The 121896-nt window shown below is 38.7% G+C and overlaps 2 protein-coding genes across 20 annotated transcripts in view; both read left to right on the forward strand.

The window, feature by feature from the left end:
* PTCH1 (patched 1) overlaps positions 1-25701 on the forward strand; it is a 66990-nt gene extending 41289 nt beyond the window's left edge. For 5 of the 7 annotated variants that reach the window (XM_015849307.3, XM_085529074.1, XM_085529075.1 and 2 more), the window contains 9 exons: positions 5061-5203; positions 10027-10210; positions 11882-12162; positions 13647-13784; positions 15175-15317; positions 18232-18331; positions 19667-19918; positions 20948-21476; positions 22470-25701. In XM_015849307.3, the coding sequence (XP_015704793.1) occupies positions 5061-5203; positions 10027-10210; positions 11882-12162; positions 13647-13784; positions 15175-15317; positions 18232-18331; positions 19667-19918; positions 20948-21475 (1769 nt within the window). In that variant the 3' untranslated portion in view covers position 21476; positions 22470-25701. Of the gene's footprint in view, positions 1-5060; positions 5204-5628; positions 5745-10026; positions 10211-11881; positions 12163-13646; positions 13785-15174; positions 15318-17316; positions 17469-18231; positions 18332-19666; positions 19919-20947; positions 21477-22469 lie in introns of those variants that run through there. The other 2 variants (XM_085529073.1, XM_085529078.1) reach the window with 2 other exon arrangements.
* A 21720-nt stretch (positions 25702-47421) lies between these two features.
* Positions 47422-121655, forward strand: FANCC (FA complementation group C). 13 transcript variants are annotated; one of them, XM_085529089.1, is made up of 16 exons: positions 47422-47488; positions 62422-62642; positions 63572-63745; positions 67030-67114; positions 69839-69933; positions 91389-91508; positions 92280-92344; positions 96060-96224; positions 97065-97221; positions 101721-101773; positions 104180-104279; positions 112156-112231; positions 113064-113145; positions 116420-116591; positions 118757-118957; positions 120987-121655. In XM_085529089.1, exons 3-16 carry the CDS (start codon positions 63581-63583, stop codon positions 121128-121130), a joined length of 1680 nt encoding a protein of 559 aa, XP_085385215.1. In that variant the 5' UTR covers positions 47422-47488; positions 62422-62642; positions 63572-63580; the 3' UTR covers positions 121131-121655. The 13 variants fall into 13 exon arrangements, 12 of the variants coding, with proteins under 12 accessions (XP_085385215.1, XP_015704760.2, XP_015704764.2 ...); XM_085529090.1 differs by lacking the exon at positions 47422-47488 and adding an exon at positions 47534-47678; XM_015849274.3 differs by lacking the exon at positions 62422-62642 and having other exon boundaries at positions 47422-47678.
* Positions 121656-121896: the final 241 nt, after the last annotated feature.

Raw genomic sequence — 121896 nt, forward strand, 5'->3', positions numbered from 1 at the left:
TTGGCACAGGCTTAACTTTCAGCACAAGTGATCCTGTTGGCTTCAGTTGGGACTGCTGGCATGAATAAAATTCAGTGTGGTTTAGGCATTTTATTGGATCACGAGTACACCACACATTCTACATTTCTAGTCAAGTGTCTTCACTCTTTTTGTGGTGCTGCTTTTTCTGAGCTGAACTATAAAGGGATGGGGGAGAGATGAGAAAGGCAGAGCCTTTCAAGTAATCTGATGATGGTTATACTGAAGTCAGCGTATTAAAGATATTAAAGATACTATGTATGATTACATGTGTCGAGACAGTTTTTTTTGTTGTTTAAAATAAATGGTACATCTCAGCAAATTTAACTGTTCTCTGCTGTGAGCAAGTGTATTCTTGCTCAAAATACGCTTATCTTACCTCTGCCACTTTAGCTGAAAGAATCTTCAGCAAGCTTTTTGCCAATAGAAAAGTAAATTATGCTGGCTTAGTGAGACTGTGTATTTTAACCGTAACTATTTACAAATGACTGATGCAGCCAACAATTCTCAGAAAACATTTACATAACTACCAGCATTTGGGATATCTTCTTCCTTCTGAAAGTGTTTTAGGCAGTATTGGGAAAGCAGAGACATCTAAAGGACATAAATAGTAAAATTATCAAGTCTGTTGCATATATAATGCGCTGGTAGAATCAAGCAGAACATAGTCTTAGCTACCAGATTTATTGTTTTATTTCAATTTTTATAATGTACTGGATCCATTCATTACAGTCTCCTTACTGTATGTTTTACTTAGTTTTTCTTCTTTCATAAGTAAGGAAAGGCAGTGTCAATGGAAAGAAAATTCAGTGCAGCTTACGTGTTTTGCCATACTGAAACCTTAATGTACTCTGTAGCTTCCTAAGCAAACATCTTTCTGAGTGCTTTTCCAATCTCTTGCAATGCTATTGTTTATTTTATTTCTTTTGTTTTGGACAACCACAAAATAATCATAATGGGGAAAACAGGTCCCAGCCGTGGAACATGTGAGTAGAAATCTGAGGAAATTGTGTTCAGGATCTTCACATATTAGTGCTGAACATGAGCACAGTTTGACAATGGTAAAATTAGGAAAAGATGTCCTTGGATCTGCTACTTTGCTGGCTCCTCACAATGAAATGCTGAAGGCTATCCCCCTTGCTGTTGCTCTGAGATTGCTTGATTTCTTGTTACTCAGAGTCCATCTCTTACCTTTCATTTTGGATGCCTCTTTTTAATTCCCTTGTCATGCTAAGGACTTGTCTGTTCTTCACCACTTAGTGCCTACGTATCTCCTCTATGCTGCTTGTACATGTTCATATATGACCTTTCCACATCTTTACTAGTCTTGAGGGTATTAATGTTCTCTTCTTGCCTTTCTAGTCCACTTTAGTCTGCATGTATTCCTTCCTTCCTTCCCCTCTGCTGTTCTTCCTGTAGAGGAGGTGTGGGTATTTTGGTACCCTGGATGCAAGGAGTTAAAACTCTACACAGGCGTGTTCAGGGATGCTTCCATGAAGCTCTGATTTGGGATGGTTCAAGTGGTTGTTCCAGCCCTGTGATTAAAAGCATATTGTTTGGTCTTTTGATCATGTGCAGGTTTAAATTAATCATTATGATTACTGCTTAGTGTTTAGATCTGTGTCCTTACCCCTTCTTTCTACCTTCCTCAAGACGTGCACAATTAGGATAGAACAGCTAGCTGCTTTGTGAAGACAGGGCTGTTTTGACAGATGCTGTGTTTACAAAGCAGTAAAGAAGGATACAAGGCATTAACATAGGGGGGAAAGTGAACTATTGTGGTAAAAACTGATTATTGTCATAGTTAAGGGATTGTCTGAAGGTGCAGACAGTAGTGAACAGAAACGTGCATGGTTGTTGCCAACTAAAGCCGAAACTGAGGTGTAAAGAGAAGGGAGCGTGAAAAAAGAATTTACAAATGGGTTGGAGTTTTAGTCTGGATTGAGAGAGTGTCCTTTGTGAGATGGAAATAGTTGTGTGGCTGCCATTTTTAGGTGCTGAAGATAGCAGGATAATTGAAGTAGGAGTGATTTTTGAACTGTGTGTTTAATTCCTAATGTCTTCACTGGGAAGTTCAGTACTGTGGAGGTTAGTGGTTCAAGTTGGCCTTCTGAATTTTGTTCAGCAGTTTACAAAATGGACTGAAGGGAAGCAGCAGTGTATGAACAAAAGCATTTTTTAATGAAGACAACCTCCTTGGTTTAGCTGTATGCTTGTAGTTTCCATACAGCAGAATGCTGTCAGCCTGACACACTTGCAGTTTTCCTATACTTTTCTTCCTGGCATCCAGTCATATTAACATGCTTTTTGCTACTGAAAGTGCAACAGAAGAAAGTTAGCACTAATCATCCATTTACAATGGAAATGTTAATGTTATTTTTGTAGGTGTCTGAATACAAATTACAGCCCCAGGTGGGCTGTAATTAGGCTTGTTTTTGCATAGTGTAATCTTTTATTTCATAGTGCCAATTGCTCATATGGTTAAGTAGGAATTCCTTCACCCCCTTTTTAGCATCCCACATAATTCCGGAGGATTTTACCTCCTTCTGAACTACAAAGTGAAAGTCACTGCTGATATGAAGATGTCCCATATGTAACATTTTAAAATTCCCTCATTTGTTAAAAATTTCTCTGCTGAAAGGCATCAGCAGATTTTCTTAATTGCCCTTGTAGTAGATTAAAAGTCTTTAAAATCTTTGGTGGAAAATGCATATGTTGCTAGCGACGACTGCTATTCATTTCAAGGAAATTTTAACAATGAAACTTGGAAATTCTCTGGAAATGAAGCACAACTTAGAGTGATATCTTGGTATTCCTTCCTCAAGCTTCCAGTTTTAGCAAGGTCAATAATAAGATGACCCAAAGTGTAAAGAAATTACACCTAATGAGTAATAAAGATTAAAAAGGGAGTGGAGATTGAGGGTTGATTAGACTTTTAGGAACAAAGAAGGGGCAGAAAGAGGGAGATGTGAAAGAGTTAAACTTCCACCTGCTGTTGCAACGTAAAACTTACAGGCCCTTTTTAGCATACCTTGCAATGCAGGTTGGTCAAGTTACATGTAGAGTATATTTGGGTTTATGTATCAGTTTAGCCCTGTGACAGGAGCTGCGTATTAGTCTGGAATTACATGTTAGGATGGAAATTCTTCCACAGGTATTGGTTAGCATAGCAATTTGTGTGCTCCTGTTATGAAAGGAAACAATTTCTACTATAACTTTAAAAGTTTAGCTGTTCTTTGGTGTTCTCTCTTTTTTTTCTGTTATGCTTTTTTACACAGTCTTCTTATTTCCCCAAATCATCACACGATAATTACGGAAGAAGTGTTCTCACCTAGCTACTTCCTGAGGGACTGAGAACTGAACTGTGTTCAGGGAGGATGGATGCTGTTTTCCCATTCAGTGGGCATCAACAAATAGCACTGTTAAGGGGTCTGTGAAGTTCCTTCAGAGATTTCAAGAAGTCTGGTGAGGTTGCATCCTCATCCTGGGCAGGTGCCAAGGGGCTGCGGTGGTGGCTTTGGCAGGCCTGTTGCATCACTTTGTTCCCAGCTTCCTGGCTTTACCAGTAGGAACAGTTTTGTAGACAGCACAGGGGGCAGCTTTTTAAGGGAGTGGGGGAAGCGTTTGTCAATGGTGTGAGTACCTAGGCCCCAAGACAGTGTCAGGCCCTATTTTCTCTACCCTCCCTCTTATCTCAGTACAGCTGTAGCTAACCTATCAGATTTGTAATGATGGTTTTCATTATAACTCCTCAGTGCAGCTGTGAGGTGGGCTGGTGATTTCCACCACCCCCTGGCCTTTTCCTTTCCTTTCCTGGACATGCGGTTTGTCCTCTGTTCGCACAGAGCCTCCTTGTACCAGGCTGCGGCTTCCTGTTCTAAATATGATCCAAATTTGTGCTGTGAGGTGTTCCTCCCCGTTAAAGGGTGGCAAAGAGGAAAATAACAGTTGAGACTGAATAGGTGTTGGCTGTGATCTTTACATGTGCTGGCAGCAGATCCCACGATTTATATTAGCTACACAAGTTGAACAGATGGAACAAATTGACAAATTCATGTTCACTCACGCTGTGCTTGAGAAGCAGCTGAGTTGCTGTTTGAAGCTGAAAGTTTGAGTGTGGTTTTTTTTCCCCCTCTTGTAGTGGAATTTCTGGTTACATCATACAAGCTGTTGCCTCAGTGCTCTGCAGTAGCCCAGAACGGTTAATAAGAGTAGTGTGTGTCCTCCTCCTCTGTAGCTTAATGCACTTGGAGAGGATTCTGGTGGGGAGGGAGTTAGGAGAGGGGGGAAGCATGGATGGTGCTTTTCTGCCAGATAATGGACTAAGAGGCTCTCTGGTTTGAACTAAAGGGCAGGCAATGATGTTAAACTAAGGCTGAACTCAGCCTCTTCTTTTTTGGCACCATCCAAGTCAGCTTTGTTTTTAGGGGCAATAAATGCAAATGTGGTAGTGGATTTTGAATGTGATGATTCTGGAATTGTAGTTCATTGAGGATAAATACTTTTTATTCCAGACATCTTTAACACTTCCTCTCATTTTTCTCCAAGCAGAGTGCTTGGTTGCTGTTTCACATATAGCATTACTTCCAGGCAGTGGTGAGGCTATGTAAACTTGGGAAAATCTCTTGAAGATGTTGAATCTGAGAGTATTACTCTTATCCCAGATCTCCTCTATGCAATGAGGTTACTGATTAATGTAACTCCAGTGCACATTGCATCTGCCATTCACTAACTCAGCTTTGCCGGTCATCATGATGTGAGAATGGTCTTAAGGCTTCTTGCTTGCACCTTCTTGTTTCTCCCACTTTTTTCTTCAGAATATGGAATGTTCTAGCGGTACTTTTACCTTACCACACAATGACTGTCAGTGAGGAGTGCAAATATGGGAGGCTGCAAATGGATCTTTCTTCTTGCTTAAGCTATAGATGGCCAGAGTTTACAATTGAAAGAGTAATTCTTATTTCTTCCTACTGAAATTTATTTCTGATGTTGATTTCTTACCTGTTTCTTCTGTTTTCTCTTTGCCTTTCTTAACTCTTCAGGACTCCAGGATGCATTTGACAGTGACTGGGAAACTGGGAAAATCACTTATAACAGCTATAAAAATGGATCCGATGATGCTGTTCTGGCTTACAAACTCTTGGTACAAACAGGCAACCGAGCAAAGCCCATTGACATCAGTCAGGTATTGTATCAGAGTTATTACTGGTCTATACAGGACTGCACAAAGTCATCAGGATTCAGGGGAGATACAAAGAGCATGTTGTAGTTTCTTTTCAATCTTTCTGCATTGAAATGTGTAAGTCATGCCATACTGCATGGACTTGCTGCCTGTGCTTGATTTGTGTGTAATTGCTGTCTGGGCAGCAATTTGTGTTGCATAGCCTTCAAAATCAACACTGGGAATACCTATCATTGATGATTACTGACTGATGTGTTAATGTGCTGCTTCTGTCTCAAACATGCTCTGTTTTCACTGAATTTGTTTTGGAGGATGCATAGCTATATGCATAGATGTATGGAGTCTGAACCTATGTGAGACTCAGGGCCGGTGTTAGTCATATTGTCTTAAGTAGCATAGTTCCTGATTTGAATCAAATTTTCTTGTAGGATCAACTTTGTTCAGCTTTCTTCTGGGATATTTCACCTGGTATTTGCTATCACTTCATTAAAAACCTAAACTTTAAAGAAGATAACTGATGAATGGTGGTATCATTCATCAGAAATGGAAACTGTGATGCACTCTGAAAATTATGACATTGTTGCTATCACAGAAACATGGTGGGATGACTCCCACAATTGGGATACTACCATCAATGGCTATAGGCTCTTTAGGAGAGATAGGCGAGGTAGGAAGGGTGGGGGAGTCGCCCTTTATGTCAGAGTTTGGATAAACTGTGAGGAGCTCCCCATGAGAAACAGTCAAGAACAGGTTGAGAGCCTGTGGGTTAGGATTAGAGATGGGACTAATAAAGGTCAGCTGGTATTAGGGGTATACTACAGGCCACCTGATCAAGGGGAGGCTGCTGATGAGGCTTTCTTGCTCCAGATGCGTGAGGCGTCTGGCTCACGGGCTCTTGTCCTGGTGGGGGACTTCAACCATCCTGACATCTGTTGGGAAAACCACATGGCGAGCTGCAAGAGCTCCAGAAGGCTCTTGGAATCCATTGATGATAGCTTTCTGGTTCAGGTATTGGACAGACCGACCAGAGGTCAAGCGTTGCTGGACCTGCTGCTCACCAACGCTGAGGAGATCATCAAAGGCGTCAAGGTTGGAGGCTGCCTGGGCTCCAGCGATCATGCCCTGGTTGAGTTTGTGATCTCAAGCGATGTGGGCCTGGCAAAGAGCAGGACCAGGATGCTGAACTTTAGAAGAGCAGACTTCAAGCTACTCAATGGAATGCTGGCCAAGATCCCCTGGCGTGCTGCCCTCAAAGATAAGGACGTTGAGGAGAGCTGGCTACTGTTCAAGGATGCCCTCCTGGCAGCACAAGAGGTCTCCATTCCCCTGATTAAGAAAGTGGGCAGGAGAGGTAGAAAACCGGCATGGCTCAGCAAGGACCTGCTAAGAGAACTGAGGGTGAAGAAAGGGGTGTACAAGCTCTGGAAACAAGGCTGTGTCACCCGGGAAGAATACAGGGATGCCGTCCGAACTTGCAGATGTGGGATCAGGAAAGCCAAGGCGCAGGCAGAACTGAACTTGGCGAGGGATGTGAAAAACAACAAGAAAACCTTCTACAGGTACATTGGCCAGAAGAGACAGGCCAAAATGGACGTGCCTACTCTGGTAAATTTAAAAGGAGAAATGGCTTCAACAGATGAAGAGAAAGCTGAGGTGCTGAATGAGTTCTTCACCTCGGTCTTCACTGGTGGCCAGGATTCTAGTCTTTTTCACGTCCCTAAGTCTTGCACCCCCATACCTCCATGTGGGGACCAAGGAGGTAAATCCCTCCCCACTGTAAGGGTAGAGCAAGTCCGAGAGTGCCTCCTTAGACTGAATGAGTATAAGTCTATGGGGCCAGATGGCGTGCATCCCAGGGTCCTGAAGGAGCTGGCTGAGGTGGTTGCTGAGCCGCTCTCCATCATATTTGAGAAGTCGTGGCTGTCAGGTGAGGTCCCGGATGATTGGAGGAAGGGTCACGTCACTCCCATTTACAAGAAGGGGAGCAGGGACGACCCGGGTAACTACAGGCCAGTGAGTCTCACCTCTGTGCCTGGGAAGATTATGGAACAGATCCTCCTGGACAACATGCTTGATCACATAAAGAACAAGCATGTGATCCGAGACAGCCAGCATGGCTTCACCAGGGGAAGGTCATGCTTAACTAATCTTGTGGCCTTCTATGATGGAGTGACGGCGTTGGTGGATGAAGGGAAGGCGACCGATGTCATTTACCTGGACCTGAGCAAGGCCTTTGACATGGTCCCCCATCACATCCTCATCTCCAAATTGGAGGGAGGTGGATTTGATGGGTGGACAACTAGATGGATAAGCAATTGGTTGAAAGGCCGCAGACAGAGGGTGGTGGTCAATGGCTCTATGTCCAGGTGGAGGCCGGTAACGAGCGGCGTCCCTCAAGGGTCTGTCTTGGGACCGGTGCTCTTTAACATCTTTATTAATGACATCGATGAGGGAATGGAGTGCACCCTCAGCAAGTTTGCTGATGACACCAAGCTGAGTGGTGCAGTCGATACGGTGGAGGGAACGGATGCCATTCAGAGGGACCTTGACAGGCTGGAAAGCTGGGCTCGGGTGAACCTAATGAGGTTCAACACGGCAAAGTGCAAGGTTTTGCACTTGGGCCGGAAGAACCCCAGGCACCTGTACAGGCTGGGAGGAGTGGTCCTTGAGAGCAGCTCGGCTGAAAAAGACCTAGGGGTCCTGATAGATGAGAAACTTAACATGAGCCAGCAGTGCGCTCTGGCAGCCCGGAAAGCAAATGGGATCCTGGGCTCCATCAGGAGAGGGGTGGTCAGCAGGGATAGGGAGGTGATTGTCCCTCTCTACTCTGCTCTTGTGAGGCCCCATCTGGAGTACTGTGTCCAGGTGTGGAGCCCTCAGTACAAAAAAGATATGGAGATTTTGGAAAGGGTCCAGAGGAGGGCCACAAAGATGATCAGGGGGCTGGAGCACCTCCCCTATGAGGACAGGCTGAGGGAGTTGGGTTTGTTCAGCCTGGAGAAGAGAAGGTTGCGAGGTGACCTCATTGCAGCCTTTCAATACCTGAAGGGAACTTACTCCCAGGAGGGGAGTAAACTCTTCGAAAGGGCTGATAATAGCAGGACTAGGGGAAATGGTTTTAAGTTGAAGGAGGGAAGATTTAGGTTGGATGTTAGGGGAAAGTTCTTTACTAGAAGGGTGGTTAGGTCCTGGAACAGGCTGCCCAGTGAGGTTGTGGATGCCCCGTCCTTGGAGGTGTTCAAGACCAGGTTGGACGGGGCCCTGGGCAACCTGATCTAGTAAATGTGTATGTTTGGTGGCCCTGCTAGGCAGGGGGGTTGGAACTACATGATCCTCGAGGTCCCTTCCAACCCGGGTAATTCTGTGATTCTGTGATTCTGTGATCATTTTCTTGTACTGTTGTCATAAGTACAGGTATACTATGGTAGAGTCAGGAATGACAGTTGGCTAAACTGCTGAATAAAATACCTGACCTTCTTTTATAATATTATAATAGCATACAAATACTGTAGCCATTGTTGGATGGCTACCCACTAGGTTTGACTTCTTTAACTAAAATTGTATTTAAATTGATTTCTTCTTTAAAAAGAAGATATACTGCAAGTATCTTAACTGCTCCTTTCCTTGAGTCATTATTGACTCCATGTGCTTTTAGGCAGAGGAATAATATTTCTAATGAGTTTCTTGGCAGATCTGCTTGTTGTTTTTCTTTCGTTCACTGGCATTAAAGGTGAAAGATTTTACAGAGTATACTGTTTAAAGTTACTGTGGTCTGTAAAACACTGCTCTACAGCAACATGCAGCATGCTGTCAGATCTGAATGAAGCTTTAGCAATGAATTAAGGAAACAAAGGGAGTAGAAGAGAAAATCTTCAGTGAGATTTTGTTTAGGAATGTGTACCAGGTACATGGTGTAACAAATGTGATTGGACTACAGCTGCTGATATAATTTCCTCTGCCTGGGAGGGAGAAAAGCGTGGTGCACCCACAGCGGTTGAGCCCTGTACTATGCAGTTCCAAAGACAGCTTAAAGACATACAGTTGTTGCATATCCTGTGGATTAATTGAATCCAGATTTCTGGAATCTAGGTTGGTTTTTGTTTTGTTTTGTTTTGTTTTTTACAACAGTCACTGTTGTTTTTCATTTAATTAAAAAGACCTGAAACTGGAGCCAGGCCAGAATTTTAAATAAACAAACAAAAAAAACAATACTTCTTCCCTCCATGGTCCTCTGTCAGGGCCCTGGCTGTGTTTGGCTACAAAATGCTACAAGTGTACCACTGCTGTTTACGTCACAAATACAGTTGCTCATGATGACCTGTGTAACAAAGGGCACTCTTCTACTTTCATGTTGCTGGGCATTTTCTGAATACATAGGTCATAGGAGGCAAGTGTTAGCAAAATTTATACAGATGTTGTTTTATTTTTATAGCTCTCCTCCATTTACTGGGTGGCATTTCCTTCGGTGTTAACAACAGAGGTTAACTGCACACAGACGTGTATAGGGACTCTTGCCAGATTTTCTTCCATTTCTTGAAATGTTTCTTTAAGTTGGTTGTGTTTTGCTTGTTGTTGCAGGCTTTTGGAATTCAGGTTTAGTTGCTTCAGTCTATTCTGGAGCTATCTACAGGCTTAGTGGTTGTAGTAAATGCTATAAGAGTATTAATTTGTAAACAAACACTTTATTATCACTGGTTTTTTAGATTTCATTGTCAAAGAACTGTGGTTTTTTGTTGGTTTTGTTTTGTTTTTTACTGAAAATGTTACAGCAGGAGCTCCAAAACCAAAACTCAATCTGAAAATCTTCTAATTTTTCCATTTTGCAGTTGACTAAACAGCGCCTGGTGAATGCAGATGGAATCATTAACCCAAATGCTTTCTACATCTACCTGACAGCCTGGGTTAGCAATGACCCTGTGGCATATGCTGCCTCGCAAGCCAACATCCGGCCTCACCGCCCAGAATGGGTGCATGACAAAGCAGACTATATGCCAGAGACAAGGCTAAGAAGTAAGTAACATTTCATCTTAATGTCTTACAGTTTATATAAGTGCCCCCACTTCTTCCTTTAAGGAGGAGTAACTCTAGTTGGTTGATGCTATACAGGGCTCTGAAAGCATAAACAGAACAATATATTATGTTACTCTGTAACCTCAAGAGACAAATGCACCACTGCAAATGTGGTATCACTGTAGTGTTTTATCATGTTGAAAAATGAATTTTATAGCAGTTGAAGTTTCACTGGAGCAAGTTGCCCAGCAAGGTTGTGGATGCCTCCTTTCTGAAGGTGTTCAAGGCCAGGCTGGATGGGTATTTGAGCAACCTGGTCTAGAGGGAGACGTCTCTGCCTATAGCAGGGGAGCTGGAACCAGTTGATCTTAAGTGTCCCTTCCAAACCAAACCATTCTATATTTCTGTGAAGTTTTAAAAACTGGTAATAAGGATTACTTTTTATTGCTGCCTGATAGTTCTGTCTGTGAGGAGGACTTGGAAGTTGCTTGAAATTGCTGCCTGTGTCATTCTGAAGTGCTAACACTGAGATTATATCATGCTTGTCTTCAGTTCTAAATATCTAAGGGATTCTTATCAAGTTAGTCCATATGTCTTAACCTTCCAGCACCAATATGGTATAAGAGCTACATAGGTAGGGGAGCAGTCCTATTCTATGCTATTCATTGTCTTATTGAGCAGCCAGTTCGTGTTAATTTGCTTCAACTTTGAATTTATTGGAGAGGTTACTAGTTGCACACCAGTGGGAAAATGGAGAGGGCACATGGAGGAGGCCTGATGCACTTGGAAATGTTATTGGGTAACAAGCTAGCTGTGCTTTGGTGAATCTGAACCCTAGAGCTTTGTGGCAGTCAGCCAAGTCTTGTTTTAATGAAAATTTATAGTTGAGATTATAATAGGGCAAATCATGTTTAGCAAGTCAGCTGAATGACCCTGCAGGGTCTGGAACACACAACGGCAAAAAAATGCCGTAACAAAATGCTTGTTGTGGAAGCTTTTTTTTTTCTTGTGGTACAGTAGATTTAGCATTAAGCTCAAGAAGAAGTATGGATAGCTTTGGTTTGTCAAATTATTTAAGGATAATGGGTTATATGCTTCCTTACTGAGCCATTACTTTTATATGAAGGATTGGTTTTTTTTCAGTCATTTGCAAAAGTAACATTGATTCTGAATCTGGTTCAAAATAGTGAGTGGAAATCTAAAAATTAGCCAATCTTGCTGAATATAATTTTCTTCTATTTTTTATCTTTGGACCTCAGTTAATCTCAGGGAAATGACCTTTAATTTCAAAGGAACTGTGTCTGCATGAAATGTGGATGAAATGTTTAAGGTGATGTGATCTTGTTTTATACTGCACATAGGGGCTTTTGGCAAATAATTAAAATGCACTATAGTGCTGATGAAGACTAAATACATCAAAATACATCTGTTGCTGTTAAATTATTGTGAAATTATTTGGGAACCTAATGTAGACTGTGTTCTTCCCCTTGCACTGTATGATGAAGTATAGTCATCTTATCTAGTTACTTTTAAAATCTTGGTTGCTCAAAAGGTATAAAATTTAAAGACTTAAAGCACTTTGCTATGGAGAACAAAATGTTTTGTTAATCATGCTCTCTGTGTATCTTCTTCTGCCTAAACACACATTTAAATGTTGCTATCCTTTCTTAGTTCCAGCGGCTGAGCCCATAGAATATGCTCAGTTTCCTTTCTACCTCAATGGATTGCGTGAGACTTCTGACTTCGTGGAAGCTATTGAGAAAGTGAGAGCTATCTGTAATAACTACACCAGCCTTGGGATCGCTAGCTACCCAAATGGTTACCCGTTTCTATTCTGGGAACAGTACATTGGGCTTCGTCACTGGCTCCTCTTATCCATTAGCGTGGTTTTGGCTTGCACGTTTCTGGTGTGTGCCCTCTTCCTCCTAAACCCCTGGACGGCTGGGATCATTGTAAGTTTATTATAAGGGTCTTTGTTGAAGTCAAATTCCTTTCAGCATAGCTCTTGCTGTAGTCGGGAAGGTTTTGTTTATGTCTGGGCCTCTGGTGGAGTATGTATATTGCATCATTCATTATATATTTATTCAACTTGAGAGAGTAGGGTTCACACTAAAGGTACAAACCTTAATAACCTTAATCCTTTGGCCGCCTCTTTTTTTCCAGTTTTAAATGTTTCTTATTAAGATATATAAACTTTTGCCTTTGTTCAGATGTGTATTAATGTGAGAAGTAAAGACGTAGAGGAAAACTGATAATTATGTTGAAGTTATTCCTATTTATTTATTCCTTCTCTTGTTACAGTGTTACTTCTCAAGGCAGTTGCCTGTGACTAACTTACCTGTAAATTTTCTTACTGATTTCTGAATACAGTCTTTCTGGAAAAACTGAAATGGTTAGGTTGTACAGTGCACACTGTGGAGAGAGTGAAACTAGGCTATTCATGAGAAAAGAGTCATAAAATTCTAAATTGAAGAGAATACTCCTCCATGCTTTTTGCAAAGCACCATAAGTCTTACAGTAAACATTCAAGTTAAATTGAATGATGAGGTTCCTATGTTTAACTTCCATGAACTATTGTGTGGTTTATAAAATGCATGAAGTAGAAAAGCATAAAATGATTACTGGTTTTTGTAATGTACATTTATATGACAGGTATGTTAAAAGATAAATAGTCTAGAATATTTTTCATAGCACTTAATCAAGCAATTTATGTTATTAGTCTTGATTCATTAACTTACAAAATCATCTATTGTGGTGCATAATCGTTTCCGTTAGATAAAAGGGGATTTTTGTTTGTTTGTTCATTTTTTTGAGCAGTCCACAACTTGTATGTCAGTCTTTTTTCTTGCTCAGCTTTTGAAACTTAAAAGTTGATTCTACAAATTTCATCCCTTCCCTTTTCTTCAATTTTTTACAAGTTTACAATAGATGAAAGAAAAATAAAACTTTCCCTCATATGTAACTGTTCACTTTATTCCTGACAATCTCCCCAAGTATCTTCAAAGCTCAAAGCCTCTCTGTAACCTGAGAGTCACTAGCTGATTATAGCATTCACTTTCTTATAGACCTTAAACCTACTAAAAGTCATACTCATATATACAAAAAAATGTTCCAACTGTAGTTAAAGTTACTTATTAAAAAATGATTGTTGTAAAAACAGGTGAGGGGGGAAAAAAAAAAAAAAAAGCATGCTTTGATAGGTATCCATAAAAAACAAAACGCTTTTGAGATGACTGGTAAATTGTAATCAACAGAATACAGCTTCTTCTGATAATTTGTGTACAATATAAACCAGCTCTTTAGCAAGTCTGTTCATAAACACACATAGGATTGCTTTGTGGTGTACATTTAATAGTCAAAAAGTTATTCTAAAGTATGTTTTTCTTCATTTGTATAGAGTATGAGAAATTACTAATAGCTGTTTGACATTACCTAGGTGGTGGTGTTGGCTCTGATGACTGTGGAGCTGTTTGGCATGATGGGTCTAATTGGAATAAAACTAAGTGCAGTGCCTGTGGTTATCCTGATTGCTTCTGTTGGAATTGGTGTGGAATTCACTGTTCATGTTGCTTTGGTATGTAAAACGTTTTCATAGTATTTTAAAATAAAATGGTGTCTATCTCCTAATCACAAATTCTTACTTAGTCTCATTGAATCAGTAATGTGATTCTCAGAAGAAAAGAAGTTGCAGTCTTTGGACAGTTTCTGTAACATCTGTATCACCTGAAATAATTGAGTTGATTTTGATGAAATTGTTCCTAACTGCTGTGGTTAAGGTCATGGGTAATTGTGTTGTATCTAGCTGTCTGAGTGATAGATAAATGTAGATAAAGCAGGGCTCTTAATGCGTATTATTGCAGTCTAGACGCTCTTAGCCACTGTCTGCAGTGTGGCTGTTGTTGCCGCTGTGCTGTGTAGCTGTTTGCTCCCTCTTGTGTATACATTCTTGCATTTTGTGGAACAGAAGCCTTTGAAGGGAGGTTTTCAGAATTACATAATGTTTAATGTCTCCAAACCACTAAAATTCAAATAGATTTGAGTTCTGTTCATTTTCCACATGAAAAGGCTGCGCCTTATTTTCAGAACTCACTCATGCACATCAAGCATACAGTCTGTAGGAAAATGTTTTTCCAATGTGATGAGAGAAGCTTTTTATTTTGTATATGGGAATGCAAAATACCGTGGATACATTAATTTTCATTCTACAGACCACTATTAATCCAACACTGAATATTAATGTTGCATGTTTTGGCTTCCAGTGGATATTAGGGTTGTAAATCTCTTTCTATATGTGTAATTACCCATCTTCATTTTGCCTGTCCCACCAAATCGCTTTATGATATGCCGACTGATTGTTAGGCTTAGTTTGTTAGGCAAGTGAAAGTAAGTTTCTGGGGAAGAGAGATTTAAATACTGGGATCAAGAGGAAGATAACTGCATGAAGTCATTTAGTTAGCAGGCGATGGAGAATTCACCTAAGAAAGATCACAAGAGGAGTTATCACTTTGGTTGCTGTCTTCTCAAACTGTTAAATGATACATTGAGAAGACTAGTTAATAGGAAGCAACACTGTCCTGGTACAGCTTGTGAATAAGCAGTCTGAGGGAGAAAGACAGACATTTCATGAGTATGTATCTCATATAATACAGTGTTCAGCATTATTCCTAAGGCTGCTGTCTTTTGAGTAGTTAAGGATAGAAGAGTGTTAAAGCAGCACACAGTCTATAGAATTACTTTTTAACAATTGTGCTGAACACACTGGCAGCTTTTCATTGTTTGGTAATCATGTTGGTGTGGATCCCCAGATACGTGCAAAGAAGTGCACTTTACCAATGGACACTTCTTTGTAATGTGACAGAAAGACCTGATGCTACTACTGAGAATGCATGCATGAAATTGCATGAGAAAAGCTCTTTGACGTGTTGTATACATATCTGTAATTAAATTATTTTCATTGTTTTTAGGCATTTTTAACTGCCATAGGAGATAAGAACCGTAGGGCTGTCCTTGCATTGGAACATATGTTTGCACCGGTGTTGGATGGAGCTGTGTCCACTCTTCTTGGAGTGCTAATGCTTGCAGGATCAGAGTTTGATTTCATTGTCAGGTAAAGCGTTTGTGTGTTTCTTGACTTTATTTTTAGAGTATGCTTTTAACATTTAATCATTTCAGTGTATCCATCCTTTTATTGTTGTGCATGGTGTATCAGTCATGCTTGCATCATGGTCCTGCTTACCTTCTGTTCCACTAACTCCTTGTTGTGTGCTAGATCTAGTAGCTTTGGTATTGATTTTATTGAAATTTGTTACAGGGAAATTTGACTCCCAACATGAAAGGAAACAAAAATGGCCCCTCTGTAGCAAAGCTGTCAAATTATGGATTTGAATTAGTTCAAAACAGCTAGTACTGTCCTATGTTAGCTGGGTTTGATGTTTAATTTTTAGATGCTCAAGACTTCTTGTATGCATAAAAATTTGTATTGAAAGGACACACGAAGTTATAAATGTGCTGCAACTGTGCAGCAAATGATATTCTCTGAGCCATCTCTTTCTGTTTTATATGACATGTTTTCAGCAGTGCAGAAAGTAGGGAGAGAGAAAAAAAGCTCTAGTTGGGAGCTAGGGAACTGAAAGCATGACCACAGAACTTCATGTTAAAATTTTGTAAAGCAAAGCCTGAAGGCTCTTCTGTGTAGAACTACAGGTGAACTGTTTCTTGTGGATTTAATTAAAAGAATAAAAGAATGTGAATTTGTCAAACATGAGAGGAGAGCACATTTTGGGGAATCTGAGAAGTGCAGTGAAATAGATCTCAATCTATTCCAAATAGCTCGGTAAAGTCTTAGCAGCAACACAGGTTCTTTTTGGCAAACTGCAGCATGCAGAAACACACAAGCCCTAAACAGGACTGAGACAAATAAAAGTTCTCTGAAAGGTGATTTAACCACTTAGGTAGATGTAAGCTGGATAGATGACTAGACTTCACTGACATCCACTAAACAAAAGCAGCAAAATGTTATAGGCAGAATCTGTGAGAAGGTTGTTGAATCTCATTAATATGCTTTTTATTTGTGTTTGTAAGACCTAAAGACAGCAAGACAGTAGGAATTTTCCAGTTGGACCTCATGAAACCTTTGTGGAGATGATTATTTCATGGATACTGCATCTCTTGAGATACAGTTTATTTATTCTGAGAACAGGATCTTTTTATTTTATTGATGTTAAAGAAATAAGGTAGAATTATTCTTTTAGGACCCGATCTTGTGAGAGATGGAATGCTTTACTTACAGATTTAACCTAAAGTTACTGGGATACATTGGTCTTCTACTTTGAAATTTAGACTAGGTTTTGACAGGCATATTTTTGTGTCATAGCAAATAAATGATTGTGGCAGCCCTTCACACCAAATTTGGATTAGATATTCTCATCATATATAAAATGAGCCTTTCAACTTTTCAGCTTAGATTGTTTTGCTCTTTTTGGCCTTCAGTTTCTCATTTCTTAGCACAGTCTGCCTTTAGTTGGCCCTATTTTAGTAATACAGTAAAATAAACTATCGGAACCCAAGTATTGCTATAGCGGATGAAGAAGATTCCAAACTTCCGGAAAGGGGTGGATTAGTCCAACAATGTGGAAGATTAAGTAAATTAACAGACACTGTGTACACCAAGTGGTCAGAGCTAAAATCTTCCTGTTTATCCTAGTGTTAGATGGATGAGATGCAAATGTTTTTAATATCTGTTGTTGACTTCTGTCCCAGTATAAAGTTCTGAAGTTTGTGTTAGTAGATTGGTGTGCTGAATTTTGCTAATGCAGTTCAGAAATTCTAAAATGTTTACAATAGCAGGGTATTTGTAGTTTTACAGGAGTCTGAAATACTTGATCAGATGTGGAAATAGGGGGCAGTAAAGTTTGTTGCCAGCTAGGCAGTGTAATCAGCAGACCCATTAGTGACAAACTTGCCCTCGGTTCTTACCTCACCCCTTTTCCTCCAGGAATTTGCCAGGACCGTGTCCTTGAAATCCTTAGTTATAACACTGCCTTAAGTTTAGTCTGAGCCCCAGCTGTGCCGAATACCAACTAGTAAGGCTTTCCTTTTACTGACAGGTTTACCTTGGTATTCATGAAGGACCCCAGACCTTAGCCCTCAATGATGGGAAAGGACAACTACTGGTGCACTTTCTTCTTCTTCCATAGTACTTCAGCCTTTATGTTTGAATTGGCTGACGCAAAACAAGAGTATTCAGAGATGCTAAATTGTTCAACAAAAGGTTAGCCTGCAATGCAGCTCTGCCATTGTGGAGTGCTCTTACTCAGTACAATGCTAAAGCTTGCTATAGAATGGGCAGCATTTTCTTTACAGAAAGTGGGTTCCTGTATTGTAAGAAGGTTGCAATTTGAGCTGTTTGGTAAAACTGGAACTCACAGAATTCTAGGCGGGAAGTTGTGATTAATGAACAGCAAGGGAAAGCCTTACCTGATACACTAGAGATTTAATTAGAGATTCTGCTGTAAGATGCAGAAGCATTTCACAGTGGATTAGCTGCTACGAGAAGAGTTCCTTCTAGGCTAAATTGTTTAAATTCTACACCCTTCACTTCATTTGTTTGCTTCTGCTGGGTTTTCACTAATGGGGGCCCCTTTGCATTGTATTTGTGCTTTCAGTTCATTCAGCTATTCACCGCACTTTCCATATTTTTGTGTTTGTGTAACACATTCATAAATAACATAGCAAACTTACAGATTCTGAGAAATTAACAAATATAATTTTTTTATTTCCTTTACAAACTAACACTTGGAGCTGTGGATTTGTAGCTTGTCTAATTCAAAAGTTTTTTGAAAACCACAACACTATATCTATACAGAGAAAATGATGTGATTATTCAGTACAATATGAAAAATATTTGAGATTCAATTTAGTGTATGTATTACGCTTATGTATTTAGGAAGTTAGTGATCTCTTATTGCTAACAACATTGTGGTTTCTCTCTCCTTCCCCTAATCCCATAAACCTCACTTCAGGTATTTCTTTGCTGTTTTGGCAATCTTAACTATTCTGGGAGTTCTCAATGGATTGGTGCTGCTTCCTGTTCTTCTTTCATTCTTCGGACCATACCCTGAGGTCAGTAAAAGTAACAATGAACAAAAGAAATAATAGTATTGTATTTGCCCCCACACCTTCCAAATCCCCTCCTCGTTTCTAGAAAGCTTTTATTATATTTTTTGGATTTTTAAATGTTTAAAAATTTTACTCTAGTTTTATTTAAAACCTGTATTAAATTTGCTATATTTATTTATTTGATATTCTTCTACTTATATTTTTAAATTATGGGTTTCTTTAATAATTATTGTTTCAGAGTCTGACAGCAAGCTAGGTACAAATGTAGGTTTTAGTACACTTTTCAAAGCATGCTGTGAATACAGACTAGTCTGTAAAATTAGACTTCTCCCCAGTATTTCACAGGAGGTCATTCCTTTTGTACATATACCTTGTCCTTTTTTTACCTCACTGCCTCTATTGCATTCCTCAAAATATTTAACTGTGGAGACCACCAGGAAGGCCTGTGCGGGCCAACATACACCAGTGGTGGTCCACAGACCACACCTTTATAGCCATGACCAAAAGTCTGCCAAAAGGCTCCTCTGTCCCTGTGGTATATTCTTGGCTCAAGAAAAGTTCTTAACAGACTGAAGGTTTCACTTACATGTCGGTGATTTAACAGTGTGAAGCTCAAATCCAGAAAACAAACAAACAAAAAACCCCCAATTTATATATTTGATTGTTCATTACCTACACTGTGCTCAACACAATTAGTGTTACATATGGAAGATTTTATTAGGCATTAATAAAAGTTTTGCTTCATGTGCCTGTGTATGAGTGTTGTTGAAAAGTAGTACACAGTTTAGATATGTAGGAGTAGAAATACTTGAGATGTTTGTTTTGTATTAGTAAAACATTTTTGACAATAGTGTAACATCTCTCATCTTCATAGCAGATAGTTGGTCCCTTATTCAAACAGCATATACGTACATGTTATTACAGTTGTGCTAATATTATTTATGTACTTATCTCTGCAGATAGCCTATGAACTGCACTATACATACATGTTTCATTTATGAAGTCACTCTTAATATAATCTGAAGGGGGAGGGAAGCCCAGGTATTATTTATATATCTGGAAGTGCAAATGTGTTTGCATGTACATATACATGCTGAAATAATACCTAGAAAAATCTCAAATTGTTTTCATGTACATATCCAGAGATTTTGTCTTTCTTTCATGCATTTTCTTTGGTTTAGTAGAAATGTTCATTGGGAATCTGGTGCTGAGGTTCTTACAGCAATGAAGGGTACACTTGGCAGAGGAACATTTGTATTAAGCAATAATGATTAAAAGGGCAATATTAATTGCATGTTATTGAATACTTGTAATTATAGTTAGCATTGTCATCATCAGGTTTCTCCAGCCAATGGTCGAAACAGATTACCTACACCATCTCCTGAGCCACCTCCCAGTATCGTGAGGTTTGCACTGCCACCTGGGCATACAAATGGGTCAGATTCCTCTGATTCAGAGTACAGTTCTCAAACCACAGTGTCAGGCATCAGTGAAGAGCTCCATCATTATGAGGCCACCCAAAGCCCTGGGGTACCAGTCCATCAAGTAGTAGTGGAAGCCACTGAGAATCCAGTCTTCGCAAGATCCACTGTAAGTGTCTTACATGTTGACTGCTGAAAGGGCAAGAGTGTGTGAGAATTTTTATTTAAATCTGTTTTTTTGGAAGTCTGTTTCATGTTTCTAGCTTATTATGCTTCATGACTTTGTGCCAAAACTTAGAGCACATGTAAACAGGGTACAAATGTTTTTCTTGAGAATCAAGTTGGGTGTGAGATGGTGGTTCAAAGGTGAGGTCTTTGGCATGTGTAGTTGCTATTACATCATATTGGCAACAGCCACGGGAGAGCTATCAGTCTGTTTGATGACTGTCCTAAATAGCCTGTTAGTCTGAGTCAGGGGAGATTAAGAGATTCAGACCTCTTCCACATAGCCACTTCTGGATCACCGTCTCATACACCTCTTTTTGACAGCAAACTTTGAGGAGAAAGTTTGATAGAGTCCAGAAGAAAAATCCAAATCTTGTGCCTGTTGCATCTTGCTACTGGGTTGGCATAACTGCAGTTTCAAAGGAAAGTGAAAAAACTCTTGTCTCCTACCCCTGCTGATGCTGCATGCTGAGCAGCAATGTGGATCTGTTTTTGTTCAACAGGGGCCTAGAAATAGGTACAAGCAGAGCCACATTTGAAGTTAGTCACGGTTTATTGACTGATGTGGCTGCTGTGCTTCACGCTTTTTACAGAAATAAGAAAACAGATTCCTACAGTCTATACAAACTACCCTACTAACATCCTGTGAATATACCCTGCATGGAGTAGAGGCTTTTCCAAATGCCTGCAGTTGTGCTTGCTGAATCACTTAAGATGAAGTGCTTGTTATCCATCCTTTTGAAAACATGGTCCAACATGTAGGAAGATTATATTTTCAGCTATAGTCCTGCACTTCTGTGATGTTATGCTTTCCAGGTTTTTATAACTTCAGATGAAAACTATTTGGAAAAATCAACAGTTATAGGACTCCAGAATATTACCTTCATAGAGTCAGAGCCTAGAATAAAATGTAGAAGAGCAGAGAATTTGTTGTCCTTGCTTTGGCAGAAGCATAATTGCATCTGTCTTTCAGGTGGTACAGCCAGAGTCAAGGCATCAGTCAAGTCCCAGACTGCAATCAAATCCAGAGGCTGGCACACAGCAGGCGTGGTGTCAGGGCAGACAACCCAAGCGGGAAGTGAGGGAAGGACTGCGACCACCTCCTTACCGCCCCCGCAGGGACGCTTTTGAATTTTCTACTGAAGGGCATCTGGGACCTAGCAATAAGGATCACTTGAGCCACAAGGCTCGTTCTCATAGCATGAGAAGCCCAGCATTTGGTGCCATGGGTGTTTCAGGATCAGCCTACTGCCAGCCTATCACTACTGTGACTGCCTCAGCTTCAGTGACTGTTGCTGTCCACCCTGCTGTGCACAGCCACAACTCTCGTGGAGGGAGCTTTCCATCCTATGAAGGATACCATGAAGACGACCATGGGATGTTTGAGGACCCCCATGTGCCTTTTAATGTGCGGTGTGAAAGAAGAAATTCTAAAGTAGAAGTTATAGAGCTTCAGGATGTCGAATGTGAGGAGAGGACAGCTGGCAAGAGCTCAGAATAAGGTGAGCCTTCATTCTGATTGTTGACATTTGTCTGTGTCAGGCAATTATGTACAAAAGAAAGGGGCAAGATAAAATTTCTCTGGAAGACTTTGGATAAGTTTGCTTCTTGGTTCCTCACCATCTTAAGTCTGACTGCACATATTACAGCACTAGCAATGTATGGGTTGTCCATAAATGAACTATTTCCAAGCGCTTTGAAAAGTGAATACATATGGTACAGTCTTAGTTTACTACATGGGGAAGGTGAAGCACGTTGTGCTATGTGTTCTGAGCTGTGTGACTGCATTTACTGCTGATAGATTCTGTCCTCTGATTACTGAATGACATAGTCTAGGAGAGTGTAAAATTGCCAGCTACTTTAAGAGTCTTAAGAGTCATCTCCTAAAGAAAATACAGTTAAAATTCAATGTAGTGAGGACTGAATCCACTGGGGAGAGAGTCTGAATGAGAAGAGAGGGGAAGGCCTCACTTTGCCCAGTACTCTGCTGAGCTGTGGAGTGTCTGAACTGTGTTCAGAGCCCTGCCCAGCCTGTTCACAGCTTGGATGAGCCGTTGGGCCAAGGATGATGTAAAGCTTCTTTCCAAGCATCTCAGTGTGCAAATAGTCCTGAACGTCTTGCGCCTCAGTCTAGAAATATTGCAGCAGTATTGAATAAGGAAATACTTAGGCTCAGCTTTTACTAGTTTAACTGCAATCTGAGTTTTGGTTGTACTGTGTCTGTTATAGCTTATTGCTTCCTGAAGCAGCCATTGGTTTTGACTGAATCTGTGACAGAAATCTAAAGCTGGGCACTCACAAATGAAATTTGTTCTTTCTTTACCAGGAAGTTCATGACTGAGGTGAAAGAAAAGTGCACATTTCCTAACTTCTAACTGTAACCATGAGAATCATGAAGCAAGTCTTAGATTAACTTAATTTGTTTGGTTTCTTGAGCTGTAACGAATGTTTATTTGTTGGTTTTTTTGTTTTTTTTCCCTCTTTTATTTTTAAAGGCTGGTAATTGAAGGGAAGAGGAGGCCAAAGATTGAAAACTATATTTCCAGAACTTCTTGAAGAGAACTGCTCAACATTGTAGAAGAGGACATGCTGCATCAGGACAACGGTTTACCGTTACTGTAACCTATTGTATTATTTTGTTAAATATGTCTTTAAGTATTTAAAAGATGTACACATATGTAATATACAAGAAAACAATGTAAAGTAGTATAATCTGGAGTCATTTGGCTTCAGACAACAGAGTGGGGACATTATCATTTGTGCTCATTATCATTGTACATTGTACATTGATCTCTGTGCCACAACTAAGCTTAATCTAGTTCTAAATTTCAGCATAAGTTGCTGCTGCTTAAATATTGTATAATTTACTTGTATAATTCTATGCAAATATTGCTTATATAATAGGATTTTTTTTTTAATTTTTTTTTTTTTTTTGTAAAGGTACGTGTCTGTTTAAAATATTTTAAATCGGTGTATCACAACCCTGTGGTAGTATGAAATGTTACTGTTTCAAACACGCTATGCGTGGTAATTTTTTAAAATAAGCAGATATGAAGAAAAGCACGTTAATCTTGGAGGCTTAAATAGGTTTAGCTATGTGAAGTTTTTGTTTTGCTGTATGTATTGATGTGTGCATCTGGAGCTGTGCAGGCCTGCATACGTACATTCCTGGTGTACTGTAGTTTCTCTTTTACTTTATGGTAACCTTCAGTGGGCTTATGAACCCACTGATGCTGATGTGAGTCTGTCTTTCCCTCTTAGCAGGCAGTAGTGAAAACTACATTGGTGTTTACTACCATATACCATAGACTGCCATCATCAAAGGCCCGGGATAAAATGGATGAGAAGATGGGGCCAGGGTTTGGGATTGTGGGATTGGGATCCCACTTTCCACACTATTAATGACTTGGTTTATGTAACTGTGGTCAAGTCATATAACTGCCCTGTGCTTCAGTTTCTGATTCTGTGAAATTAGTAGAATTATACTTACCTACCTCCCAGGAGAGTTATGAGGCTTAATTACTGTTCACAAAGTGCTTTGATGTTTTTGCGAAAGGTGTCAGGTAAGTGCAAACAACTATGACCATTACTTTGTCATTTCCAAAGGTGCTGGTAGTTATAGAAATTCCATGAATTTTATCTTGATGTTGATACTGTTAACTCTGAGCGGCATTAGAAGCTGAATAACGGAGTTGTAAGATGGGTGGCCACAGCTCAGCTTTGTCCTTATCAAAGCAGTATCTTCTGTTGCTTTATTTTCATGGCAGGGAGGAAGTTAATAGTAAGTGATAAAAATCAAATGGAAAGATAAAAAAGTATGTAAAAATCTTCTGTTTTCATTTATTAAGTATAAATGGCTTTCTATTGGGTCCAGGGCTGTAATTAATGACACACAAAGCCTGGGTTGTTCTTTTCTCTGTTGTTTGTATTTTCCCATGCTGCATTGGCACTTTTTAATTAAAACAGCTTAATGGGGATCTCTTTGCAAAACTAATTTAGCTTTTTGTATTATTATTTTTTAACTAAAGATGGATTGCTGCAGGTGAAGGGTCTGATAAAAAACAACACACTACAATATGTGTTCTGGTTGGAAAGAAACTCTAAGAATGGAGAACCTTAATTTAAAATATGAGAAGGAAAGTTTTCATTTTCTGTCAACCACCTTCTCCATCTGTTTTTCTGCCCTTCCACAAGCTGATTTTTAAAGCAAGTAGAAATGCAAATGTATTTTCAGAGCCAAATAAACATGGCCAGCATTCAGTTTCTGAACGCAGTACTGGTGAGGCTTTTCTGCAAGCGTGGTGCCTGAATGGCATCGGTTGATTCTTGGATGGGAAAGGGTATTTCTCTGGTGACTTCAGGGAGTCTTACCTTTGCCCACAGACCTTCCTAGCGCAGCAAATGGGGATAACTAGAATGCACAAGTTTCCATGCCTTTTTGCTCACTTGAAAACACTTTGATATGAGGCACTTGTTTACAGATCTCCAATGTGAACGCTCAAAGAGCAGGTGAGAGCCTGGTATTGTTCCCATGATACATAAGCTACTGTTTCAGTGTACACTAAGGGTTAATGTCGCAACTGCCTACTGGTCCAGTTCACTGTCTAGCCTGAAAAACCTTAGTGACAAAAAGATGAGGGGCCCCAATTTAGCACTAGCAGCATAGTGACCTCAGATCATAAAAACTCTGCAACAAAACTGTATGATACTAATTGGAAGCTACCTTCAACTGCCAAGTGTGTGTGTGCTCCCATGTCAGCAGTCAGCAGGGCTCCCACTGACACCACTGCTGCCCGGCCACAGGGCTCAGGCCTTTCTCCCTCCTCCTCCTTGGGGCAGTAGTGGCCAGGAATGGGCCAGGAGAGTGCAGCATCTCCACCTGCTCTGGCCTTTTCCTCCTCCCACACACCTGTGCCTGAACAGCCGCCTGCTGCCCCTGTGCAGTGTGTGCCTTCTTTCCAACATCAGTCACATTGGCCAAGGTTGAACTCAGTGGCTGGCAACGCTTATTTGAGTTTTGTTTTTTAACTTTTTAAAATTGTGGGTGATATTTATATTTTTGTATCATAAGAATGTTTTCTTACAGTATTTGTCATGCCAGTTTATAACAAATGAAATGCAGGGATTTTATTTCTATTGGAAACACTATTACAGCTATGTTTTTACTTTTTAATGGATTTTTATTTGTATAGAGTGCTTACTAATGTTAAATAGGAAAGAGTATATAACATTTACATTAAGAACACTTTGTAGCTTTTAGCGTAAGGAGTTAAAAGGAAAAAATATTCAAACTGGGTCTCATTGCCTGCCTGTTTTGGTAGGAGTGGGTTTGTGTCATTTCAGTTACAAAGATAAAATTATACCATATAATTTATTTATATGAAAATTTATTTTTGTAGTGTACATAGTAGTCATCAAGTCTTTTGACAAAAGTATATTTTTAAAGAGTTATATGTAATGATGATACCAATATGTTTTGGAACACTGCTGAGATGTGATTACGGTGCACACTTTTTCTTGTAAACCCCCTAGCAGAAAAGAAAGTGTTTTAACAGTGTAAAGAGAGAGTGTGAATATTCATTCGATTCTGAACTGTGTTTTAGTTACCATTTGTGATCTAGTGTGGTTCTCATTTTAAACTTTGAATGGAAAGTGTACAAACTCTCTAAATATTAATGTTCAAACACTGATAGAAATTCTAACATGAATAAAAACTATTGTAACTTACTGGTCATGGACGTGGTTGTTTTATAGAATACTTTTTTATAGAGTAGTCAACTGTGCAGATGCAGTCATGCAATTACGCTGATTTGAAGCATGGATTTGGGATGTTTTAGTATTCAGGATTTTTAGGAGACCCATATTTGGCCCATTTTGGAGCCAGAGCTAATTCAAAAATTGTGTATAAAATTGTGCTTATCTGTTGATTCTGTTGCTCGGTGTGAGGATGATGTGGTTAGGACTGGATTATGCATTTCATTTTCATTCTGAGGATTATATTTTACATAAACATTCAACACAAGTAAAGCAGACTATGTACGTATGTATTTTGGGGGGTTGAAATATGAGGAAGTTTCTTGGCTTTTCTGTTCTCTGATTTGTTTCTTAAAATATATTAGAGAAATAAGCTGCTTTTCCCACCTTTATGGAACATCAACAACATTACCATTCTAAAAACTGCAGCACTTTTTATGAATGGAGATTTAAGGAGTATGCAAGCATGTGCAAGCCAGAATATGTTCCCTGTGTCCCGTCAAGCCATGCATTTCTGTCTGAAGTCACTTGTTCCATAATCCCATTTGTGGATTGTCATGTGCAAGCACAATTAGCCATGCATCCCAGAGCACCACAGAGACAGCGGTCCTCTGCTTTGTCCTGTAACCCCTATGTGCATTAATCACAAGTCTTCTACATTTCACATAAACAAAAGCCCAAGTGTGTCTAGTGGTAATTTAGAATTCAGCCTCCTAATGACCAGATGAAGTACAAACACAACTTTTTACATTTTCTAGAAGTTCCACCAGAAAACAGAAATACAGCTAACAAACGCACCTTTTTTCTACTCAAAATACTCACTGACAGATGCTTAGGACTGGACAGACTAACTCATAGTTAGATTTGGCCTTAGTGGATCATAGGTCATAAGAACAGAGTCCACTGAAATCTCTCTTGCATGAGCTGAAATTGCTGGGTTTGCCCTTTGTGTCCTAGCCACGCGGAGGAGCTGCTCCACTCACTGACTGGAGACTGTAGGAGTAAGTCAGTATATTGTTCCATCCAGAATGCAGGATTTTTCTTCCAGAATTCTATGTCACATCAATGATTTACCTTATGCTAGTAGTTATGTTTAGATTTCTTTAAGATGTCATTTCTTGATGTTGGTCTTATTAACCTCAGGAGGGACTTTAATCAGATTTTTGTCAGAGATTGGCTGTATTTATTCAGACCTTAAGTAAAAAGTGCCTAAATTTTTGTTTGCATAATGCATGTATTTAACAGCTTCAGGAATGCTGCATGCTGCTGAACTGCAGCAACACTGATGTATGAACAGGTGTTTCATTCTTGTTAACTTTCACTCCCCAAAAGCATCTGAGATACTGACTGCTTATATCTGAGAACAAATTGTAATTACTTTTAATGGCTGCTGCAGGTAATGAGAACTACTACTTCCCTGCTCCATTTAATCATTCTTGTCCTTGTTGCTGTGGACATGTTGGACCTTACTTCTAGAACAGGATGCATGCCACAAAACTGCATTACCCAGCCCAGCAGCTTAAAAAACACTTGCCCAGATTAACTTTGCAGGTAATTAAGTACAACAATGGAGCAGTGCTGCTGCTTTGACAAAATCATTTAACATAAACACTGGGGTTGGTACTGCAGGAGCCATTTTGACCCCATGGATACTGCAGAAGTGGAGTTAATCTCTGCCTCAGTTTTCTGGTTGTGGCATTATCTACAATGTCATCTAGGCTACCTATTACACTACATCAACCTTTCTGAGGAATGTTTCTGCCCACCCTGTAACTGTGTGGACAACTCACTTGTGTTAGTGCTGCCACAGTACCTTCTGGCCACTGAAGTAGGGTAAGGCTGCCATAAAGATTGTTGTATCTGCCTTGGATTGGTTAGTGTTCTGTAACTCGGTTCACCTCAAAAACAGCAAATGTATTAGCGTACAGTTCAGTTCATCTTGCTAATTCACACATCCTCCCAGGCCCTTCTCTGGACTTAACCCACCAGTTCAAAGTTACAGGGTTTTTGAGCAGTGAGTTTGAGTAAGAACCTCGCATTGGCATGGTTGGGAGACATGTTTTGCATCTTGAGGCACAAAGCCCCTGGCTCTCGTGTCCAGCCTTTCTGTCCCTTGAGCTCAGCCTGTCACAGTGGAGTGACTGTGCAGGTTTACCTGTGGAACCAGTGAGCTGTGGATCTTGCTGAGAAGCAAGGCCAAAGCCAGGCCTGGGAGAAGAGGAGACTTAGGAGCTGGAGGCTGGAAGCAGCTTCCCAAGCAGGGGAGGTTTCTGCCTTGGCTGGAAAAGAGAAGTCTGTGAGGCAAGGCCCAGGGTTTGCACATGGGTGAGTTTGGTGGGTTTCCCCATTAGTTGAGGGGCAAATTGCCTCTGAGGTGTTTGAAAAAATGATTTATAGCAGAAGGGAGGAATTGTGAATGCTTTGAAGGATAGAGAGCTTCACTCTGATTCAGAAGATCCAGCACTTAAAACCAGTGCATTTAAATCCTGAGTAAGACCAATCTTTCCTGTTCCAAGATGTCAGTTTTTGGCAGCCCTAGGTGTCCTGTTGGGGATAGGCACATAGTAAGCAACATCTGTCTGGCCTTCTGGAGGGAAAGGAATTAAACAAGAATGGTTTGATAGCTAAAAAATACTCATAGGAGAGTATTATTATGCTTCTTTTTTTCCATTTCTGTTACCCTGAATCATGGAGATGATTCTTTTTCCCCTTCCTCATGATGTATGTTGCGCCCTGCACAGAAGATGAGGAGTTGCAGCCCTTGGGCCTGCCTTTAATTGGGGACCCTCCTTCAGCAAGAACATCACTTCCCAGGCGGCAATGGAGATGGAATGGTTTAAAACTAGTGATTTTCAGATTAAAATACCGATTTATCCTTATCTAGTTATGAAACATGTAACTCACCTCTAAGTATAGTTTACTTCCAAGAGCTAGATGGATTGTTTCATCTCATTAAATGAGAAAGCAGATGCTTTTTTAGCTGTTAAAACTAATAAAGATCAGATACTTTATTTCCTGTAAAAAGGAAGGTCACAATTTCACTCTACCTAAATAGCAATTATTTGCCATAATTTGGGCAAACCATCTTTCACTTTGATGTTTCCCTATCAGACAACCCTATTAGACAGGCTATGTATTTTAACTTCAGGATATTTACTTTGATAGCCGATTCAATATGCTTTTGAACTATTTTGCAAGTTTTTAGAAGATAGAAGGTTCATCTTTAAGCAGTTAAAGGGGCTAAGTGGGAATGTTACTGTGGTATCACAGAACTCTGCAATCTGTAGAGTAACAGTTCAGTTTTATCATAATTTGCAAAAAATTTGACAGCAAAATTCTTGTGTAGTTAAATTAATGGAATAAAAATGCTTATGCACGATATTAGCTCTGTGAACACCATGCAGAAACTGTTTCATTCAGTCAGGCTTACACTGAACTGAGCGAGGAAGTGAAACTGTAAGTCAAGAGGAGTTATTTTGAACCCTCAGTAAGGTCTGACTATTATGTCAGACCTGATTATTATTATATATGTCAAACTGATTATTAAGCATATAATCTGTGAAAATATTAACAAATACCTGAGCTGCAGTGACCAGCTGTCCTGTTTAATTTGCTTAACATTTCTCTATTCAGTCAAACATTTTGCTCTGCATCTCTTTGCTGCTGTCAGGCATTTCAGCATAATTTTAGGGAATAGTGTATGTATGGATGCAGGAAGTGCTTTGAAGCACACAGTCTGTAACAGATTTAATCTCATAAATATGTTCCCCAATTAATTAGATAATGCATGGATTTGCATCAATTTCAGCAGGATATTCTCTAACGCAATAGTGCTCCCAAGTATCACTGCAGTCCACTGGATCAGTAGCCCATGAATTAATGAGGATTTACACATTAGCTTGTTATGGTTCCTTGGGAACTATTAAGAACTTTTTAACATTTTGTCATTGAAATGAGCATACTGGAGCATCACAGAAATTCCTGCCAAATCTGATGGGAATAGGCCATGAGCAGCAAGGGCATTTTAAGAGCCTGGAGCAAGAACTGCTTTTAAACTGTCTTCAGTGGGATTATTCATAGGTAAATCTGCATCGCTATCAATCTTCCCTGGCTTGGCTGCAGGGTGTGCATTGAAAAGTGTGATCCTGCTGATGCTGTCCACACCATTTAACGCACAATATGTGACTTGGGCAGGGTAAATCACCCCTGTGGAGATCTCCATCTGTTGTCACTGACTGTAAAAAGTGTGTCTGGACTTCGGACTGCAGATGCTCCAAATTACATTTGGTCTACATTCCAAAATTGTGGGTGAGAATCAAACCGGGGCAGATTTTAACTCCACTGAGCTGCAAATCATACTTTTGTCACTGTTACCAGGGGACATTTCAAACAGATTTACACACATGGGAAGACTTTTTGAGCTGGAATGGAAACAAAACTGTACAGAGGAGAGAAGTTTGTTTGTGGAAGTGCCTTTTCTCTCTGTCACCTCAGATTTGCAGAGGATCTGTGCAAAAACATGCTCCTGAAACTTAGTTCTAGGTTTTGAGCTCACTACCGTTACATCCACCTATCTGTCTCTCTTGTGATACTTTAAAATTGTATTCTTTACAATTCTATGGCCATTCTTTATTGAATTATAACCTTTTTATGTTCCTTCTGCTTAAAACTTATAACAAGCGAACTGCTGTATACCTCCATGCAATAGCCCAGACTGTACCTTTTTTACCTCTGTGGATATCAGCAGGGCTCTTTATTTTTTCATGTTCATAGGACTTCAGTACATCTATTACACTATTCTTCCTCTCCCTTCCCCTCCCCTTTCACGTTCCCCACCTTGTATGTCCTGGTAGAGCTGACCCTGAGCAAGGCTTATCATGAGCTGGCAAATGCAACACTAATTGGTGACATCTGTGGCCTGAATGTTGGAAGAGGGTTTCTCTAAAAAGCCAATATAAAAAGCTGGTGTGGAAGTTCAAGATCTCTTGTGAGCCTGTAAGGTAGTACAAACTGAAGATGTGGGGAATCTCAAAAATATCACTCTGCAAACCTTCTCAGGGAAGAGAGTTCTTTGAGAAATGGTTATCTGAATTTCTTCTGCTTTGTCTTGTTTCTTTAATTTGCATGTACATTTAAAAAAGCATTGTATGGTTCCAGTTTTCTGTGAGTCTTAGGAAGAGCTTTATGTACACACATATTCTTGTTTTTACTTGCTTGTCTTTGCAGATGCAGAGAGTGGATGCTGAGAAAGAGAGTAGCAAAGTGTTGTGAGCCATACAGCAGAAAGCGAAGGAAAAGAGCAAAAAAAAAGTGAAAAAAAGAGAAAAATATACCTGAGTGCATGTGGGAAGCCTCACAAAAGTTTCTTTAAGAGGTGCATTTGAAGTTTGTATGAAATGACAAGGGGTGCTGTTCTGCTGGACAAGGGAGTCTTAGCTGTGCCTGGATGCTGAGCATAAGAGTCTAGTGTTCCTGCTCACAGGGGAGGTGATAACTTGCTTTGGGGGATACTTTTTATAATGTTGATGCTGGCTTTTTGAATGTTTTTCTATGCAATGTGTGTGTGTCTGTGTGTGTGTGTGTATGATGGGAAACACACAAGTGTGTAGAGAGAACCGTGGTTTCAGAATGTGGAATTTGCTACTGGCAAGTTATTCTAGCATGGAGGCCAAGAAAAATACCAGGTAGGCTCATATTTTTGCATGTGCATTTTTGTTCTGAAATGTTATAAAAGTCTTCAAAAATGCAGGAAGTTGCACCTGGGAATTTTCTTGGGGCTGATGATTCTCCTGATGGACATCTCTTAATATTCAGTTTCTGCTTCAGCTGTGGTTCTTTAGCAAACTCCTAAAGGGATGCCTAGATGAAGAGGCTCCAGATGACTCTCCTAGACTGGGGCCCAGCTTCACTAACTCTCCCTAGAAGTTTTCTTCTCTCCCATCCTACTGACTATGTGAGTCTGCAGACCTCCTTCCCATACTCCTTTTAAATCATCTCTTCAGGGTACAAGTAGGACTAAGCAGAACAGTAGCACTGACTTACTGCAAATAGTCCTGTTAGCTTACTTGTGTATGTGTAATAGAAGAAAAAGGTTTTCAACTGAAGACTCTCCACTGCAACACATAAAATCATTTTCTCTACTCTCAGTAATTTTCTCTTTAAGGTCTTCTTTGCACAGATTCTGGTACAAATGCTTAGTTGTTTCCCACTGAAATACAGTGTAAGATCAGCAGTGAGTTGTGTGGCCCAGCAGGCACATTTCTCCTTTTCCAAGGAATACACATCTCCTTAACAGCCATCATACCATTCCCCCTGTGGTGTCAAACAGGATAAGGAGATGAAAAAACAGAGGCTTTGGAAAATGTAGTGAAGAAGCATTGCTGTAGGGATATATTGTAAGCTGTCATTTAGAGGACAGCAGCTGCACAGGCTATTCCAGGGGAATGTGTGGTACGTGTGGTTTGGTGAGGTTTTCCACTCCTTGTCCCTCTGGTAAAAAAGAACGGAATGAGTCTAGGTATTTGCTCATTTAAGCAGTTTGTTATCATAGCAATAGAGAATGACAGCACTCTAGAGAGTATGAAATTGAAAACTGCATGTTCTTTGCAAGCTACTGAAAGAAGAGACTGCCTCTATTAAACGTACAGCTTTGTATGCTGCTGTTTGTAACAATCTATGCACATTATAGGTGTCTAATGACAAAGCATCTCTGTTAGATTCTCTGAAATATTTTTAAGGCACATGAGGTGAAATACTGATGGTAGATCTGAGGATGACTCTGGGAATACATAGAACTATATTTAGAATTCTGTCAGAGAGGATGTTGATGAATGCTGAGGTGCTCCAAGATGTGTATAACACCTTCTGGAATTCACCATTATGCTAGGTATATATTCAAACTATTATTTTGGGCTTAGAATAGTAGAATCATGGGATCAGTGAGCTTTAAAAAGACCTCCAAGATGATCTAGTCCAACCATCCAACTACACCAATATTTGGATGAGGTGCTCAGGGACATGATTTAGTGGAGGGTTGTTAGAGTTAGGGTGGTATGCTTAGGTCGTGGTTGGACTCGATAATTTTTGAGGTCTTTTCCAACATGAGCATTTCTATGATTCTATGGTTCTATGATTTCCCCAGTAAGCCATGTGCCTTAGTACAACATCTAAACAGTTCTTGAATACTTCCATGGACAGTGACTCAACTGTCTGCCCAGGCAGCCCATTCCAGTGCCTGACCACTCTTCTGGAGAAGAAATTTCTCCTAACATACAACCTGAATCTCCTCTGGCACAACTTGAGGCCATAATGTAAGAGAAGAAGCTGCCCCCACCTTGCCAGAACTTCCTTACTGGCAGCTGTAGAAAGTCTCTCCTCAGTCTCCTCTGCACCAGGCTGAATGGTCCCAGTTCCCTCAGCTGGTTCCCTAATACTCGTGCTCCAGATCCCTCACCATATTCATTACCTTTCTCTGTTCACATTCCAGGGCCTCAGTATTTTTCATGTAGTGAAACACAGTACTCAGGCTGTGGCCTCAGCAGGCCTGACTACAGAGGGACAATCACCTTCCTACTCCTGCTAGCAGCGCTATTTCTGATACAAGCCCAGATGCCATTGGCCTACTTGGAGTAGTGCTACTTGGGCACTCTGCTGGATTATGTTTAGCCAAGCACTGACTAGTACCCCCAGGTCCATTTCCTCTACATAGACTTCCAGCCATTCTGCTCCAGTCTTGCAGGGTTGCCTGGAGTTGTTGAGCCAAACTTCATCCCAATAGCTTCTGCCCAATGAGCCAGCCTGTTCAGATCACTCTGTAGGGCCTTTCCACCTTCAAGTGGATCAATACTTCCTCCCAACTTGGCATCATCTGCAAACTTACTGAGGGAGCACTCAATGCCCTTATCCAGATAATCAGTAAAGATATTGAACAGGACAGGCTCCCAAACTGACTGACTCCTGACCGGTCACCCCAGGTAGGTAGGTAACCCCATTCACCACCACCCTTTAGGCCTGTCCTCCTGCCTGTTCTTTACCCAACAAAGAGTGTATCTCACCAAGCCTTGAGCTGCCAGCTTCTCCAGGAGAATACTGTGAGAAACAGCACTGAATGGTTTGCTGAACTCTAGGTAGACTCTGTGAACATCCTCTTCCTCATCCACCAGGCAGGTCACTCAATAATAGAAGGAGATCAGGTTGGTCAAGCAGGACCTCACTTTCATGAGCCCATGCTGGCTGGGCCTGATCCCCTGGTTGTCCCACACATGCCATGTCATTGCACTCAAAATGATCTGCTTCATTTCCTTTCTTGGCACCAAGGTCAGGCTGACAGGCTTAGTTCCCCATATCCTTCTTACGATTCTTCTTGTAGAAGGGAGTCACGCTGGCAAGCTTCCAGTCTTCTGAGACCTCTCCTGTTGACAGATGGTAAAAAGCAGCTCAGCAATCATATCAGCATCCTCAGGTGGATTCAATCTGGCCCCTTGAACTTGTGACAGTCCAGGTGGAGCAGTAGGTCTCTAACATCATCAGTAGTTCTGTAATTACAGTATAGCATAGCAACTCAGGCACAGATAATCCTTTATGAAACCTAATCACATTGCTGCATACCCATCAATCATTTATATTCCTTTGGAATCAGAATTATGAAAAGAACCTAGTGGATGCTGCTATCTAGAGTCTGTGACTTTAATATTTCTTTTATCAAAATACAGAAATTAGTGTTAACTTCTGTCTTTCAGCATTTTGCTTTGGATCTCCATATTGTTCATATATGCTCTCCTATGTTTTTCACTCAGATTTTTATTTGCAGTTGCTCCAATTTTTGTCTTTCTTCCATGCTAAGACTCTACCTGAGTCTGGCCCTCTTAATGGCTGTCAGGAGACATAGAAAGAAAAAATGCTAATGTGCAGGGACACAAGAAGGCTTCCTTTTATTTTGATGCAACTTAATCAGCTTAGGAAAAGAAATATCACTTTCTATCCAAATGAGTGTCATCTCTGTCCTCACGAGGAATGGTCTCTGAATAAATTCTGGTTAATATTAAGTGTTAGTGTTTCGAATATCCAAGTAAAAACAAAAAATATTCAAAGTTTTTTTTTATTTCTTTTTTTATTTTTTTTCTCTTTTTTCTTCTCCCTCCCCCTCCCCCTGCAAGTATTTGCAGAAGGATGAGCTGCAGTGTAAAACCTAGAGGCATTTACATCTTTTTCCATTATCCATCTCAAATGTCTGGTGCAGATTTCAGGGTTGAAGCTATCCATTTGGTGAGAAATTTTTGTTCAGAGCAATGTGCAACATGTTGGACAATCAGATAGTGCTAAACTTGGGTATATATCTGGGGTGCTACACAGCATTTTGGAATGGTGGTTTTATTATTAATTGTCTGGTTGAGAGACTTAAACCATTTGGTGCTTGGACAAATTGGAATCCTTTAAGTAAATAGTTTAGTCTTGGCATCCTTTCACTCTAACTGCTGCAACTTATCCAGTTAATGTCGGAGGGGTGGATGTTTCATCTCGAAAGCACATTTAGAAGGACAAAATTTGATTTTATATACACTGTCTCTTACTCTAAAAGCACAGATTTCCAAACAGTGTACAAAAGTCCATAATTCATGCCCAGGCACAAGCAACATTTGCAACTATTTCAGACTAAACTGGGAAAGTACCTTTTTTTTTTTTTTTTTTTTCCTTCTTCCTGCAGAAACCTGAATTTCTTAAAGTGTCTAGAATTCAGGCTGGGGCTCTGACTTCAGGAGTTGCATTTGGCTTCTGCTATCAGATGTTGGGGGCAGAATGGGAAAATTCACACTGCGAATGGATAGTACTGTCACAGCAGACAATCATGCTATCATGCTTAATAATTTATTACAATCAAAAACACTTAAGCTTCAATTTTGCAAATGTTTATTAAGTGCTTAACTCCCAGGGGACTCTTGAGTCTGTAAAATTGAGCAGATGTGTAACTGTTTGCAGTATTTGTACCTGAGGACTTGCTCTGAATCCTACCAAGCTCAATGGAGGATATGTTTGGAACTTTTGGAAACCTTCAAATAACACACACATACATTGTTGAGATGTTGAAGAGTTATTGAGACAAAAACAGAAGAAACTTCTTTGTCTAATCTTAAAATAGGATGGAATGGTGGTAGAAGTGTGTATGTGTGTATGAAAACAAAGCAAACATTTGCAAGAGTTTCAGCAGAAAAATAATAAGATTCTGTAGTGCCACAGGACTTTGACAAAATTGCTGGAACCATCTTTTGCTCTGCATCTTTGAGGTCCCTATGAAAATGTTGTAACATTGTTTGCCCGGCAGGATGACTAGCCTTAGGAACTATGCTATTTACTGACAGTGATTCCAGCAGCAGCTAGGAGGGATATGTTTCATCTTACTGAAAGTGGTTAAGATGAAGCCTGCTCAGGAAGCTAAATTTTTGTGAAAGAAAACTCCTTCATTTAACAAAAACAGAATTGGTTTTGTTTACTACTCAAAAGCTTCAGGTTAAGTTATCCTGTTTGTAGTATGAAAATCAGTAGTGAGATAAAAGATTTTAATATCACACATTTGGCAATGAAAGAAGTTTTAGCTGTATGTGTACCAAGGCTTCCTGTGTACAAACACATAAAACCGTGAAAAATATGATTTGTTTCTTTTTTTTTTTTTTTTTCTATTGAACTTCCCTCCTCCTGTTCCATAACAGCAAAAACATTTCAGTAGCAACGTTTTTACTGTGTAGGGGTTTCTTGTTTGTTTTTTAAATCAGAATATTGCAAACATATAAAGCTATGTATGCATGGCTATCTTGAAAGATAACTGATTTGTTTGAAATATAAGACCTAAAAATTATTTAGTAGTTTGTAGAACTTAAATCAATTCCCATTTCATTCAAAACTGAGCAGTTCCCATCTCTTCTTATGAGCAGGAATACTTCCAATGAGTGAATTTTTTTTTTTTTTTGCTGAAGCACATCATTTCCAAATGTATTTTCTTGTATTTTCTTATTACACTGTCTTCCCAGAATATGTTTAAAATGGAATTATTTATTATTTATAGGCTCTTGCTTAATCCTATAAAATCCTGTCTCTGTTAAATTTTCATTTTGGCTAGTTAGCCAGCTGGTATTCTGAATGATCATGTTGTTGTGCAAACATACCAGATAATGAGGAGAAGATGGAGTATGTACTTCTTGGCAAATATATGCACATTGCAAGGATTTTGTTTGTTTGCTTGGGAGGTAAAAAACATCCTATGTCTGCTAGGAGATCTGAAATGATAGTCAGAAACTGACCTGAAAAGTCAGAGTGCTTTGCTTCCAATTTTTATAATTAGTATAATTAAAACTGTATGAAGACTGGAATGCTGAGAGGTGACTCAAGTAATTGGCTGGTTAATGTTAAGAAGGTGTAAATTCTCCAGAAAACCCATATGCATACCAACTGAAAATGCAACCCTTGAAATAAATCCATCTGCCTACATTTGTTTTAACAGTAATACTGACCTTGGAGCAAGGTATTTCCGAAAGATTTTTAATGACCAGCTGGAATTAATAGCCTTTGGCTGTACCTAAGGCTTTAAACTCTGCCCAGTCAGTCATTAATTCTTAGGAAATGCTCTGTTCCTTGATTGTTACTGCTTAACTGCATGACAACTTGGACTGTAAATAACTGTTAGCTGAGAAAATATAATTATTGTTAAATGCACATAGTACCCTCCTTCAGAAAAGATTCCAAAGTATTTACTAACTGAAGGTCCTGAAAAAAAGTATGCTAAGAAGATTATTGTTGCTGAGAAAACAGCCTTTTTAGTATCAGAAAGGACTAAGAAGATTCTAAGTAAGTGTCTGAGAAATTAGGCATCTTGAGGGTTGTCTTGATTGCCAGCTATGTGTTTCTAGCTGTAGGCTAAGGAAGCATTACTTTCTTCTACCTCTGTATTTTGGTCAGGAAGATATGAACATAGACATTTACCTATCTTCTGGGAAAACATGTCAAAAGTGTACAAATATCTGCCGTCACAGCTTTAACATGCAGAAAAAATACGCAGTTAAGCCTATCATATAGGTACAATATCTAATGCAGCACAGCCTTATCTCCAGTGTCTCCATACTGCAGGGGATTTAGGAGGGGAACAAGACATTACTGAAAGAGCTGAGCTGGGTGAAGTAAATCTATTTTCTGCCATGTCACCAAGAATATCTGCAGAGGTATTTGTAGCCAGAAGGATGAAGGTACAGACTCAATGAAATACAAAGCATAGAGTGCCAGATTGTTTGGCTTGTTCAACACCAACAATACGGTCAAAGATTTGGACCAACGCTTTCCACTCAACCACAAGTATTAGTGAGGTGCTGAGAAAGTTAGTTCTGATGTTGGAAAACTAGATAAGTTTGTGTTGAATAGCATGTCTATCAGCTGCAATGTCTCTTGCTGGAATAGTAAGAACAGGACCAAGGACTTCACCAAACCACCAGCCAAGGCTGTGCAGGAGGCTGTGCTTAGGTGTGCAGCTTCATTGTGCAGAAATACAGAGATGGAGCTCAAATGATTAATAGGCCAGCCTCTTTCTTATTTGTGAATGAGAGAAGCTTGACTCTACAGACCTATAGCAATCCTAAACTTGATAAATGACTTCTGACACATGTAGGCTGAATTTTATCATGTGGATATAAAGAGAAACCAATGATAAGCATAAAGCTGTATTAGATTTCAGTTACACAAAACCTCAAATCCAAATGACAGATAAAACTGTGTTGTATAGGGAAGATACCCTTTTAATTATATCATTATTTGGCCTAGAAAGACATTTCTAGATCTAATACATTGTATAGTCATAATAAATAATAATATAATGATTGTAATCATACAATATATCAAAAACATAATACATATAATGCGTAACAATTTATATCTCTTAACAAGAACTAGTTGATTCTTCAACAATTTTAAGTTATGAGTTGCTAATGCTGGCAAAATGAAAAAACATTTTTTTTTTTTTCCTTTTTTTCAGTGGCTGCAGACTTCCTTAAGAGAACAAACTTCTCATATGTTCTCCTTGCTGTTTCTCACCTAAGATTTCTTCATTCCTATCTTTCAACTATTTTTTGACTGTATATTAAAGACTGGACATCCTTTTCACATCATGTACTCACTCCTAGAGCATTTTCCAATGACAATATCATTATTCTCATTTAACAGATGAGGAAACAGATTTTCCTCTTGGAGGAATCAAATAAAATGTATTCGGCCACCCAGAAGACTCATTGTTCTTCCAACTTGCTCTTCACAAAATTCACTGCCTGATAAATTTGTTTTAAATGTAGTTTTGTTGTCCATGATATGCTTGTACACTGTGGCTTTAGTGAGAGAAAACTTTTCTAGATGGGACAGAAATGGATGCTCAGGTCATCAGCTTTTTGGTGAAGTCAGGCTGCATGCATTTTAATCTGAGACATAGGTGGAGATCATGGATGAACAGGGTTCAAGGCCTGTTCTCTTACAGCCAAATACCACTTGCATCTTGAGTTTTTCCACCTATAATTATCCTTTCAGTTTGCACAACATGATTATCTGAAGAGCCTAGATAGCAAGAAATTTAGAGGTCTTTTGATATGTGGGATGTAGAGAATAGCTAGTATTTCAAAATGTTTAAATTAGAGGATGGGAAATGCAAACTATGTTTCCATTCTCATCTGCACAGACCATAGCTTAGGAGAAAAGAAATGACCATAGTGGATCAGACCACCCGTATATCAATCTAGGTCATCCATCTGCAGCATCAGGTTATAGATATGCAAGTCTGAGCTGCTACCCATGGTTAGCTGTTACTGGCTACTGCAGATTCATTGGTTCATGTGAGCTCAGTTATTGAAAACTGAAAGGCTCCCTAATCCATCTCTGTCTTCACAGCTAGGCAGCCTGGCACAAGAGAACTGAGAAGCTCCCAACAGATGGACATGTAATTGCCTAAAATGTTGGACTACACGCTCAGTTTCTTTATCAAATGCTTTGCCCAGGCTAGTGAAATCAGATAAGAGCTTTAAGGGCAATACTTAAGGTTGACTGCACTTAGTTTCAGGTTATTGTGAGCCCCATGTGGTACAAGCTAGTGGAGTGGAGATTCAGCTTGGTATTCTTATTTCATAGCAGATTATTTCGTGAAAAAGAAACACAACTACTTTATAAGTTTAAATATAAAATATCTCTAACAATGCTGTAGCTGCTCCTAGGGTTCATATATGCCCTATGAAATGAAATGCTCATATACAAATGTAGTGAAGTGCATAGCTGAATTTTAGGGTTGAATTAAAACTCCAAGGGTGACCAAGCTTCCAGTATCACCATTAAGAAAAAATAAGGGATGTGACACTGTGGGTGACAACAACAACAACAAACAGAGGACAACCAACTCTTTCCAAAATTAATAAAAGTATGTATGGAGCAACAAACTTTTTATCTTAAACTCATGATTATTTCACAAACAGTATCATATTTTTTTTCACTTACTTCATATTAGTACATTTAGATTTATTTTATGTGTGATCTTTTTATTAGTTTGGCTGTGTGATGCTCAGATTTGTGATAATTCAACCCACTTAATGCTGACTTTGTAGTTCAGTAATACATATTCTCAACTTAATCACCATAACTGATTTCTTGTCTTTGCTGTTTTACTATATATTATGTATTTGTATACACATCTTTCCCTTAAGCAGACAAGTGAAGCAATGCCTCTAAAACTGGGTTTTTTGGTCCTGCACAAAGCTGCACAAGGTAGTTTTGAACAGCATGCATTACCTGCATGTAAATTATTTTCACTTATGAGTCATATTCACCCTATTAAATTACAGAATATTTTAAAGGCAGTGAAGAAATAAAGGAAACAAAGGAACACTTATTTGGTGAGAGAATGATAGAAAACAAATTGATATTTTGTCTGCAATGTCATAAAGAAAGGACTAAATTTGAAGATAGACAAGGTTAAAGAAAGGTTAATACCAATAAAGGAAGAAGGATTGCAAAAACAACTGAGAGGAGATTTATGAAAGAATGCATTCCAGAGATTTGCAACTATGAATATTGCAGGGAAAGGAGTGTGGATGACAAACTGTTTAAAGAAGCAGTGAAGGCACTGGAATATTGGAGTTATATTTCCTCTGGAAGGTCAAAGAATCACCATACTGTAATGTCCAATAACCTAAACGAAGGAATGAGAAATACGAGGTTTCAGTTAATGTATAGAGAATGAAGGAGAAAAGCAAGCAATCCACAAATCACAATTCTTGTTTTGGACTACAGACCTGTATTTTCTCAACCTTGTTTTGATTAACACCAGAATGAATACAACCCTACAGAGCTGCTTAACTATTTTGGTAGTTTCTTTAATATTCAGTCATTTTTTCCATTTTGAAAATAATCCCCTAGGAATTCTTAGGAACTGGTTTTCTGTGACAGAGATCAGCTACACTGAAGAAATATAATAATCAAAGACATGAAGACCAGGCTTGTGAAATAACTTACCTGACTGTGAGCAGCAGGTCGCAGAAAACATTCGGCAAATGCTTGATAGTGAAGATCATTGTGAAGGTTTCTTAAACTTATCTAAGGATGACTTCACAGGACTGGGTTAAAACCTAAGAGTTATAACATCTCACTGTTCCATCCAACCTTCTTTTCCTGCATCTTATGGTTTGCTTGTTTGTTTGCTTGTTTGTTTATAGCTTATTACACGCCGGATATTTTTGGGTTTGACAGAGATTATTCTGTCTTTTGATGGAAAGGCATAAGATATACATAAGATGAAATGGCAATCTCCTTTTTTAAACAAAACTATGCCAGTTTGGTAACTGTGCTTCTATTTTTAACATGCGTCTGTTTCATCCAGATGATAAAATGCAATCCTAAGAGAAATTTATCCACTTATATGCTTACAGTTTTTCCTTGTACTCTCCCTCTTGCAATCTATCCCAGGGACAGTGACTGTGTTTTGCTGCGTCTTTTGAGCAGCTACTACATGGCAACATTTTGCTTTTGTCTTACTGATCTTTTTCTGAGTATTTTATTATCATCATTTTATGAAAAGTTGAGGCATATCTCTCATGTATATGAATTTTACTTGATTTCAACATTTCTGTGCTTAATTGAATAAGCAATAATAAACTGCTTTACTTGAAACATTTTACTGTTCCGTGGGCTTGCTTGAAATTTTAGCTTTAAGAAGAGCTTAACTTTCTCCTGGATCATAAAATCATAAAATCATAGAATTACCCAGGTTGGAAAAGACCTTGAAGATCATCAAGTCCAACTGCAGCCTAACCATGGTACCCTAACTCTAACAACCCTCTGCTAAATCATATCCCTGAGCACCACATCCAAACACATCCAGGGATGGCGATTCAACCACCTCCCTGTGGAGCCTATTCCAGTACTTAACTACCCTTTCTGTAAAGAAGTGTTTCCTAATATCCAACCTAAACTTGCCCTGATGCAACTTGAGGCCATTTCCCCTCGTCCTGTCACTTGTCACCAGTGAGAAGAGACTTGCCCTGCTCTCACTGTGAGCACCTTTCAGGTACTGGAAGAGGGCGATAAGGTCTCCCCTCAGCCTCCTTTTCCCCAGACTAAACAGCCCCAGCTTCCTTAGCCTCTCCTCGTAGGGCTGATTCTCCAAGCCCTTCACGAGCCTCGTTGCCCTTCTCTGGACCTGCTGCAGTACCTCCATGTCTTTCCTGTGCTGAGGTGCCCAAAACTGAACACAGTACTCGAGGTGAGGCCTCACCAATGCCAAATACAGGGGCAGGATGACTTCCCTAGTCCTGCTCACCACACCATTCCTGATACAAGCCAGGATTCCATTGGTCTTCTTGGACAGCTGGGCACACTGCTGGCTCATGTTCAGCCAAGTGTCCATCAGCACACCAAAATCCCTTTCCTTCAGGCAGCTTTCCAGCCACACCTCCCCAAGCCTGTAGGGTTGCCTGAGCTTGTTGTGACCAAAATGCAGGACCCAACACTTGGTCCTATTGAAACTCATGCCATTAACCTTGTCCCATCAATTGAGTCTATCCAGGTCCCTCTGTAGAGCCCTTCTCCCCTCAGGCAGATCAACACTCCCTCCCAACTTAGAGCCGTCTGCGAACTTACAGAGGGTGCACTCAATCCCCTCATCCAGATCATCGGTGAAGATGTTAAACAGAAGCGGCCCCAGCACTGAGTCCTGGGGGACGTCACTCGTGACCGGATGCCAACTGGATTCCTCTCCATTGACCACAACTCTCTGAGCCTGGGGACATTGTCAAAGGCCTTAATGAAGTCCAGGTAGACGACATCGACAGCCTTACCTTCATCTACCAAGTGGGTCACCTTGTCATAGAATGAAATCAGGTTAGTCAGGCAGAATCTACCATTCATAAACCCATGCTGACTAGGCCTGATCCCCTGGCTGACCTTCAGTTGATCCATGATGATAACCGAGATTATCTTTTCCATAACCTTCCTGGGCACCGAGGTGAGACTGATGGGCCTGTAGCTGCCAGATTCATCTTTCCAACCCTTTTTGAAGATGGGCATCACATTCGCCAGCCCCCAATCCACCGGGACATCCCCAGTCAGTCAAGACTGCCGAAAAATGATCGAGAGTGGTTTGGCAACCACATCTGCCAACTCCCTCAGCACTCTAGGGTGCAGACAATCCGGCCCCATGGACTTGTAAACATCCAGCTTTCGGAGCAGGTCCAGAACCATCTCATAGCAGATCATGCTGGGCTCATTCTGTTCCCCCTCACCATCTACCAGCGCAGAGGGCTGTGCTCCCAGGGAGTTACAAGTGTCACTATTGAAGACCGAGTCAAAGAAGGTATTAAGTACCTCAGCCTTATCCCAATCCTTGGTGACCAAGTTGCCCTCAGAATCCAACAAGGGATGGAGATTTTCCCTAGCCTTCCTCTTGCTGTTGATATATTTAAGTTCTGAAGAAAAATTCATCGCAATTTCTAAATTTGATAACCTCACTTGTAATAATCTTTTAATAATCTTTTAATTTAATAATCCTTTAATTATTGTAATAATTACTTGTAATAAATAAATAATAAGTTTGCAAAGTAAAAATATACTAAAGGCTTTCAGTGGCTGAGGTTTAGAGTTCATTGATGTACTGTTAATGATGTTGGTAATTTCATTTTCCAAAATTTAATGCTTCGTATCCTGACATGTTTGAATAATCATGTAAATCACAAGAGAATATAAAGCTTTGTAGCTGCATTTTGATTCTGAACAGGTAGTTTCCCAAACCTCCAAACGTCTTTAAATTTGTTCAGGCATGATCTTTATCACATTTTGTTGATTTGCACCTGCTTGGTGCCAATAAAATCAGTTTTATTATCTTAATTTTGGCTAGAGCTTTTCAGGTGATAGGATGTGTAGACTCCTCACCTAGTAGAGGAGTGTAGCCTGGCAGCAAGGCTTTGAACTAAACAGTATTCTATGAAGATACTTAGCATGTTTACTTCAGGTAAGGGGTCTGAAGACATTTTGTCTGGTAAAGCGCATTTGTAGAAGCAGCATTTCTTCAACTGTTAAAGCGGCACAGGCTTTTTAGCTAATGACTATACCGTGTACAAAATATATTGCATATGTGGTAGTCACGTGCACTGATAAATTATATTTACCATACACCTTTGAGTATCTCGCCTGCAGTTTGTCCCATTAATCTATTTTCCCCAAGTATTCTAGTATTCCAAACCTCTGAGCAGCTTCAAACTTTTTTTTCCCCAAAAACCTGTCAAAGATGGATTTCTTTCTTTTCTCCAAAACTGTTTTTTTTTTTCTTACTAAATTAGTACTATCCAAAAGACAACAGGATGAGATTTTGCCCTGAACCAAAGTGTATTATCTGATATACCACATCAAAGTGCAGAACATCACAAGCAGCTTTTGCCACATGCCTAAGTAAAGAGGAAATTGCTAGGTTCTCAAGAGAAATCCTTTCTGACATGTTTAGATTTTCAAGCCAGCATTCTCATCTACAGCAGTGCTACCTCTGGTAAGTTTTAAAAGAATCAATTTTTGGAAGGTTCAAATATTTACTACTAGTAATTCTCCCTGTGAAATCATACAGTTGAGTTAGTGGTATACTTACTAGTACCTGCTGTTAAAGTCCAAGGCTATGAGAAAGAGTCCAAACAATATTTGTGAACATTCAGATGTACTGCATTTATTATATGTACTAGAAGGGCAAACCGAATTTGAAATGTCTGAAGTAGCATAACATTTGTATTAGCATTCACTTGATCTGCACTGTACTACCAAAGTAATTATTCAAATCAATGCCACTTTTTTTTTTTTTTTTTTTTTTTTTTTTTCCCCCCTACTTAAAATAAGGGTCATTTGAAGGTAATACTAGCAAGTGTTTTTTTCCACATGTGCAAATTTAAGCATATTAGTCATTTGGTATGAGTTTCACTCCTAATTTTAAATATCTGTCTTCTACACTCTTTCTCATGACTTTCTTAAACTTCTTTTTTTTCCTTTTTTTTTTCTTTTTTTTTTTTCTTCCCCTTTTTTTCTTTTCCTCCTGGGTTTATTTTTCACAGCTTCTATTATATTACTATGATCTTTGGCCATATGCTTGGGTGTGCATGCAAATGGGAATACTGATCCTTTCACAGGAAGAAGAAAACTCACTCTGATAATAGTATAAGCATTAGGCTGATCATCAATGGCAGTTTTTTGCTACTCTCTTGACTATGGGACAGAAATAGATGACCACTGTACATGCCCAGTCAGAAATATAAAAAATGATATTAATGAACCTATTGCACTCAAAATTATTTCACTGTGTCAGAACAGTTTCTACAATTAAATAATGAATTTTGTTGACATTTAAGGAAGTATTGACAAAATTGATCATAGAAAACAAACAAAAATTCTCTCGTGTTTTTATTTGACACAAAAGGGAAGGCACAGAATGACTGGAGACTTGTATGAGTTATGAACTGGACTCACAGAGTGAATATGGGTGTTACACCCAAAGCTCTGAGCTGTGCTGTGCAGATGTGCTGGTTGTGTGGGAAACATCCTAGCCAGTTTGCCTTGGTGGATTGCCTGATGAGCAAATGCTCTTTCCCAAAAAAGTACTCTGGAGCTTCTACAGCTGAGCCATTCTAATTCATCAGGTGCTAGCAATTCAGTAATACTAAATGAAGAAAAGTAATGTAGGAATCATGGAGATACTACTATATAGGACAGGCTGAATTTATACTTGTATGAGAGGAGATTGTGTCTCATTTTACAGAAAATTAAAAGCACCAGTGAATGGAAAAGATGACACATTACACAGAACTGAATAGAAGGCTATAAAAGCTGAATGAAAGTAACAAATTTGCAGTTTTTATCCACTTTAGCTTATGTTCAAAGAGGAAAACAACTTTGGCAGTGCTGGACCAATGTTTATGCAGAGGTTAAATCTTCGTGAATATTAATAAATATTAGTATTTATAAGCCTGCTAATTCCGACTAATTGTTGGTAGAACAAAAAGTTTGGCAAAAATGTTGCAGCTATTTCCCACAAGTTTCTTATAGAATCACAGAATCATAGAATGGCCTGGGTTGAAAAGGACCTCAAAGATCATCTAGTTTCAATACCCCTACTATGTGCAGCGTCATCAGCCACCAGACCAGGCTCCCCAGAGCCACATCCAGCCTGGCCTTGAATGTCTCCAGGGATGGGTCATCCACAACCTCCTTGGGCAACCTGTTCCAGTGCATCACCACCTCTGCGTGAAAACCTTCCTCCTAATATCTAACCTAAATTTCCCATGTCTCAGTTTAAAAACATTCCCCCTTGTTCTATAACTGTCAACCCTTGTAAACAGCCATTCCCCTTCCTGTTCATATGCTCTCTTTAAGGACTGGAAGGCCGCAATGAGGTCTCCCTGCAACCTTCTCCAAGCTAAACAATAGTTCCCTCAACCTTTCTTCACAGGAGAGATGCTCCAGCCCTCTGATCATCTTAGTGGCCCTCCTCTGGACTTGTTTAGTGCTCATCTTCGTACTGAATATGAATGTTTCATCATATATTGCAGCTCTTTTAAGTTACTAATCAGTCACTTTTTAACAACTTGAGGACATGCTGCTCTGTGTATTTCTTTCAAAACCTGATCTTTATTTAACCCCAAAATTCTTACCTACAGTATTTCAGTGCTCATGCTATTCACACATTTCAACACAGGCTACAAGACCTGTTGGTGTTGACAAAACAGACAGGTTTTAGCAAATTTTGCGCTTAAGCTTAGGCTGACCTGAAAGGTCAAAATTGACTTTATTCCTTGACAATCCACAAGCTGAACCACGGGCAGGCCTACCCATCTACCTAGGCCACCACATCATCCCTAACCCACCCATCCCAACAGCCACGGAGCCCAGTTCACCCTCAGACATGCACACAGGTCCCACACAAGTTTTAGTGCTGGTGCACTGGGAGTGGCGTCTGTGGACATAGAAAACTAAAACTTCTGGGCTCTCGGTGACAAGATTGATTAGCCAGCATTTCAACACACGCAAAGCAAACGGGAACGGGAAACCTGAGCGAAATAAGCGCCCACGCAGCCAGCCGACCCCCAGGCCGCCCCGCGGAGCCCGCACCAAACCACATCACTTCCCCGCCGGCTCCGCCCCCTGCGCACGCGCGCGGCGCTCACAGCCGGTAAGCGCGGCGGCAGAACGCGCGAAAATTCCAAAGCGGCGGCGCGAGCCGGGCTGCGGGGTAAGCGGCGGGGAGGGGGCGGGGCCGGGGGCGGGGGCTGCGGGCAGGAAGGAAAAAGAGGGGAAGGGAAGAAAGGGAACAACGCTCTTTTCTCGCCCCTTACCCGCCGGTTCCCCGTCGGTGGTCGGCGGCGCCCCGCTGCGGGGAGATGGCGTGGCTGGAGGGTCCGCGCATGCGTTTTGAGGGAGTGGTGAGTGGCAGACGGATGTCTGTCTGTCTGTCTGTCTGTCTGTTGGGTCCGTGCTACCCATTGCTGCCCGTGTCCTCCCGCTTCCCCTTCCTTAGAGAGGCTGTGAAAATGGAGCAGTAAAATGCTACAGCACGTGCTTAGGGACTTGGGTTCCTAACGGGCTCGCAAGAGGGGTGTAGAGTTCATGGCTCTGTTCCTGATCCAACAGATGTCCAGCTTTTGTGCTGTGCAGTCTGATGCGGGCAGGCATCTGCTCCAGTGGAACAACTGCAGGGCAGTGTGTTTTTATGGTGCACCTGTAGGCGTACAACGGGGTCTATAGTATATATGTGCCAGCATATGTATGCGATTTTCACTGTACCTGAGGTAGGTGGATGACATATTTGACCCCCCATTAAAGAGTAGGGAAGGAATAGGCCATTTTGGGCTTAGGATCACAGTTGTGCGTAATTGAATCACAGATTTCACTCAGGCATTTTCCAGGTCACTATTTTTGGTGTGGAAGTATAGTTAAAATGAGATAACAGCTCTAGTGCTATATTTGAGTGATGAATCCTACTTTAGGTTAACTGGGGGGTATCATGCTCTAGCCATAGGCCTTTGAATACATGCGGACTGTGGAGAATTTGGTGACTTTTCCTACATATTAATAATTAATATTTTGAAGCTTTTTTTTTCTTCTTTTCCCCCCATTTCAAAATCCTTGTTTTTATTTATTTATTTATTTGTAAGAAAAGGAGCTTTCCTGTCTGTTACCATCAAACCAAACCATCTGCTTTCTTCATTGCCTTGCTTTTTCATTTATTTATTTATTTACTTATTTATTGCATTTATGTTCATATTCTCTGCCTGAGGTTAAAAAATTGTGTTACAGCGTAACTCGTATGGTATTTCCAGCAGAGTTTGAGATATTATGAAGTTATGTTGTAAGCTGATGTCAACGAAAATCTCCTTCCTATTAAATTCTGACACTGCTGGAAAGCCCACTTTGTTGACTCTGTTTTTTGCAGCCATGCGGTGCATTTTTCCTCCGTTTGTTTGTTAACCACTGCCATCTCTTGGATAGAAGCAGGCATGCCGATCGTTCATCACAGTGTGTTTCCTCTAGTGGCTCAGAGGAGGCTTGTCTTTGAAAATACAGTCACTGGGAGTCTGAAACAGACACTGAAGTATGTATTTTTAGTTACAGGTTCAGTCAAGATTTAATGATCTTTTCTGTGCTTTTTTTAGTTTCCTATGAAAATAGGTCCTCTGTGGTTTGACATCTTCTTACCTACTGAAAATTGAATGTATCAGCCAGTTTTAGGTATGGGACAGAAGCCTTAAAAGCAATTATTTTCCTATGTATTTTCTAGAAATTGCGTACAGAGTGAAACAGACTGTGATAAGTGGAACTCTTTTATTCCATATTTTATTTGGCAATAGTCCTCCGACCTAGTGATCCCATACATATGGGCCAGCTGGCTTCTCTATATGTTAACTATAGGATGCTGTCCTTTCAGGCTGGAAGTGTCAGAAGAGACACCAGTATGAGTTTGTTTTTTATCTGTAACTGAAGTTATAGATTGTGAAGTAAAATGAAGTTACCCATTTGAAAGTGGACAGTTGTTTTCCTCAAAAGGAAGTGACCTTTTACGCTCAGTACTCTCGAGCTACCATCCCCTAAGCTGTCCATTAAACCGGTTTTCTTTCTTTTTCCCTAAAATGTATGTTACAGTATGTTGACCTACAGTTGTGAAGGTGCTGCTTTTGACCAAGAATTATTCCAAAACATGAGTGACAAGCTTTGTAATGGATGAAACAACTGTTTCCTGAAATTAGTCAGAAAATGTTACAGTTCTTCTTTTATGTGGAGATGTTTTGGGTATTTACCAGAAAACTCAAATATTGTACGAAATAAAAAACCTTCAGTATGTAGGGTGTTTTTTTGTTTTGTTTTGGTCTTTTTAAGGTGTATAAGATGCTTTATAACAAACTGCTCAGAAAAAAATAGGTAAAAATATGGCATGGTTAGAAGAGCTTGCAGGAGAGCAGCTGCTGTTACTCATGTAAAATCTTAAATTAAACAACTTTTGCCAAAGTTGGTATTCTCATATCTATTTTTCTGGTTAACGTAAATAACTACTATTATTGTTGATGTTGCTAAAATGGTAACGTTCATTAAGAAGTCTGTATTTTCTTTTATGTAGCTTTGGAATTTAAAAAAAAAAAAAAAAAAAAGCAAAAAAAACTTTCTGTCTTGACACTTAGTGGCAAATTCCACCAATTGTTTTAGGACCAAATAGTGAAATAATTTTCAAAATTACAGGAATGTGGAATATACTAAATGTTTTCTGTAACAGTATATTGTTCTGTCCCAGTAACTTTCTGGCTATTTTGAAAGTGTTTAAAACTTAGTAAGACTAATAATCATAGATGTTGTTAATAAGGTAATTGATCAAGGCTATGCATAGCCTGGACTTTTACTTATTTGTAATATATAGAAAGTGATTTTCAGGTGGCTATGACAAATGGTATACAATAATCATTATTTGTATCTCTGATACAAAAATAATAATGAGTATTATAATCATAAATAGAAAAACTTATATTAATGTAATACTATTAATTTAAATCTTCTAAACACCAGAATTTTTGAGTTAGTGTCTGTTTAACTTCTTTTAAGGGGTCTTTGATCTGTAATGGTAAGAAATGGACTTTTAACCAAGAGTTGTTTCTGTTAATTTTTTTTAAACTGTCAGCCTTATCAGACAGATTTGTGACATTTGACTTCTCTATGTATTTTGTTGTTGTTTTAGGTATTTTAACTTCTAATAGAAATTCTGCAGATAAGTAGTTATCTGAGTTATAGATGCATAAACTTATCAGTTACGAATTGAATAGATGCTGTTGGTCACAATTTAAAGACTTGCCCAGATACAATGTGCACTGCGTCAGTTATGGTAATCTGAGGATCTGAAAGTCCACTGAGGATTTTGTGGTTCTTTCAGAGGAGTACATTTCTTGTTCTTGGAAAGTGTGCAAATTGGATGTTTTTAAATGTCCTGCTTCAGTTTGTTTAAAACAATACAACAACAACAGCAAAGAAAACAAGAAAAGTAGTCTGCAGTTTGAATGCTGGAAATTAGAGCAGTACTAACAGGCTTCTGCAGAGGCAGAGTAGAAAAAGCCCTGGAAAACTGATCAGCTTCTTCAGTGTTGTATGTTGTGTTAGAAATGGAAATAGCACTCCAGGCATCTGAATCCTGGAACCAAACTGCAGGGTTGCAGTTTGGATCCTCCCTACTGGTAGTTTTCCTAAATATATTAAATTTATAAAACTACATTAACTCTGTGATAGTATTGAAATATTCCGTGTAATTGCTGTGATGAGAGTATCCTGATATACAACTAAATCAGTATATATTGTTAGGTCATGATTAGATTAGATGGTCTTTAAGGTCTTTTCCAACCTGAGTGATCCCATGATTCTGCGTGGGTGTCCAAGGAGAACTGGCCAGGAGGTGTATTGCTGTGTAATATTGTTCTCACGTTATGCCTTAAAATTGGTCATCTTCTGTCAGGTGACCCAAACTGGTAAGTAACTCTCCTCCTATGAAGCACCAAAAATATACAGCTTTAATTTCTTACCACGTATGGCATTGTTAGATTGTACCTTTTTTTTTTTTTTTTAAATGATCAGATGGGACAAAAAGTCTTACTGGTAAATCACAGGATCTACTATTAGCACAGTGAAAAGCACACAGGCACAGAATATGCAGGAATAATTGACTTAATTCCCCCGATGAGTGCCTCGAGGGTTTTGATGTTAGTGCTGTGTCTCCAGTCTAGCTGCCTGCACAGTCAATTGTTCCTGCAGTTCAAGTTTGATTCACTGAAAGCCTTTGCTCTCTATGTTTCTGAGGAACTTATCTCTTCTTATTTGCAAAGAATGAATAGGCTGATTTAATGCCTGTGAATAGCATGAAAACTTGTCAATGGACTCAAGGGACAAATGTCTGTGGGAGTGTGTTAAAATAATGTACAACAAAAAGGTGTAAATGTTGATTTGGGTGTCATGAAGTTATTTTTTTATTCTTCTGAAGAATACATTTTTCTCTTTCTGTCGGGTGTACTTAGGGCTATAAATACATCTTTATTCAGAAGTGGGTTTTTTGTTGGTTTTTGTTTTGCGGGTTTTTTTTCGGGTTTTTTTTCTGGTTTTTTTTTTTTTTTTTCCTCTTTTTTTCTTTTTTACTTTGAAGCAATTTCTGATTGTGGGTAATTGAAGAGAGAAGGCAGGAGCGTCTGGCAAGTTTTTCTTAGGCTTAAAAGAATTGTTCTTTCATTTGCAGACACACTGATACTGTGTATGGACTGTGAACTCGGAATTAGTGGCCTCAACTGACGTTAAACGTGTCATTTTTTCTTACACTTACCACGCTGAGTCCATACAAAATGTGATAAAGTCTGAAAATACTTTCCATGTTTGTTGTGTGTTTTCTTTTGGGTGTATCATTGCCCTTCACCAGTGCAACTGCTGTGCCATGTAAATATTCTATGTTTGAGAAGCTTAAGTTGAATAGTAGCCTATACTTGAGGAAACCCTTGACGAATAGTTGTGGTTAATGGATGAGAAAGTATGAGGCCTCTGTCTATTACTTCCTGACATTTGTTTCCTTAGTGACTCTGAACAAGTTGTTTGCTGTTTGTGCCTCTGTTTCCTTGCAATTAGCATAGTTATCTAAAAGTACTTTAATGATGTAGAGCTGAAGTTTCAATTAAAGGGACCTTCTTCATTACTACTTACTACTGTAATTAATAGAGATTCTTTTTTCAATAAACTTTTTGGAAAAATAATTCACTTTGTAAAAGCAAGTCAATTATATACATTGCACAGTTAGCATTGTGTGACATTACCATAAGCTGTGTTTTCAGTAATGTTCAAATGCTTGTGCTTGAGAGTTTGGACCATGTGTCTCCTCATATTTTTGTGTAAGTCAGGGGTAAAACATGGATTTAACAAAGTTGCCCAGCTATTAAAGAAACATAATTGTTGCAATTTAATAGACTAGTCATTCTTTTCTATGTCTAGATAGACTGACTGCTCATTCTTTTTTGTTTTGTTTTACTAATGGTGAAACAAGATATTTTTGAAATGCGCTACCAATTTGCGGAATCTCCTGCATAGTCCAGTTGCAGGAAGATGACTTCATGTCAGGAGCTTTTTTAGGCTTTATTTCCCTAGTAATTGTAATGGGTACAGGTAGAAATGAACTTTGTTCCTTGCTATCCTAGAGTGAAGTAGTATGTTGTTGTCTGTTCCATTACAGACCAATATTCTGATTTGCTGTGTTCAATTTACTCTTCAATGTTTTCTACTTAGCTTGGAAAGGAAATTACTGCATTTTTATTCCCCCTCTGTGCTGGTAGTAGAGTATTCAAACTCTGGAATAGAAAAATGATGTATATTCCATGATGAAAATGAAATGATCTCTAGCTAAGGGTTTGTTGTTTTTTGTTTGGTTGGTTTTTGCTGAGGAATTACTTTCCAAGGAAATAGTTTTTTTCTGTATTCCACTTAAGCAATATAAAATTAAATGTTAATTGGAGAGGATTTCTTTCTGAGGATGTAGAGAAAAGGATAGTGAAAGTCTTTTATACTTCTGAATTTACAGTGAAATTGCATAACTGAGAATTTAAGCAGGAGGAGATGGTGATAACGACATGTAAATGTTTAGCTGAGAAAGTACAATTTGTATTTGGCACAAAAATGACTCTGCGTGTGTCATTACAGTTCATTCACATTTGTGCATTGGCTTACGTAAAGCTTTGTTAGAGTATACTGTTTGTCAGAAGAAGATAATGGAAACTTAAGCCAAAGTTACTATCACATAATCCATGAGATACAGAGAGATGCATTAGCTGGCAAATAGGGTTTAGGAGAAATGATGCAAATGGTAAATTTCATCTTACAGGGATTTGTTGTTATTGCAAATTTAGTTGATATTGCCAACTTGGTGAACCTTTATTAGGTGTGTAATATCAGTGCTATCAATTTAGGCTACATTAATACTGGGTAAAAAAATAAAATTGGCTGCTGATGTAAAAAGAATGAGAATTTATTTCCTTACCATGTAACCTGCTTAAAAAAAGGTGTAACATTATATAGTGTTAAGAATATTGATATCATAGGCTCATGCAGTTTATTTGTGATATTATTAGCTATAGTGAAGGTAAACTGGCATATACAATGATTAGACCATTTATGGAAAGGGGTAAAACAGATTACTTCTGTGCTCACAGATATTCTTCAGAATCAGTTCTACCTCCTGCAATTTGTGGACTGAACCAGATATTCTGCATGTCTGGAGTTTATTCTTTGCATTTTTTTCTTGGCTATTGCCAAATAGGTTGGCTGATAAGGAATTGGTATGATTGAAAAGAATCTGTCCAATAAAGTAAATCTGAGGATACTTTAACATTCAGCTTCATTATCCCCACCCTCCTCCTCACTATGTTTATCCCTCAAGTGCTACAATGAGTGTTATCTCATTGCAGTGACTTGAGTGTTAGTAAAATATCTCAGGTTTTCTGCTTAGATTGTGCAATATGTTTAAGCTTTGTTGGGGAAATACATTGAAAGAAGATGCTGCACTCCACCATCATTTCTAGGAGGTCAGTAAGATGTGTTCTTGTCTGTGCTTTTGTTAGCTGTGCTCAGTGAGTCATTTCTAGCTTCTGCTATGTTTTGTTATGTATTTTTACCATTCTGTGGTGCATCACGGTGAAAGACTGATCAATCTGATGTGAAAGAAAAAGTAGTTGAATAGTGAGCTAGCAGACCTGTTTCTTTCTAGTCTGGAGGATATATTGCTCTACATAATATCAGCATGCACCGCTCAAATCTGGGATTTCCTTTATGGCCTGGAAACAAATGTTCAGCTTCTACATGAATCTAATGCACTGCTTCATTACATGGACGGTTTTATGTGGACCTTACTGGATTTTGCTCTGATGCTGGAATTCTTTTATATTAGTGCCTCGTATTGGTCCATACTTTACTTGATCGCAGAAGAGCTTTATAGTGATATGATTTATTCTGTTGCATGTGACTTTTTCTTTCAGATACTAGCAATGTTGGACTCTTAATAACTCTGTTGCCGTTCTTATCCTTTTTTTTCTTTTTTTTTCTTTTTTTCTTTTTTTCTTTCTTTTTTCCAGCGGAGTCTTCCATTGGCTTGTTAACAGACTTTGTATTGATTTGTTGTCTAAAGACATAGTAATCTGCTTTGTGGGCTAGTGGCTGCATCTTTTGAGTATAGGAATAGTAATTAATGGCTTTGTTGTCCTGTTAAGATTCATTATGGAAAAAAGATTGATTATCTGAAAATTAGGCAATATCACTCCAAAATGTCTTTCACATCTTTTACTCTTCTCTAGGGTTAAAGATAAGAGTTGGATGGATATTCTAGGATATTATTTCTGCCTTTCACATGAGAGAAAGTTTTATTCTTAGGTAGCTCAGATGGAGAAGATCAGACAGAAGATCTACTGTTCCAAGAGAAGCCTTCCATTAGAATCAGAAAGTTTTAAAATTACCTTTTATGTTAAGTTATTACTGTTAACAAGGAAGGTTTATAAATAGTATTTTTTGTTCTGAATGTCATAGCCTGGTGAACAAGGAAAAGCCTATGATTTTGTAGCCCATTAGCAGGGCAGAAGAGTGGGAAGTGTTGTATTTTCCAAGCCTTGTAAAAATTGAAATTTTGTGTGAATCCCAGCAATGCAGTACGTGCTTCCCCAGGATGTCAGGTCTTTTCCAGTCTTGCGGAGTAACGTTAACACAACTGTAAATGCAACTTCGCAGTTTTTAATATTAATAGGAGTAAACTTGTGTCGGAGGTGTATGTATATACACAGATTGTTCATAAAAGTAATCTTATCAGTGGTCATATTCTGTTCAGTATGAGAACTGAGCTCTTTTCCCAGTGAGATGTGACAATGTAGTTTAGAAAGCAGGTGTAACAGCTGTTAAAATACAAGTACTATTTATCAGAGGAAACAAATACAGAGATGTAAATTACTAATTACCTTCTCTAAGAGATGAGTGATGTTGTCACTGTTTACATCAGCTTGATAACTATTTAATTTAATGGATTTTTCATCTTGCTTAGCTGGGTTTCGTTTCTTTAATTTGACAAATCTCTGTTGGTTTTGTTTCTGGAGGAAGATATATTTGCATGCAGATTGTTTTAATTAAGAAAGTCTGCATAAAAGCACACTGTTTTCTGTAATGACTATTTTTTCTTTCTGTAAAGTATATGTGGTTGCAACCACAAAGGGGAACAGGCAAGCTTGCTTTTTTTCTGAAGTTTTTAAATTAAAAAATCAACACTAGTCAGTACTGGATGTAAGCACACCATCCTTAATCAAAATAGAAATTGTTCAATAGATTATTCTTGATTGACACTGACTGCCAGTGAGTGTATGTTAGTCTTAACACCAACATATAAACCAGCCAATAAATCTGTTTTCTCAACGAAGAACACTAAAAAATAAGATGACAGAAGTAGTAGTATGTATATTTAATCTGCATGTAGTTTTTATTCAATTTGAGTCTTTCTGAAGTTTCTAAAAAATATTATTTTTTATCAACTACTACAACTTTCTTTTCTTTTTATACAACCCCAAAATAACATCTAGTAGGAATTAAATTTGTGATTTGTTTGCCGCTGCTGTTAAAACTTAAAAACGAGTTAATAGACTTCTCTACATTAATAGATCAGCCATGCTATATCATAACACAAGTAAGAGAGATTAAGTAATGAATCAAAGTCATGCTATCTTTTGATTATAAAATATATCCAGGTGTTTATCAATCTCCTGATATCTGTTAGAGGAAATAAGAATGAATAAGAAGACTGCTGTGCTTTTTAAAGTGTTAACAACCCTAAAAAAACATTTGGAATGTGGACTGTATAAATTCTGTTAGCTCTGTGGTGAACAGTTCTGCCTTGAGACTTTCAGCCCTGGTGTGGTATAAATAGTTTAACTGTTTTTCTGTTTTTTGTTTTGTTTTGTTTGCTTTTTTTTCCTTTACAAACTGCAGTTGTTGACGTTTATGATTTGAGAGAGGAGATGAAATAACATTAAATCAAGTGGTCTTTTGAGTGTGGAGCTACTTACCGCCAATTCATAACAAAGTACACAAATGAGAGCTTTGTACCATGAATGTAACTTTTCATCACTGCTATTAAGAAACCCTGATATTAAAGCAATGTTGTACATTAATGGTATCTCAAGGAGCTTGAAATGCTTTTACTTATTTAAAAATAATAACTGAATTTACAAGATTGAAGACCACCTAAGTAATAAAAGTTCAGCAGTAACTTTTGGTACTCTATTAAAGACAAAAGGGGGCACTGAAAGCTATGGAGGGTTTTTTCATAGAATTTTCTATGGCAGACAAATTCTTTCAGAGGAACTGTAATGATTCAGCAACTGCTGTTTCTCTTGATGTTTATTATAACTTATTCCTGAGTTTCAAGATTTGGACTTGTGAAGTTGCCTTGCTGTTGTGTGATTTTTATCTTGTTTGGTTTCATTTAGAAATATTCTGTTTGTAGAGAGTTTGTAGAGAGTTGCAGAGAAGTAGTCTTCACTCTTGCTACTTTACATACTGGATATACAGTTTTCATTATCAGACTTTACATATGGAGATTATTGCAGAGAAGTTTTCTGTCAAGCTTTGTTGGTGTCTCATTGGCTTTTGCAAATAGCTCTATGCTCAGCTTTGATGAATGGAATTGAATTATGTATTACATGGAAGTCTGTCTGAATGTGAATGATTAGGTGTATGTCTCTTGTGTACTGAGGACTCCTCATTTGATACAGTACGCCAGGTATGCCCTCACCAGAGCAGAATCAGCCCCCTTGACCTGCTGACACTTCCTCAGGTGCAGCCTAGCATATTGTTAGCTTTCTGGGCTGTGAGGGCACATTGCCGCCTCATGTCCAGTTTATAATCTACCAGTACCCCCCAATTCTTTTTCAGCAGGCTGCACGCAATCCTTTCATCCCCCAGCCTGTATTGATAGTTAGAGTTGCCTAGACCCAGGTGCAAGATCTTTGTTGAACCTTGTGAGGTATGGTACACCTGGGCCCCCTGCTCAAACCTGTCTATGTCCATTTGGATGGCATCCATATGTTGGCTGCACCCCGCAGCTTGTAGTCATCAACAAATTTGCTAATGGTTTGCTCAACCCCACTGTCAATGTTGTGGATGAAGATATTGAAGATATCCCAGCATTGACCCCTGTGGGAAACCACTCATCACTGATCTCTGTCCAGATGTTGAACCATTGACCACCACTCTCTGGACTCAATCCTGCAGCCAGTTCTTTGTCCATAGAACAGTCCAACCATGAAATCCATATCTTACCAGTTTGGAAAGAATAATGTTATGGGATGCTGTGTCAGAGGCCTTACTGAAGTCCAGATAAATTACATCAGTGGCTCTTCCCTTGTTCACTGATGGAGTAACATCATCAAAAAAGGCCATTGGGTTGGTCAAATAGGATTTGACATTGGTGAAGCCATGCTCATTCTCCTGTATCACCTCTCCCATCTTCTGTATGCCTTATTGTAGCTTCCTGGAGGATCTGCTCCGTGACCTTTCCTGGCACAGAAGTGAGACTGATAGGATGGTAGCTCCTGGGGTCATCTTTTGTACGCTTCTTAAAAAGTGGTGTGGTGTTGTCTTTTTTCCAGTCACCAGGGCCTTCACTTGATTGCCATGACTTTTCAAATATCATACTTGGTGACTACATCAGCTGATTCCCTCAGGACTCTGGGATGCATCTCATCAGGACCCATAGACTTGTGGATGTTCAGGTTCCTCTGGTGGTCACAAACCTGACCATCACTTACAGTGAGAGGATTGCTGCTTCCTTGATCACCTCCTATCAAACCAAGGGTTTTAAGTCTATGTGGCAAGTAGCTGTCAGAGAAGACTGAGGCAAAAAATGTTGTTAAATAATTCAGCCTCCTGCTTGTCTGCTGTCTTGCCCTTTCTGGTCAGGGTACCTGTAGAATCCTTTCTCCTCCTTCTTGGCATTTGTTGTCAAGTGTTAATTCAGTCTGGGCCTTGGTTTTTCCGGACCCCATCCCTACACAGCCTAGCAGCTTCCTTATAGTCCTCATGTGGTACCCTGTCCCTTTTTCCACTGCATGTGCATTTTCTTCTTGTTCTTCAGTTTGACTAGCAGGTCCTGGCTCATCTATGCCAGTCTCTACCTTCTTTTCCTGATCTGCTACACCTGGAGATGGTGAGTACTTGCATCCTGTGTAAAGTTTCCTTAAAGATCTGCCAGCTCTGCTCTGATTTCTTGCCCACGAGGACAGTTTCCCAAGGTGTTTTGTTGACTAACTCCATGAAGAGCTTTCCTGAAAATCAGCATCCCAGTTTTACTCTTTACCTACCTCATATCCCTCTGGAGCATGAACTCAACCACAGCATAGCCACTGCAGCACAGGTAGCCCCAGTCCTGATGTCTCCAATTGGTTTATTTGCATTCGTAAGCAACTGGTCCAGTACTGCGTTCACCCTGGCAGGGCCTTCTATTACTTGACTCAGGAGGTTATCCTTAATGCATTCCAGGAGCCTCTTGGGTTGCCTACAGCTTGCCGTGGTACTTTTCCAGCAAATATCTGGGTGGTTTAAGTCCCTCAGCAGGATGAGCACTTCCAATTGTGACACTTCCTGGAGGTAGCTGGAGGTAGAAAGCCTCATCAACAGGCTCTGCTTGATCTGGTAGCCTGTAGTGGACACCAGTCAGAAGGCTCCCTTTACTGCCTTGGTCTCTAACTGTCACCCACAGGCATTTGACTTGCTCATGGTTATTGTTTAGGGACAACTCTTCACATTCTATGCCTTCCATGATGTAGGTAGCAACACACCCATCCCTCCTTCCTTGCCTGTCCCTTCTGAACAGCTTGTAGCCATTGATAGCCACTTTCCAGTTGTGGGAATCATCCCAGTGGGTTCTGATGGTGGCAACTATATCGTGGTTTTCTAGAAGCACAGTAGCTTCCAGCTCCTCCCGCTTGTTTCCCAGGCTGTGTGCATTGATGTATAGGCACTTCAGCTGGGCAGCTGTTCTTGTCACCTCCTTAAAGAATTACTCCTTAATTCCTTTTAAATATTTCCCTTGATGCTCCCCATTGCCTTCTCCTATTGCCACAGCAGCCACTGCCTCATCATCATAAGGTTTCATATGTACTGCAGTGTTGCCAGCACCTCTCAAGGCAGATCTAGATTTTTGGCAGCTGATATAGGAATCCCAGCTAACTGAAAGTGACCTTGGGAATACATCTGACAGTATGACTGATCAAACTGGGTATGTGTTGTCTATAATTTCTGTAGCCCTTTTAGTTTATTGTGTACTTAGGCATATATGTTTAATTACATGTAATTAACTAGTAATTTTATATTTCTGCTGTTAATTAACGGTACATGTCATGACAGTTTATGATCTGAAACCTGTGTATTTGGTCTATTTAATTGTCATGTTTCCTATTTAATTGTGTTATTTATATATTTAGTAATTATTTAGTGAATACTTTCCCACAATGTTGAGGTGAAGACAGTTGTACATATTGTTAACAAAATTGATCTTGGGACCAGACACCATAAACAACTGAGAAAATCATTAAATAAAAATCATGCTATTATAACTAGTGTATGGGAAACCACAGCTTGAACCTCTGATTAATCAGCAGAGGTGAGTGTTGGGTCAGCTGTGGGAGCACAGGTGAGAGTAATTTAGCTGTGCTCCCAGAAGGGGTAGAGCTCGACTGCACCTCCTCTGAGACCTCATTTAAGGGCTGACCACCACCAAGGCAGCATCTCTTGGAGATTGCTCCCCAGTGGAGACTACCTCAGCTATCCGTTCAAGACATCAACATTGGTGAGTTTTTCTTTGCTAATAACCTTTGAATATTTACTATCATCTTTGTTAACATCTTTATATTAGCCACCCTTACAAACTAGAATGAGCACTTGTGATAAATTGCTTATGCCAGACAAAAAGAAATTTGTGAAAAAAAAAAGTTGTGATTGCTGCAAAATCGGCTGAGATTTCAGACTTCTGAGAAGAGGCTGTTCTTACACAGTCACTGCTACCCCACTGCACATCGTGGAACAGTACCTGTATGTGTCTGGTACAGGAGATAGGCTTGTTTGATTTTCTTAACTTGGTCCTCTGTTAGGATTTGTCTAATATGGGATCACCAAACAGGTTCACTAGTTTACTCAAACCTGTATTTAAGAACTAATACAGCTTCTGGCTGTATTAGTTCTTAAAGTTTTCATTATACTCTTTTGATGATAGGAAGTTTGCTAGTTGCAGCTGGATGTTTGACTTGTGATTTTGGAGAGCTATTGTGAAAATGTAGGCTGTTTTTAATGCTTTCTAACTAGTAAGGTCTTGGAGTGTTTTGAAGATCAGAGATGTTTTGGCCCTGTGTAGACTGGGAATGTAATAATGAAATAGCATGAGCTTTGCTTATATTGCCTTGAATATACTTAGGTCAAACGTACATTGAAGTGTTGTTATGGTTTTATGATGTGTATGATTGGTATTCCACATCATGACATCATGTAGTGCACTGGGAGGTGAAGAGTTAATGCTACAGTTATGTGAACTGTCAATAGCTTCGGGTACCTGGTTCTCTGAAGAGAAGAACAACTCCATCTCCCGGAAGGCTTTCACAGTTACATTTTCTGTATAGAGGGAAAGATAAAACTGCTCTTGTGTCATGAAACTGCCCTTTCTTTTACTGCTTGTCTTGGCAATATGTGCTCCCTATCATAGTCTCGTGCGGGTTGGAAGGGACCTTAGAGATCATCGAGTCCAGCCCCCGGGATTCGAGCCTCTGTGTAGCAGAGCGGCACTTCTACCACTTGCGCCACAGGGGGATTCGAACCCAGGGCCTCCGGTGTTGCAATGCGGCATTCCTACCACTTGCGCCACCGGGGCACACTCCCTAGCCATCTTGCATTCAGCATTAGAGTAAGGCCTTTGGTTTTGGACACACTCTCATTTACTTGGTTTATTAGCTTAAATCCCAATTAACTTGTATTTCTGCTATTCTAATTACAAAATTAACTTTCCTCCTCAGATGATTGTTGCTGTCTCTTTTTTTCATTATTTGTTATTATTCCTTTCCTTTTTTGTTTCTCCTTCCCTGTCACAGATACAGACGTCATTGAGTTATCTGTAGATCTAACTACCTGTCAAGCCAACGGCTTTGCATCAGCTTCCCTCTCAACCCCCCCCCAAAAGTATTCAAAGTCAAGTAATAGTTGACATTCATTTTAGGATGTATACTTATTACTGTTAGAAACTAAGTGAGTTTATTAATAGTGTTCATTTTCTTCTCTGGCATGGAATAGCGTGATATTTAAGTTGTGATTATGAAGACTTAACTGTATAAAGCTGTATTTGCAGTGCTACTGATAGGGTTTATTTTTTGGTTTGTAGGTTTGTGTCTGTAAGTTAGAAAATGAATATTCTCTGATTTAATTTGTTTCTATGAGTGTCTGAATTTGTCTCCAGATAGGCAACAGTTCATTTCTGAAAGCCATCACATCTGCATTAAATGAGAATTGTCTTTACAATTTTGATATTGGGATCAATGATTGAATACCTGCAAAAGTTCAATTGCTCTTCTGGCATATGTGTTGTTCCTACTTGTACAGGAACTGCTGAATCACAACCTGAACCTTTGTTTGACCACCTGAGATGAGCAATGAGTCAGTTGTGTGAGTATAGGTGAAGGCAATTCACCTGTGTGACCAGAAGGGGTGGAGCCTGGCTGCACCTCTCCTAGACCCCCCATTTAAGGGCTGACTGCCACTGGGGAAGGATCTCTTTTGGGAGATCACTCATCTTGGATTTTTCTTGTGAATCTACAACACTGGTGAGCATTTTCCATTTATTTCTTTTTCCAACATAATAATCTCCCTGTTATACGCTCTCTGAAGACCAGTCTAACTTCTCTGTATAGTTGTCAATTATACACCTGTATACTTGTTGATTATACACTACTTAAGAGGTATAAAGACTGGTGTAGCATGTGCTGCTCTGTTCTCTCTTTTGCCAAGGAAAAATATTGTAAAGTCAGAAAAATAAATGGTTGTGTCTTTTACTGGAGAAATTTAGTTAGATTACATTTTTGCTTGACAATAATTCTCTTTGTTCCAAGACCCAGCTTTTGCATTGAAGTGTACAACTGAATATAGATTATAGCTTTTATTCAGAAGTTGCATGTGGTTGTTTTTCACTCTACTTTGAATAATAAGGGAATCAGATTGAAAGTACTGAATTTATTGATTTCCTTCAAGGAGGGTGCTCTTTTTGCACTTAAAGATAACAAACAAATGCAGAGCTTATGACAAGCAAAGCCTCGCTACTGCCCCAGCTCACTCCACCTTAGCCCTTTTGATTAGACTTTTTTTAGTATTTTCATTTGTCTTGGAATTGTCATTTTTAGTTTTTCTGTCATTAAAAACATTCTGAATAAATATCTACTCACTTTATTGTAGTATTCTTTAAGTATTGGTAATGACATTCAGATATTAAAAGCTTGAGACACAGCTGGTATATTCTAGGGTAGTTTACTAATCACAGTGCCAGTCTTTCTACTTTGTCTCAGCAGGGTATTTATGTTACCCTACTACTATCAGAAAGCAAATTCACACCCTTAGGAGATGTAATACTGTGATTCCATTTTATTTGAACATAAGTTAGCAGAAATCCTTCTTCCCATTCATGGTCTCAAGCCAGTGTTTAATTATGCCTGATTTGGAGTTGTAATTTTTTTTCTTTAATCTCTTTATTTTTTTAAAGCATCGTGGAATGGCCCAGGATACTACAGTGCCTAAATTGAACTTCAGATTTTGGTTGGATAAAGCTATTGAGTGGGGTCAGGCTACTACTTCTGAATCCCAGAAAGATGTCTGTCTTCACTTGCCCCAGTTGCTGGAGTTTCTACATCAGACTTATGAAATGCTTAAACGTATGGTAAGTGACTTTAAAAAGAAAAGGCAGCCTCAGAAAATATCTGCCATGCTCGGTCAAAAAAGCAATCTAAGAGGCTTCTGTTTCTGGCCTGAGGTATCACTGGATCAGAGGAACAAATTGGGAAAACAGTCCCAGGTAACATAGGAACACACTTATGGTTCCCATGATTTATTGGGAGGGGAACTTATTCACAGAATTTTAGGGATTGAAAGGGACATCTAGAGATCATCTAGTCCAACCCTCCTGCCAAAGCAGGCTCCCTAGAGCAGGTTGCACAGGAAGGGGTTCAGGTGGAGAAAGAGACTCCACAGCCTCTCTGGGCAGTCTGTTCTAAGTGCTCTGTTACCTTTAAAGCAAAGAAATTCTGCATGTTTGTGCAGAACTTCCTATGCTTTAGTTTGTGGCCATTTCTCTTTCTTCTATCACCATACAGCTAAAAAGAGCCTGACCTTGTCCTTTTGCCTACCCCACCTTATAGACATTGATCAGATCCTCTCTCAGTCTGCTTTTCACAAGGCCAAACAGACCCAGGTTACTCAGACTTATGCTCATAAGAGAGGTGCTCAGGGCCTTTGTGGCCCTCCGCTGGACTCCTGCTGGGAGATCCCCATCTTTTTTGTACTGGGGAGGCCAGACTGGACACAGTACTCCAGATGAGGCCTCAACAAGGCAGTGCAGATGGGGAGGGTCACCTCTCTTGACCTGCCTGTCCCACTCTTTTAATACACCCCAGGATGCCATTGGCCTTCTTAGCCACCAGGGCACACTGCTGGCTCACAGGCAACCTGTTGTACACCAGGACCCCCATGTCCTTCTCTGCACAGAGCTCCTCTGCAGCGGGTCATCCCCCAACCTGTACTGGTGCATGCAATTATTCCTCCTGAGGAGCAAGACTACACTTACTTTTGTTGCTGCCCAGCTCTCCAGCCTACCCAGGTCTCACTGACTGGCAGCGCAGCCTTAAGGTGTGTCAACCATTCCTCTCAGCTTTGTATCATCAGCATACTTCCTGAGACTGAACACTATCCACTCATAACTGGTGAAGATGTTGAACAAGAACAAACCCAGCACTGACCCCTGAGGAACACTAAATGCAGGCCTCTAGCTGGACTTTTTGCCACCCATCACAACTGTCTGAGCACAGACAGTGAATTCTTGATTGGTTGTCATCTTGTGATGTTTCCCAGCTAATGCTCTAGCCTCATTAAATAACTCTTTAAAATAAATTATAATAAACAGGATTTTCTTCTTCCTGCTTGACTGGTGATAAACGGAATTATTTAGGGACATTCATGTGCAAAATTGTAACTGATACTTTAAAATCTCAGAATCTTCTGTCATGTTAACCACAGTACTGTGGCATGTGCAGCGGTATGTTGGCGGTACAGTCAGACCATTGGCACGTGCTGGTAGCTGTCCTGTTTTGTAATATAATTATTGTTATCAGTTACTGGAGTGCTTTCCTTTTTTTTTTTTTTTTTTTCCTTTTAAAATACATTTAGTTATTTTTGTGTTTAGTTCTGTGTATGTTTTTTTGAGCATGATTTTCAGTGAATGTAGTCATCTTAAATTGCTATAGAAATACTGTATTAAGGTATGAGGCTGACTTTTTCTTCTGTAAAGACTGCAGAGCTGTGGGGTTTTTTTTTTTCATTATTATTTCTGATCTGAATTTAATTTTTAAATACAAAATTCTTTTAGTAGTATTTCCAAATTAAATTTTTAAATGCAGGATTATTTTAGTAGTATTTCTTCCCGTGAATACGTCTTTTCCTTAGGAGAGAAAGAAATCTGTTTTAATATTGTTATTTCAAGTAATCTGAGGCTTGGCCTGGAATGGGCCTTGCAAGTATGGCCCCAGAAAGTCTAGGGCTAACCCCAAATGTGAGACAAATGTAAGGAATTTATTACCACAACAGGAGATGGTTATCGCTCCTGCTACTTACAATCTCAGCACAGCCCCATTTTTAAAAGCCTTCATTTATTAGATGGTGAAGTTACAAAAATGGAAAAATAAGATTGATTACACATGATTGTATATAAATACAATGCCTACTACTTTAGTAAAGCTGCTTTCTCCTCAGTTCAAAGTTAAATGGCAGTTTGTTCCTGTGTAGATGTAAACTGATTTAAAGAAGGCAGGAAGAAGTAACAGAAAGATATTTAGTTGATTTTTTTTTTTGCCATGATGAATGTGAATTTCTTCAGAAACTCCATGAGGCAGAATATTGATGAGGACCAACAAAAGCAATTTTAATTGTGATTTTGTTTATCACAGAATCTTGGTTATCACTGCTGTTTTATGATTATGGCACATGAGGGAATTAATACATTTTCTAGCACAGTTGAACATTAGCTGAGGAAATTACTTAAGCTTTAACTTATTTGAAATATGATGCTATAGCTGATATCACAGAGCTCTTCTTTTATCACCTACCTGCTAGCATTTACCTTCCAGAGCATTTCATAACAAAATCATTGGGAATGTAATCACAGAATCACAGAATGACCCGGGTTGGAAGGGACCTCAAGGATCATGTAGTTCCAACCCCCCTGCCTAGCAGGGCCACCAAACATACACCTTTACTAGATCAGGTTGCCCAGAGCCCTGTCCAACCTGGTCTTGAACACCTCCAAGGACGGGGCATCCACAACCTCCCTGGGCAGCCTGTTCCAGGACCTAACCACTCTCCTAGTGAAGAACTTCCCCCTAACGTCCAACCTAAATCTTCCCTCTTTTAACTTAAAACCATTTCCCCTAGTCCTGCTATTATCAGCCTTTTCGAAGAGTTTACTCCCCTCCTGGGAGTAAGTTCCCTCCAGGTATTGAAAGGCTGCAATGAGGTCACCCCGCAACCTTCTCTTCTCCAGGCTGAACAAACCCAACTCCCTCAGCCTGTCCTCATAGGGGAGGTGCTCCAGCCCCCTAATCATCTTTGTGGCCCTCCTCTGGACCTTTTCCAAAATCTCCATGTCTTTTTTGTACTGAGGGCTCCACACATGGACACAGTACTCCAGATGGGGCCTCACAAGAGCAGAGTAGAGAGGGACAATCACCTCCCTATCCCTACTGACCACCCCTCTCCTGATGGAGCCCAGGATCCCATTTGCTTTCCGGGCTGCCAGAGCGCACTGCTGGCTCATGTTAAGTTTCTTGTCTATCAGGACCCCTAGGTCTTTCTCTGCCAAGCTGCTCTCAACGTAATCTGTGTCATGAACAATTCTCCTAATTTACTGTTGATGTATAATGTGTTTATTATATTTTTGTTTTTATGTCTTAACAGAATTCAATTGTAGCAATTCAGCAGTTCCCTTTAATTGGCCAGTTACTAGGAAGGCTTTGTTGGAATCCTTTTGTCATAGGATATGGTAAGAACCTGTAATTATATTTCTTTAACATGAATTTTGTTCCTTAGGACATAGAAAAAAAAATATATAGATTGGCATATACTTTGAGTTTGCTGTTTAAATATAGCTTTTTTTCTTTTTTCATTTAAGTAAAATTTTGAAATAAAACTGTTAACCAAGTTAGTTAAAATATGCCATAGAAAAATCTAGAAAAATGAGTAGGTAGGTTAACAGAGAAAAAATATTTTTTCTGATACCTGTTTTTTTTAAAATAACGAGAAACAGTACTATATCATGATTGTTTGTTTTCATAGATTTGTTTCTGTTTGTGTTTTTCGTACCTTTTAAACTTGCAAAAATACATAGATTAAAAATAAAAAGGGTGAAGTGATGACATAGGGCATGAAAAATCAAAAGCCTTTTACTGTTAATTTATACGTTCAGGTGAGATGAAAGAAGCAGTGAACAAGAAAACTGGTAGAAGGGAGCAAACTGTACGTGCTACCTCATACATAGTGGTAGTATTCTTAACACAAACTGAGATTTTAATAAATGTCTTATGATCTACTATTGATCAGACAAGTGATTCTGAACTCATCAGCCCTTGGAAATAATCTTTTGTTGATCTTATGCCACAGCTACAACTGCAAATAAATAAATAAAATAAAAAATTTAAAAAAAAATTGCATGTTTTCTCTCCTAATTCATGCTTCATTGTTGAGAAATATGGAAAAGGACAATTTTTTTGCAATCTCTTGGAAGAGTTTTTTAGGTCAAGCAGAGCTTCTGGTTTGGATTTATCTTCTTCCAGTCAACTTCAAACACAGGCAGAATGTGCAAAGCAAATGACAGACGTGTTTGTTAGTACTTTCCATCTGAAAGTAAGATTTGGGAAGGAACCATAGATATTTAAATAAGTCACTATACAAATATATACTTCTGTGGCAGTTTTTGAGAAGGGACTTCAAGTTGTTGGGCTTTTTTTTTTTTTTTTTTTTTTTCTTTCCCTTGTGAATCATGGTTGCAAGCTATCCAATTTAGAGGACTTTACTTGCTCCAAGTAGAATCCTTTACTTCAGAGTTTAGAGGTGAGAGGCAGAGATTTTCTGTCATCAGTAGACCTGATGCAGTCTGCTTATCCATTTTCACCAGTATATAGTTTTAGAGCCACCTGAGATCTCTCTGGACTGCTGGCACATATAATTCAGCTAATTTTCATTTTATTTGGCACTAATTCTGGAGATATCCTTTAAGATAATGGTGGCTATGGCAGATGCTGACTTTTAAGGGCATTTAAAGCAATTTCTTATTTGAATAAACTAGCTTATTCAAGCATGTGTCTATGACCAGGCCACCCTTGCAGCAGAAGGAAATAATTATGTTCAATTCACTCAGAAGAGAAAAAACTTGTACTTCTGCATTTTGTTCAAACCAGATTACCTGTTAAGTTAGATAGGTATGTCTTGGTGCTGGATGCTGTTGTGGTTGACCACGCAGCAGGAAGCATGGTCTCCATGGGAAATTAACCTCTTCATAAACACTCTTGAGCAGGAGGTGACCAAGTTAGCCATATTTAGAACACTACTGTGAGGGAAGCGTGACCAAGGACAAATTGATGTCTGTATTTGTGGTCCTGAACCACAAGAGATACACAAGGAGTTCAGACTGGGTAAGGAATTCCAATGCTTTTTCTGTGGGCTAAGGGATTATGTTTCTCAGTAGGCTCCTAAAGGTTTATGTCTTGAGCCAAAAAGTCTTGCAACCCAAACTAATACTAAAAATGCTGGGGAATTTCTTGGTGGCTCTCTGTCAACATGAATGTGTAAGTGTGCATGTGTTCATTTCCACAGAAATTTCAGTTTTAGCTGATTGCTATTTAGCTTAATTAATATTTTCTTATATATATACATATATATATATGCACACACATATGTAATACGTGCATATCTGTGTTTTTCAGTAACATTTTATGATGGGCTTTAAAAGAATATTTTTAGTTCTATGCCAAGGAGTAATCTTTTGTAGTAAAACTGTTATGCCATTAAGTTGGAACTGTTGGAAGGGTTATGATGTTAACATAAGTTGGTTTCAGATCATGGAATCATAGAATGGTTTGGGTTGGAAGGGACCTTCAAAGTCACCTAGTTCCAACCCTGCTCCTGTAGGCAGGGACACCTTTCACTAGACCAGCTCGCTCAAAGCCCCATCCAGCCTGGCTTTGAACGCCTCCAGGGCAGCTAGGAAATAGGATTTTTGTCCATCAGCATTTGGGTGTTATGCTACAGAAATGTCCTTTTCATGAAGTGTGGATAATTTTAATGTATTCTTACAGAAAACTCTGTTCTACGTTGTTGTTATGAATGATCTTGTACTTTGTAAACTTAAAAATGCTCACTTCTGAAAAATTTAGTTGTGCAGACTTTTGGCACAAGGTAGTAATTATTTTACTATGGTTGATTATTGTTTATCATTAAAGATATTATTCAGGTATTTGATTGAATGATTTCTTGAAGATATCTTGAGGTGTTTTTTATGTTAATACTGTTGAAGGAAATGGCTATACAAGAACTACATTTCCACTTTGTTGTGGAAATCTGGCAGAATAGAAGCATTGTGAGTTGTGATTGATATTTTGGACTTTATTTTTGTGGATAGATAAGAATTGTGTGTAATTCTGTCTGTTTTGGTATTATTTTCTTATTTCATCCTGAACATAGACATATTTGCTTTTTTTTTCCTCATTAGATGAGAGCCAGAAGACTCTTATGTGGTGCTTATGTTGTCTGTACAGTAGTGAACCACAGAACCCTGTGGAACTGAAGGCCAACAGCTGGATACGAGTAAGTGAATGAGTCCTTCCCAGGGCTGCTTTGAATTAAATTCATTACTTAAAGGTGCTACACTGTCTTTTAAGAAACTGCTTTAAACACAGCTACCATGCAATTTGTAATGAAGCATGTACCACTCTGATTATAACACAATCTGTGGTACTTTGTTATTAAAAAGGTATGGCATTTTAAAGTGGCTAGTTTTGAAGTTTTAACCTTGCAGGTTCACTAAATCTAGTAACTGAACAGTGAGCAAAAGCCACAAATTGGAAGGCAAGCAAGCATTATTTAAAAAACAAAAAGAAAAAAAAAACAAGAACCTTTCAATTAAGATAAAATAAAGTAGTCTGCAGAAATATAATAGTTTGATTTGAAAATGGTTTGTGTTCCTTCTTCAGTTTCACTTTTTTTTTCCCTTTTGTTTAGTCTCCTGCATATGAAGAAGCTAACTGTATCCAAACTAATTGCATCCAAAGCTAATTGTATCCAAAGGTGGCTGGAGAGAGAACTGGTAGTGCTTATGTGTGAATTTATATCTAGCAATGTAAGGAATGATGATGTCAAACTCAAAGGTTTTACATGAGTTTATCTGATCATATTTTATATATTGGCAAACTGAGCTAGCAAAACACATAAGCGTGTAAACAACTGCAGTCTGTTGATGCATAATGCTACCTTGCAGAATAACAAGGGTGCAGAATTTTTTGAGTTTTAATTCTTTGTGTTCTCTCTGGGTTCTTACCAATATACGATTAAAATATTAATTGAATTGTTAATTCAGTTATAGTCCTCACAATTAGTGAGTCAGTAGCAGCCATCTCACTATCATTGATAAAAAAAATTTTAGGCTTAGCCAATATGTGACTAATTCATTTCTTAATTACTAGTTGTTTTTATATATTTCTTTTTTTTCTAGGTATGCATGTTAGTAAATAACTGTACTTGAGTATTGTTTATTGGGGTGTGCTTATTCTCAACAGTTAAGTTCTCATAAATGTTCTGATGCCTCAGTTCCTAAATGCGCTTATGAGTTTCTCAAGACTACCCATATTTTCTGTTATGAACTTTTCTCAAGAGACCCTTTGTGAGGTCAGAGCATTTGTAATTCACTGTGCAGCAAAGTTTTTTTTCAAAGTCTGAATGAACTCCAAAGTGAAGTGATGCAAAAAATAATTCTACCTTTTCTTATGCGTTCTTACTAATTGGAAGTATTCTTCATATGGACACGTGTGATTCAAAATAACATCCATTTAGATATTACCGAGAGAAAAGTTTGTCTTAGAATTTATTATAAACAGCAGCATATGCATATGATGTGGTGAAGGAGGGCTATGCCAAAGCAGTGTTCTACTGAATGTGTTAACGTGTGGGGATTGTTAGATGTTAGAAATATGTCTATCTGTTTTAGCCTATATCATTTGCCTGATCTGATTGATGTAACTGACCTGGTGATTTTGATGATATGAAAAGGAGTGTCAAGTATGAAAGAATAGATAGTTGGAGATAGATATGGGAGGGACTGCTGCTATGGGCAGCACCACTACTTCAGGCTGTCCTTGGGACTTTTTTCTACCCACTTTTGTGTGTTTGAATCAATCTTAAATACTCACCATGAGTTAGAGGGTCAAGATGTAGTGTAAAAGGAATAGAGAAGAGGACACAGGAGCATCCATTCTTTTGTTTCCTTGTTAAGAGTCAGTTGAAGCGAGTTGCAGTACCTAAACTAATGAAATGAGAAAAAAAATCCTCCAATTACCAGCAGATGGCACTCTATTTATTTAGAGATTGCCAGTCCATGCATTCATACATGCTTGCATGCCTACACAAACATATATTCTCACTCACTGTTTTTGAACAATAGGGTAATTTTGGGATTAAACTAACGGTAATAGTATTGCAACCTTTCCTTGATTCCGTCTTGCTGTTTTGTTAAGAAATTTTGTATTAGGTGCTAGTTTTGCCTTTAATTTGTCAAATTTGTCGTAAGAATGACAAGCAAAAACAAGTCCTTTATCTAAGGGAAGGCCAAATTAGACTGGGCTGCTCAGTCCAAATTATTGGCTACAAAAAAGAAAAAATATGACATTATGCAATGAACATGAACAGGCATTCTCTGGAGTTGGAAATGAGAAGTAAAAACAGCTGAGCATTATGCTTTTTATTAAAACTGTTTTGTGTTACTAAAGTTTTCCATTCTGAGTTAAAAGTAGGAGCAGCTGTTAAATCAGTACAGCTCACAAAATGGAAACAAACAAAACCATTCTACCAAATATCCTGATTCTAATAGTTGCCTGTTCTGGAGGCCCTTCTGTACATGCAGAATACTCCTGATGATTGTTCTTATGATACTGTGTAGTATGGGGATTTTTATATTATTCTTCATCCTGGTTTTGGCTTGAATACATTTAATTTTGTTCACAGTAGCTGGTATGGTGCTGTATTTTAGATTTAGAATGAGAATAATGTTAACGCACTTATGCTTTAGTTGTTACTAAGAAGTGCTGCACAGACCCAGTAACTTTTCATCTCCTCATATTGCCCTACCAGCAAGGAGCTGGCTGTGCTCAAGGAACTGGAAGGAGGCAGAACCAGGGCAGCTGATTCAAGTTGTCTAAAGGGTTGTATTGTACTGTATGGTACAATAAAACTGGCCTAGCTGACTTGCAAGCTGCCACTGCTCATGGACTAACTGGGCATCAGTCTATGGGTTGCACTGTGTATCACTTTTTTTTTTTTTTTTTAAAATTCATCAGTTCTTCTGCTTGTTTTTCCCCGTTTCTCTTCCCCATGTGCTAGGGTAACATGGGCAAGCAGGTATGGCGGTGCTGAGCTGACCACTATGTTAAACTACAAGAGTCCTTTTTGCACACAGGGCTCAGAGTTGAGATGATGACAGATCTGACCAGAGTATGTTAGAACAAATTTGTAGTTTAAGTCCTGTATTTGCATAATGGTTGTTGGTCTTATTGTTGATCAATTTGCCTTCAAAATATTTGCTCTCAAGGTTGTTTTATGTATCGGCTATCTTGCAGTTTACTACCCTCTGAGGTCTGACTTATGGCTGCTTTTCCTCTTGTCAGTTTGTACAGTGTAACATTTGCTAACTTTATGCTGTCTATGAGCATGCTGTGTGGTATTTGTGTTAAGTATTGCTGTCATTGTACCTGGGGGAACATTTGTTTCTTGGAATTTAGTAGCAATTACACTTTCTGTCCTTTTTACTTGTGGGTTCATTCTGTGTAGGAGACAGAGAAGGACGCTTTCCTTATCTCCTTCTCTTTACCTTTAAGGGTGCTGATTATTGTTCATTATTGTGTGCCCCGGTGGCGCAAGTGGTAGGAATGCCGCCTTGCAACACCAGGGCCCGGGGTTCGAATCCCCCCTGTGGTGCAAGTGGTAGAAGTGCCGCTCTGCAGCACAGAGGCTCGAATCCCGGGAGTTGGACTCGATGATCTCTAAGGTCCCTTCCAACCCACACGAGACTATTACTATTACTATTACTATTACTATTACTATTACTATTACTATTACTATTACTATTACTATTACTATTACTATTGTTTGATAGATCAGACCTCAGAAAGGGCAGCAAGCTGTAACTATTCAGTATTGCCAGAGTCTATCAGTTCTTTAGGATTCCACAGCTGTTCAGGAATTAATTCCAAAACTATCAGAGATGACAATTGTCAGAAATATGTACCCACATCCTCCCAAACACCTTGCCACCCAAACCCTTCCTGTCTCAGGGTAGATCTCTGGGTGATATTCTCAGATCATTAGTCAATCTTCAACAAAACCAGAAATTCCTTCAGGGAATTTAGCAATAGAAATATGCTGGTTTGAACATCCAAGGATATTCAGAATTCTTAAGAGGTACTGGAGCCTGGAGAACAAAGGAAGGTGAAAACTAACTCTTCCTCAGTCAATATCAGGATATTTTTATAATTCATGATTGATCAGAGCATTGAAGACCTTCGAACTGAATTCGATTTTAGAATTGTCATGGTTACAAAATGCAGTTATCAATGTGCTCACTATTGATAAAGTGTTTAATCCAATTCTAAATCTGACGTAGGCTTATATTCTGTAAACAGGAAGGAAGCATGGATTTTTTTGACATGTTGAAGTTAATGAGTCATCAAAGAGGCATCCAGGAAACCTGAATGTAATATTTTACTTGTAAGTCAAGGAATAACAAGAAAGTATATCTCTAAATAGGAAGAGCTGACTTAAGTATATTGTCCAGATATAAGATATAAGGGCAAAATTGAAAAGTATTTCTCAGTTCTGTATCTGAAATTCTCTTTAATAGTTGTTCTTAGTGAAACACAGAAAACATGTCTTCAAGTTCAGGCCACTCCATGGGGAAAACTGCTTCTGTTTCCTTGTCGTTCATCTGAACAGCAGTCAGTTTGATTCACCAGAGCATACAATGTGTTTGAAAATAAAGAAATCTGTGAATATGGAAGAAGAAAACACCAAACACAGAAACAGCATAGGATTAGAAGCTCCAAGCCAAATTTGAAAGAGTCAAAACTTCTGTGTTAAATGAAACAAGCAGAAAAGGTCTTTACACAGAGGTAACAATACATGTAAAGAATTGTGTATTGACAGGCAATGCTAAGAGGAAGGGTACTGTGTGGATGGGCTGTGTAGAGTCTTTTGAATGGAGCCTTTGTACTTAAGATGCCTGAGCCTTTATTGTAAGTTTAATGTTGTGCAGAGCCATCTAATAATTCTTCCCTTCTTTTTCTTAAAATTGTGACAACTGCACAGAATTTAAGAAAACAATCCTCAATGCTTTTTATCATCTCTCTCTCTCTCCAAAAAAGAGAGGTAGTAGCACCACAGTCACGTTACAACCTTGAAATTTAAGTGGGAGAATGCTGCTGTTTATGTCTTGAGCATAACAAAAGTGAGAGTAAAAACTCCTGCTCTTTCATTGGCCTTGCTTCATACAGTAAAATGTTTGCTATTTTTGTTTGTGAGAGTAAAACTTCAGCTGAAATGATGTTAAACTAGTTATGGCCAATCAGGGGTACAGCTTTGAGGATAAATGTAGCAATCAAACACTTGTCAGCTTTAAGTGTAATATTTACAAATCTAAATTCATACATTGAAGATAATTTCTGTTTGCTGGATTAGGAAAAAACTGGTGAGTCAAAACTCAGAGGTGGATAAACTATTTTGTTTAGTGTCATATCTAAGAGTACAAAAGACAAAGTCTAGTTATAAAGACTTGTCCGTTGTATGTGTGAGATTTGAGTATGGAGGCATAGATAAAGCTCCGTATAGACAAATGGAAAATGCTAGACATGTGGATGTGAGGGAGCACCACAGGGGAAGGTGAGCCAGGATCCAATGACAGTGATCAGACCAGTCATAAGACCAGTGGTCATCATGCCCAGTTCACAGTTACAAGGCAGGTCCAGGGTCAAGCTAGCAAGTTGGTGCCCTAGATCAGGCTATGGAGCAGCAAGGAGTATCACCAACAGGTGTATCTGAAACATGGCTTAGGCAAGGACCAAAGCTGATGCTAAATGCAGTTCCCAGGCAAAACCGGGAGGAGCCAGCTTTGTAGAACTCTTGAGCACTCAGCACTGTATCAGAGTTGGCCTGGAGCATAGTTGACCATCAGCTTCTCAGGTGGTCATTATTACCCAGAACTTGGACTAAGAATGGATGTTTCTATGAAAAATGCACTGTGCTGCAGTAAAGCTCTAAAGAGTGGGGATTATCCTGGTAGATTAATGAGCATTTTGTGTGGTTGAAGGTGGGTTGCAGCATAGGTGAAGCTCACCTTAAGAACATTCTCTGTCCAAGCATTCTCTCCTTGGCCTAACTGAAGTCCACACAAGAATTCTAGATGCCCTGATTCCATCTGACCAGTGGGCTAGTTTTTAGGCATTGCAGACTGTTGTAAGAGTGATTTTGATTAATATATATTGTAAATAAGCTATTTTTTCTACCACTCAGATTTTCAAACGCCAGTTTCAAATTTCCTTATGAACATAACTGCAGTATGTACCAGCACTTCATAATAGCTCATGCCTATGACCAGATGTTTAGGTTTCCACAGGATTTTTTGTGGAATTCTTTCTGTCAGTGGGTATTTCAAGAAGTTTGTTTTCTTCTATGAAGGCAAATAACTGTGAGAAAATGCCTCAGCAACTCAGGTTCATGTGCATGTCATACATTTTGAGCAGCATGGTAATTTAGGTAAGCAATGAAAAATACAGTCTCCTTTTATGCACAGTTAATCTAGGGCTGGAATATATGTTTCCTTCATTGAAAGAACAGCTGTGGACCTTACTGGGAGGTTAACGTGATTAATTATCTGCAGGAACGCTTCACAAAATGTTGTTATTAGGAAATAACATGATAAGATTAATGCAAATATAACATTTATATGCATTGTAACTCTTTTTTTTCAATTTATTATTCTCTTACTTTTTAAAAGCAAATCTGAAAGGTTTTCTAAAAGCTTTTCTAGGAGACGTAATTTTAAGGTATCATGGAGAAGATTAAAAATGAAGTGGGAAATTAAAAGCTAAACAAATATTTGAATATTATGAGCATAATTCATCTGTTATTATTGAGAAAATAAAGGAGAAATAATGTTTCATAGAAAATAATGTTTAAAGTGGTTTTATTTCACATACTGTGCTTGAAAGTTTATTTTTGTTGCTCCCTTCTAATTTAGTAATATTCAGACTAAGACAAGTAAATAGTTACTTTACGCTACTTCTTCTGTAGATGAAACACAAGATAATTAGAAGCTAATGCCAGTTTAAGAGAGCAGGAGAGGAATGGACTGGGGATCTGTTTTCTTTTTCCCACTGGCTGTGGGAAGAAGGAGGTCTGTGTTCCAAGGGGCATGATTCCAAGGTAGAGATGGAAAATGTGAAGTCTCCTGGAGGCCAGAGTAGTTCAAAGATACTTGATCACTTTCTGAGACTCAATTTTGTGGTTTTAAGGATCTGACAGCTTTTTTTTTTATTATTATTATCTATATTTTTTGTATGTTTGGAAGAGGAAGTTGTCATTCCTCTCCTGACCTGTGCAAATAATCATCAGGAACATTACAAATTACAAAGATCGCAGTGTATTCCTTCAAACGAACAACATATGATAGTAGATACAGTAGATATCTTGTTTACACTTTTCCTACTCTTTTTTTTTTTTGTTTGTTTAGTTTTTGTTTTTTGTTTTTTATTTTTCTCTCTTGCATTTTCCCCCTCATTCTTCTGGAGTCTTTGTGGCAGTTTTCCTTAGTCACTGTATGTGGAATTTAACTTTGCCTGCAATCAAGGGTTAATATGAAATGTGATCTAAAGACTTTTCCTCATGAAGTTTTCTAGAGTGGGTGAGACAAATGTGTTTTTTTACCCAATCCTTGAATTTTTTTCATTCAACCTTATTCTGGTACATCCTTCTTCCCTCCTTTGTTCAGCAGTGGCATTCTGTTCAGTGTAACTCTTCATATTTATACCCAGTAGACAGTCTGTTCTTTTTGCAGGGGCATCTGTGCAACCAACTCCTGGCAGAATTATTGAAATGGTACAGCCTACCTCATAGATTTGGTAGGGAAGAATGCAAAAACAACTGTGTGTTGTGCCTCCGGCAACAGCATCATACTGCTTAATTTTGGATGATAGGACACCACACATCAGGAGAATGTCTGGAATACAAGTTTCAAATTTGATCTACTACATGAAGCAAAGAACAAAGTTTGAAATAAAATTTTCTGCTAAGGAAATTGCAACTTACTTTGATGTTTAGGACTTTATTTCTCTGAAATTTACTGTTACTATGAACTGTTGAGTGTTCTTAAAGGAAAAAGGGTAAGTTGGTAATACATTTAAATCTAGAATCTTTGGAGATTTTTCAATATATGTATTCACATGACAAAGAAACAGGGAGTTGTAATAATTTATTGCTCTCTAGATGTGTATCAAATCCACAAGTCACATAGCCTCTGTTCTTTAAAGATGTAAAGCTTATTATAAAAATGTAAGGTGAGGAGGTGATGTGACAGTCTGTATCTTCTGATAAGAAAATTAAAGTGACTGTTTTGGTGGTCAGTCTACCTTCACTATGACACTGGTTGTACTGTAAGGCAAAATATTTTAACAAACCTAAAGTACAAATATTTAAAGTATTCAGATTTTGAGCCCCTTGTGCACATCAAAATAACTTGCAATTACTGTTCAGTGGTTTTCTTGTTGGATAATGTAGAGGAACTTGTTGCAACATATGCAATACATTATAAGACTTCCAGAACAATAATTACAGAATGAAGCAGACTTTGCTGGCAGATACTTGAACACAGAAGTCTAATCATAGTACTTGCCATAGCATGGGTGGTCACAGTCTGCAGACATTTCTGACAATTGATTCTCTGTGCAACAGCGGTTGTAAAGAACTGAAGTAAACAGCATTCCAGTCTTTCAAGGTCTTCAGTTTTAAGAAAGTATAGCTTCTCTTCACCACTTCTCTAGACTGCTTGTTTCTGACAGCCATAATCATATGGGCCATGTTTTCTACCAAGTAAATTATTCTAGAAGCAAATCAATATTATATAATATATACATTCTTCAGAAAGTTTTCTTTCTTTAAAATATATGCTATTTTAAAAACTTCATTTATTTTGTTTTCTGACCATAAGAAGTTATTTCTTACATAAAACACTGTACGATGTGTATTTTTATTTTTATTTTTTTAACTTTTATATTCCTTGTTTCCCTTTCCCATTGTTCCTATGCTCAGTGTTTGGATTTTTTTCTTACTGTTTCTCTAAAATGACTTATGGTTACTTTGAGTGCTAGCACAGAATTTTTACTCCAACCAAATAATAAAAAATATAGGTGTTTGGGAGCCAGTTTACTGCTGTGGGACCTGGAGTGATTTGTCCAGATCTGGATCAAGTACAAGAAAGAGGGAGCTGTTGGAGAGGATCCAGAGGAGGGCCACGAAGATGATCAGAGGACTGGAGCACCTCCCCTACTAAGATAGGCTGGGGGAATTGGGCTTGCTCAGTCTGAAGAAAAAAAAGCTGCAGGGTGACGATTACATCAGCCTTTCAGTACCTAAAGGGAGACTACAAAAAGGGGGGCAGTCAACTCTTTGAAAGGGTAGATAACAGCAGGACTAGGGGAAATGCTTTTAAGTTGATGGAGAGAAGATTTAGGTTGGGTGTCAGAGACAAGCTCTTTAGTATGAGAGTGGTGAGGTGCTAGAACAGGCTGCCCAGAGAGGTTGTGGATGCCCCATACCTGGAGGTGTTCAAGGCCAGGTTAGATGGGGCCCTGAGCAGTACCAACACAGAGGTTGGTGGCCCTGCCTTTGGCGGGGGGATGGAGATTCGTGATTCCTGAGGTCCCTCCCAACCTGGGCCATTCCATGATTCTGTGGCCGGATTTCGCTTTCTTAGTGTCCTATGTATATTGACTTGGCATCTTGAATTTCACTAATTATATTTAAATGACTAAAGCTGGTGTCATGCAAATACATACACAGTGTTTACAGGCCATTCCAGAGTATGCAAATCAATTGCGGTTGAGCACAAGTACTGCAGTTCTGTCATATAACTGTATGAACATGAAAGTCAAAATGTATTTTGATGTGTTTTTACGTGGTGTTGAAGTATTTGTGGAAATAACTCAAGTACATAAATGAGTGTAAAAGAAATATCTTAACTCTTGCACTGGATAACATTAGTTTAAAGTTAGCTTTCCTTTGAATTAAACAGAGAGCAGAAGATTGTTAAATGAGATATATACACACTTTGAAGATCTGGTGTTATTGACTATAGCCTGAAGACTTACTGAATTCCTAATGTGATATGGGACCTTTCAACTTTTAAATTACTGGTTAAAATTCATTTTGAAAACCAAGTCTACTTGCTTTGCAGCATGGCCTGAGGGAATAATGAGTGATAAAGGCACTTTTCTTCATCATTTCTGCAATTTGTTTGTGTTCTATGTATCAACTTGGAAAGGGAAACAGGCTTCTCCAAGCTGCTGATGTTCTTATTCTTATTTCTTGATGTGTATCTCATGTGTGTACGCAAAATATGTTGGCCAGAGATGGAGTAATTTTGGGATCATTCTTTAATGTGTTTGTTCAGCTGCACCAGCTGTGTATGTGTAATTACATTGGATACACACCTACTGAGATCTGCTTCTTTCAGGAATACTGGGAAGAGGTTCTGATTTGCTCTAGGATCAGTGAAATGTGAAGTTAGTTTTCATGGATAACTAAATCATGTTTTAGTTGCAAAGCTATAATGGTAAATTAAAAACCTTATTTACTGAAAGCTTATTAATGTCTTTTATAAGTTGTTGCCTATTTCAGTAACGTGTTCTAGCAGTGTATATATTTGTCATTAAACAGGTGGGAAAAGTAAGGTTAGCAGCATGATCTGTTCCATGCCTGGTCTATGCAAATATGATTTACTTCTTTATTACTACCATGTTTTTCTTTTAAGGAAATTTAAGGCTCATGAAATAAAGAAAGACCATAGGTTATTCTACCATTGACTGGTGCAAACATATGTTAATAGAAACATCTCATTTTTGTTAGATGTAGATGTAGGCTTTTCTGGCTGTAGTTTTATTTTCCACATTTTTGTTGTTGTTGTTGTTGTTCAAACCCATGTCTCTACAGGCTTTAGATCCATACTTTATACTGCTGAGAGTTCAAAAATGTTTTCTGTAGTAAAAATGTAGCTGAATGTTCTAAAAGCTACCTTTTATTTTTTTAGAGCAAGTTGATAATACATGCTTAACATTTGACATATCTACCTCTTACAGTTGCTAATTAATTTTGCCTTAAAGAGCACAATTCTCTGTAAGGTTAGAGTACATCACTGACCCGTGAATCAAAGTGACAAGTTGGCCTTGTAACTTTAATAAAACAGTTTATGGAGGGAGATTATATAATTAAGAATTGCACTAGTATATGTACTAAAAGAATGTTTTTTATAAAGAACAAAAGTGTGATCGAAGATTACAAGAAATGTTCAGGTAAGAAGCGCTTGGAGCTGGCTCATTTTGGCTCATCATATAGAGAACTTTTAAGAATTAAGATGGCTTATTAGACAGAGTGCATAATCAACTTTTTGATCCTTATTGTCCCAAAGTTTTACTGTGCTTACTGATGCTTTTTTTTTTTTTCTTTTTTTCTGCTGTTCCTTCACTTTTTGAAAAGTCACCTAAAGGAGGTCTAGGTGATTTCTGAACAATTGAAGATTATTCATCTAAGTTGTCAGTTAGCCTTCTCATTAGCTCTTCTGTGAATCAACTTTCTAAGTTGATTTGGATATTCTCTATCCAACTATGCATAATTGCTTGGAAGGATGCAAAAGTATTTGCAGTACTTGGTCATATTACCACATTCTTCTGATTAGAAATAGAATGATAACATGTGTAAGCTGGGGGAAAACCAGACCTCTATGCTTTTTTTTTTTTTTTCCCAAAATGATAATTCTTTTAACAATGCCAAGATAACAAATTTAAATAATTTCTTGGCTTTTACGCCAAAGTAAACAAAAGCTAAGTATCTCAAAATAAGAAATGAAGGATTCTGCTTTTCTCTAAGGCTGCTTGAGCTTTAACAGAAGATGTTGCGATTTGCTGGCCAGCCAGCCAGCTTCCTCAAAGCACTTCAGTAGTGCCAAGTGGCTCTAGGAAAGATTATGATTTGTTAGTGACAAAGAATATGTGTTAGTTTGAAGAAATTCTGTTGGTTTTAGAAACAGCCTACTATAATTAGTGACTGTCTGTTATTGTATCGTCATTATATGTGTGTTCTACGTATTTTTGTGAAAAAAGTTCAAGAACATTTTTCCATCCTTAACATTAAACAATTTGACGTTTCTTGAGTCCAAAAATAACTGAGTAAAAATAATTTCTGTTAAACTTCATTCCGAGTTATTTGTAACACAAACCAATTTCAAGCATAAATATTTATTGATGATTTACTGATAAGTTATATGTTTCTAGTACTTACTGAAGTCACATATTTGGACTAAAAAGTAAAACATTATGATGCATTCAATCTTCCTAAACATAAAGAACTATTTTTTTTTTTTCCCATTTTCTTTTTATTCATGGATTTGAAGAATTCCTGTGTGCAAAGCTTGTGTTTGGGCTTTTGAAATTTGTGGGGGGAAGAGGGAAATTGATTCTGAATCTCCGTCTACTTAAACCAGAGGGCTGAAAAAAGAGATTTATGGTAAAAGTATTGAATTTCCTTTTGTAAACTAGTGTGTGTAAATGTGTGTTTTATTTCAAAAGCAAAAGTCTCCCTAATACAAAGGATAATAGCACTTTTTAGGTGGGTGTTTTTTAAAGTGAAGAGAAAGGAGGAGATTTGAAATTGCTTTTTCTGTTTGAGGCCAAGCATAGCCTCAAACCTTGCCAGCCCCAAATTTCTAAGTTTTTTCCTAAGATTTCCAAGGGTTTTGTTAGTGATTTGCAGATGGAATTTAGGCTTTGGAACTCATCCATTAAAAAGTTGTGTGGTCTTAGCCACAGTAGTGGTGCAACATGTTTTTCCTGTGCTAGCCTCACAGAAGTTAACTGAGCTTAAACTGGTGAAAGAACAACAGTGAAGCTTCCCTCCCCCTCTCCCATAATTTTGTTTACTGCATACTGCTTAGAAAATAGGATCAGGTTCATTTTGAATTGTATGGAAGAATGTAACACTTTTCTTTGATTTTAAGAATCAGAAGGAAAAGTCATCTTTTTAATGAGCAGCATGTATCAGCAAGATGAATGGCATTCATAGTATACATTAATGTTTAAAGAATTGTATCAGTCTGAATGACTTATTTGACTGTTTTGGGTTTTGTTTGTTTGTTTGTTTGTTTGTTTTTGCCAGTAAGCTTTTTGTGTAGGTTTTCATGCTCTTTCTGTCTATTTTTGCAGTTATTATTTTTTTAAAAAGCAAATTGTAATTACAGCTGTAGAAAGCAAGGTAAGTAAATTGGCCTCTGTTGCATTAGGTATGGTGTGGAGAATTTTGTAGAAACCACGCTTTCTTGTTCAGGAGTACATGCAAGCTAATGGGTCCTGTACATCTGGTGGCATTAATTTGCAGAAGAATACATACATACATATATATGTGTATATGTATGTATATAAATCTCTAAATAATATTAAGCCTGTAGATTTTCTGTAACTTGATCAAATTCTCAAATGCCAAAACCTTTGTCTTTGTAGGAGTATTTAGCAGGGTAACTTGTTTACTATCAGCTAGTCTTTCATGGTTATTAATGGAGATTTAGATGTGGGTAGATTTCACAGTGCCACTTCATGCAAATAAGAACAATAAGCTCCAACAAAACCTAGCCAAGTGCTTGTGGCCAGCAGTTTTATTTAATGTTCTGGTATAGACATTCAATTAATGAAAACCATCCCATAAATGCAAAGAATGTGTATCTACAAACTATGCTGGAAAAAAAAAAAATTCCTGACATTAAATGTCAGAAAGAAATGTAGGAAGAAGGTGCTACCTCATCCTATACTTAAAAAATTTGGCCCTGATCCAGGAAATTAGGAAGGAATATTTTAAGATGAAAGTTATGTTGAAGATTAAGTCTGTGCAAACCTTTCTGTAGTTACTTGAATAGACTCTTCTTGATATGGTGAGTGATTGTGTTGACTGTCTGATTGCTGAAATGTGTGTGTGTTTATGGCATTTTGTCTATTTGAGATATGTTTGAATTTTACAGCAGAAATTGGAGATTTTAATTAGGTTATCATTGGTTAGTAGTTAAAGAACTACTTTTTTTTTTTTTTTTTTTTTTTTACTCTTATGAAATACACACTCACATTTTGCTTATGATTAAGTTGTTAAGAAATGCGTGTTATATAATTTCCCCTAGCTTAAACATTGAGGCTTGTGTAAATTCATTAGAAAAAAAAATTGCTTAACGTAAAATACTGCTCTGAAGCCTATATTATGTTTAAATACATACAGTGCTGTATATATTTTGTTCTCGGTTTTGGTTTGTGGAAAACTAATTTTCTGTCTTTTTCCTGGAATTTAGGAATGAGTGAGCAGGAGGTCCTGTAAGCAAAATTAAAAGTCACGGACTTTGTTATGATTAGATAAGTCCTTGGAAGTAATATGAATTGTGTTACACTAGCATCCTACTGACAAAATTGGTTTCATAAGTGGTTGATGTTTTAATCAGTCTGTATGAGCAGAAATCCTTGTCATTTATATGATTAGCCACTGTAATTCTCCATAATTATTTATCTCATACTAAAAAGGTTCTAGAAATACCCAACCAGTTTGTTTTTTATTGTCAATAATTTAATCTATATGGCATGGAACACAATAAAACCGTTACGCCTCCAGGCAGGATTTTACAGAAAAAAATTAATAAAAATTATCTGCAGCCATTTCGTTTGGAGTGAGCTGCTGAAAACTGATAAGCAAAAAAGCCCTGGGGAAAGAACTTAGCTTTAAACACATCAGTGCAATGTGTTTACTTTGCTTCCCAAGAACTGTGGCCAAACAATTAGGGAAGTAATTTTTGAAGTGAGGATGCTACCTCTTTAAGGAAAGAAATAAAATGTGTCATACAGCTTTTTATGTTTTTTATGTTTTTGTATGAAAGGTGATCTAATTCATTACTAATGTTGTAACTGATTACATAGTTTTGAGGTATTTTCAAGGCCAATTTGGAAGTAGAATGACATCTCTTGTATCCTAGACCTGTGTTTAAAACAGTGGACCATCTGACAGTACTAGGAGCACTTGAGAGCAAAATTGATGTACAGACTCTTTAAATCACTGCCATACAAGAAATACTCATTTCAAAATCTGATAAAATGCAAAGAGAAATTACTTCTAATACTTCCCCTGAATAAGATTTTATTTTTTATTATACCCTTTTTTTTTTTTTTTTTTTTTTAAGCAAAGTGGAGAAAATTTGGTTTCTGTCAAACCAGATGGAAAGATTGGAAATAAACCTGTTACTTGGATAGATTTGAGAAATTTACCATTGGGTGTTCATGGTGTATGAATTCCAACAAATTCATATAGATCATAATATTGAGTTAAATGTTACTAGTAATCTCTTTGCAGATAACAATGGCAATTCACTTTGAAAGATAATATACTAAGAAGAAATATTCTTCAGAAAAGCTGACATCTCCTTCTGTTCCATCCTGACTTACTTGTTGCTTTACAGAGTCAACTAAATTAGCAAAAAGTGTGTGACAGTGTCACTGGGAAACCCTAATTAATATCAAGTCTGATAGGCACATCCCAGTGAAGCCATTGATCTTTTCCATCTAAAAGAAATTGTTCATATTGATTTTAATGTCTGCTTTCAAGGACACTAGGAATCATAAATCCTTTAGAGAGAGGGTGTTGTGAGATTTCCAAAAACAAATTGTTTTGTTTGGTTCCTTGGAATGTCTTTGAAACTGTGTCATAAATTCTGGGATAGTTGTTATACAAATACAGGTACTAGTATAGAATTTGTCATGTAGTCTGGTAATTAAAAACATCAACAACAACAAAGCCTGACTACCTTGTATTGATATCTTGATAATCTTGAAAGACATGGTCAATTGAAGGTCACCCAGGGGATCAGGCCCAGTCAGCATGAGTTCATGAATGTTAGATCCTCTTTGACAAACTTAATATCATTCTGTGACAAGGAGACCTGTTTAGTGGGTGAAGGTAAGGCTGTCAGTGTGGTCTACCTGGACTTCAGTAAAGCCTTTGACACTGTCCCCCACAATATCCGCATGGAGAAGCTGTCTGCCCATGTCTTGGATGGGCATACACTGGGTGAAACACTGGCTGGATGGCCAGGCCCAAAGAGTTGTGGTCACTGGAGTTAAATCCAATTGGTGGCCAGTCACCAGTGGTATCCCCCAGGGCCCAGTACTGGGGCCACTCCTATTTAACATCTTAATTATCTTAATGAGGGGATTCAGTGCACTCAATAAGTTCACAGACAACACCAAGTTGATAGGGAATGTTGATCTGCTAGAGGGCAGAAAGGCACTACAGAGGGACCTGAATAGACTGGATCAATAGACCAAGGTAAACTGTGTGAGTCTTTGTAGGGCCAAGTGTCAGGTCCTGCATTTTGGTCACAACAAGCCTAGGCAACCTTATAGGCTTGAGGAGGACTAACTGGAAAGCTGCATGATGGAAATTGTTCCTTGGTGTACTGATGGATTATTGGCTGAATATGAGCAAGCAATGTGTCCAGGCAGCCAAGAAGGCTAGTGGCATCCTGGCTTGTATGCAGAATGGTGTGGTGAGCAGGAATAGAGAAGTAATCCTGCCCCTGTTCTCAGCATTGGTGAGGCCTCACCTTGAGTACGGTGCTCAGTTATGGGCACCTCAATACAGAAAGGACACTGAGATGCTGGAGCAGGTCCAAAGAAGGGGAACAAGGCTTGTGAAAGGCTTGGAGAATGCTCTGTGAGGAGCAACTAAAGGAACTCAGGCTGTTTAGTTTGGGGAAGAGTAGGCTGAGGGGAGACCTTAATGCTTTCTTCAAATACCAGAAAGGTGCTTGCGGTGAGAGTGGGGCTGGTCTCTTCTCACTGGTGGCAGGTGACAGGACAAGAGAAAATGGCCTCAAGTTGTACCAGGGGAGGTTTAGGTTGGAAACAGAAAGCACTGGAATATTCTCCCCAAGGAGGTGGTTGAGTCACCATCCCTGTAGAATCAGAGACTACAAGTTCTTCATGCTCTGCTTTGCGTAACTGACCAATCACCAGGTCAAGGCTAATAACTACATACAGACACTGACTTCGTGAACAGTAAAAAATGGCTCTTTATTACCTCGTGGTGTTTGTTTATATACAGGCTCTACTTCGTCTACGCCACCTTAAGCTATGCATAATATTATCCAGTCACAGAGCAGGAGAGGTCCTGTCATGTCGCAGCCCGAGTGTTTGTGCACGCCTACTGCAACACATCCCTGAATGTGTTTAAAAACAGTTTGGATGTGCTGGTGGGTTGTTAAGAGCTAAGGTAATATGATTAGGTTCTGGCTGGACTAGATGGTCTTTAAGGTCTTTTCCAACAGAGCAATCCCATGGTTCTGAGAAGCAGACAGCTTCTTCACAAGGATGTTGTGGGGTAGTGTCATAGGCCAGGTAGACAGCCTTACCTTCATCCACTAAGTGAATCATGTTGTCATAGAATACTAAGTTTGTCAAGCAGGATCTTCCATATACCCATGCTGACTGGGCCAGATCCCTTGGTTGACTTTAGCTTATCTATGATAGCTCCTGAGATTATCAGTTCCATAACCTTCCCTGGCACTGAGGTGAGACTGATAGGTCTGTAGCTACCAGGATCATCCTTCTGGCCCTTTTTGAAGATGTCACTTTTGCCAGTCTCCAGTCCACTGGTACATCCTCGGTTATTCAGGACTGTCTAAAGATGATGGAGAGTGGCTTGTCAGCCACATCCGTCAACTCCTTCAGCACTATATGGTGCAATCCATCTGGCTCTCTGGACTTGTGGGTGTCCAGCTTTCAGAGCAGGTCCAAAAACATCTCATCATGGATTATTCAGGGCCTATTCTGTTTCCGATCCCTATCTACCAGTGCAAGAGGCTGTGTAGCCAGCCCTCCCTGACTTACTATTAAAGAATGAGACAAAGGAGGCAATAAGTACCTCAGCCTTATCCTGATCCTTGATTACCATGTTGCCCTCTGCTTCCAGCAAGGGATGGAGATTCTCCCTAGCCTTCTTCTTACTGTTGATGTATTTATGGAAATAATTGTTGTCTCTCACCTTACTGGCCAAGTTCAGTTCTAGCTGGATTTTGTTTTTTTTCTAATTTTCTCCCTGCACAGCTTCACTGTGTATTTGTAATTCTTATAAGTAGTTTGCCCCCTCGTCTGCCCTGCAGAAGTCAAAGGTGGCAGTTCTGCTGACTCCCCTCTGTGGTTCAACAAGGATCAAAAAGTCTATCATTTTGTGATAACTTTGCTTCAGACGGCATCCAACCTTTACACTCTCCACAAGACATTCTCTGTTAACAAACAGCATGTCCAGGATTTTCCTTTCCCTTGTTGGCTCCTTTACAGGCTGTGTCAGGAAGTTGTCTTTCACACACTCTAGGAACCTCTGGGTCTGTTCACTTTCTCCTGCATTAGAATTCCAGCAGATCTTTAGGAAGTTGAAGGCCCTCACGAGAATAAGGGGTGGAGACCTTGAGACCTTATCCAACTGTCTATAATGTATTGTGTCCACCTTTTCATCCTGGTTGGGTAGCCTGTAGCAGACTCCCACAATAATGTGAGTCTTGTTGGCCTTTGCTTTTATTCTGACCCATAAGCTCTCAACCCCCATCATCACTGTCATTAATTTCCATACATTCACATTCTTTCTTAACATAGAGGGCCACATCATCACCTTTCCTGCCTTGCCTATCTCATTTGAAAAGTTGGTAGCCATCCATCACAGTGCTTCAGCTATGTGAGTCGTCCCACCATATTTCCATGATGGCAACTATATCATAGTTTTTTGACCACACAGTGGCCTACAGCTCCTCCTGTTTGTTACCCATGCTGCATGCATTCGTGTAAAAGCACCTGAGCTGGACCACCTTCTGAGTGGGAGAAACCCTGATACAGTTGTCTTGCTCCAATTTATAGGAGGAAGGCAAGGTTCTTTGTTATATGTTTGTGAACATTTGCTTCCTTTCATACCTGTCTATGCTAATGAGACATATAGTTGTAATAGAATCATTATGTATAAGCAGAGTTAAGTGTTTTAAATAAGCTACATTTTCTGGAGAGGAGAATTTTCTGGACGTTTGTTGTGATTTAACCCAGCAGATGGGTGAGCACCAGTCATTCATGTGCTACTCTCCCTTCCAAGTGGGATGGGAAGAGAATCAGGAAAAAACAAAAAGAACTTGTGGGTTGAGATAAAATTATTTACTAAGATAGAGAAAAGGAAAAGGGTAATACTTACGACTACATAAATATGTATTTATACATATTTATATATATATGAATGTACGTAACAAGTGATGCACAAGCAATTGCTCATCACCCCCTGACCAATGTCCAGATTGCCCCCAAACAGTGGAAGCAGTGAACTCCCACCTCCTTCAAAACTCCTTTCGTTTGACATCATATGGTAAGGAATATCCATTTGGCCAGTTTGAGTCATCTGTCCTCATTCTGTTTACTCCCAGCTCCTTGGGCTCTTCACTGTGAATGGCCTTGGCTCTGTGCAACACTGCTTGGCAGCAACTGTAAAAAGCAGTGTGCCATCAACATTGTTTTGTCCCAGGACCAAAACATAGCATCATACCAGATGCTCTGAAGAAAACAGCTCCATCCCTGCTGTAACTAAGACATATTTTGCATCAAAGAAAGCATTTAAACCCAACTAAATAAAAATAAATGCTTTATTATTTCCAAGTTTCTTATCTTAGTTGCACATAGGTATCTCCCCGGCTTTGCACTGGCAACACAACCTGTAAAATGAAGTATCTAAGACATGGAATTGAATTTTTAATGTTTTTCATCTTTTAGTACATAAGTTTCTTTTACATATCAAATAGATCTTTTCATATTGAGTACAGTGTCTCTTTGCCCCTGCTTTCTTTGCCTCATTCTGGCTATTCAGAGGTTTGATACATTAAAAAAGAAACAACAACTAACCTACAGAATCTCATCAGGGATGTAGTGAAGTGCATAGAAAAGGAAGATGTGGAGAACAAACCAAAGGCATGCAAAACAAACAAACAAGAAATACAGCTTTGTGGGACCTACTTGACTGAACCCTTGTTAGTGTTTTGAAAACAGTCTAACTTGAGTTACAACTGAAAATAATACAACTCACAGTTGCATATGAATAAATTAATCAAGACTTGTTTGGAGATTGTGCAACTTAATAGATTTTAGAAGTTTTAACCATATTTAGAAATATGTACTTTTTGAAAATCCCCATTTTAATGTTCTTTTGTTAAAAAATGCAGACATTACTTCTGAGGTGCTTCTGAAAATGTGATCCTACAGTGCTGACTTCTTTAGTTTCACAAAAGTCAGTAGGTGGCGGTAGAACTGCAATTTTTCCTAGCTCAAACTATTCCCGAAAAACCATTAACACTGAAAGATAACAGTATTTAGACATTTAACATTAGTCGGCAAGGTTCTAAAACAATCCTATACAAAAGTATAATAAATAATATGCCCTAAGTGCTTTCTTGTTTTTTTGTTTTTTGTTTATTTTGTATTGTTTTAATAATGATTTTTTCTTGTACCTCTGGTGTGCTTTTGCCGATCTTCTCTCATGTTATTATTTCACACATAGAATACAACTCATTCTGATACCTCCTACTGAAACAAAAATTGCTCACCTGCTGCTACTACCAGGCTGAGACAGAAACCCAGACAGAAGGAGCACAGCTTTCATAGGCTGATGTGTGCACTCATAGAACTCCAGCGGAACAACAGAGCAGCCCAGGCATATGTTTGAGGGAAGCTCCAGAATCTGGAAGTCTTCACTAGAGCCTGAGAGCGGATGGGAGTGTAATGGGTGTAAATGCGCCCAACTTGACAAACTTTTCAAGCAGGTGGTCCGGGAAATCACCAGTCATAATGTCATAGTCATAACGGTAATCTGAGAGAAAGCTTGATACATAGTATTGTGCAGTTATATGGACAAACCGACTGCCCTAAGTCCCTGAAAGAGAAGGAAAACTAAGGTAGCTTGAGGAGACAGGTGGCAACAACACTTAAGACAAGGGAGACAGGAACATTATATTTGTTCAGTGCAGATGGAGTCTCTCTTTAGCCCTGAAGAGTCCCTGCAGAAAATACTACCAGAAACGGTGAAGGGTGTTAGTAAATGGGAATTTGTTGCTGAGGGTCACTGAGGTACTCATTTGCAATCTGGACAGTCTCTCTAGTGAGGTTTGATACTTGCTAGAAATAGTAGGGAGACTTCAGATCCCTCAGAAAATCGCTTATGTGATCAGGAGTGCAGTGTTCTTCGTCCTCCCAGCTAAAGACTAGTTCCTGGGAAGAAGGAGGTGAACACACCAGGTGAATGATATACTTCATGGCTAGTGCTACACTCATGGCTTTGGGTTCTGTGATCAGGCATGGGATGCAGCTGACCAGGTGGAGCAAGAGTTCTGGGTGAACTGATTAGGAAAGCTTAAAACTAGTTTTGATGGGAGAAGGGGATGGAGTTATGCATGACAGAGAAGGGCTGGCAATATTGTCACTGCAGGAAACAGCGGGGAAAAGCCTTTTAGATTGTTCCAAAGGAATTAGAGAGGGCTCCTCTATGAAGGTATTGAGGCAGTAGCCCAGCTGAAGTGCTTCTGCACCAATATGCACACCATGGGAAATACGCTGAAGCTGGAAACCATGGTGCAATTAGAAAGCTGTTACCTAAGTATACTTGTAGCTTTACTGCATTGCCCTTCTGTTCCTTTCTTCCAGAGCTTACTTTGCCATCTCCTTTCTTCTTCTAAATGGGAAAGAATCGAGGCTGAAACCAGTACATTCATATCGGCTCTAGGCTACACGTCAGCAGATTATTACAGTCACTTGGTTGAAAATGTAAGTATTTTGTGCAATTGAGACTTTGTTATTAATCGCACCAGTTTATGAACACATACATGGAGTTGTCAGTGCTACAAGGAACATGAATTGAACTTTGCTTGTCTTTCTTACTTCAGTTACTTTTACAGTCTTTTAAGGGAGAAAATGAAGTGAATGAAAGGAATCTCTGGAGAGAAGAAATTATTTTTTATTAGATTATAGAAGCAAAGGTTGAGTATAGGATAATAAAATATTTTGTTTCTGTTGTGTTATGGCCAAAATGTCTGTACTATCATTCATTTTTTCCCTCTGAAGTTTAGATTATGTATATACATAACTGTGCATTAAAACATAAATTCTGAATGTTTTCTTTGCCTGTATGCATAGCATTTAAAATAATAGATGAGCATTAAATCTTTAGAAAAGTGTCTTTTATGTTTGATATATTTAAAAAAGTGGGAATAGTATCTGATAATAGTCTGAATCAGATGAAACATCTAAAAATTACTGACTCTGAAAGTTTTGCCTCAAGTCTCAACAGATCTGAAATAGCTTCTTTGTTTGCAAATGTGGAAGGTATAGAATATGTTCAGAAATGTTTTGAGTGGTTTATTCAGTGATCTGGACAGTTTTAACTTGGGCTCAATAACTTAAAATATAATTGAATCAAAATGGAAAGTTATTTATGTCTACAGAGTATCAGTGATACAAACAACCATGCAACTAATGTCTGCTTATCTGGAGTATGGGCTTTTTATGTAATTTATTTTATTTTGTTTTATTTAACAGATCATCTCCTCATTAGTAACTGAACTCAGAGGAAATCAATTTAATGAACTTAACATTCAGGGAAAGTAAGTGCTATCCAGATATCATTTTGATTTGTTTTAATTTCAGCCACTAGTTCAGCAAGGGTCTTTTTGCAGTCTTAGGCATGCAAGTATTTAGGCATCAGCTTGAAACTTCACTTGCTCATTTGGATAGTTCCAAGTGTAAAGAAGCTTGTTAAATTATGCTTCACATAAGAATTCAAACTTACCTGAGCCAAATAAATAAATAAAGAAATAAATAAATATAATGTTATATATATGTTATAAATTTTATAATTTTATAATAAGAATAATGTTGCATTTGTTATTAATGAGAAAATGTGTCCAAAATGTGTCCATGCTCATTTGAAATTAGCTCCCTCATTTTCCTTCTACTATTAGGTCTTTTGTCTGTTACCAAATAGTACTTTGGCACTACAGTATGTTACACAAGCAGATGTTTTAAATGAACCCAAGCATTTAGTGTCTCCACCCTCTAACTTCTTATCCCTCCTTTCTGTGGAAGAAAGTCTGAGAAAGCGATGGGGAAGGAAGCTGTGACATGCTCTGGCCAGATCTGCAATCCTGATTATCAAGCAGTGCTAACAATTGTCTTGCTGCATTGTATATTATGTTTCTACATGTGTAGATGTAGTCAATGAGAAAAATCGCTTTCTTTGTCCATGCTATTTATATAGAGTAGGTCAAGCCAAAGTCTCTGAAAGGAAATTTACCTAGCACTACTATTTTGGACCTGACTGTTCCTCTCCACTGGCTTTGAAATGATCATAATCTTTTGTAAATATTTCAGAAAATATTAGATCACATTGGTAGATCTGTCTTTCTGACTGTATGTAAATTCTGTGTATTCCAGAAGAAAAAAAGAGAAAAAGGAAATGTATGACCTTACCGTGCGTACTCCCTTGTTCTTCAGACTCAAATCTGCTGACACTGATTAAATGAGTTTTATTACCTGTGTAACACCAAATAGGCTGTAAAGTTAGAGGAAAGAGGAAGGTGTTTGAAAGATCTTCATTGTGTCATACCTTCTGTTTTTCTTGTTTGACTATTTTCCACACTTCCTTCTTGCACTTGGATGTTTTTGTAAAAATGAATAAGTGACCTGAATTTATTTAGTTCTAATTTGTACTACAGTCACATAGACTGGTTAGTTTTGTTCAATGAAGAAAATAAACACCCACATTTTACAATGTGGACTAAGCTGCAAAACTAATGAGGTTGTTGGAGATATCAAAGAATATCTGATTTGTACCAGGAAACAAGATTTGTACTTGTAGCTTTGGAACATAAAATTTACTCATTTTGCAGATACAAATGTAGTTTGTACTTGAAGGTGTATATGCTTTGATTTCTCTGTGTAGTGATTCTTTCAGCAACATGAACAATGTCTGGAAACTTTCTTGCCTTGATTTTCACCTGTAATGCTCTAGTCACACCATCCAGTCTCAGAAGGCAAAGATGGGCCAGGAGAATTAAGAACTTTGTATAGAAGATCAGGTTGGACACCACCTAACAGATGTGAAGGTGCATAAGTTGATAGAACGCAATGAGATATATTTGTATGTCCTGAGGAAACTCACAGATCAAGTTGCTGAGCCACTATTTGTCATATGTGAGAAGTTATGGCAGTTCAGTAATGGGAAATTTAAACTCCATTTCTATAAAGCAAAGAAGGGAGACCCAGGCAACTGCAAGCTAGGCAATATCACCTCTGTGCCTGGCAAGATCGTGGAGCAGATCATCCTGGAAACTATACAAAAGCTTACGGAAAACAAAGAGGCGATTGGTGACAACCACCATGGCTTCACTAGGGAAGAACTATGTCTGACAAGTTTTATGACCTTCTACAGTGGGGTTACTGCATTGGTGGTTAAGGGAGGAATAACTGGTGCCATCTACCTGGCTTTAAATTTGAGGAACATGGATTTGGTGGATGGGCGACTCTGTATAAGAAACTGGCTAGATGTTTCTTTCTAGATGTAGACTTTAGTACCTAAAGTATTGAATTCAATGTATACGTGTCTGAATGGAGACCAGTGATCACTGGTATTCCTCAAGTGTAAGTAGTAGGCAATGTGTACTTGCTGCCCAGAAAGTTCACTGTGTCATGTGTTGCTTCAGAAGAAGTGTGACCAACAGGTTGAGGGAGGCAGTTTCTGCCTTTTCTGTTCTTGTCAGGCCCCACCTGGAGTATTGCATTCAGCTATAGGACCCCAGTATAAGGATATGGACCTGTTGGAGACAGTCGTGAAAAGAGCCACAAAGATGATCAGAGGACTGAAGTTCCTCTGCTATTAAGATGATCTGAAAGAGTTGGTTTTGTTCAGCTTGGAGAAAGCTCTGAGGAGACTTCCTCAGAGGACCTATAAGAAAGCTGGAGAGGAATTCACACCAAGAAATGTCTTGAAAGAACTAGGAACAGTGGCTTCAAACTAAATGACTGTAGGTTTAGACTAGACATTAGGAAGAAATTCTTCACGCAGAGGATGGTGACACACTGCCCAGTGAAACTGTGGATTCTCCACTCATGGAACTGTTGCCCAAAGGGATGGAGTCCTGTGAGGTGTCCCTACCCACTGCAACAGAGATGGAACTAGGTGATCTTTAAGGTCCTTTCCAACATAAATCTATTTTATGAAATTCATTGCACACAGTGGACTGCACTGCACAATATTCTCCAATAACATACCTATTTTGAAGCTTATGCAGAATCAAAGAATCACACAGTTGGAAAGGACCTACAAGATCATCTAGTCCAACTGTCCTTCCATCACCATTGCTACCACAAGCCACTAAACCATATCTTGTAGCTCCTCATCCAGATGCCTATTGAACACTGCCAGGGACGGCAACTCCGCCACCTTCCTTGACAGGCCATTCCAGTGCCCGACCTCTCTCTGAGAGAAAAAGTTTTTCCCTATGTCTAATCTAAACTTCCTCTGGTACAACTTGCAGACATTTCCTCAGGTTCTGTTTGTTGCCTGGGAGGAGAGGCCAAACCCCTCGTCATCACAACCTCCCCTCAGGAAGTTGTAGAGTGCAATGAGGTCTCTCCTGAGCCTCCTTTTCTCCAGTCCAAACAGCTCCTCAGCTGCTCTTCATAAGACTTGTGCTCCAGACCCCTCAGCAGTTTCATTGCCCTTCTCTGAACCAGTTCCAGAGCCTCAGTATCTTTCTTGTAGCGTGTTGCCCAAATCTGAACACAATACTCAGGGTGCTGCCTTATCAGTACAGGGGGATGATTACCTCTCTGCTCCTGCTGGCCACACTATTTCTTATACAGGCCAGGATGCTGTTGGCCTTCTTGGCCACCTGGGCACACTGTTGGCACACATTCAGCTGAGCATCAGCCAACACCCCCAGGTCCTTTTCCTCTTCACAGTTAGAAGAAGGCAAAAATATCTTTGCAAGGTTTTCTTCCAGAATTAAAAATAAGAATAAAGTAAGCAGCTATTTTGCTAATCCTGAATAGGGAATTAGAATACTGTAAAGGAGACTGCTATAAAAAGTGCCAAATGCATGTGAACTTCACACATATAACTTGGGAAATACTGCTGCAGAATAAATACCAGTCCAGTAATTGTCATTCTAAAGAATCACTTCTCATGGCAAAAGATGATAAGTCAACAGTATCCATCTCTTGTATTTAATCTGCAGTTAATTTAATTTTCTTTTACCTCATGGATATAGAAATTAAAGTTTAAACTTTTCTAAAATGGTAACTGTATTTCTCCCTCAGAATTTCAGTCAGTCGTGTGAACACCATGTCCCTTTTCTGTCTCCCATTTGTTACTTTGCCTGATCTAACTCCATTGCTGGAAACTCTTCTTGTTTACCATGGGGGAGCATCAAAAGAAATCCTCAGCTCAGAGTTCTTGGAGGCAGTGAATGATGCCTTTTTAAAGTAAGTTATATGGTCCATATGGTTTTTGGTTTTTTTTAAATGAAGATAATTTATTCAGTTGAATGGCTTTTCTTTGGATCTGGATGCTGAATGCACTATGCATCTCCTGTATAAAAACAACAACACCCTCCTTTGTATTTGAATGGCAGAGCTTAGGTTGTTGACCAAAGTGGAATTTTAATTTGCCGGTGTATAAATTGTGGCATAACAGCTTTTTATATTGACTGAAACTTTTTTTCAAATCCAAAGTATTTTTATGTATTTCTTACTATCTACAAAAGTACAGTTTAGATAAGCTATTAGATAGTTTTGAGTTAAAAAGGATAGCTTTCCGGTGGAAGTTAGAATTCTAATGGCTGTAAAATTGCCTAAGACCTACCTGTTTACCTGCCAGCTGCTGATACTCTCTGTGTAAACAGGACTTTGGGAAGCAGTCTGGATGTGTAAGAGAGTGGGCATGGAGTAGGTGCTTTCTCTGGAGCATACAAGTGAGTTACGGCTTCAAGCCCTTTGCTTCCATTTGTTGGGATCTGCCATAACCAAGTTCACCATTTTTAAAGATGTGTAGAGAGGTTCCATTTTTAGGTGATAATGATTGCATGTTAGTTTTTGCCCTTGTTATTTTATACCTAATAGAGTACTGTAAACAAGATTTTTTCTCTTTTACTGCAAGTTGATCTTTTTTTTTTCTTCTTTTTTTTTTTTTTTTTTTTTTTTTTTTTTTTTTCCCCAAGTGTGCATAAAAAAAGAAGAAAGAAAGAAAGAAAAAAAGAAAGTGAATGTTTTTGCGTGTCTTCTATTTTCTTGTGGTAGAAACAATTATTTTTGTCTCTAAACCAGGAAGAAGATCTCCCTTTCTGAATCAGCCATCTTCAGTCTCTGGCACCGTCACTTACCAAGCCTTGAAACTGCTACATTAAGTCTTTTAGACCAGCTGGTATCACTTCAGATAAATAATTTGGAAAAAGTGGCTTGTGTCATAAAAGATTCACTTTTGGTATGTACAACACCATAGTACATTTGATACTGCTCTTTCAGGCATACTGAGTGACCGTTTTTTAAATGTCAGCATCTTTGAGAGAAGTAGTCTATGACTAGTCTATGAGAACTTGAGAATCCAGTCAATATTAGTACTGAGTACCTGTCTGTCTTTAAAAATTACAAACTATTTCCAGGGAGAATTTTTACTTCAATATCTGTGCCCTTGGGAGTATAACAGTTTAAGCAATTAAATTCCTTGTAGATTACTTCATTGTGGACTGCTTAGTTACTTAGCTTTGTTTGCAGATCTGAACAAAGCTCTTAATATAAAACATTTTGCCGGGTCCTGCACTTCAGTGACAACAGCCCCAGGCGACGCTACAGGCTTGGGGCAGAGTGGCTGGAAGACTGTGTAGAGGAAATGGACCTGGGGGTATTGATTGATGCTCAGCTGAACATGAGCTGACAGCGTGCCCAGGTGGCCAAGAAGGCCAACAGCATCCTGGCTTGCATCAGAAACAGTGTTGCCAGCAGGAGCAGAGAGGTGATTGTCCCCCTGTACTCAGCGCTGGTGGGGCCGCACCTCAAGTACTACATCCAGTTTTGGGCCCCTCACTGCAAGAAAGACATTGAGGCCATGGAACATGTTCAGAGGAGGGCAACAAAGCTGGTGAGGGGTCTGGAGCACAGGCCTTATGAGGAGAGGCTGAAGGAGCTGGGAATGTGCAGCATGGAGAAGAGGAGGCTCAAGGGAGACCTTATAGCTCTCTATAACTTCCAGAAGGGAGGTTGTAGTGAGCTGGGGGTTGGCCTCTTCTCTAGTGTCATTAGTGATAGGACCAGAGGGAATGGTTTCAAGCTATGGCAGGGGAGATTCAGGCTGGACATTAGGAGGCATTACTTCTCAGAAAGGGTGGTCAGGCACTGGAATGGACTGCCCAGGGAGGTGGTGGAGTCACCGACCCTGGGGGTGTTCAAGGAAAGACTGGATGTTGTATTGAGGGACATGGTTTAGTGGGAACTATTGGTAATAGGTGAATGGCTGGACTGGATGATCTTTTAGGTCTTTTCCAACCTTGGTGATTCTACGATTCTATGATTCTATGATTTTCTAAACTATAATTAGTGCTGGCTAGTTTGTTTTATAATGCCGGGTTACTCAGTTCACCAAAAATCTAATTTCTTATTAGAATATATAATGACACAGTACCTCTTCCAAAATAATGAGCCTGGCCTTAGTAGTGCTTTGTGTGTCATCTGAGGTTCTTCACCAGAATACAATGCTTGCATACAAGGTCTGTGTGTTATTTCTGTATTAAATTCACTCTGAGTTGAATACAATGCATGATACAGCACATGGCTGAGAAAAAATAATCTAAGTTAAAGTAATGAAAGAAATATAAAAGGAAATAGAATATTTATTTTAATTATTGGTTATTTGTTGTTTGTTAATGATTTCATTTCATTTTAATACTTACATTTTTTTCACAAAGTTTCCCATAAAAGAATAGAACCTTCTGTACTAGCAGACTTTGAGTGTGTGTGTTTGCCTCTGCTCCAGAGGCTTTAGGTGCTTTGAAAAGAAAGCATTCAGAAAGAGGAAAGACCAGTGCAACAGCTTTGAATACTGGTTTACAGGGGACATCCTGTGGACAAGGAATGGAATGAAAAGAGGTGTAAAAATGAGTGCAGTTAGAAGGTAATATTCCTTTTTGGTTGTAGCTGACGGGAGAGTGTGTATAAGGGGGAGATGGCTTAACAGCTAAAAACTAAGAAGCTTCAAAAATATAAAGAGGGAAATGATTGGATCCAGAAGTTGTGATCTGAAATTCTAATTATGTTCTGTAAAACTTGCACAGAGTTCTATGGAGATACTTGTCTGTTAGACCAGTCAACAACTTGAATCCAACAGCCTGCCTAAAAAACACAAGTATTTAGTAGTATAAATTATCATGTTTTGACCTTTGGATTATGGTAGTTGTAAGAAAGATGTAACCTCTTTTTTTTTTTTTTTTTTTTTAATTAATACAGTAATTAAAAAGTGGGAAAGTGATGCACAAATTGATTGATCTCAGTGTTTCTTTCATTTGCAAGAAAATCTGTTGAGCACAAATAAGCAACTAGTGTTTTGATTACAGAACATCATAAGATGGAAAAACCACCAGGCCATTTCATAATCACATTAGCAGAGATATTTATCTAAACATAAAGCTTCAAAACAGCAAACAAATAATGTATGAACTTTATCAGACCTACACTATTCAAATGGTTGTAAACTACTGTACTTTTTTTTGGAAAGCAAAAGTGATATGCAATATTCTTATATTTGAATTTGGGGGATTATTGTAGTGTGATGATCTACTAAATCATGTTAAATGAGGTAAGTTATTAGGTTTGTGATTTCTTAGACTTAACTGGAATTAATATTAGAAATTGTATGCCTGTTTAGAAGTAGCAAAAACAAGAAGTGACAAATACAAATATTCTTTTAGCCTCTTCAGAATTTCATGAGTGGGTGGAGGTCTTTCTTTCTGAAGCAACACTGAAGTTTGTGTGTTCGAGTTAACAACTAGTATTTAGCACATCAGAATTTTGCAGTTTATAAGAAATGTAAAAATATGTATGTAAAGTGATTTCTAAGCTCATATTTGTAAACAACTGTGTCAACAAATCAGTGTTATAGTTTATGTTCGATTCTTAGATAGCTTTCCTGAATAATTTTATTATGTTCAAAGTCATGTTGCAAGAAAACCCTGTTCCAGTACAGTAGGTTGAGAGGCTTAGTATTTGTCAGCTTTGCACAGCGGTTGGACGGGGCCCTGGGCAACCTGATCTAGTAAATGTGTATGTTTGGTGGCCCTGCCAGGCAGGGGGGTTGGAACTACATGATCCTTGAGGTCCCTTCCAACCCGGGTAATTCTGTGATTCTGTGATTCTGTGATTTTGGTCTTCTTCTAAAGAACTATGGTTTGATCTTGATATGTGTGACTGGTTGACTCTTAGCAATGTTAGGCAACGGTGGCTTTGTGTGTTAAAGAGAGAATATCTAAAAAGACAGTAGAGAAGTAACTGAATTTCACACATAGGACTTGTAGAACATTGTTTTCACTTCCCACTGTTTCCAGAAAGTGTTAGAAACTGGGAAGGACCTCTGGAAGTTGTCTGGTCCAAGTTTCCCTCTAACACGGTGGAATTTTGGAGCCCAACCCTGCAATCAGCTGCCTGCTGTTTGTCACGTCTAAGCAACCAGCTGTAAATACTCTTGAATACTAGATGGCATGTGTTCAGTGGGACAGTTTAGCTACAGCCCTACCACAGAGAGAAAGTAAGGTAAAACATGAAAACAAGATTCCCCTGAGTATTTGTAGTGTGTGAAGACAGCCATGAGAAAAAAAGGAGCTGTTATTTTAAGAGCTCTTCTAATTAGTTTCTATTAAAGTTTGTGTCTTAATTTCTGAGATTATTATCTCAGATAAAAGTCCTTGTTCTTCCTATGTGTAATGAAATAGAATATTTTTCTACGTAATACTTACTAGCTTGAAAAACATGCTGAATTCTTCAGGATGCTGCTTCAGACACTTAGACCTTTTATCAATAAAAGGCATATGTAAATACTGGTCCTTCCATATATTCTAAAGTTTGTAAAATGTTTTTTTACTAGACATGCATCATTCCAAATTGTTCAGGAATTATGTTCTCATCAGATCTTCCAGTTCTAATTTTGGAAATGTGAAGCATTTACTTGTTCTTATGTTTTGTTTTGTTTTGTTTTTAAACTAGACTATGTGTGCAAATAGTTACTTAATCTTGGTGCTGTACAAAAGCTTACTTAAATCTTAGAATGTAAGAGTATGGGATTAGAAAGTAGCATGTTTACAAGTGCATGTTGAAAATAACTTTCTTTAAATAGTATTTTGTGTCATAGTACCATGAATACAAAAAAGCTTTCCTGATTTAAAAAATACATACAATTTGATGTACTGAGATAATTACTTTAGCAACTCTTCAATTCACAGAAGAGCATAATAGTTGTAAAAATGTCTTAGACCAAAATATATGTGGTAATGTTAAAGACAAAGAGATAAATTTAATTTCTGGAATTTAATTCTGATGGTGTATCAAGAATCTCTAAGTATACCCAAAAGGCATTGCCTGCAAAGGCAAGAGGAAAGCTTTTTGTAAACCTATCTGTGTCTCTTACTTCCAGCAATTGCATGCAATAACTTTTTTTTTTTCCCCACCACTCCCTATTTTTAGTGCTTGTTGTCATAAACAGTTTGTAGCCTGGGTGTTGTACTAATTTGCTGATCAGCCTGCTTAGTGTCATTGTGACTCTATCTGTGATTTTGAAGAATCTAATCCTGAGAAAATCTGATAGAAAGAGTTCATTTGAGATTTACAGTTTATTAATTGCAGCATAGTTTTATCCATGAGTTAAGCCATAAAATATGCTGTGACAGTTGTTTGAGTTGCTGCTTCTTAATGACTAATTTCCTTCCATTTGTTCATGAACAGCCACAAGCTGCAAGCCATCCTGCCATTTTCAGAATTGTTAACGAAATCTTCAAGTAAGTTTTGAAAGTATAGTAGGAATCACACACTGGTTTTTTTTTTTTTCTTTCTTTTTTTTCTTTTTCTTTCTTTTTTTTTTTTTTTCATGCAAATATGCAGTATTATAATTTCTGTGTGTCATATGCTGTAGCTGGGTACTGCAGGGTACCCTTCTCTGTAATATACTGCAAATAATAGTAAATGTTGAAAGTCCTGAGAACTTTATTTGAAACCTGGAATATAATAATTATTGATAAAATTGACTATGTTGCATTTTACTCTTTAGAAGTTAGAATTGATTTTCCAGTTTAGTAGAGACTCATGGTTGAAATACTACTTTGATACGAAAGCTATAAATGATCTGTAATAGCTTGGCTTATACCAGCATGCAGATGGAGTGTAGCTATAATGTTTGTGCTTACCAGTGTTGCTTCTTCTTTATTATATTAATAATCCTCAGTTTTTAGATCAGATATGCTCTTATTTGCGCTAAATTACTGACTTGCCTGTTCAATGAGTTCATCTTTGAATGTGCCATGGTTATTTTGAAGCTATTTATGTTGTTCACCACATGGGGGCTTCCAATCCTTAGTAACTTCAGTGGTTTTTTCACTTTGCTTGTATTTCTTCTTATTTTACCATTCTTTCAAAGACTGTGTACTACTCTGGTAATCAGCCTGAAATGCGTTGTTGTTGGATCAAATCTAAAAAGAAACTCATAATCTTTGCTATGTGTTTTCCTTTGTAAGAAAAAAGACATTTGTGTGTCTGTGCATGTTTCATTTAGAAACTGTAATTTGCTCTTCTGTAGAGTAGAACCTTTTGACCGCTGTTGCTGTAGCATTCCTTTCCATTGCTGTGTTCCAGCATTAACATTTTCTGGTTAGTTGAGACCAGTCACTTTACAAAAGAAAAGTGCACTTAAAAATTGTTGTAACTCCAACAGACCTTAAATGTCATAGGTTGAACTCTAAGGTACAGGGAGACAAAATCTCTGCAGACTTTTTGGAGACCCATTTGTTTCTGTAGTTTGTGTTTATTTTTCTTTTCTCTGCTATCACTCCAATTTTTACCAAATGGTGCCTCAAAATGAGCACGCTGTTTCAGACATAGTTACATCTAGGAATTTAGAAAGCTCTTTGTATTACGCTGTTTAGAAATTGTATTGTGTATCCGCACCTGGAATAAAATTTATTTTATTGGAAGGTATGGAGGTGAGTGAGGGCTGAGGGCTGAGTTTAGGTGACCCTGAAACTCATATCTAAAACTTACGTCTCTTTCATTAATAGCTTTTCCTGTTCTTTACCTGACTGGGCTAAATTGTTTTATCTCACAGATAATAACTTGTTTCCCCAACTTTTTTACCAAGGTAGAGCCATGCTTTGTTCTGTATAGCTTCATAGTCCATTCCATACACACTAGCTTGAGTTTGTGTACTATTTCTTATATTTAAATTGCCCACAGTTTTATGAAATTTTTGCATTACAGTAGTGTGTTAGTTGTTCTCATCTTTTTGTCATTATGGAAAAAAAATAAAAAATCTAACAACAACAACAAAAACCCACAAAAAACAAACAAACAAACAAAAAAACAACCCTAGGACATCTCAGTGGCAGCTTACTTTGAACTTTTTTCCCTGCCTTTCCACATTATTCAAAGATGAGAATGAAAATTGCTCTTGACTGCCAATGTAGTTTTGTCTTCCACTTGTGCATTGGTTGCATTATGCCTTATGGAAGGGCCAGTTAAAGCATTCACCTTCCTGAACCTCCGGAATAGATTCAATGATTTCGACAGTAAAAGCACTTTGGAATGCATCATGAATTGGAATCCATAATGAAATTTGCAGTAATTATGGATCTAGTATGCCTTTGGTACATAGTTATTTTTGTTTCTGCTGGTTTACTGATGGTGTTCACTAAGGAGTCACAATGATTCTGTATTATTTAATATTAAAATTTGATCTCCTCCTGTAATTTTTTATCTGTGGAACTTTTATATTTGATCAGCAACTTTTTTCTTCTTTCCCCTGACTACATTACGAGTGCACTACTTGACAAGTCAGGACTTATATATGTGTACTTTAAGTTAGTATATTCCAGGAGACTGTAATTTCACTCTGACATGGCTGTGAGTGCTTTCCCTCAGAGCACTTACATATGCTTAGTTGTAGGTGTGGGAATAGTTGCAGTCAACCAACTGTTCTGATACCAGTTTTACCTAACAAAGATATGAAAGTCTGATTTTTAATTTTATACTTTTTTGATTTATTATTTGGGCAAATTATATGTGTCTGTATACTGCGTATACAAAATAACATTTTGTATATACATATACATATGTTTAACGTCCTTTCATTAACACTGCTATAGTTGGCAGACAAATTATCTAATCTCTGTCATAATCTAATTTTTCAATCTTAGGAGCGCACTTTTGGAAACTGATGGAGCTCCTGAAGTTATGACCATAATACAAATATTTATACAGCTCTTCATTCAGCTTCAGCAGAATGAAAACAAGCAGGTTAGTCAAGATCTTCTACTTAATGTTTCTTTTCAGCGAGAAAATACTAAATTTTGCAAGAAAATAACAATTCTACCCATAAGACCAGTCACTGAATATGAGTATAATAATGCTGTTCCCCATGGTTGTACATGTATGCTAAGTTTTAGTTCAGATTTTTTTTGCCTGTAAATAGAAATACAGTATGGAACCAGTGCACCAGAGAAATTTACCTGAACTTATCCTGGAATAATCCTGCAACCCAAACTATAGTTTTCTCAGGAGCAGTTAAATTGTTATAGTGTGCTCATATGATTTTTGTCACGCGTCTCTGACAGAAAAGACAAAAAACTGTTTTTCTTCTGCAGTAGCAGAGTTCTTGAGAATAAAGAAAACATATGTAGTAACCCCAATCCTATCTCCAGTCCACTCTGTTGTCTGCTCTTTGCATCCCCGTCCAATTTCTGGCCTTTAATATTGGCCACTGAGAAAAGTCTCGTCAGTTAAGGCTTCAAATTTCCCAGCTCAGCATCCTTTCTTTTGCACAGGCTTTTACGTTGTTCACACTGAACTGAATTAAATAGATTACTTTTCATATTTCAGCTTCTCACTTTTAAAGTTTAAAATAGGAGTCACAAAAAGGTTTTATTCTGTTTATAGGTAACAAAATTCTTGTTAGTTATTAGATCACACTGTCACCTCAAATGCTAATCAAGTTGTTTATTTAGTTTGCTTTTAACTCCATTGTCTATGTTGAAAGTTTGGAAATTATCATTTAATACTTTCTGTTTTAGACTTATGAATATTTTCCATTCCTTTGAGTTTTGCAACTTCTTGGGGAGATGGTAGTTAAGAAAATCTGGGGCCTTCATGTGAGAACATGTGATATATTGACCTTTAATTACCATTGTGACTGAATCTATCATCTTCTGTCTTCAGGCAGTATGACTTAAGGATGAAACTGCAGCTGTCTTGCTTAATATGTAGGTGCTGTACACGTTAATTTTATGCCACCCTGGTTGCATACAGCAGCAGCACACTGTGTAGCCTCAGGTGTGGGTGACTGGGTGGAGAAAACAAGTAAAGATCCCACACCCACCAGGCACCCAAGGGCTAATCCTATTGTGCAGGTGATGTGTTTGCTTCACGGTAAAAAGTCCTTCAGCTACTGACATTACAATGTGGGTTATTGCCTATTTCTCTGAAAGTGGTCTTAAATGTTTCCTCTACTTGAATCTTATCCAGTTTAATTTATGAGTCTTTAGTTAAGATGCTTTCTTCAATATTAGGATTTAAAATCCCTTGTTTCACAGTTTCTGAATTTTCTGTGAAGTTAACTTAAATTTGGCACAAAAATAAGCAGGCAGATTACTTCCTAAACTTGATTTAAATCTCTCTGTATTTTTTGTTTTACTAAAATTACATATGTATATATATGGTACCCATCTTTATCTGGATGTCTGTCAATGACATAATTTCCTCCTTTAACTTTTCTTTCAAGATTGGTAAAACTGTTAATGACAGAGGATGAAAAAGATTGTGGCTAGATCATCTGAAGGTCATATTGGAGTACACTTAATTGAAAAAGGGCTATGGGAATAGAATTGTCCAAAAAAGTGTTTTGAAGAACCAAGTCATGTCTGACAGCTCTACAGGTTTGGAAAATAGCAGAATGATTCCCTTTTCCTATCTGGCACTGTCAGAACTTGCTGTTTTTTCTAAAACTGGGTTTTACTGTTGGGATGATCTTCTTCATGCTTTGTAGAAGATTTCCTTCAAGTTTGTGATGGTAGCAAAGGATTTGGGGTCAGGTTAGTTATAAATTTATGAACTTAAAGTTCATGTTTTTATTTAATGGTAACATTTTTTTCTTCTGGGGTTATTTTCCATTAGGACTGCAAGTAGTTTTCACCTTGGAATGTTGTTTTAGATAGCTAGATAAATATTTTATGACACTCTTCAACTTTTATCTCCTGTTTTACATCACGGCAATTAATATAATCAGCCATATCCAAACAAGTTTAAGTTGTTAGGGTAGTAGGGTTGTGGTTGGACTTGAAGATCTTTTTCAACCTGAGCAGTTGATCACTCTATGAGTCTAAGTTCTGTACCTAGGTTCCTTGTTTGGCAATTTGTGATGGCTTATGTAAGAGAAGATCTGCCTAAACTACTGTGTATGTATTACAGGAAGCAAAAAGATGTTTTTCTTTGCTGAAACTGATTTTCACATGCCTTACAATACTGTTTTCATATGTAACTTAAGCTGTTGCTTGTCTTAGCTACTAATTAACTGTGTCAAGGGCTGCTTTTTCAAGGAGATTTTTGATTCAAGCTAATTGACTGCATGCATACCTACTTTAATATAGGGATCATTCATTTTTAATTAACCTAATTCCACCTGATAAGTAGACTTCTAGACTTACCATAGTAGTGATACACTAGCTAAGATTACTGTGTATATTACTGTGCTATAATTTCAATTAATTATTGCTTACAGAACAACAACAGCAACAACAAAATAATTAAAAAAGGTTAGAGAGGGAATGGGACATTATATTTATTTATAAGGTACATACATGTATTTCACACATTTACCCAAACCTAATGTAGGGTTTAGAAAGGTGTCAAATTCTATAGTCCATATTCCCACTCTGTATTTCAAGAGTTGAAAGGCTGTGGCTATGCTCTTACTTCAAAAGGAAGTAGCCAGTTCTAAGCTATGGACATGTAAATCACAGAATTATCAAGGTTGGAAAAGACCTAGAAGATCATCCAGTCCAACCATCACCAATATTTCCCAGCTAAATCGTATCCCTCAACACAACATCCACACGTTTCTTGAACACTCCCATGGTTGGTGACTCCACCACCTCCCTGGGCAGTGCATTCCAGTGCCTGACTGCCCTTTCCGAGAAGTAATATTTCCTAATGTCCAGCCTGAATCTGCCCTGGTGCAGCTTGGAACCATTGCCTCTAGTCCTATCACTGTCTACATGAGAGAAAAGGCTGACCCCCAGCTCACTACAACCTCCCTTCAGGAAGTTATAGAGAGCAATAAGGTCTCCCCTGAGCTGCCTCTTCTCCAGGCTGAACAATACTAGCTCCCTCAGCCGCTCCTCATAAGGCCTGTGCTCCAGACCCCTCACCAGCTTCGTAGCCCTCCTCTGAATGTGTTCCAGGGCCTCAATGTCTTTCTTGCAGTGAGGGGCCCAAAACTGGACACAGTACTTGAGGTGCGGCCTCACCAGTGCTGAGTACAAGGGGACAATTATTTCCCTGTTCCTGCTGGCAACACTGTTTTTGATGCAAGCCAGTATGCCGTTGGCCTTCTTGGCCACCCGGGCACACTGTCGGCTCATGTTCAGCCGAGCATCAATCAGTATCCCCAGGTCTGTTTCCTCCACACAAACCTCCAGCCACTCTGCCCCAAGCCTATAGCGCTGCCTGGGGTTGTTGTGGCCAAAGTGCAGGACTCGGCATTTGGTCTCGTTGAACCTCATCCCATTGGCTTCAGCCCAGCTCTCCTGCCTGTCCAGATCCCTCTGTAGGGCCTCGCTACCCCCAGGCAGATCCACACTCCCAGCCAATTTGGTGTCATCTGTGTACTTACTGAGGGTGCACTCAATGCCCTCATCCAGGTCATCAATAAAGATATTGAAGAGGACAGGCCCCAGCACCGACCCCTGGGGAACACCACTCATGACCGGTCGCCAGCTGGATTTAACTCCATTCACCACCACTCTCTGAGCCCAGCCCTCCAGCCAGCTCCTTACTCAGCCAAGAGTGCACCCATCCAAGCCATGGGCTGCCAGCCTCTGCATGAGAATACTGTGGGAGACAGTGCCAAAGGCTTTGCTGAAGTCTAGGTAGACCACATCAACAACCTTTCCCTCATCCAGCAGATGGGTCACTAGATCATAAAAGGAGATCAGGTTGGTCAAACAGGACCTGTCCTTCATGAACCTATGCTGGCTGGGCCTGATCCCCCAGCCATCCCGCACATGCCGCATGATCTCCCTCAAGACAATCTGTTACATAACCTTCCCCGGCATCGAGGTCAGGCTAACAGGCCTGTAGTTCCCCGGATCCTCCTTACAACATTTCTTGTAAATGGGAGTCACTTTGGCAAGCCTCCAGTCTTGTGGGACCTCACCAGTCAACAAGGAGCGCTGACAGGTGATGGAAAGAGGCTCATCTATCACCTCTTCCAGTTCCCTCAGCACTCTCAGGTGGATCTCATACGGCCCCATGGACTTGTGGCAGTCCGGTTATGAGTAGCAAGTCTCTGTTTCTTCTGGAATCACAGGGAGCTTAGCATGCTCCCCAGCTGAGAATACCAGATCAGAGTGGAGTACCCTGAGGATAACTGGTCTGTCCTTTAAAGACAGACATAAAGAAGGCATTCAGAACTTCTGCCTTTTCCTTATCCTCAGTGGTCACATTCCCAGCCTCATCCAGCAAAGAGTGGATATTCTCCTTTGTCCTCCTCTTACTGTTAATGTATTTATAAAAGAGTTTCTTATTCCTTTTCACCCCAGCGGCCAGGCTAAATTCAATCTGGGCTTTTGCCTTTCTGATTTCACCTCTACAAATCCTAACAACTACTCTGTATTCATTCTCAGTTGCCTGTCCCTCCTTCCACAGGTGGTAGATTCTCTTTTTTTCCCGGAGCCTCAAGAACAGCTCCCTATTCATCCATACCGGTCTTCTTCCTTGCTGGCTCATTTTGCGGCTCAGGGGGACTGCCTGCTCCTGCACCCTTAAGACAGCATTCTTGGTTGAAGAGCAACCAGCTCTCTTGGACCCCTTTACTTGCTAAGACTGAATGCCAGGGGACTACCCCTACTAGTCTTTTGAACAATTTTAAGTCTGCCCTCCTGAAGTCCAAGGTAGCAGTTTTACTATTCCCCCTCCAAGCTCCACCATGAATTGAGAAATTCATCATTTCATGGTCACTCTGTCCAAGGCAGCCCCCAACCTCCACATCTCCCACCAGACCTTCCCTGTTTGCAAACATCAGGTCTAGCAGGGCATTTCCTCTCGCGGGCTCTCTGACCAGCTGCATCAGGAAGGCATCCTCTATGCACTCAAGAAACCTCCTAGACTGCTTCTTCTGTGCTGTGCTATACTCCCAGCATATGTCAGGGAAGTTGAAGTCCCCAGTGAGGACAAGGGCTGACGACCGTGTAGCTCGTGCCAGCTGCTTGTAGAATACCTCATCTGTCTCTTCATCCTGGTTTGGTGGTCTATAACAGATGCCCACCAGGATGTCTGCCTTGTCAGCCCTTCCTCTGATCTTTATCCATAGGGACTCAATGTTACCATCCCCAGTCACAGTCTCAGTAGCATAAAAGCATCCCCTAACGTAGAGAGCGACACCACCACCCCTCCTTCCTTGCCTATCCCTCCTGAAGAGTTTATAGCCATCCATTGCAGCACTCCAGTCATGGGAGCAATCCCAACACATTTCTGTTATGGCAAATAGGTCATAGTTTGCCTGCCGCAGTATGGCTTCCAACTCTTCTTGCGTGTTGCCCAAAAAGCACAGGAGGCCCCAGCAAGGATAAACAAAATAGCTGGAGTTGGAAGGAACTTGTAGAAGTCATCTGGACCCAAAGCCTTTGTTCATAGAGGGCCACCTATGAGTGGGTTTGCACAAGACCATGTCCAAACTGCTTATAGTATCTCCAAGGACAGAAATTCCACTGCCTGTCTGAGCAAACTGTGTCAAAGATCAGTTACCTTTATAGTGACAAAGTGTTTCTTAATGTTCAGAGAAACCCACTTATGTTCCAGTTTATGCCCATTGCCTCTTAACCTGTCACTGGGTTCCACAGCAAAGAGCCCAAATCAGTCTTCTTTGTGCCCTCCCATCAGGTGTTTGTAGACATTGATAAAGTTGAATCTGAGCCAGCAGTGTGCCCTGGCAGCCCAAAGGGCCAACTGTACCCTGGAATGCACCACACCCAGCATTGCCAGTGGGTGAGGGGAGAGATTGTCCCTCTCTGCTCTGTGTGTTTTGGTCTCACCTCCAGCACTGGGTGCAGCTTTGAGTGCCACATCAGAAAAGGGACATAAAACTGTAGAAAGTGTCCAGAGGAGAACTGTGAAGATGGTGAAGGGTCTGAGGGCAAGGTGTGTGAGGAGCAGCTGAGGTCCCTAGGTCTGTTCAGCCCAGAGCATGGCAGGCTGATAGGAGGCCTCGTGGCAGCTGCAGCTCCTCACAGGGAATGGAGGGGCAGCACTGAGTTCTGCTCTCTGTGACAGCGACAGGGCCCGAGGGAGCAGCATGGAGCTGCATCAGGGGAGGGGCGGCTGGGGGCTGGGGACACAATCTGCGCCAGAAGGTGGTGGGCAGAGCCCCAAGCTGATGGACATTTGGACACCTTTTTCAGATATACTGTTTGAATTTTGGGTGGTGCTGTGTGAAACCAGAAGTTGGACTTGATGATCCTTCTGGGTCCCTTCCAAGTCAATATATTTTATGATTCTGAGATCCCCTGATTGTTTTCCATGATGATCAGTCAGCATCAGTCATAAGAGAGGTGCTCCAGTCCCTTGATCACCTTGGTGGTCTTACACTGGACTTGTTCCAGTATCTCCAGGTCCCTCTTTTACTGTGGGGCCCAGAACTGGACCCTGTGCTCCAGGTGCAGCTTCAGCAATGCTGAGTGTAAGGATTATCTCTCTTGGCCTGCTGGCAATACTTTGCCTTGTGCAGCCAAGAATATTGTTAGCCTTCTTAGTGACAGGGACACCCAGTCATGTTCAACTTGGCATTCACTGGAACCCTGGGTCCTTCTTTACAGAGCTGCTTTCCATCTGGGTGGCACCCAGCATGTCCTGGTGCCTCAGGTTGTTCCTGTCTAAGGTGACAGGACTTAGCACTTTTCCTTTATGAACTTCATGAGGTTCATTTTGACCCATTTCTCCAGCCTCTAGATGGCAGCATGTCCCTCTGGTGTTCTTCCACTTTTGTGTCATCAAATAGACCTTGTGTTGCACACTGTCCCATCATTCACATTGTTAATGAAGGTATTAAACTGGATCAAACCTAGTACAGACCACTAGGGTACACCGCTGGTTTTGGCTTCCAGCTTGATGTGACAGTCATCACCACCCTCTGGGCCTGGGTGTTCAGCCAGATTTCAATCCACTTCAAATGGAGTTCATCCTGTACTTGCACATTTATGCTGTATCTTGGACATGCCTGTAGTGGATGCTTACAGAACAAAAAAATTAAAGGTATGATGCTGTTAATCTAACGATTACACAAGTAGATATTTGCACATCATCTGAATTGCAAACACTCAGGTAAACAGAGGACTGGTTTGTTTTCTGTGACTACCCTAACCTTGTGCTGAGTCACATCATAAGAATTTTCCTTTTCCATTTTTAAAAATAAAGCAATAATCTACATTACACTGTTATATTTTGTTGATGTTACTAATTATTAGTTTGATATGGTCCATGAGTCTGTTTACAGAGAAAAGTGAAACTGAACTAGTATCTATTTTGGCCTTTGTGTATTAAGAATGAAGACTTTTCTGACTAAAGGAAAAAGACTAGTAATGTTATTGGGCAATATCTTAATATGTTAATATTAAGATGTAATTTTATTCACACTCTTAAGTAATTTTTAGTACATTTATTTAAAAAAAATCTATAACCAATCCATAAATAATTTTAATAGTCAAGCTTTTCATAGGTATCTCCCTTTCTTCTTTGTATAAAATCTTAATTTTAAGCATAGAAGAAAAATATGTAGAAAACGTACTTCTGTGTTCTCTTGCTTCAGACTGTGTTGCTGAGATTGTTTGCTATAGGCTTGTTTTGAAATCTGACCCAAAAGCTCTTAAAATAATTTTTTTTAATTTTTTTTTTTTTTTTTTCATAGCATAAATTTCCTTTGAAGGCCTACTTCCCTCACCACCACCAGCCTCTTGTAATAGCTTTACTAAGACGCCCTTTTGGTAAGTTTCTTCAGGACACATTTGCAGCATTATCTAACTTGCATTGTCTTCATATGTGTTAAAATAACTTCTAAAAGGACTAAATTTTGCCTTTTCCTAAACTGGGCATTTTGATGAAGCAATTTAAATAATGTTCTTTTTTTGCATTTTATAATAGAAATATCTAAATGTTACTATAACATAGGTATAACTGTAAAGAAAACTATACAGGAATAACAAGGAAAGAGTGCATTATTTTTTGTATAAAAACTATGACATTAGGAATTAAGACAAGATATGAAAGAAGGCATACTAAGTATAATACTACTAATTGTGATTATATGCCATATATGTACTAAAATACTGTATTGCCTTGTTGTTTGTCTCTGAACAAGAGAAGCTTGAGTTCTGCTGTTCAGATTCTGCAAACTTAATTTTCTTATATATATGTTTTTTTAGATTTTCCATTTAGATGGATCACAAAATACAATTCAGTGTTGTGCAGTCTTTCACAAGCAATAACTTCTGCTCTACTCACAGTCTGTTAATATACTGAGGTAGAATTTACGCAAGAATTTACATCAGCCTTATTCAAAGAATATCCCTAATTGTAATTTCTCACATGGCTCTGTCAATGAATTGTTCTGTGAACCACAAACCATTGTTGAAAACTGGAAAATTTTAAGAGGAAATTTTAATTCATTGATGATAAATGAATAAAAATAAAGCAAAAGCCTTACTGATATCTTAATGTGTTCAATTTTATTGTTATTTTCTAGCTGGACAGAAACTTTTCAAATTAAAAAGTGAAAAGCCATCTTCTAAGACTTTTATTTTCATTCTCCCTTCTCAGAATTGCCATCTACACAGTGGCTGCAGCATTTGAAACACATTTCAGATACACTAAAATCTATAGTAGAAGATACGGACATTAGGTAAGCAGTATTTCTAGCTTTTGTCATTTGAATGTATTTGTGAAAAGTCATGCCAACTGAAGTTATCTGAGATGACTACATTTCATTAAGTCTATATTCTTCTGCCAAATTTAGCTTTGTTATAAAGTTTAGCACTTGAGTTACTTACTGAACGAGGACTTTGTAGCATCCATACATCTGGCCAATATACCTGTGTTTCAGAGGTACTTGCCTGCCTACTCTGCCATTTCTCCTATGAATCTTTAAAACTGATTCAGGATTGCATATCAATTCTGTTTAAACAGAACTTTCAAAAGCCATTGTCACATCCAAAGAGTGCCAATGCAGAGTTATCAATCAGAACTTTTTCTTAGCAATGCCATTACCTGTTCTTTGTTTTTAGGTTGCAGTATCCTAAGGACTTATAAGGAGACTGTTTTGGCTCATTAAAGCATCACAAGTTAAGTCCTGAAAAAGTACTGTGAGAATACGCATAGAAAAGATGATCAGGTGGAAAAACAGAGCCCATGTTATGAACTGGAGGAGAGGGAGATGAGAATATTGGTTGGAAAGTTGATCTGACACTTCCCCATTTTTTGGTGTAACAGGAGAACACTTCCACTGAAAATACAGCTATTTTTGGAAAGAGCCTGTTGTGAGCCTTTTGGATATGGCCTGTTTCATGACTGAGGATGTACTGAGTTTCTGAAGGCTTGTACTGACATCCAAACTTTCTAATTTTATTCATGAAGATAAGACTGAAAGACTATTTCAGTCTTTGTTATATTGCTCTTTGAGCTGACACTCCATGTTTCTGACCTGTTGCCCTTTGGTGTTTGTTTTCTAAATAGTTACTGTAATGAATGTGTTTGCTTAGGTGAATTCTGCTTTGGTAGTAAATGTTCTAGAAATATATGGAAAGAAGGAAAGAATGATAAGTCTGTTTAGATCTGATTCAAGAGTGATCATTTCAAAAGAACATTAAACAGCTTTAAATTTCCAGGAACCAGTTTCATTTTGATTTTAAGAGTGAAGTATTTTAATAGAAACATACAACACCTGGATCATATAGATTCTGAAAGGCAGATTCTTGAATATACATTTTGTTTCAGTTAACATATGAAGGCTTTTATTTTTGTTGATGTCAAAAACAACAACAACAACCAACCAACCAAACAAACAAACAAACAAAAAACAAGCTTTTTGCTCTTCCTTCTGAGGCCTGGCTGTCTGGTACCTGTTTCTTGGTTTCTGTATGAACTGCATCTTAGTGCTGTGTCTTGTCTGTTCTGCTCTGAAGTCTGTCAAATGTTTATGTCCTTGAAACTGACCACAGTTTCTTAAGAATATAACTCAGAACAAAGAAAATAACATTAATCATAGTATATTATGGTAAAAAAAAACATCTCTCTTTTCTTTGGTTCCCTAGCCCTTTATTTGCTTATGTTGTCTTTTCACCTCCTTTGCCTTGTTAATGCACTAATTTGAATAGTATTGTACTTGCCAGCATATCTTCTTACTTCCTTTAAAACTCATGCAACAATTATTTTTTCTCCCTAATCCCATTCAGCTGGCAAGAAAACAGATCTGGTCAAAATTCTTAAGTACTAATATAACAAGGAACTGTATTTAATTTTCATTCATTGCTTTATTCATGATTCTGTATCTTTTCTACTTAATAAGATTAACAGATGAGTAAAAATAGCTACTGCACAGCATATTCTTTTCTCTCATAGTCACTACTCTCATTTTTCAGTGATTTTGTTTTTCACTAAACACTAAGTCTTACAGCAAAAATCTTTCTGTCCTTTTCTAATAAACAGGCAGCTTCATGTTCAGGGACATGACTTAGAGGAGGGTTGTTAGAGTTAAGGTATTATCGTTAGGTTGTCATTGGACTTGATGATCTTGGAGGTCTTCCCCAACCCGAGCAATTCTATGATTCTATATTCAATTATTTTTATTATTTGTGGTCACCTCAGTAAACTGTAAATGTTATGTGATAATTTAAAACAAAATGAACTTACATAAGGCTGGAAGAAATAACATCCCAGAAAAGTGAGCCACAGTAGAGTGATTGACATAGTTGCCACTAGAGAATGAGCAGAAATTTTAATGAGGCCAGAAGTGGAAGTTTCATGACCCTAGACCAGGCATTGTCATGGCACAGGAAAGTCATGGTGAGTTGTATGCTTTGTGGTGTTTAAACTGTTTAGGTAAAAATAAGATTCTGTTCTGCTTAGTACCTGTTAAAAGCAGTGTAATACATATGTCTAAGGACATGTATTTACCCTTTGAGCTATGAATGCTTCCAGTCGTAAATACTTCCAGTGTTACACATAATTAATTGTCTGTTCTTGTTAATTATATTTAATTTTTTTTTTGTTTGTTTTCTTGATTGGGTTTCAGAGCTAAACTATCCAGACCCAGTAAAGCTTGATACAGGCCTCCAGCTAGGCTCTGTATAGCTAATTACAGCTCTCTGTTCCTTCTTCCATGCCATGTTTAACTTTTTGCTTAGGACAAGTCCACCTTTGGTTTGCATCATTATCTTCTGTCTCTTCATTAGTTGGATCAATTGTGATGAAAATGATCTAACTTTGCTTTAGATGAGTATGTGAGAGAGCGTAGAGATGAGCTGTGGCCCATACAGGTATTTCATAGAATCACAGAATCATAGAATCACCAAGGTTGGAAAAGACCTACAAGATCATCCAGTCCAACTGTTCACCTATTACTAATGGCTCCCACTAAACTGTGGCCCTTAACACAACATCTAGTCTTTCCTTGAACACCCCCAGGGTCGGTGACTCCAGATTGTAAGTATCTTCGAACTGAATTTTAAGTCAGGAAACGGCTATCCTTACAAACTTTACTCTTACTTCACCTAAATACACTTCCCCATAATCTACAAAAAATATATGCTGTGTAAACAAGACAGTGAAACTGAAAACCAAAGCAAGACAACAGTACATTAGAATGTGGTATTTAAATCATGATTTTTCCAGTCCTTAGACTGGAAAGTTTAAGGTAAGAATAATTTAAGATGTATATTTTAATTCATAATATTTTTTCACTGCAATACACTAGAACCCGGTGTTAGAGATAATCTGTTTTATGGAAAGATTAATGTGTTAATAGCACTGAGTGTATCCTCTAGATAGAGTAAATGAATCTGCTTAGCAGTTAAAATGTTATCTATATTTTCATGTCAGTGCTCTTTGCAGCTAAGCTACAAAATTGTAGGGTGTTTAACAAAACTTAAACACTTAAGTGCATAATTTTCATTTTCCAGCTCTTTTGCTGACCTTTATGAAATCTGGTTTTTGGTTGCTTGTTTTGGAGAATGGCTGGATATTGCAGTAGACCAATTAATGAAAGCACCTGTAGCCCCTGATGCTTTGCTGTGGTTGTTGTCATTTTACTACTGCCCTCAGAATGAAAGTCAACAAAGGACTCAAACAATGGTGGGTAATGTAAGAATAATCAGCAATTATCAGTTGGTAGTCTGCTAATATCTCATTGCTATAAAATAAATAGTATACAACAGAAAAATGAAAGCTCTACAGTGAAGAAGGTACTGGTTTTGCAAGGTCTCCTGGGATCTGTGTTGCAGTGGAGAAGTGGAAAGCTAATTTCTGTGAATTTTCTTGGTGACATTTAGAAAACTTATTCCATTTTTTAAAGACATATAGATTAGCACCTTTTTGTCTTTCTTTTAAAATAATGTAAATTCTTTTAATTAGAAATAAAACTGCTCTGAGAGTGACAGAATTCTGCATTCTTGTACAATGGCTTCTTCTGAGAAGGAAACAAAAGAAAATTCACAGCAGCAGCTGAAGATAATCATCACCAAATCCCTGCATCCCAACCTCATCCACCTACTCTGATTTATCTTACATATGTGTCAAAAATCAGTGAAGAGATACATGCTACATATATGCATAAATATATTACATTCCCATGTTAAATCTCTAACAGAATGAAGCAGTGTCAGAACTTCAGTCCTTGTACTGCATAGACTGGTGTGTGTCTCTGTGTGTCTGTAAATGCATGAAGTCTTGAACTGAGACCTGTTAGCAAGTCTGAAATAGCCTGAGCGATCTGATCTACAAAGCCAAGTTTCAGAATCTGGCTGTAGTATTTAGTCTTTCTTAGTTCAAAAACAGATTTGATTTAAAAATGCAGTTTAATACATCACACTCGTATAACATTATGCTTTCATTTTACATCTAACTATCCAGCATATTTTGTAATATTTTGTTTCCTTCTCTCCCCCTACTGTCCATGCAAGTTCACATATTAATCACTTTTTAATTTTTTTCTCTTTAATTTCTTATACTCCAGGAGCAGATGTGGAATATTAGTTAACTTAGGTTAGAGGTACGTGGAGTAAAGAAACAAGAGTTTTAGAATGTACTTTTGGGACAGTACTCAGTATCCAAGCATTAAATGTAGCTGAGTAAAGCCACAGACCTTGTATGTGCTGATATCTATATACATGCAGCATTTTTCAGCTCCAGCACCTCAGAATGTAATCACATTGTCCCAAAAACCTTCTTCCTGTGTGTCCCTTACACTATCAGGTTGTTGTTTTCAATCACTATATGACAAACTTCAATGAGGAAATAGCTTTTCAACTGAGATCCCATGCAGTTACTCATATTTCAGTTCAGTGTGATCGTTTCTTGGGTTACTTACAGTGAAAAAAATAATATTTTCCACAGGCTAGGCTACTTGACACGTATTCCTACAGCTAATGCTAAGCTTATGCCTTAAGTTAGGTATTTGATTTTTTATTATTGCCTTTTCAGACTATTTTATTTTAATGGAGAAGGGATGAAAAAAAATGAGGTCAGGTAACTGCCTGAAACAAGTTGTTTTTCTGAACATGGTTGAGAAATAGCTGTCCTTTTGAGTTTGTAGTGTTATATATTTTCCCTGGTCCCCGCGCTTACATGTTTGTAGGTTAAGTTTTTTATCTATTTATTTACTTATCATTTGTTTAGTTCAGATAGTGTGAACAAAATTAATGTTAAATTAGTTCGTTTTATGTTGCGTAGGAGACAAACTCTTCTGTTTTTTATACCCAGTAAAAATAAGTTTTTATTGGCTAACTCAAAGGGTAAAAACATAATTTGCAAACAACACAGGAAGATGGAAAAAATGGCATTCTTACCGGAATGTTTTATCAGTTGTGGTCAGATTGCATTGGGATTTAATTGATTTTAGCAGCAATGCTGAAATGAGTCCTTGAGGATCCACTGTTCTTTTTCCCACAATGCAAAAATCTGACTGTGTTCTACTCAGGGACTTTCTCTGTTTCCTTTTATTATTAAAAAAGGTCAGATCCTGGCTTTGTGCCCTCCTTGCTTAGTTTCAAAGACTAAGGAAAGTTAACAGATCCATTCTGCCCACATTTGTGTGTATGAATCAGTATGAAAGAAATGTGTGTACTGCCCTTCCTTCCCTCTTCACCTTTCTGCCTAAAGGCAGACTTTTTTAATGTTTGAGTATTTCTGCCAAATACTCCCTTTTCTATTAGTGAATAAATCTGTAGTGAATAAATCTGTAGGAAAAATACATAGGTGACCTTTCCTGATCCTGCATGCTTTGAAATTGTTCCTTACAGGTAGAATCTCAAGCAGTCTACAGTCATCTAATGATGCTTTACAACCATCCTGTCCTTTCATTTGGAGATCTGCAGGCTCCTGTAAACAATGTAGCAGATACAGAACAATGTCATACCCAGTGTCTTATAACACATCTTCTTACCAACTTTTTATTCTTTTCTTCTGGAGGACATATGATTGCCCAGGAATTCATTTCCTATGTAAGTGCTGATTGTTTTCTTTCCCCCCCCATGCCCCTCTCCCAAGTTTAAGTAAAATATACCTGTCTTACAAACTCAGATTTAATATTCTACATCTTACAAAGGAGAACTGAAGAAGATTTGACTACAAAAACAATAGCTAGCATGATATATAATCTGCATAGATCACTCTGAAAGACATGTCTATTTAATTCCATGGAAACTTCAACAGAACACAATAACACTATTTAATTAAGCAAATTCTTACCTACAAAGCACTATTTTCAGTATAGTCACCAATTACCTATGCATTTTCTCTGGGACTGAACAAGTCTGCAAGCTGTGCTCATAAAAATCTGCACTAACAGATGTGACCCACTGTTTCACTGCTGCTATGGTGGCATCGTTGCTAGGAAAATGTTGCCTACACAGTCTGTCTTTCATTGGCCTGAACAGATGGAAATCAGAAAGCCCCAGATCTGGACTGTGTGGTAGGTGTGACAGTCCAGCCAAGATTGGCACTGTGCTCTGTGGTCTTCAAACTGGTATGGGGCCTGGCCATATCGTGTTAACAAGAGAAAGGTTGTCTTCTTTTCCAGTCTAATTCTGGAAGTTTGAGCCTTTAGCCTGGTAAGCAGTCAGAATGATGGTTTGTTGGGGTTCCAGGAAATCCAGGAGGATCAGCCCTTTCCTGTCCCAAAAGACAGTGCATATTGCTGAGGTAAAGTGCCTCTTCAGCTTTTCCTTCAGTGAAGAATTGACATCACCAGCCATGATGAGATTCAGGAAACTGTTACCTTTAGCATTGTATTGATTTATGCAGTGTTCTTTCTGTCCATGTGCAAGCATTCAGGGACTAACTTGGTACAAACTTTGCTGTAGCTCAGCATTTTTATCATAATTTCCAATGCACTGAAACTGATAATTAGTTCTGTATACAGTTTCCTGCAAAGCTGACCAATGATGAGCTGATTGAGGTGCTCTTCATTTCATGGCATGATAGCTATGCATGACTGTACAAAATGTGGTTTGTCTTTCATGTCACTGCTGAGATACACCACCCACTGCATCACTGTGCTACATTCACTGTTTGGATGTTTATTCAGCATCAGTGAATGTCAGGGTGTTGATTGTTTTCTGTGCAGAGGAATTTGGAGACAGACTTTTGCTTCATACATACTTCCATGTCAGTCTTCCCTCAGCTACCAACTGTTGCACAGCACCAAAATGTAATTGAATATTGGTTGGAAGGTCCAACCTCTATTGCTATACCATCAACATCCTCCTCTGCCACTGTGGGCCAACATTAAAGAGGAGGCATTACTTTCAGAGCAGCTTTTTATTTCAGCTACAATCAAACTGTTTTCCTTCTTGAAGCATCTCAGCAAAATCTCACTGGAAAACATATTCTGTTCTAACAGTAAAGTTGCAGAAATTCTCCGTGCAGAATCCTGAACCTAATGGATGTCTATACTTATGCTCTCTGATAATTTTATGTATTTCTTATATTAAGGCACCCCAAACCACACACAGTACCAAATTGTGCTGCATGGCAGTGACTTTGGTTAACTTAGTAAAATTTGAGATTAACCCAGCAAATCTGAAAAAATTATGCCTTTGGGTCTGTCTGTGGTGTTTTGTCATTGTCTAGCAGAGGGATATATTTTTATTCTTTGAAACATTGAATTGAAATGTCTCCCTAAACCCATCAAGAACTTAACATGCTTTGCTTTCCAAGGAGACAACTCCTAAATGGTTGTATTGTCTGTCTATTTATTTCTGTTTAAAACCTTTCTGATATATTGTTCTATTTCACTTTAGTTTTAGAGAACCTTAGATGTCTCATAAATGCTGAATTCATTCAAGATGTGTCAAAACAGTATGCTTGAACATAATGAAACTTACTTATGAGATCAGTTTTTATTTTCAGAAGATCTCATGTGTTCAGTTATAAGGGATAGATCTGTGGTTATGTTGCTGAAATTAATAGAGAATAAATTACACTTAATAAATTAATTGCATTATTTCCCATTTCTCTGTTTTCCTTCAGATTACTGAGACAACTGACATGAGAAAGGAAGTTTGTAGCCTTCTTGTCCGTACTGCATACAGAATTAAACATAATGGAGGAGAAAACCAAAGGACTGTGAAGCTGTTGAATGAACTTCTCCAAAAACTAGCAGTGGAAGTTTAGGTTTTCAGTGTTTTCTCTATCCAGTCACTGAGTTAAATCTTTATTTGGGTTTCAGCCTTTCATGAAAGTCTTGCATTGCAGGTTAGCAGGGGTAAAGAAAAATCTCCTTCTTGAGGATATCCCATAACTTTGTCTTTCCCCATGCTGTTTAGAAATGTAAACTGTGAGGACAAAACAGTATTAAAGATAGCTGAAAACTTTGTTCTGAGCTCCTTCTTTAACAAGAGACCTATATCATTTAAAGCAGTTTACTCATCTCCTTGTTTATCTGGCTGCGGATCCATTTTTCTCCCAGATTACTCATGGCTTTATGAGCAATTTTATCCAATTGTTTGGTTGGTAAGTTGTTTCTAAAATGTTTTGTTCTATAATTCTGCTTTTATGTGGCTAACGATGATCTCAAGCGAGAGTTAATGATTCATGGTGAATGCACTCCATGTTCTCAGGAAATCAACAGTGTTTCCTGAACTTGTTAATTCTTTTTGAAAACATGTCCAAAATAAAGCTCCCTTCATGTTTGTTCAATGATTATTTAACACTGCTGCAGCTTTCACAGGACAGTGTTCTCTGCAATGTACAATGCCAATAGCAGGTCTCCATCAGCAGGTATGGCACAGAAATTTCTGTCAGCCTATTTTCCATGAGATTATTGTTCAGGAAATCCTTTTTTTTTTTTTCATGCAGACAGAATAGGGCAAGTTATAAGGAAACTCCTATTTGAGGCCCAAATTTCCTAAAGAGAGAGGATTGTTTTCAGATATATGGT

This window comes from Coturnix japonica, chromosome Z (assembly GCF_054131305.1).
Source record: "Coturnix japonica strain WE chromosome Z, WE-NBRP24, whole genome shotgun sequence".
In the NCBI taxonomy this organism is placed as follows: domain Eukaryota; kingdom Metazoa; phylum Chordata; class Aves; order Galliformes; family Phasianidae; genus Coturnix; species Coturnix japonica.

What these genes read in the sequence shown, in the direction of transcription:
- FANCC (XM_015849274.3), top strand. Translation starts at nt 47,637, where the DNA reads ATGGCGTGGCTGGAGGGTCCGCGCATGCGTTTTGAGGGAGTG. An exon ending in AGGCCAACAGCTGGATACGA is followed by an intron (nt 69,934 to 91,388) that starts GTAAGTGAATGA and finishes CCTTTCTTCCAG; the next exon opens with AGCTTACTTTGCCATCTCCT. An exon ending in ACAGTCACTTGGTTGAAAAT is followed by an intron (nt 91,509 to 92,279) that starts GTAAGTATTTTG and finishes TTTATTTAACAG; the next exon opens with ATCATCTCCTCATTAGTAAC.